This window comes from Hylobates moloch, unplaced genomic scaffold (genome assembly GCF_009828535.3).
Source record: "Hylobates moloch isolate HMO894 unplaced genomic scaffold, HMol_V3 SCAFFOLD_20, whole genome shotgun sequence".
In the NCBI taxonomy this organism is placed as follows: Eukaryota; Metazoa; Chordata; class Mammalia; order Primates; family Hylobatidae; genus Hylobates; species Hylobates moloch.
The window spans coordinates 26,886,232-27,018,230 of record NW_026652295.1 but is presented as its reverse complement, the minus strand read 5'-3'; the positions used below and the strand labels follow the sequence as shown (position 1 = coordinate 27,018,230).

Genomic DNA, 131,999 nt, shown 5'->3' with positions numbered 1-131,999 from the left:
ATCTTTTTCCCGAGGCTGTATTTGACCTCGTAAGCCCTCACCAATATCCTCTCTCTTTGACCTCACATTGCAGCTATGATTCGAATCTTTCATTACATAGTAATTTTATTCTACCGTGTTTTTTATGCACAACAACATGGCTACGTACTCAAGTCCACTCTGGGAGGAGAGCAGTTCTGGGAAAATGCTCCATTTTGTGCTCCCTGTGGTATATTCACATATTTATCTGAGCTGTATGTGATGTCTTAGTGATACATTCAAATGTTTATTTTATATTTTTATTGTGATTTTTAGGGACTTTATATATAAATAGTTGCCCATATCAATAATATCCTAGGGTGCTCAAATTAATAATAAGATTATGTTACTCCTAGAGTTTGTAGTAAACTTAGGTTAGTAATAAGTCTAATTAGATATTTAATAACAGCTTTGCAATTATGAGAATGAAAGTGATATTAAAATATGACTCCTGTTGAACTCCTTTCAGCCTGTATAAATCATTGGGAGAAGATTTTTCTTTGGCTTAGGGTCTTTTTTAAAGTCCCCTTCAGTTCATTGTTTCTTAAACTGTAAGTGAATGGATTCAACACAGGCACTACAACCATAAAAATGACTGATGCGGCTGAGTCTTTTTCAGTAGAGTGATTAGATAAGGGGCTCATATAGACCCCTGTGATTGCTCCACAGAAAAGAATGACCAACGCAAGGTGAGATCCACAGGTAGAGAAAGCCTTGAGTTTTCCTTGGGCAGAAGGGACTTTCATCACAATGAGGATATAGGATACCAGGATACACACTGAAAGTACCACAAAGATCAGCCCCACCATAGCCAGAACACTCAACTGATTAAGACTGATGTCAGAACAGGACAGAGGCAGGAGAGAGTTGATATCACAGAAGAAATGGTGGATAACATTATCAGAGCAGAAGTGCAGATGGACCATCATAAGAGTGTGCAAGAGAGGGTTCAAAATGGCAACGACCCAAGGTACAGCTACCAGAGAGGCACAGAGGCGTGGGGCCATAATGGTGGAGTAATGTAAAGGGTGACAGATGGCCACATAACGGTCATATGCCATCACTGTGAGAAGAAAATTGTCCATATTGGCAAACATCATACGGAAATACATCTGAGCCAGGCAGCCAGGATAGGAGATGGTTTGGGTTTGGGTTTGGATGTTCAGTAGCATCTTGGGGACTGTGGCTGAGGGAAGGCAGAGGTCTACCAAGGACAGATTGGCAAGGAAGAAATACATGGGTGTGTGGAAGCAATGATCTGAGCCAATGGCCAGCAAGATGAGTAAGTTTCCAAACAGCCCTGTTAAATAGAGCACAGGAAAAGTGCAAAGAGTAGAACCTGCTGTTGTTGCCAACTTGAGAAGCCCAGGAGGAGAAATTCAGAGATATTGGTTTGATTTTTCTTTTCCATTGCTTGAATATATCTGCATGAAGACCCAGAAGATGAAATATTTTTGCCAGTAAAAAAAAAAGTTCCTTGTTATTTTTTATATATTCACCTAGTCTAGTACCACTTACTAAATGTTCTTTCTTTATGCCATCCTACCTTCTCTCTGATGCTCTCTCTCAAACCTCACTGAACCTTAGGTATGTCCTACCTCATCAGTTGTCTTTACATCTATCCTCTCTTACTGGAACCTCGCCTTATCCAAGATGTCCATGCAATCTGTATATATCTCCCCTCGGTAAGCAGAGATTCTTTTCCTACTTGTGATGTTGTTACCAACTCTTGCATGTTCTGCTTTGTATATGACTGTCTGACTGCTGTGTGTTGAAATGCATCAATGAGTCTGACATACTAAATGACTTTATGTCATAAAATGAGATTTAAATGAAGAATTTTTCCAAATATTTTTCCAATACTATATGAACCCCACCTGCTTGAAAACCAGTTAGACACCTACCATTTAGGATTAATAAAATGAAAATAAATGATATTATTTATTCAAGATTCAAAAGAAAAATGTTAATTTGCTTGACAAGTATAAAAAGTTAAGCCTCCAAAAGTAGTTTACATTAACTGTGAGCAACATAGGAAAATATTTATAAATAAGTTAACAAGCTATGTAACACCCTAAGTTACATAATACATGTAGATAAAACTAAAGAAGAACACAGAGAAAAAGTATGTCAAACAGGGAGGCAGATTTAAAAGATTCTCTTTGGCGGATCACGAGGTCAGGAGATCGAGACCATCCTGGCTAACACGGTGAAACCCCGTCTGTACTAAAAATACAAAAAATTAGCTGGGCGAGGTGGCGGGCGCCTGTAGTCCCAGCTACGCGGGAGGCTGAGGCAAGAGAATGGCGTGAACCCCGGGGGTCGGAGCCTGCAGTGAGCCGAGATTGCGCCACTGCACTCCAGCATGGGTGAAAGAGCGAGACTCCGCCTCAAAAAAAAAAAAAAAATTCTCTTTTAATATTTTCGTAATATTTTAACTATAACTACAAAGAAGGGGTTCATGTATATAAAGTATTATTACTTTGAGTCTTGCATTTCTGGGAGTTGCAGAAAACACAAAGTAATAGAATACAGAGTTCTTGACCTGAGAATCTTGGAATCAGGTTGTAGAGGAAAAATATTGTCACGGAAAATAATTAAGAAGACATTCGTGTACACAAAGGGGATAGTTTCAGAAGAACGGAGGACTCTGTAAAAGGGAGAAAAGATGCCGGAGAATGTTAGAAAAGATGCTGGAGAATGTGAACTCTGAAGTTAGCCTACATTGAAACCAGACCTCATCACTTGTGGGCTGAGTGATCAAGTTAGACTCTGACCACCATCTCTTACCTAGATACTTGCAATGAATTTCTTTCTTTTTTTCTTTTTCTTTTTTTGAGACAGAGTCTTGTTCTGTCACCCAAGCTGGAGTGCAGTGGTGCAATCTCTGCTTACTGCAACCTTGGCCTCCTGGGTTCAAGCGATTCTCCTGCCTCAGCCTCCCAAGTAGATGGGATTACAGGCATGTGCTACCACGCCCAGCTAATTTTTGTATTTTTAGCAGAGATGGGGTTTTGCCACGTTGGCCAGGCTGGTCTGGAACTCCTGGCCTCATGTGTTTCTCCTGCCTCAGCCTCCCTAAGTGGTGGGATTACAGGCATGAGCCACCTGCCCCACAGATTGCAGTGAATTTCTAATTGGTTTTCCTTCCCACAGATTTTTCCCTTACAATCCAGAATTATCTTTCTACAACAAAAATTTCTCCACTTTATTTCTTAAAACATTCTAATAGTTTTTAATTGCCTTCCAACCAAATTCCAAATCCCTTATCATGGCATACAAGGTTTTTCATGATTCCCCCTGCTACAGGCGCATGCCACCATGCCCAGCTAATTTTTGTATTTTTAATAGAGACACGATTTCTCCATATTGGCCAGACTGGTCTCGAACTCCTGACCTCAGGTGATCCACCTGCCTTGGCCTCCCAAAGTGTTGGAATTACAGGCGTGAACCACCATGCTTGGCCCCAAGATCTCTTTCTTACCTCTCTAGTCATCTCTTGCTATGATTAATTTGTAACCCTTAGAATTTTCTGACACACTGAAATTTTGTGTCTACATGTTTTTTCTCATTTTGGAATTCTCTGACCACCCTATCTAAAGCTTCCTTCAAGACATTCTTTATAACATTGCTCCGTTTTTGTCTTCATATCACTAATCCTTATCTGAAATTTTCTTGTCCTCCCCCACAAATATATTTTTTAAGTTTTAATTTGTAATCAGTAAAATGTAAAGTTCATAAGAACAGAAAATTTGTCTTTTAAAAAAATTACTGCATGTGTAGAATAATGTCTGGCATACAGTGGGTACTCGGTATGTATTTGTGGAATAAATGAATGAATGAATGAATATACTTATTAAAGACTCAGAAAATGTCTTCTGAAATATGTACTCTCAATGTACATTTTATAATAATTTTTATCCTAGGCCATATAGTATATAGTTGTTTTGGCTTTTTTTCATGATTCTTTCTTTCTTGTAGTGTTTTGGAAAGCACATGTATTGAATCTTATTCATAGTTATGTAGGAAAACCCAGTTTTATGAACAATGATGTATAGTTGCCTATGAAGTCCGACTGATTTTTTGGATAGAATGAGCTGCATGCCAAAGGATGCAAGACAACACCACATACAATTCTATGACTGTTTCTCTATCCAGCCCCACTGTTATGTGTCTAAGCCAAAGGGTTGGAGAGTCTGGTGGTGAGAACTCTAGGACTCCATTGGATGACTTTTCCATTGAATAATAAAGCGTGAAAATAAAAGAATGAAAGAGAGGCATTCTATACACTTCTAAGCAAAATGGAGGAAGGCTTTGGCATTTTAGACTCTGGTGAATATGGAGCTCATGTGGGAATTTCCTGGGAACTCCCAGAAATAATTAAAGCAGTTTTTCATAGGCTGCAGTACGTATCATGGTAGATAAAATAACAGCCTCCTGTTTATACCTGGTCTTCAGGCTGACTAGTTTCAGGAAACATGAGTTATAGTTGTGTCATACCACTTGGCACAACTCCAGCCACATAGTATTAGTTTAATCAATGTTCTTTAACAACTATGGAGATGGCAGGAGACAGGATTTTCACTATGGAATATCAAGGGGACATAGACGAAGAGGAGGACAAACTATGAGTTTTGCAGGAAGCAAAGGATTAAAATATTGAAAGTTATTTCTGGAAGGTTTTTTTTCTCACTGTGTCCTCCTTTACCTTTATATCTCATGTGGGGTACCACAGAAATCTCTGCTTTTATTATTTTCCATAATTTCTATTTAGAGTCCCCAGAAAGTTTTCAAATGAACTTTCTGCCCTCTCCCTGGTGAACGGAGATTTTCTGATCTAGACTACTCATTACTACTGCTCTGCCAGTGCCTATTTTAATGAAAGAGATGCTAAGGTCAGGGCATTGATCCTGTCAGAGCTGCTTTTGACAGTCAGCCCTTTGTTCTCTGGAGCCCAAAGTGCCAATACCTTTTTCCATTTTGCATATAGGTTGTGGAATTCCTCTCTACCTTGACAGTAACCACTTTTAGTGTGCGGATCCCTCACTTCTGCTTAAAAGACAGATTTCCAACAGAAAACAGCTCCTGTAGTCTTCTCCCTACTTTCATAAAAGTCTCTGCCCTTTCACTCAGGGGACTTTGAGGGAGATGGGGAATAGCCAAGTAAAATGGGGTTATCTCTTGAACAGTGGAGGCATGAAATTTAAAGATTTGAGCTGTGGTCGCTTTATGCTCTGTAGACTGAATAATAGAGGAAACCTGCCTGCAGGGAGGGAAGAATAAGTAGATTTTTAGAAAAAGGGAAAAGAGTCACAGAATGCTTCTTCAACTATGACTCCTTGCTTAATATCTTTGACCATCTAAAGAGATTTTCACTTATTTATTTTTCCTCCCACCTTTGCACCTTTGACTTTCTTCTCTACCAAATTGGATTCTTTCTAATCTCAGTTCTGAAGACACAAGTACCTTCCTTTTTGTTCATAACCTTGGGCCAAGTTCATACTCATTGGCATTTCAGGCTTCATTTACTCAGCTTTTTCAACTACAGGTTTTTTTTTTCCTCACCCATGCCTATTATCATCTCTTATCCTAACTCTTTGTATGATTAGTTGCAGAACTTATCAAATATTGAGAATGTATAAAGGGCTACTCTGGAAAACAAATATCCTGGAAGAATTAAAAAGCTTTTCAGTAATTTATAGGGCACATTAAAAAGGAGTATAGACACGTATATAGAAATACTTTTGGTGCAGAATCATGAATATTTATTGATCTCATTAGTGCAGGAAGGTAGTGGCAGTAGTGATGAGAATAAAGACATTACCCCTCTTTCTCAGTTTTCCATAAAGCAATATTTTCCCTGTTGGAAACATGATACAACAATTTAAAGTACATGAAATTAGCTGAATAAATTCTATGACTGTATATTTTTTACAAAGATATAAAAAATGTAAAGACAAGAGTTAGCACTATCAAGTACTCTATGCCACACTAAATAAATATTTTCAGTTTGTTAATCCTCACAACTCTAATATATATATATCACATACCTTCATTAGTTTGCTGAAACAGAGATTTAGCAAAGCCAGAATCTGAATTAAGCCTTCTTGATTTGAAATCTAGCCCACTCTTCACTAAGCTACCACAGCATCTAGGATTTCACACCTTCACAGAGTTGGCTGCTATTAATCAGTTCATTCATTCATCCCATGAGTAGTTATTAGGTACCTACTATATTTAAGGCAATGCCTATTGACCTTGAGTGAAGCCTAAACTTGTTTCAGACATGCTTTCTCTTTGTTTCTCCAAGCCTGCTCACTTCCCATTATACTTACCAGATGCTCATATCAGGGCTTTCAGGCAGGGATGTTAGTTTCCAAGTCTCACTCAGAGGGAATGGAAAATACAAAAAGGGGAGAATGTTGCCCTTCCCCCTGGGATGCACAAGGGTGAGGGATGGAATGATTCTTGGGCAGGGTATATCTAGTGCAGTGAGAGCTAGAGTGATCAAAGGACTCCCTCACATTAAAATTTATAGCTTCTTTGCAGCTCCTGGGAACTCAATCTTGATAAGCTCCCTCAACTCCTGTAAAAATTACTTCATTCCCTTGTGGTTTCCCCAGTTGTGACTGTAAGGATAACGTATCTGGCAAACAATTCCTCGGGGAGATTCAAGGAATTAAATGGTCTGAAGGTTCTACAAAGGATTATCTAAAAGTTGACTGTTTTTCTAGGCTACTCCTTTCCTGGTCCTTTGGCTAGAGAAAGTCTTTCTTGGTCAAGGGAATCCTTGGTGCTTTCTTTCTTGGTGCTTTGTTTGGTCTGTAGCCATTGACATTTCCTGGATCCTGGCTTCTTCAGCACTCAGTCCAGTCATGTAAAAGACAAAAAGAAAAGGAAATCACCACAGTGTTGTTCCTTGAGTCCTGATATCTCTAGCCAGTCTGCCTTCTTCTCTCCATCTTTTAGAGTATTCTTATGTTTGTTTTATATACAGTTTCCTAGATTTTTAGCTGTACTTTTTCAAAGCACATATTTTACGCTTTTGGAGATGATCCCTAACAGGAATTAAAAGGCTCTCCTATTGAATAATCTAATATTTGCATCCAAGTGTTAGCAAGGCCGTCTCCCACCAGGTCCCTCCCTCATGGGAATTACAATTCAAGATGAGGGTTGGGTGGGGACACAGAGCCAAACCATATCATATACAAACATTTATTTTGTCCCTGATGAAAACCTCCATTTCTTCAATAGTATTCAAATTACCTTTCTTCTTTAGCTGTGACAGCCAGCTATCAATTTTTCATATTTTATTGTGTAATAAATTAACTACTTAAAGAAATATGTATCGAATACCTGTTTGTATTGAAATACATATGATATGCCAGGCACTGTAGTAAGCTATGGAAAGATAAAGGCAAAGATGTCTTACCTCTCTTTCCTTCTCCCAGTAAAATCCAGAGCTTCCTGAGTTTAATCTGTTGCCATTAATTATTCAGGTTTTATTGGGGGGGTAGAGAAACCTGGCACCACAAATACTAGATAAATTAGTATCTTCCCCAAAGACCTTCATTCACTATTATCAAAATGCTTTCAATTAAAACAACTTCCTTCCATCTCCTTCCACTTGCTTAACGCAGGTATTCCCTGAGTCTGGCACTGCTCTGTCATTTTTTTAATGGTCTTGGTTTATCAAGTCAACAAGGTTCTGGAGTCAGGTCTAGTTAATACGTCACATTCTTTCTCTGTACATTTGTACTCTGGTAAGGCTGTGTTGTGCTTGCTGTTTATTAGAAACTACCACTTCTTGCCAGAATATTGTTTTGACCCTCTTAGATTCTCATTTAATTATCAAATATTAGGCTGGGTGCAGTAGCTCACACCTGTAATCCCAGCACTTTGGGAGGCCAAGGCGGGCAGATTGCCTGAGCTCAGGAGTTCAAGACCAGCCTGGGCAACATGGTGAAACCCCCGTCTCTACTAAAAATACAAAAAGTTAGCCTGGCGTGGTGGTGCATGGCCGTGTCCCAGCTACTCAGGAGGCTGAGGCAAGATAATCACTTGAACCCAGGAGATGGAGGTTGAAGTGAACCGACATCGTGCCACTTCACTCCAGCCTAGGTGACAGAGTGGGACTCTGTCTCAAAAAAAAAATTATCAAATATTAACTATGTACTTTTTTCCCTTGTTATTCTTTGAAACCCTTGCTGGGCTTATGTCTGTTCAGGACTCCAGTTCATTTTGTTAGTCTGTGTTTTTTACTTTTTTGACAGTTGGATAACTAGAGTCATTTTTTAAAAATTGTAGTTGGATAACAAGTGCTCTTTTTTGAGGAAAGAGTTGATTGTTTTTTTCCCTAACTTCATTTTCCCTGTCAATCTCACCTCTCCTTTGTTTTTTATAGCCACATTTCATTTACAGTAAATTACCTTAATTTTATTTTAAATTCAGTAGGAATTTTTGTGATTTTTCAATATTAACAATGATATTTCTTGCCTTAGGAATGTCCCTCAACAACAGTGCATGAAGGAATATCGCAGAAATCTAGATTCCATATTCCAGGAGCCATTTTATAAATGGCATTAGAATCAACGAGCACAGCAATGCTGGATTCCACTTTTCTTCCAAATAAGAGAGACTTCCAATAGTAAAGATAAAGGAAGAGAACACCTGGGAATATTAATATAATTTGAAGTGGAGCTTTTCTGGGAAAGATATCTTGTGCTGGTGCTTTAGGCAATTTGATGAGTCCTCTTCTAGGGTCTTTGGAAGGTTTCCTGTAGGTGGCCATGGTCTGATATGCACACCAGGAGCAGAGCTTGGAGCTTCTGATGTTGGAGCAATTGCTAACCATCCTGATGAGGGAACTGCAGAGCTGGTTTTGAGAACTACTTCCAGAAAACAGGGAGAAGGTGGTTGGTCCATTGGTAGAATGAGAGAGAATTTGATGAGCTGAGACAGCAGAAGGGAAGGGAGAGCTTGGAATTGTGGAGGGGTCAGAGATTTGAGTTTTTAGGATCCATGAGCACAATAATGCAAGAGGAGATGTTTAATTTAAATCTACAGGAGATTGTAAGCTGGTATTATATTGTTGGAGGTGAAGAATGTCAGATGACAAGGGTTTCCTTTTTGTGTAGAATGAACTGATAGAAAATTGAGAATAAAGATAGCTTCTAATTTTATATCCAGTTATACCTGTTAAAAGAGACTGCTAGACCACATCGTATTAAATAAATACTTTTAAGAACCTGTATCTGCTAAATGCTACAGGAAATATAAATAAATCACTATATGCCTTACCCTAACAAGATTTACAATGTAATTGGCAACTAAAAACAAAAAGCAAATAAGTTAAATAAGTTGTAAATGAGAATACAAGAAACTAAAAAATATGATGCATGATGATTAATTGCCAAATTAATGCAGTAGGCCATCATGTTTGAGCTCAAAGAAACATGAGAACAAATTGATTGGTTTGGTAAGCTTCCAAATAATAGAACTTGAGCTGAGCATTGCAGGATGTGAATCTTTACCTAGATGGAGAAGAGTAGGGAGACATTTTCAAGCAAAAGAAAAAGTCTAAGCACAGAGTATGCTTTACTGGAGGAGAAGGATTCATGTAGGGTGGTTGCTTAAGAGCTATATTGGGAAAGATCAAAGAAGTTATAGCCCAACTTTTTTTTTTTTTTTTTGAGACAGGATCTCACTCTGTCACCTAGGCTGGAGTGCAGTGGCATAATCTCAGCTCACTGCAGCCTCAACCTCCTGGGCTCAAGGGATCCTCCCACCTCAGCCTCCCAAGTAGCTGGGACTACAGGCACGCACCACCATGCCTGGCAGATTTTTGTATTTTTAGTAGAGATGGGTTTTCACCGTAATGCCCAGGCTGGTCTTTAACTGCTGAGCTCAAGCCATCTGCCCACCTTGGCTTCCCAAAGTGCTGGGATTATAGTCATAACCCACTGCACCGGCCAGCCCAACTTTTTATAAACGATCAGACAAGAAAACAGAGACAGACACAGATACACAGGGAGCGCACTATATGACAAGAGAGGCGGAGATTAGAATTATGCATCTACAAGCCAAGGAATACTAAAGATTTCTGGCAGCACCAAAAGCTAAAAGAAAGGTGTAGAACAGATACTCCCCTAGAGCCTTCAGAAAGCATAGCCCTGCTGACACCTTGAAGGAGGGAGTGGCTGATAGCATGCCATGACTGACGGTGATCTAGGAAAATGAAGAAAAGGTGTGACTTTAGCCAGACATGCTCATAGTTCTTTGCATTTACATAATGCTTTACAATTTATAGTGCATTTCCACATTCTTTATCTTACTTACCACAACACTGAAGGACAATATTATTCTTATTTTACAATTGTGCATACTCTGAAATAGGGAGGTTAAATTATTGATTGCAGTGGCATAGCTTCTAAACAGTGGGGCCAAGATATGAACCTAGATATGCAGACTCCAGTGTTAAGCTCTTTCCTTAGAACTATGGCATATCTTTTACAATTCCTTTGAATAAGCCCCCACTCTCGCTTACTAGAGACTCATGATCAGCAAAATGTGGCAATCAACTTTTCTTTATGTTTTAGTCAGCTTGCTGTCCATTTAAAGAGTTTCTCATTGTGGTTGTCAGTTTCATGTTTACAATTTTTAATTTTAGATGTGATTAATTTTCATAATTATATAAGAATTATAGCATTGGTCTCAAAATGACCAACATTAAAAATTTTAATATGTTAAAATAGAAATTAGCTAACTGAGCTGGGTGTGGTGGCTCATGCCTGTAATCCCAGCCCTTTGGGAGGCTGAGGCAGATGGATTACCTGAGGTCAGGAGTTTGAGACCAGCCTGGCCAACATGGTGAAGCCCCGTCTCTACAAAAAGACAAAAATTAGCCATGTGTGGTGGCATTCACCTGTAATCCCAGCTACTCAGGAGGCTGAGGAGGGAGAATTGCTTGAGCCTGGGAGGTGGCTGTTGCAGTGAGCTGAGATAGCACCACTGCCATTCCAGCCTGGGTGACAGAGTGAGACTCTGTCTCAAAAAAAAAAAAAAATAATTAACTGTTTTAAGGTTTCTTGCAACCTAAACACAGCCATTCATTGGTCAAATAACATATAGTAAACCAAATTTTGGGAGCTTTTTTTTGTTTGTTTGTTTGAGACGTTTCTCTGTCGCCCAGTCTGGAGTGCAGTGGCGTGGTCTCGGCTCACTGCAAGCTCCACCTGCCAGGTTCACGCCATTCTCCTGACTCAGCCTCCCGAGTAGCTGGGACTACAGGCGCTCACCCCCACGCCTGGCTAATTTTTTTTGTATTTTTAGTAGAGACGGGGTTTCACCTGTGTTAGCCAGGATGGTCTTGATCTCCTGACCTCGTGATCCGCCCGCCTCGGCCTCCCAAAGTGTAGGGATTACAGGCGTGAGTCACCGCGCCTGGCCCGGGGGGCTTTCTTACGTACTTGTTTTGTGCATATGGGTATTTGAACCTGTGTGTTAGGTGGGGATGATAGAAATGTAGCATGTGGTCTATGGGATCTTTCCACATGTTTTAGGCTTTTAGAGTTCACAGTCATTACTCCATGAGACTATATGTAATCATTTTTAGGTTTCAGCAAATTTCCAGAGACAAAATAGTTTTGGAAAGAGTTTTCAAGACCCTCACAAGGGCAAGGAGTGTCCAGCTCCAGTCTGTGAAAACTCTGCTTCCTTCCTTCTCCCCTCCCCTTCGGTCCCCTCCCCTCCCCTCCCCTCCCCTTCCTTCTTTCTTTTTGACAAAGTTTGACTCAATCCCCAGGCTGGAGCGCAATGGTGTGAACTCGGGCTCACTGCAACCTTCACCTTCCAGGCTCAAGTGATCCTCCCACCTCAGCCTCCTGTGCAGCTGGGACTATAGGTATGTACCACCAGGCTCAGATAATTTTTGTATTTTTTGTAGAGACAGGGTTTTGCCATGTTGCCCAGGCTGGTCTAGAGCTCTTGAGCTGAAGTGATCTGCCCACTTCTGCCTCTCAAAGTGTTGGGATTACAGGTGTGAGCCTGGCCCTTCTTTTTGCTTTTGAATATAATTTTTTCACCCATGTTTGCATTTATTAAAACATTGTTTTACCGATTTTTGAACTTATATCAAGAGACTTGCGCCTTTTGCTGAGCATTTTTGTGTGAAGAACATCTGTTTCAATTTGTGTAGCTAGTTTACTAATACTGTTGTATAGTACTCTGTTGCATGAATATGCCACAATTTACCCATTTTACTATTGATGGGCATTTGGATTGCTTCCAGTTTTTCACTAATACAAACAATGCTGCTATGAGCATTCTTGTACATGTCTCCTGGGGCATATGACCAAGTATCACTTTAGGGAATATTTAACTTTGGAATGTAATTGCTGGTCAGCATTACTAGATAATGCCAAACTGTTATCCAGTATGATTGTGCCAATAAATACTTCCAGCAGCAAGGGTGAATTGTGAAGGAAAGAGTTAACAGCAGGTCCAATCCCCTCCCTCCTCTGGACACCCTAAGCAGTACTGGCCTTTACAAGACCTTCTTCTAAATATTATGATGGGATTTAATTAGTAGGGAGATAACTGAGAAAGTTCTAATCTAAGACTATTTTTAGCAGGAGATAATTTATCTCTCTAGGCTATTATAAAGAAACCTGGAATTTATGAATATCTGGAAAGCAGCTAGCTGTGGAATGAAAGTTAATCACAGAAGCTCTCTATGCTTGTACAACTAATAAAAACTAAGATGCTTCGAACCGAAGTGTCTTTCTTCGAGCTAGCTTATGTTGCTAGTTAGTAATCATCTATTGCTCTAAACAAAATGTGTTTCAGTCTGGAAAAAGGGAGTTTTTAAATTGAAGTTGCATTTGACATTTAAGGCCAAACCTTTCCAAAGTCAGACATTGATATTTATGTCTGCCTTTTGCCTGTTTAGTGGAACAAAGATAAATTGTTTTGAAAATAGATTGGCCGGGCGTGGTGGCTCACGCCTGTAATCCCAGCACTTTGGGAGGCCAAGGCGGGTGGATCACGAGGTCAGGAGCTCAAGACCAGCCTGGACAACATGGTGAAACCCTGTCTCTACTAAAAATACAAAAAAAAAAAAAAAAAAAAAAAGCCGGGCATGGTGATGGGCGTCTGTAATCCCAGCTACTCGGGAGGCTGAGGCAGAGGATTGCTTGAACCCGGGAAGCAGAGGTTGCAGTGAGCCAAGATCATGCCACTGCTCTCCAGCCTGCCTGGGCGGCAGAGTGAGACTCCGTCTCAAAAAAAAAAAAAAAAAAGATTAATAGATCCTCAAACTTGACTTCAACAGACAAAATACCCATCAACCTCATTCTACTTTTTCTTTAAGAATTATTCAAAGTTTGAGTACAAGATAAGTGATTAAAGCTTGGAAAATTTTTCTATCATTTTCTTGCCACTAAATTAAATAGTATGGCAATGTGTGCATGTAGGATTTGAAGTATGGTCTATAATTATCTACCCTTATCAATTCAGATTCATACAGTTACTAGAGCTGTAGGATCATTTTTCGGTTTAAGAAGGAAAAACCAGCAGTCCATGGATCATTCTCTCACCCTCCCAACCCCTCTGCTGCTGGGGAAAAGGGTCTGTCTGGAACCATAAACTACGGCAATATATATATGCCATACTTCTGAAGATATTTAATGTGGTTTTGGGAGAAGATAAAACAGAATTATTTAGTCAAAAAAGGAGAACTATCAAGAACCTGACAATCAAGAACACAATGAACTGTGATGAAGGTAACCCAGGGGAGGCAACAAAGGTACTGGTGCTATGCTATCTTCAGTAAGAAAGGTATTTCTGCAGTCGTCACAATGACTAATTGAGGGAACTGAGTAGCAGGGAATCTTATTAAGACTCCAGAAACCAGGAGGTAACCAAATGGTCATGTCATATTTGTGTTATTTGCTTGAAGATGTCACCCAGGACCCAAATTCCTGGAAATCACCTCCCTGAGTCAAACAAACAAGTGCCTCTGGCCCCAAGGCTCATCTCCAGTGGTGCTGCATGTAGAGTGGATTATTAGTGGCATCACCTTTAGTGTTGGTTACTCTATTCTCTGTTGAACCTGAGGGAAAATTAAGGCAGGGCTTATTGTGTCTCTCTCACAGGACTTATAGATCTGCTCTTTCCATCCCTCTCAAAGAGCTGATAACATACTAATAAAATAGGCCGGGCGCGGTGGCTCACGCTTGTAATCCCAGCACTTTGGGAGGCCGAGGCGGGCGGATCACGAGGTCAGGAGATAGAGACCACGGTGAAACCCCGTCTCTACTAAAAATACAAAAAATTAGCCGGGCGTGGTGGCGGGCACCTGTAGTCCCAGCTACTCGGAGAGGCTGAGGCAGGAGAATGGCGTGAACCCGGGAGGCGGAGCTTGCAGTGAGCCGAGATTGCGCCACTGCACTCCAGCCTGGGCGACAGAGCGAGACTCCGTCTCAAAAAAAAAAAAAAAAAAAAAATGGTATATGCAACTCTGCACCAGAGACAAAAGTAAGCCCATTTAAAGCATTTTTTCCACCTGCTCATTGCAGTACCTTCATTAAAAGTAATTTCTATTTTCAGTGTAAAATTTGGTATTATGTAAATACAATCACTCCCACGGGCCTTCATAACTTTCCAGCACATCTATGAATTGCAAACATACATTTTCCCACTTATATTTACAGAAGCTTTTTTAAAAAATATTTTTGCTGGTTTTAATGTTTAACAATGGGAAATGTGTAACAAATAGGGAATAATGAACTTGAGACTATAAAGAAATTGCATGAGAGAAAACCATTTTAATGAGGGGAGAAATATCCTTCTTATGCCAATCCAAAGAGGATTGGATGCACTGTTGTCACATGCATGTAAACGCTGCACTGTTGTTGTAGACACAGCTGGGGGTGCATAATGACCACATAGCACAAAGGTCTGCAGACTGCAGCATAGCGGGGATTTTAGCAGTAATTTTGTATCTATATGACAGCCAATTCACCTTTCTTCTGGAACAGAATGCTGCACTGTTGTTGTCATCCAGCCTCCTCTAGACTGTGGCAGAATTCATCATAATTTCTCTTGAGTTTATAATGCATATTTTTTAAGAAAAGATTTTTATTACAAAAATATGGGGATGACTTTTGATACCCATGGTAAGAAATTCCTTAATGACTATTTTTTTCTCTTATTATAGAGTTTACATTGAATTAAGAAAGAAAAGTATAAAACTTTTGACAATAGCTTTAAACTGAGACATTATATTGTTATAGATTTATTTGTAATTTTGAAGAACAGAGACAGAAATAGATAGTGGCATCAATTAAAAAAGAGGACATGATTTATGGAAAAAATAATTAATCAGTTAAAATTAATAATCACCCCAAGCTACTATTGATTACTTACTATCTACAAGGCACTTTAATATCAACTTAATACCTGGAATGATGCTAAGAGAGATTAAGAGAATAAATAGCCCTACCATCAAGGAACTTACAATCTAGCAGGAGACATGAGAAATACATAAGTATAATATGGAGTAGAAAACCCGTCATTTCAGTGTATAAAAATGCCATATGTTAAAAGGAGTGCTAGAACATTTTTAAATCAAAGATTCTCAGACAATTTTATAAGTATGTTGCATTGAGCCAACCACCATAACATGGAAAAGATTTGGATGGGGAGTTTGCATGGGGCAATGTGGAAACGGCTGATATTAATAAGTGGTGAGAATTCTCTCAGAGAGTCTATTAGGATATCCCTCATGCTTGAAGGATTGTACAAACTGAGGAAACAAACAGCCTGGGGCTGATTATTGAGTGATCTATGCACCAACACACTATAACAAAGACAATATTATTCAGTGGTTAACAGCAAAGGTTCAGGCATCATATACACCATTTTCAAATCCCACTTATTCTCTGTGTGACCCAGGTTAATTAAGAGGCCTGCGACTATATACTTAGTGTTGTAACATGAATAAGATACAGGATTTAACTTATAGGGAAAAATTTATGCTTCAATGAAAAATTATGCATTGTCCAGATTCTAGAGGACATCCCTTTGAACAATCTGATTCTGATTCTGTGGCAGATATTTTATAATTTTGTAAATTATTAACTGATAGCAATGTAAAATAATTCTTGTCTATGACATACAAATTCAGTTCTGTTGGGTAGAGATTGAATTGACTTCCCTCTCCCACAGTGGAAGAAGCAAGTTTAGCCTCTATTTGCACATGCATTTCCACATTGATTTACTCCTTATAAATTTGTGCTTCTTTGACTTTTTTTTGAACCAGTTATTACATCTGTGTGGGTCCCTCATTGATTGAGTTGAATAAAAATCTTTAATACATTTATTTTATATCTATATGAGAGTCATTTCACCTTTCTTCTGGGACTTAATTCTTTTTACTAAATATTATTAGGCTAAGACTTATTCATATCAAGTGTAGCTATGGTTGATTCATATTGATTTTGGATATACTTCAGTGTATTTATTCATATTTTAAAAATCCAAGAATGTTTGACACATTGGCTAGATATCTTATAAGCACAAAATAAATGTATTTGGAAAAGATATTTTGCCTAAGACTTCACAACTTATCATACTTCTCTGGTTCATTATTGCCTCCCTAAAACCTTCTTCAGTGCTCCTTTCACCTCCTTATTCCTTAAAGTATAGATGAGCAGATTCAACATAGGAGTCACCAGGTTGTAGAAGAGAGTGAGAAACTTGCCTTGGTCTTGGGAAGAGCTGTTTCCTGGCTGCATATACATATAGATGATGCTTCCATAAAACAGGGAGACCATTGTGAGGTGAGAGCTACAGGTATTGAAGGCCTTCCATTGCCTGGCAGCTGACTTGATGCTTAGCACAACGGCAGCAATGTAGCTGTAGGAGACAAGAATAAGAGTGAGGGGCAGTAGGACAATGAGAATGGCAAAAGCAAAAGCCAGCATTTCCACTGCACAAACATCCAAACAAGGCACCTTGATCAGTGCTGGCATTTCACAGAGGAAATGGTTAACTCAGCGGCGGCCACATCTGGAGAGGATCATTGTTAGTGGTGACATGACAATGGCATTGACCAGTCCACTCCCCCAGGCTGCAGCCACCAGTCCTAGACACAGCTGGAGGTGCATAATGACCAGATAGTGCAACGGTTTGCGGACTGCAGCATAGCTGTCATAGGCCATGACAGCCAGAAGGATGCACTTAATTCCCCTAACAGAAAGGGAAGAGGTCTAACATGTAAGTCTTTAATCCATCTTGAATTAATTTTTGTATAAGGTGTAAGGAAGGGATCCAGTTTCAGCTTTCTACATATGGCTAGCCACTTTTCCCAGCACCATTTATTAAATAGGGAATCCTTTCCCTATTGCTTGTTTTTGTCAGGTTTGTCAAAGATCAGATAGTTGTAGATATGCGGCATTATTTCTGAGGGCTCTGTTCTGTTCCATTGATCTATATCTCTGTTTTGGTACCACTACCATGCTGTTTTGGTTACTGTAGCCTTGTAGTATAGTTTGAAGTTAGGCAGTGTGATGCCTCCGGCTTTGTTCTTTTGGCTTAGGATTGACTTGGCGATGCGGGCTCTTTTTTGGTTCCATATGAACTTTAAAGTAGTTTTTTCTAATTCTGTGAAGAAAGTCATTGGTAGCTTGATGAGGATGGCATTGAATCTATAAATTACCTTGGGCAGTATGGCCATTTTCATGATATTGATTCTTCCAACTCATGAGCATGGAATGTTCTTCCATTTGTTTGCATCCTCTTTTATTTCATTGAGCAGTGGTTTGTAGTTCTCCTTGAAGAGGTCCTTCACATCCCTTGTAAGTTGGATTCCTAGGTATTTTATTCTCTTTGAAGCACTTGTGAATGGGAGTTCACTCATGATTTGGCTCTCTGTTTGTCTGTTATTGGTGTATAAGAATGCTTGTGATTTTTGTACATTGATTTTGTATCCTGAGACTTTGCTGAAGTTGCTTATCAGCTTAAGGAGATTTTGGGCTGAGACGATGGGGTTTTCTAGATATACAATCATGTCATCTGCAAACAGGGACAATTTGACTTCCTCTTTTCCTAATTGAATACCCTTTATTTCCTTCTCCTGCCTGATTGCCCTGGCCAGAACTTCCAACACTATGTTGAATAGGAGTGGTGAATGTTAGACCTAAAACCATAAAAACCCTAGAAGAAAACCTAGGCAACACCATTCAGGATACACGCATGGGCAAGGACTTCATGTCTAAAACACCAAAAGCAATGGCAACAAAAGCCAAAATTGACCAATGGGATCTAATTAAACTAAAGAGCTTCTGCACAGCAAAAGAAACTACCATCAGAGTGAACAGGCAACCTACAGAATGGGAGAAAATTTTTGCAACCTACTCATCTGACAAAGGGCTAATATCCAGAATCTACAATGAACTCAAACAAATTTACAAGAAAAAAATAAACAACCTCATCAAAAAGTGGGCAAAGGACATGAACAGACATTTCTCAAAAGAAGACATTTATGCAGCCAAAAAACACATGAAAAAATGGTCATCATCACTGGCCATCAGAGAAATGCAAATCAAAACCACAATGAGATACCATCTCACACCAGTTAGAATGGCCATCATTAAAAGTCAGGAAACAACAGGTGCTGGAGAGGATGTGGAGAAATAGGAACACTTTTACACTGTTGGTGGGACTCTAAACTAGTTCAACCATTGTGGAAATCAGTGTGGCGATTCCTCAGGGATCTAGAACCAGAAATACCATTTGACCCAGCTATCCCATTACCGGGTATATACCCAACAGACTATAAATCATGCTGCTATAAAGACACATGCACACATATGTTTATTGCGGCACTATTCACAATAGCAAAGACTTGGAACCAACCCAAATGTCCAACAAGGATAGACTGGATTAAGAAAATGTGGCACATATACACCATGGAATACTATGCAGCCATAAGAAATGATGAGTTCATGTCCTTTGTATGGACATGGATGAAACTGGAAGTCATCATTCTCAGCAAACTATTGCAAGGACAAAAAATCAAACACCACATGTTCTCACTCATAGGTGGGAATTGAACAACGAGAACACATGGACACGGGAGGGGGAACATCACACTCTGGGGACTGTTGTGGGGTGGGGAAAGTGGGGAGGGACAGCATGAGGAGATACACCTAATGCTAAATGACAAGTTAATGGGTGCAGTACACCAACATGGCACATGTATACATATGTAACAAACCTGCACATTGTGCACATGTACTCTAAAACTTAAAGTATAATAATAATAAAATAAAATAAAAAAAAAAGAAAGGAAAGAGAAAAGCTGGACAACACAGCCAGCACAGCTGAGTTTTGTCAGGGCCCCAGAGGTTTACCAGCATTTGTGGGATGCAACTAGTACTGAAGCAGAGATCTAGAAAGGAAAGATTTGCCAGAAAGAAGTACATTGGGGTATGAAGTTGAGAGTAATATACACACAAGGATTATGGTTGAATTTCCCAGCACAGCCACTGAATACAGAATGAAATTTACTATAAAGAGCACCATCTCCAGCTTGGGACGATCAGAGAAACCCACCAAGATAAAACCATACGCTGAGCTGTCACTGGATTTTTCCATTGCCTTCCTTTCACATCATCTGTATAGCTAGTAGGGACAAAATGAAGAATATTTAATCTGCAATATCTGAATACCATTGAATGTCAGGATTTGGGGGGGACATATAACTATCAAGCCTAACAACTCACTCAATAATTGTAGCATATCTTCTGCCCAGCTAGCTATATAAGCTGTTTATCATTTGTTCAAACACATAAGGCAAAGTGTTTCATTGTTGGGAAATTCTTATTTATAATCCTCTTTTTATTAAGAAGACATTTTCTCCCTGTGATGCATGAGACAAACTATTTTAACTTTACTGAATACACATCAATTTAATACCTCTTCATATTACATCATTAACTGTTTTTTTGTTTGTTTGTTTTTGAGACAGGGTCTTGCTCTGTAGCCCAGGCTGGTGTGCAATGATACAACCTCAGCTCACTGCAGCCTCTGCCTCTCAGGCCCAAACAATCCTCCCACCTCAGCCTCCTGAGTAGCTGGGACTACAGGCACACACCACCATGCCTGGCTAATTTTGTTCATGTTTTTGTAGAGATAAGCCCTCACTATCTTGCCCAGGCTGGTATCAAACTCCTGGCCTCAAGCGATCCTCTTGCCTTGGCCTCCCAAAGTGCTGAACTGAATGGATGTCGGCCAGGCTTGAGCCACTGCACCCGGCCAATATCCATTAACATATTATAGGCATTTACTACATCTTGGCTAAATTTTCTGCAGTCTAAGACATTCACTTTCCTTCAACTCTTCTTATAAACAAGGTTATCAGGTGTATTATCACCCTAATAGCTGTCTTCTACATGCCCTCAATGTTGACAATGACCTGAAAATGTGACACCATGGCTGAGCTCACTACTTGCATTTTTGAAAAACACAAGACACAGGGAAATTACTGCCCACCATGAGCTGGACTGTTATAATCTAATTACTGTGGCATAAGTATGCATCTACTTTACAGTGTTAATGTTATCTTTTCACTTAGGTTATAACTGTATCTACTAAATATCACAGTTCTTTATTCCCATGAAATACTTACTGTCAACTTGGATCTCTATAATTCATGTCTTTGTAAGCAACAGAATTTTGCAACCAAGATTGCCAAAGTCAGGGAGCATATTCTGTCCATTAATAAAATGGCAATTTTGAATATATTTTATCTTCAGTTAGCCTTTTGCAAATGTTAAAAAACAATATGATTAGCTTACAGAGGAGAGGTGCACGGCAATAGGGATGAGTAGAGACAAAGGGAAGGAGAATGTGGTAAATAAAAAGGAATTTAAAAAGCATCATTTAAAAACATAAATTTAAAAAATGAACCTAACGTGGCTAAGAAGAATAAAGTCAGATCGATTCATAAAGACACACACTCATAACGGGATTAAAGGACACTAGGATAAAAGTGAAATAACAGAGAAAAGGAGAAGTGTGAAAATAGCAGAACAGCAGGTACAATATGGGTGTGAAATATACCTCACACTACAATGCAATCTACAGAATTAAGGGCTGCTTCTAATTAGTATATTCAATTAGGAAATGAGAAAAAATAAATACAGAGTAGGACTTAAATTTTTATCACAGATATTTTGATTTTCAAATGAAAAACTTGTCTTTGGTGAAAACATCTTGACATTGACGTTCTTATAGTAAATTTATTTTCCATAGTCAAATACAGTATACCAAAGTAAAAGAAAAATTTCCCTATTTTCTCTGGTCATTTAGGCTTACCTGGTTTCAACTTTCCCAAAGTATACAGGAAGAAGAAATGTTCATGTTATTTCCTCTGGCTTGGATTGTTATCTAGGATTTTGTGGAAGATTATGAGGTTAATAGAAATAGAAAGTAACAGTATGATTATGACACGAATGCGCCAGAAATCATATAGAAGCGATTACAATGATCTCAACTTTTCAAGAAACAAGATGACAAGCCCCAGACTCTCTTCTCTGCATTAGATTCTAGTTTTTTTCTGAAGATAAAAGAGGAACAAAGCCACGTGATTCCTTTTCTTACAATTTGATGTAAGTGGTAGAGTAATGATGTTGCACTACTTCAGAAAAAGGTAAAATGGAGTAATTGCAATGGGGTAATTAAATTATAGAGAAAAGAGGCGATTGTAATAGAAAATAGTGTTCACAGTCTTCCTCTGTCTACCTGCCATTTGGGACAAATACCTGTTGTTCAGCAGGCTTTCTGGAGTTGTCAACCAAAGCTCCAAGACAAGGATGTCCTGCTGACTCCAGAAAATAACCAAGGCAGATTTGAAAGGTCTTATAGACCCAGATGGGGAAAAAAATGGAGGGCTAATTTCTTAGGACAAAGTGGTATCTGAAAGTTGGCATAACGTATTTTCTTGCAAAGATCATGGAGGTTGCATGCTCCTTTGGGTAATTAACTAGTGCTGCAGAAGGAAATAGAAGAGTAAATTCTTATGGGAAATCATGGAGTCATCAGGGAAATCATCAGATGATTGGGAATCAAAATTCTTAGGTCCATTTTTAGGTTTTAGTCTGGGCCATAGCTGTTCATATCCTTAAAATTTGACTTTTTATTTCTATGGTCAAATATTTTTGGTGTTTGGTGGGGCAAAAAAGTAAAGTTGGCAACATAGCACAAATATGAACAGTATTTGAACACTTCTTTGTCCAAAATTGAGATTTTGTCAGTTTTCTTAGGAAAGAATATTAAAGTGTAATTTATTTATATTTGAATATAATTTTCAATTGAAAATTATATTAAATCCAAAGAGTATCTTTTTTTTTGCCATTGTCACTTCATTTGTAACTTTTATATACAGGTTCGATTGGTAAAGTTACTGGAATGTATGACATACAAAATAAACACATGAAATTTGGTTGGCTGATGCTCATTAAATTGTATTCAAACAAAAAACTGAAGTCACACTGATTACCTTTTGGAGAAGGTAAAATTGGCCCCCAAGAACCTCCAAAATGATAATATTGTCTCTAAGAGAAGTTAAGGATTAGAGAGATTTCTTTAGGAAGGCGCATAGCTTAAGAAGAAACATTGAGCACATTCATTGCTGTGAGAGATGAAAGCTTGCGTTTTCATCAAATTGATGTTATTTGAAACTCATGACTGACCCTAAAAAAATTATTTCGGGCCGGGCGTGGTGGCTCACGCCTGTAATCCCAGCACTTTGGGAGGCCAAGGCGGGTGGATCATGAGGTCAGGAGATTGAGACCATCCTGGCTAACACGGTGAAACCCCGTCTCTACTAAAAATACAAAAATTCGCCAGGCGTGGTGGCGGGTGCCTGTAGTCCCAGCTACTCAGCAGGCTGAGGCAGGAGAATTGCTTGAACCCAGGAGGTGGAGGTTACAGTGAGCCAAGATCATGTCATTGCATTCCAGCCTGGGTGACAGAGCGATACTCTGTCTCAAAAAAAAAAAAAAAATTATTTCAGAAGCAGAACATATGTATGTTATCTGGGTTTAAAATTGTATCATTTCATAATTGTTATCAAAATAGAGTGAAGTAAAAAGGAATGTAAGAATCAGGTATTATGGCCAGTGAACAAATCACGATGGCTCAATACATTTCCAGATAAATCCTGCTCTGTTTTTGAAAACAGAGAAAAATATTTACAACACATTTGTGGAACAGACAGCAAATATTTTTAGTGATCAAAGAGCTTTTTCCAATTTGTAAGCTTTTTCAAATCAAAAGGATTATGCTTACCTGGACAAGGCAAATGGGTAAAGGATAGTGAGATACAATTTACTGAAATTGTAATGCATATGGTCCTAAAACATGTAATATTTTTTCAACCTAATGCATAATTAAATAAGCACAAATTAACAATCAGTAATTATTTTTCTTGTGTCATATTGCACATAGTTTTCAGTTGGGTCATATTCAGTCTATGATAATAGAAAATGGCACTCTCATAAACTGTGTGTGAGAATGTAAATCAGTTTTAAATTTTTGGAGGATAGTTTTGCCAGATTTTTGGAAATTTGGTAAATGCATAAGTCTTTAACCCATTAATTCCACTTTCAGGAATTTATTGTTAGAAATACTTACATAAGTGCAAAAAGATATATACATAGCACAGTTATACTGTGGATAAAAAAAAGAGAACAGACTAAATGTTCATTGACTGAAAAATGGTTAAGTAAATGTACATTCATAAACAAAAAGTACAAAGTCACGGAAAAATGTAGTCTGTGTGTGTGTTTTGTGTGCATGTGTGTGTGTGTGTGTGTGTGTTGATACGGAAGCTAAACAAAAATATTTTAAACATATTTTGAGCCGGGCGCGGTGGCTCACGCTTGTAATCCCAGCACTTTGGGAGGCCGAGGCGGGCGGATCACGAGGTCAGGAGATCGAGACCACGGTGAAACCCCGTCTCTACTAAAAAATACAAAAAATTAGCCGGGCGCGGTGGCGGGCGCCTGTAGTCCCAGCTATTCGGAGGCTGAGGCAGGAGAATGGCGTGAACCCGGGAGGCGGAGCTTGCAGTGAGCCGAGATTGCGCCACTGCTCTCCAGCCTGGGCGACAGAGCGAGACTCTGTCTCAAAAACAAACAAACAAACAAAAAAACATATTTTGAGTGTATTACATAGTAAATATTTCAAATATATTTTTAAACATATTAAAATGTATTAAATAGAGAGTAAGTAGAAATTGTTAAATACTATATTAAAATTGAAATTATTAAAATATAGTTATATATTAAATAAAATACATTAACTTTTGAAAAATTGTGTTTCAAAATTTCAGCTGTAATGCATCCCCATTTCTAAAATATTATAATTTACATGAATATGCCAAGATAACTGGAGTTTGAAGGAAGTGGATTTTCAATTTATGCTTTTTATTCTTTCAAAAATTTTTTATGTTAATATTTTTAAAATTGATGCATAATAATTGTACATATTTATGGTGTATAGTGTCATATTTTGCAATGTATGCATTATATAATGATCAAATCAGGGCATTTAGGCCGGGAATGGTGGCTCACGCCCGTAATCCCAGCACTTTGGGAGGCTGAGGTGTGGATCACGAAGTCAGAAGTTCAAGACCAGCCTGTCCAATATGGTGAAACCCCATCTCTACTAAAAAAATACAAAAATTAGCCAGGCATGGTGGCACACGCCTGTAGTACCAGCTACTCAGGAGGCTGAGGCAGGAGAATCGCTTGAACCCAGGAGGTGGAGGTTGCAGTGAGCTGAGATTGCACCAATGCACTCTAGCCTGGGCGACAGAGTGAGACTCGTCTCAGAAAAAAAAAAAAATCAGGGTATTTAGCATGCCATCACCTTATACATTTATCATTTCTTTGTGGTAAGAACATTCAAAATTCTCTCTTCTAGATGTAGAAAAATATACATATTTTAATACACAATATAGAGTAATGTTTTAGCATATAATATAAAGTAATATTTAATATAGAATATTTTGAAATATACAATACGATCTTATTAACTATAAGTCACCCTACTGTGCAAAAGAACATTAGAATTTACTACTCTATCTTATTGTAACTTTGTATCAGTTGACTGAATTCTCCTCATACTCCCCTCTCCTGGTAACTACTGGTTTCCAGGAGTTTCTGGTAACTAATATTCTACTCTTTATTCCTATGAGATAGACTTCTTTAGATTCCACATATGAGTGAAATGTGGTATTTGTCTATCTGTGCCTGTTTATTTCACTTAATGCATGTCCTCCAAGACCAACAAATGCATGTCATTTGTTGCCACAAATGACAGGATTTCATTTTTTATGACTGAATAGTATTCCATTGTGTATATATGCACATTCCTTTATCCATTCATCCATTGATGGATACTTAGGTTGATTAGATATCTTGGCTATTGTGAATAGTGCTGCAATAAACATGGGAGTGAAGATATCTCTTAGACATACTGATTTTAATTTCTTTGGATACATATGCAATAGTGGGATTGCTGGATCACAATTTAATCTAATTTAATTTGATTTAATTAATTTTAATCTATTTTCATTTTTTTGAGGAAGTTTCATACTGTTTTCAGTAATTGCTGTACTAATTATATTCTCACTAACAGTGTATAAGAGTTCCCCTTTCTCCACATCCATGCTAGCATTTGTTATTTGTTATTTTTTACATAGTAGCCATTCTAATTGGGGTGGGGGGATAGCTCCTTGTGGCTTCAATTTGTATTTCCACGATGATTAGTGATGTTGAGCATTTTTTCATTAAATCAGATAATTAATAATAATTAATTATTATTATTACTACTATGGAGTGGTTTGAGTTCCTTATACATTCTGGATATTAACCCCTTATCAGATGAATAGTTTGCAAATATTTTCTCCCATTCTATGGGTTGTCTCTTTACTCTTTTGATGGTTTCCTTTGCTGTGCAGAGGCTCTTTCGTTTGATGTAATCTCATTTGTCTGTTTTGGTATTCTGTGCTTTTGAGGTCTTATCCAAAGATCCTTGCCTACACCAATGTTATAAAGCATTTCCTCTATGCTTTCTTCTAGTAGTTTTGTCATCTTGGGTCTTACATTTAAATCTTGAATCCATTCTGAGTTGATTTTTGTATATGGTGAAAAGATAGGGTCTATCCAGCTTCATTTTTCTGCATGTGGATATCCAGTTTTCCCAGCACCATTTATTAAAGAGACTGGCCTTTCCCCAGTGTGTGTTTTTGGCACATTTGTAGAAAACCAATTGGCTGTAATTGTGTAGATTTATTTCTGGGTTCTCTATTTTGTTCCATTGGTCTATATGAATTTTTAAGCCAGTACCATGCGGTTTTGGTTACTATAGCTTTGTAGTATATTTTTAAGTCAGGTAGTGTGGTGCCACCAGGTTTATTCTTTTTTCTTTTATTCTTCTTGTTCAAAGACCAGAAAAGCACACTTCAAAATGGCTTTAGCTATTTGGGGTTTTTTTTGTGTGTGTGTGGTTTCACATGAATTTAGGAATTATTTTTTCTATGTGAAGTATATCATTGGTATTTTGATTGCATTGAATCTATAGATTGCTTTGGATATCATAGACTTTTAAACAGTGTTAATTCTTTCAATTCACGAACATGGATATCTTTCCATTTATTTGTGTACTTTTAAATATATTTCAATGATGTTTTATAGTTTTTATTGTAGTGATCTTTCACCTCCTTGGTTAAATTTATTCCTAGGTATCTTTTTTTGTAGTGATTATAAATGGGATTGCTTTGATTTTTTTCAGATAGTTTGCTATTGGCATATAGATATACTACTGATTTTTGGATGCTGATTTTGTATATTGCAACTTTACTGAATTAGTTTATTGGTTCTGACAGTTTTTTTGGTGGTGTCTTTAGGGTTTTCTTTTTTTTTTTTTTTTTTGAGTCGGAGTCTGGCTCTGTCGCCCAGGTGCAATCTCGGCTCACTGCAAGCTCCGCCTCCTGGGTTCACGCCGTTCTCCTGCCTCAGCCTCTCCAAGTAGCTGGGACTACAGGCGCCCGCCACTGCGCCCGGCTAATTTTTTTGTATTTTTAGTAGAGACCGGGTTTTACCGTGGTCTCGATCTCCTGACCTCGTGATCCACCTGCCTGGGCCTCCCAAAGTGCTGGGATTACAAGCATGAGCCACCGCGCCCGGCCAGGGTTTTCTATATATAAGATCATGTCATCTGTGAACAGGGACAATGTGGCTTTCTCCTTTCCAATTTGTATGTCTTCTATTTCTTTGTCTCGCCTACTTGCTCTGATTAGCTCTTCACTACTATGTTGAATAAATGTGCTAAAAATGGGCATTCTTATATTTTTCCAAATCTTAGAGATGAAGCTTTCAACTTTTCCCTATTCAGTATGATGTTAGCTGTCAGCTTGTCATATATGGACTTTATTGTTTTGAGGTATGTTCCTTGTACACCTGGTTCAAGAGTTTTTATCATAAACCCTGTTGAATTTTATCAAATGCCTTTTGTTTGTCATGTAGTTTTTGTCCTTGATTCTGCTAACATGATATGTCATGTTTATTGATTTGTGTATGTTGAACCATCCTTGCAAACCTAGGACAAATTTCACTTGATCATAGTGAATGATCTTTTTAATGTGCTATTGAATTTGGTTTGCTATATTTTTAAGAGTTTTTGTATCTATGTTCATTAGGGATATCGGCCTGGAGTTTTCTGGTTTTGTTGCATTTTGTCTGATTTTTGGTATAAGAGTAACAATGGCCTTGTAGAATGAGTTTGGAAGAATTTCTTCCTCTTCAATTTCTAAAATACTATGATTTACATAAATATGCAAAGATAATGGGAGTTTCAAAGCAGTGAATTTTTAATTTTCCCTGTTTAGTCTTGTAAAAATAAAAAAGTTAACATATAACCATATGAAAATGTAATTTATAATTATGACTATATGTTACTTTAACATTTAAAAGGGTTAAATAAATTTTGGAAGTAAATTTTAAAAATTAAGCTTCAGTTTAATGTCATTTGTTTTTTCATGTTTTCTCTGTCTTCTAAGTAAAAAGATACTCAACCCACTAACTCATTTAACAATTGACTTACTGTCCCTGATAGTTAAGGAGTTGAGAAAAGAAAGATGGAATTATAGATTGGAGAGACTAAAGAATGAGAAATGTTTGGATTTATTGATAAAATAAGTTTTTCTTAGGCCATTTTTTCCTGGTAAAATTGAAAGATGGCTACATTTACTTATGTGATTCTCTCTGCATAACAGAAAAATCTTAAGGGATTCTGAGTGATGACATCAATGGGTAATATTTAAAACTAGAGCAAGTGGGAAATTGATTTTCAACTTCTGCAGTTCTTTATAAAAGTTGGAAGGAAGAACGAGACCCTAGAGATCTCATTATAATAACTATTAGAATTAAGCTACCAACAGCAATGATCTTGTTTTCTCCATGTCCACAGGGATCCAGCTCTTGGGAGAGTAGAACTGATTAACATGTTCTTCCTATGCTGCATGCAACTATTAAAAAGTTTCAAATGAGTTTTGTTATAATTCGTAAAATAGAACACTCTCTGGGATTATCTGCCTTAGAAGAGAAACAGTCAATTAAGGACTGATTACAGTGGAGAGCTAAAGTGAGTCAGCTGCTGTCACTGTTGTCCTCCCTTTGCTTTACAGTTGCATCTTAGAGCTATTCAGCAGCCCTGGGGATTTACCCAATATTATTATTCACACCATCAAATCTGAAATTTTCCCAGTATAACTCAAATAATCATCCCCTCACTTCTGGATGGCATTTTGATGACTAGAGATTTAGTGAGAGTATCTAGGAGAGCTATTCTCTATCACTGACATTTTTGTTCTATGCTTATCCTTCAGGAATAATTCCCATAAAATCTTATAATGCAGAATGACTCTGGGATATGCAATATATTTCTATTCATTAAACATTTTCAGGCACTGTGAAAGACACTTGGAATGTAAATAAATGTTACATATGTGCCCTCAAGGATCTCACAATCCAGAGAAAGGTAAGCATGAGGAAGTTACAATATTGTGTCACGATTACTATCTTATCCAAGACAGTGAAAAAGATAAACATTGGATTATTTATTCTATTATGTTTGTTAACTGCTTATTATTTTTCCATTCTTTGATATTTTCATTTCCATTAAGTATTGTGTTTACTGCTATATTCCCCTATGTGTAATCCCTTCTATTAAGTATGAGTTAGTCTTATTGATGATGGCAGGAGGCAGATAGGTTCCTAGGTGGGAAGGGGCAGGTCTGCAGTGAGGCCTGACCTTCAAGCCAAGGATGGCCTGAAGCCTGGGGGTTGGGCTGCCAGTTCCAGACGGAGTCCAAGATATAGAGTAAGAACTTCCTTGATGCCTTTTGGCCAATCAGGTGATGCATTTTCCGGGCCCACCCATTGACCAATCAATGTGCACTTTCTCCATGGACCAATTCTCCTGCCCATGGACCAATCAGCATGTACTTCTCCTTTTCAAGGATGGGTTCATAATAACCTTCATGGGGTTATTCTGAGCCCATAAAAACCCCAGATTCAGTCCAACCCTGCCTGCGAATAGGAGCTACCTACTTCAGGTCTCCTCTCTGCTGAGAACTGTTCTGTTGCTTAATAAATCTCTTCTTCACCTTGCACACCCTCCAGTTGTCCACGTAACCTCATTCTTCCTGGACACAGGTCAAGAACTCGAGACCCATGGAATGGCAGGCGTGAAAAGGGCTGTAACACTTTCCTGGCTGGCTCGCTGAGCTATGGGCAGTGACACACTCCTGTTTGTCAAACTGTGGGAGTGAAGCCTGGTGACTGGTGACTCTTCTGAGGGCCCAGACCTCGGGATTTCCCCTGCCAGAGTTGTAACACTATAGCCCTACCCACCTTCACTGGTGTGGGGTGGCTGCCCCATGCAATGGGAAGCAGCGGTGTGGCTGGGCCAGACTGAGAACTGTGGGCTGGAGTGGGGTGGTGGGACTGAACGAGCTATAACACAAACGGGCTGAAACCCACCCTGCATCCGTTCACCAAGCTGCAGGTGGCGGGAATGAGAGAGATGTAGCACGTGACCTGCCCAACGCCCCTTGGGGCTCTGACGTTGTGGCATCGTCAAATTTTCAGGCGCCACCGCATTCCCCTCGTCCAGGCGCCAGTGCCTGCAGGGGAAGCTGCTTGCCGTATACCTGGTCCAGCCACAGCCTTGCATGGAGCCGGCACCAGGAGCTGCCTACTCCGCCACAGCAGACGGTGCACCTGGCTGTGTACAGTGGCCAGACCCCACGCTCACTCACACACCCCTCACTGCTCCGTGCCTGGCTCACCCTCGGTGGGCATGGGATCTGGGCCAGTAGTGCAAACATAGTGCAGCCTGCTGAGCCAAGTGGGCAAAATGAGCCAAGTGGGCAAAATGAGCCCGGTGGGCATGAGCTAAACTCAAGCAGAGGCGCCAACGGCCACAGAGGTTTCTGGCTGGCGAAGTGACACCTGAAGGATCCTGTGACATTATTGACTGACTTCTAACAATTAGAACAAAGCAGAAGTGATGTGATGTCACTTCCAAGATGTTAGGTTCTAAAACGACTGGCTTTCATGTTAGGTGCACTCTCTCTCACTCTTTCTGGTGGATTACTCATGGTAGAGAAAGATAGCTTCCATGTCATGGAGCAGCCGTATGAATAGGCCTAAATGAGTAACCCTGCAAGTAGGTCTTCTGAGACCAGCCAACTGGCAGTGGGTGAGATTGGAAGCCCCATTAAGACCTGAGATGCCTGTAGCTCCAGCCAACACTTTGTATCCTTGTGTGAGACCAACCCTGAGCCAGAGGACCCCACTAAGCTGTGCCTTGATTCCTAACCTAAAAGAAATGGTGAAGTAATAAATGTTTATTGTTTTAAGCTGGTAAGTTTCGGGGTGATTTGTTATGCAGCAATAGATAACTACCATACCATACTGTCAGGGGAAATTGACTCTGATCAGCAGGAGGAAGCAGGGCTGGTTTTAGACAATGGGGCCACAGAATAATTCATGTGGAGCACAGGAGATCTACTTGGCTACCTCCTGTGTTCCATCATAACTATGAATAGTGCAGCAACTTCAGACTGAAGAGGTCATGATTACCAAGGGTTCAGACCTTTAGAAATGAAGGTTTGGGTCACAATCCCAGGTCAGCAACCAAGACCCTTCAAGATGCTACATGAGGGTGGGGGAGATTGGAATAGATAACTAGAAGATACCCTTGTGAATTTCCACTCAGAAAGAGAAGTCCGTGAAGACCATGGGAGATCTGCTTCCCTAACATATGAGGAGAAAATTATCTATGTAGGTCATGGAATGAATTGCAGTGATCAGGAAATTGATGTACTATTCTGCATTTCACAAGAAATAAATGAGACTTTCTGCCACTCTGCATCCTTGCTAGCAATTGGTATTGTCGATTTTTTAGATTTTAGTCCATTCTAATAAGAATGTAGTGGTATCTCCCTGTTTTTTGATTTGCAATTTCATAATGCAAAATGACATTGACTATCTTTTTACATGCTTATTTGCCATTTGCATGTCTTCTTTGTTAAGGTGTCTGTTCAGATATTTTGCCCATTTTTAATTGGTTTACATGTTTTCTTATTGTTGAACTTTGGGAGTTCTTTGTATATTTTGAATACAAAGCCTCTATTACACACACACACACACACACACACACAGAGTGGTTTTTTTTTTTTTTAATGTGAAAAGGCTTTGTTTGTAGGACAGCAGGAATTTAATTGAACAGGCCAACTCTTCAGATGACTCCTCCTTCTTCTCATCTTTCTTCTGCAGCAAGGGTAGAACCAGCAGCAGGAGCTGCAGAGCCCAGAGAAGCAGAGATGGCCACAGCCCCACCAGCAGGCACACTGGCAAGCTCACCAATACCTTGGGCAATGATATCTTCAATATTTTTTCCATTGAGCTCACTGATAACCTTGTTTAGCCAGTCATCAGTTGCCTCCATGCCTACTCTGTCCAGGATCTTCTTGATGTCCTTGGCACTAAGGGAGGTGTTGCTCATGAGGGAAGGTAATAGGTAGGAAGTGAGATAGAGCATCTCAGTGGCAGTGGCAGTGGCAGAGGAGGGGCCTCATGGGTCATGGCATATATGTTTTGCAAATATTTTCTCCCGATCTGTGACTTGTCTTTTCTGCAACTTTGGAAATAAAGCTAAGGCACAGAACAAACAAACTTAAATGGTCTATCCAAGAGAAACTGCTGAATCTTAGTAAGCTAGTTGGGGGTCTGTGATATTTTAACTTGGGGATCCCAAGCTCAGTGGCATCGTACTCAAACTCTGGCAGCCTTGCCGTCAATAGAGAGGTTTGACCTCTTTTGGAGTTCTGTTAAAAGAAGTAAAAGTCATGTTCACTGAAAACTATAAAACATTGTAGAAAGAAATGAAAGATTTAAATAAATGGAAAGTCATCCCATGTTCATGGGTTGGAAAACAATATTATTAAGATGGCAAAACTCCCCAAATTGATCTATAGATCCAAAGCAATCTCTAACAAAATCACAGCGGGCTTTCTTGTTTGTTTTGTTTTGTTTTTTTTGCAGAAGTTAACAAGCTGATCTTAAAACTAATACAGAAATGCAAGAGACACAAAATAGTCAAAGCAATGTTAATAATGAAGAACAAAGTTGAAGGACTCACGCTTCCTAATTTCCAAACTTACTACAAAACAACAGTTATAAAGAAAGAATGATACAGGCATAAAGGTAAACATATGGATCAATGGAATAAATTGAGAGTCCAGAAATAAACTTTCAGATTTACAGTCAATGGATTTTTGACAAGGGTGCCAAGAAAATTTATTGAGGAAAGAATAGTCTGTTCAACAAATGATGCTGGAACAAGCATCAAATAGATATGCACATCTAAAAAGATGATGTTGGACTCCTTCCTCACACCATACATAAAAATTAACTCAAAATGGATCATAGACCTAAATGTATGTAGAGGCTGAACTATAAGACCCTAGAAGAAAACCCAGGTAAAAATTTTTATGGACTTCATTTACACAGTGGTTTCTTAATACTTAAATTGGGCTTCATCAAAATTTTAAAACTTTGTGCTTCAAGGAACACCATTAAGAAATTGAAAATACAGAATAGGAGAATATCTTTGCAAATTATATCTCCAACAAAGTGCTTGTACCCAGAATATGTAAAGAACTTCTATATCTCAATAATGAAAAGACAAATAACTCAACTTAAAAAGTGGGCAAATGATTTGACTACACATTTCTCCAAAGAAGATATACAAATGGCCAATAAACACATGAAAAGATGTTCAATATCACTAGTCATTAGGGAAATAAAAACAAAACCACAAGATACTGCTTTGCAACCAACAGGCTGTCTATAATAAAGAAGAATGGCAATACCAAAGTGTTTTCAATAAAGTGGAAACTTAGTATCCTCTTATGTTGTTGGTGGGAATTAAAATAGAGTAGCTATAGTGGCTGGGTGCAGTGGCTCACGTCTGTAATCCCAGCACTTTAGGAAGCCGAGGCAGGCAGATCACTTGAGGTGAGGAGTTTGAGACCAGCCTGGCCAACATGGCAAAACCCTGTCTCTACTAAAAATACAAAAATTATCCAGGCGTGGTGGTGGCGGGTGCCTGTAATTCCAGCTACTCAGGAGGCTGATGCAGGAGAATCGCTTGAACCCAGGAGGCAGAGGTTGCAGTGAGCTGAGATTGCACCACTGTACTCCAGCCTGGGCAAGAGTGAGACTCTGTCTAAAACAAACAAACAAACAAAAAAGTTAAACATAGTGTTACTATACGGCCCAGCAATTTCACTCCTATGTAGAATATATACCCAACAGAAATGAAAACATATGTCTACACAAACTTATACTTAAATGTTCATAGTGACATTATTCATAAAGACCAAAAAGTGGAAACAACTGAAATTTTCATCAACTGATGAATGGATAAATGAAATTAAGTATATCCATGCAATGGAATATTATTTGGCAATAAAAAAGAAGGAAGTACTGAAACATGTTACAACATGAATGGGCCTTGAAAACATTATGTTAAGTGAAAGGAGCCAGTCACAAAAGACTGTGTATTATGACTCCATGTATATGAAATGTCTAGAATAGGCTAATGTATACATATGAAAAGTAGATTAATGGTTGCCAATGGCTTGGGTTGGAAGTGAAGAGCAGGTGAAATGGAAAGTGACTGCGAAGGTACACAAGGTTTCTTTGGGGGATAATTATAATTTCTAAAATTTGACTGTGATGATCATTACAGAATTCTGTGAATGTACTTGAAAACCACTGAACTGTACTTCTTATTTATTTTATTTTGAGAGAGGGTCTTGCTCTGTCACCCAGGTTGGAGTCCAGTGGCGCAATCAGGGCTCACTGCAGCTTCCACCTTCCTGGACTCAAGTGATCCTCCCACCTCGGCCTCTCAAAGTGCTGGGATTACGGGCATGAGCCACCCCACCTGGCCTGAACTGTACTTTTGAATAAGTTTTATGGTATGTAAATTATATCTCAATAAACATGTTAAAAATGAAACAAGCTTGAACCTGGCAGGGCCTGAACAGTACTTCTAAATTAGAAAGTTTTATGGTATGCAAATTATATCACAATGAAGTTGTTAAAAATGAAACAAGCTTGAACTCAGCCGCCAGAGGTTGCAGTGAGCCCAGATTGCGCCACTGCATTCCAGCCTGGGCAACAGAGTGAGACTCTGTCAAAAATAAAAAAGAAACAAAAAAGCTACAGATTAGGAGAAAATAATTGCTAAACATGTATCTGATAAAAGACTGTGTCTATCTACAATATATAGAAAACTCTTGATAATAATGACAATTCATTTGATAAATGGGCAAAATATTTTAATGTATATTTTATAAAAGGAGCTATATAAATGGATAATAAGTGCATGAAAATATGCTTAACATCATTAATCACTTAGAAAATGCTAACTAAATACACAATGAGATATTGCTACACATACTCTAGAATGGCTATAATCCAAAAGGCTGAAAACATGTGTCAGTTAGGATGGGGAGAAATTAAAACCCTCATGTCTTGCTGGAGAAAATATAAAATGGTATAATCACTTTAGAAAACAGCTTAGCAGTTTGTTAAAAATGTATACATGGATTTTCCATACAACCTAGCATTTCTACTCCTAGATGTTTGCTCATGAAAAATGAAAATATATCTATATAAAAAATTGTCTATGCATTTTCACATAAAAATTACTCAAAATAACCTGAACTGGAAACAATCATAAAGTACAGCTGGTGAACAACTGTATAAATTTACTAAAAGTCATAAAACAATAAAAAGCAAGTTAATGTTATGCTGCTTAATCAGAGGATAATAGGCTACATGGCTTCAGCCTATGAATGTCTACAGATAGCTAGCTATTCATCCTAATCTTTCATTAAATATTCCAAAACATCAGAACTTTTGGCTCTAGACAGTTATTTTGTTCCTAAGTTAAATTCCTTCTTTATTTATACTCACAGACTCACAGAATCTCTGGGTTAGAAATCATAAGTCATGTAATCCAACCATCCTTCCAGTATTTGAATACCATATGAAATATTTCCACAAAGTGATATACTTGAATAACTGTTGCTAAGGAAATTTTATTTTATTTTTTAAATTTTTATTTATTTATTGTTTTGAGATGGAGTCTCGCTCTTGTTGCCTAGGCTGGAGTGCAATGGCGTGATCTTGGCTCACTGCAACCTCTGCCTCCTGGGTTTAAGTGATTCTCCTGCCACAGCCTCCCAAGTAGCTGGGACTACAGGTGTGCGCCACCATGCTCGGCTAATTTTTGTATTTTTAGTAGAGATAGGATTTCACCATGTTGTCTAGACTGGTCTCAAACTCCTGACCTCAAGTAATCTGCCTGCCTTGGCCTCCCAAAGTGCTGGGATAACAGGCGTGAGCCACTGTGCCTGGCCAGGAAATTTTATTATTCATGAAATCAAATCATTCAATTTCTGTCTTTTACTGACTGTGAGCAAGTCCGTCCATACAACCAATATTGTCTCCACATACTTCTTACAAGTTCTTTCTATTTTAGAAACCAACAAATAAAGTCTAACTCCTTTTCTATATGACATTTTCCCAAATTTTTCAATGTATCTGTCATTTCTTTTTCACATTTTGTTTCCCTGGACCTCAGTGGAAATGGTTATCGTGGATGCAATTTATTATAAAAACTCCCTATTAGGATAGGTATATCTGTTATAAGGATTATTATGAGTTGAACTGAATTCAAATATCTACATGTGGTACCATGAATATATGTCCTTATTTCTATCTTTATGAGAGTCACTGCCAATCTTATTTCTACTATTACATAGAATATAACATGTAGTAAAAGCTTTTGCATTGATGTTCAATTTTATTTTTTATTTTTTTAGAGATGGGTCTTGCTATATTGCCCAGGCTGGCCTTGACTCTTGGGCTCCAGCGATTCTCCTGCCTCAGTCTCTAAAATATGATGTTCAGTTTTATTCCCTGGATTTAGTTTACCATTCCTGGTTGGACCTGATTGCTCTTATATTTGAATATTTATGTCCTATTACAATAAAAACTCTCTTCTTGAGTAATTTCCATTAATCAACTTTTGAGTGAGAATATAGAAATAGATATGAACAAATAGAATTCTACTATTTTCTGGTTATTCTCTATGTCATAAAATAGATATCACAAAACACTTTATAAAAATTAACTTTATTAAAATGAGCTATGTGGAGAAATCATAGCCCTTGTGGACAGTTGGTGAGAAAGAAAAATGGTGCCACCATTACAGAAAACAGTATAACAGTTTGTCAAAAAATTAAAAGTAGAATTACCGTATGATCTAGCAATTCCACTTCTGGGTATATACCCTAAAGAACTGAAAGCAGGAACTCAGACAGATATTTATACACCCACATTCATGGCAGCATTATTCAACATAGCCAAAAGGTGAAAGCAACTCAAGTACCTATCAACTGATGAATAGATAAACCAAATGTGGTATATACATACAACAGAATATTATTCAGTCTTAAAAAGGGAAGAAATTCTGACACATGCTACAACATGGATGAACCTTAAAGACATTATGCTAAGTGAAGTAAGTTAGCCACAAAGCAAAAACACTCTATGATTTCATTCATATGAGGTATCTAGAGTATTCAAAATCATAGATGGAAAATAGAATAGTGGTTACCAGGGGCTGGTAGGGACAGAATATGGAATATGGGTAGTTATTGTTTAATGGGTACCGAGTTTTGGTTTCAGGAGATGAAAAAATTCTGGAGATTGACGCTCAAAGTGAATGCACTTAATGCCACTGGCTGTACACTTAAAAATGGTTAAACTAGCAAATTTTATGTATATTTTACTACAAGTTTAAAAAAAATCCAAAATACATTCTCCTTAAAAGTGGTTTGTATTAGAAAAATAAATTTCTCAGAATTGCAAAAAAGGAGAGATACAGTTAGTTTAATATGTCTTGTTCTACACGAATCATTAATATATTTTTGATATTCTCAAGGTAACTGATAATAGCTTAGTTACAGAAGTTACCAGTATAAAATTATACACCAGCATACCAGTATAAATACTAGTTAAAAACCAAATCTACAATTATAAAATTAATTAAATCAATTAACCTCTCATTTAAAAAATTAACTATTTCAATTTCTGGAATACTGTTTTCTCTTCTATGTCCTCATAATTCACCAAACTACACTGACATTGGCTTTGAGATACACATTTGTCTCCAGTAACCTGGTCTGTCATTTATTTGGACCTTTAGCAATGAATTAATTTTCAGTGAGACAATTATTGTCTTAAGCTTTAAATATGCTTTATCAGTATTTTGCTTCCATTTAAGCTTTTTATGATAATTATCCTCATTAGGAGAGAAAACTGAAGTCAGAACTTGGCAAACCAGATTTATTTCTCTGTTAACATTTTATTATGGCAAAAGTACATGGAGTTACTGTAGGTTTTAATAAGAAACATGATAAATACATTTTAAGCTATTATATTTTCTACATGTATAATGCATTAGTAGAAGAAAACAATGGATATAGAAGGGTAGCAAGGTTGTTAAATTATTATCATGTAAATGAATCACTCAACAACCAAAAGAATCAACTAATAATGTAAATGCATGCTACTTCTTCAGCACTACGATGACTTCCAAAGGTGATGTGGTAAAATGTATGGTATAGTTTTTGTACCCTCAAGAATAAAATATAATTAGACAATTATTACGCAAGACAAAAGTACTAAACAAGAAATCTTTGGAAATCATTACATAATGTGCTATTTTGGAATCTAAACTGTAAGTGCTTTAGGGTTTAAGAGAACGGTAGATAATATTGATAGTTGGGAGAATTATGAAGAAAAATTCATGTAAAAGAAAATTAGCTGGACCTGATAAATATCTAGGGTTTGATTTGCAAAGGGAGTAAAAAGAATGCTTTCATTTAGTAGGAAAAACATGAGTACAGAAATATGGTAAGAAAATGGAAAATCTGGTTATAATTTTAGAATAAAAATTATTATAGATTTCCTTATTATGCTGATGTGGGAGTGGAAAATTTAAAATTAGAATTGTTAACTTCAGTTCCAAATTTGAAGTGGTGGGGTTTGAGAGTTTCAGTGAGCCTCCTTTAACTAGTGTGTGTGTGTGTGTGTGTGTGTGTGTGTGTGTGTGTGATACTGGAGAAAGAATTTCTGGCTTTTCTAAGGATCTAAGTTACATTGAATTGTACAAGCATTGATGGGATGTTTGACAAACCTTGAAGATGTTGTGATTACAATTTTTGGTAAATTGGAAGGTCAATTCTGGGGGCTTGTTCAATGAAAACGTTTAGGCAACAGAAGTAAATATAGTTCTTCATCAAGGACATTTTATTTGAGGGAGATTACAATTGTTCTTTACAGTAACAAGAAAAATAGGGCAACTTGCAGAGAAGTTAGTAAGCTAAGTAAACATTTTGTCTTTAGCAAAGCTTATCATTTGCATATTTCTTATTTCTTGATTAAGAAGACTCTTGCAACCAACCTTTTAAAGGCTTCCTTTACCTCTTTGTTCCTAAGTGTATATATAAGGGGATTCAGCACGGGTGCAATGATTCCATAGAAGAGAGAAACCATCTTTCCTCGGTCCTTGGAGCTAGGCGAAGGTGGTTGCAGGTACACGGAGATAGCTGTACCATAAAAAAGTGACACCACAATTAGATGGGAACCACATGTCCCAAATGCTTTTTGTTGACCTTCACCAGACTGTATCCTCAACACTGCTCGGACAATGAAAGCATATGATATAAGGATGAGTGTCAGGGGTATTAGATGGAAGAGCACACTGACAAGGAATAGTTCAGCCTCATTTGCTGTTGTCTCAACACAGGATAACTTGAGCAGTGCAGGGACTTCACAGAGAAAGTGATCTATCATATAGGGGTCACAGAGTGGCAGCTGGAGAGTCAGGGTGGACAACCACGCTGAGTTACCAAAACCAGTAATCCAGGATGCAGCTGCCAACTGGAGGCAGAGTCTCTGGTGCATGATAACTGAGTAATGGAGAGGCCGACAAATAGCTACAAACCTATCAAAGGACATGATGGCCAGGAGAAGACATTCAGTAGCCCCCAAGGCCAGAAATATGAAAAGCTGGGCTACACAGCCACCATAACTGATAACTTTCCTGATGCTGCATAAATTTACTAGCATTTGTGGGACTGTACATGTGGTGTAACAAAGATCCAGGAGTGATAGATTGGTAAGAAAAAAATACATGGGGGTATGGAGTTTGGAGTCCAGGTGTGACACTAGAATAATGGTCAGATTGCCGAAGATGGTCACGATGTAAGAAATCAAGAAGACCACAAAGAGTGGAAACTCCAGCCAAGGTCGATCTGAGAAACCCAGCAGAATAAACTCCTGTATGATGCTCTCATTTACCCAATTCATGATTAATGTTTCAACTCTTGGTTTCCTGAAACAGAAAAATTCAGTAAGTCAATTAACACATATTTGTTAACTATTTCAGTTACTTATATGCATTTTACTACCTGTTTGAAGATATTTACAGAATTGATATTGCTTGTTTTATTACACGAAAAATATACAGTTGAAAATGCTCATAATTACCAAAGTATTTCTAAAATTTAATCTTTCTATATCTGTATCATCACTGCAAAAGTGAAAGCTAAAATGTAAAAAGTAGATTCCCGATTTAAACAACTTTCACAAAATTTCTTCTTTGATTTTTTGTCGTTTGGTTAATCTTTGTAATACTGTCCACAGATAGCTATTATTAGATTCAGTCATAATCCCTAATACATTAATTTTTTCACTCTAATTTCTCAATGTTAAGGAAACTGCCTTGTCATCTGAAACAAACAATTTGTTAGTTTCTTAATTTTTTTTTATTTCAATAGGTTTTTAGGGAACAGGAGGTGTTTGGTTACATGAATAAGTTCTCTAGTGGTGATTTCTGAGATTTTGATGCACCCACCACCTGAGCAGTGTACACTGTACCCAATGTGTAGTCTTTTATACTTCAGCTCCCTCCAGCCCTTTCCCCCCAGTCCCCAAAGTCCACTGTGTCATTCCTCATAGTTTAGTTCCCACTTATGAATGGGAACATACGATGTGAAACAATTAAAATTACTTAGACCACCTCAAAAACTATGCATATAGGCTCTAGCAAGCTATTAGACACATCTCAAGGAAACATCTTTTGCCTTCTAAGACCTTATCAAATCAGAATAAAAAGATATTAGTAGCATGGAATTTGGAGGCAGACAAGTCTGGGTCCATGTCCCTACTACATAAGTCATTAGTTACATCCTCCTGGGAATATTTCTTACTCTTTGTGAGCTTCAAGCTCCTCATCTGTAAAATGAGTATAATAATGCCTTCCTGGGATAGTGGTACAAAGTGTAGACAAAAGGAACTGTAGTCACCTTCTGATGCTCAGAGAAAAATTATGTATGATTTTCAGAACCTTAAATGTCCTAGGGTTGCCAATAAAAAATGACTCTGTGAGTTAAAATTTATCTTATTCTCTCCACAACTCCAATACCATCAACTTTAACAACAGAGATAATAATAACTATCTGATGTGAAGTATAAATGTGATCTTTAACGTAAATTACCTGGCATAACGGCACACAGCAATGTGAATGAAAGTATCATATGATAAAGGAACTCTGAGACATTCGGGGCAGAGGCTGTTCAGAGCCCTAAATTTGCTAAGTACTAACGTAAGTCAAAGCTGCCAGTTAAAAATTTCCAAATCATCTATCTTGCTAACGCCACCCTCTATTGTTTTATTATAATTTTGTTAGTGTAAAAATGTCAATTTAAGGATAGGATCGTAAATTTTAAATTATTATTCAATATGTATTTCAATTTTGCTCACTTATTCTACAGTTCTCAGTATAAAACGGCAGGGAAAGCTTTTATAGCCTCTCAAATGAGTCCCAATGCTATGCAGCTGTCAATAAAATTAGGAATGTGGTATAGATATAAATTCAGATATAGATAGACATGTACAAAAATACTCAAATCCCTAAGAAAAAAACAAGTTTCTGAACATGTATTTAGCATGCTTCTATGTGTTTACATAAGGGAATATAATCATATTGGTCAGTATTCATATATTTATAAAATTATCTGGAAGTATACAGAAGTGTTAAAAGTTGTTACTTCTGGGGAATGGAAATGGAAAGAGGGAGAAAAATCAGATTTTGATATTTAACTTTATCCTTGCTCTTTCTAGTTTTTAATAAATATTATAATGCTTTTTATTATTAATAAAAGTTATGTATTATATAATAACTGTAAGTGAGGACACATTCGTACTATACGTTTTACTATAAAGACAAGCATTGCTTTAGACTTTATAACTGAAACAATCTTATATGAATTTAGACTTTTGTCTCTTAACAGATTTTTAAAACAGGATCTACATTAATCTACAAGGACATTTTCTAAAGACTGGAATGCAGGGGTATTGGGCATTCGGCATCTTATTGACAAAAAAAACCAAAAAGAGTTGCCACTCATTATAGAAATTCTGAAAAGCAGAACAAATGGAATTCATAAAAAGATTTCACAAGTTCACAATTTCCTTGAATTAACAAGTGTTGGAAAATACCCTCAGTCTATATAATTAGGGTGACTGCATATCTCAGTTTGCCCAGGAGTGCAAGTTTACTCCTGCTGTTCTGACACAATTACTAATAGAACCCCTCAATCTTCAAAAGGGTTCGTGTTTGGGTGATAAGTTATAAGGTCTCTCTAGCTGTAATATTGGAGACTAAAATAATTTTCAAATTATTGTTCAAGAGATACCTCATCACTGAGGACACTGCATATGCTTTCTCCTTACTTGGGCCAGTGGCTTTCCCTGACCAGCCCTGTATCTGGCATTTCTCTGCTAGAATTCAGCCAAAAACAAACTCTCCAAGAATCCCTGACTAATGAAAATTCTAGAAGGGAGGAATTCAATTAACTTCTCACTCTTTCTCACTGATGTTCAGCAATTACAAAAGTATTAAATGCACTTCTGTTATTGGTAATGTCCATGATCCACAGCAGTGAGGGAAATTTTGCCCCAAATTTCTCCTGCACGAGAACAAAAGTACTGGGGAGACTGTAGTACAATTCATTCTTATATTCTGCTTTGCTAACTTTTGGGGCAAAATTTCCCCATCTTTCAAATATCCAGTAATCTCAATACATATCCATTCTAAAAGAGAGAACTTTTGTTAAAAAGTTGAAAAATTGGCTCTCTGTTTGTCTGTGATTGGTGTACAAGAATGCTTGTGATTTTTGTACATTGATTTTGTATCCTGAGACTTTGCTGAAGTTGCTAATCAGCTTAAGGAGATTTTGGGCTGAGACGATGGGGTTTTCTAGATATACAATCATGTCATCTGCAAACAGGGACAATTTGACTTCCTCTTTTCCTAATTGAATACCCTTTATTTCCTTCTCCTGCCTGATTGCTGTGGCCAGAACTTCCAGCACTATGTTGAATAGGAGTGGTGAGAGAGGGCATCCCTGTCTTGTGCCAGTTTTCAAAGGGAATGCTTCCAGCTTTTGCCCATTCAGTATGATATTGGCTGTGGGTTTGTCATAGATAGCTCTTATTATTTTGAGATACGTCCCATCAATACCTAATTTATTGAGAGTTTTTAGCTTGAAGGGTTGTTGAATTTTGTCAAAGGCCTTATTCTGCATCTATTGAGATAATCATGTGATGTTTGTCTTTGGTTCTGTTTATATGCTGGATTACATTTATTGATTTGCGTATGTTGAAGCAGCCTTGCATCCCAGGGATGAAGCCCACTTGATCATGGTGTATAAGCTTTTTGATGTGCTGCTGGATTCGGTTTGCCAGTATTTTATTGAGGATTTTTGCATCAATGTTCATCAAGGATATTGGTCTGAAATTCTCTTTTTTGGTTATGTCTCTGCCAGGCTTTGGTATCAGGACAGAGAGCCAAATCATGAGTGGACTCCCATTCACAATTGCTTCAAAGAGAATAAAATACCTAGGAATCCAACTTACAAGGGATGTGAAGGACCTCTTCAAGGAGAACTAGAAACCACTGCTCAATGAAATAAAAGAGGATACAACAAATGGAAGAACATTCCATGCTCATGGGTTGGAAGAATCAATATCGTGAAAATGGCCATACTGCCCAAGGTAATTTATAGATTCAATGCCATCCTCATCAAGCTACCAATGACTTCCTTCACAGAATTGGAAAAAACTACTTTAAAGTTCATATGGAACCAAAAAAGTGCCCGCATCGCCAAGTCAATCCTAAGCCAAAAGAACAAAGCTGGAGGCATCATGCTACCTTACTTCAAACTATACTACAAGGCTACAGTAACCAAAACAGCATGGTACTGGTACCAAAACAGAGACATAGATCAATGGAACAGAACATAGTCCTCAGAAATGATGCTGCATATCTACAACTATCTGATCTTTGACAAACCTGACAAAAACAAGAAGTGGGGAAAGGATTCCCTATTTAATAAATGGTGCTGGGAAAACTGGCTAGCCATATGTAGAAAGCTGAAACTGGATCCCTTCCTTACACCTTATACAAAAATTAATTCAAGATGGATTAAAGACTTAAATGTTAGACCTAAAACCATTAAAATCCTACAAGAAAACCTAGGCAATACCATTCAGGACATAGGTGTGGGCAAGGACTTCATGTCTAAAACACCAAAAGCAATGGCAACAAAAGCCAAAATTGACAAATGGGATCTAATTAAACTAAAGAGCTTCTGCACAGCAAAAGAAACTACCATCAGAGTGAACAGGCAACCTACAGAATGGGAGAAAATTTTTGCAACCTACTCATCTGACAAAGGGCTAATATCCAGAATCTACAATGAACTCAAACATATTTACAAGAAAAAAACAAACAACCCCATCAAAAAGTGGGCAAAGGACATGAACAGACACTTCTCAAAAGAAGACATTTATGCAGCCAAAAAACACATGAAAAAATGCTCATCATCACTGGCCATCAGAGAAATGCAAATCAAAACCACAATGAGATACCATCTCACACCAGTTAGAATGGCCATCATTAAAAAGTCAGGAAACAACAGGTTCTGGAGAGGATGTGGAGAAATAGGAACACTTTCACACTGTTGGTGGGACTCTAAACTAGTTCAACCATTGTGGAAGTCAGTGTGGCGATTCCTCAGGGATCTAGAACTAGAAATACCATTTGACCCAGCCATCCCATTACTGGGTATATACCCAAAGGACTATAAATCATGCTGCTATAAAGACACATGCACACGTATGTTTATTGCGGCACTATTCACAATAGCAAAGAGTTGGAACCAACCCAAATGTCCAGCAACGATAGACTGGATTAAGAAAATGTGGCACATATACACCATGGAATACTATGCAGCCATAAAAAATGATGAGTTCGTGTCCTTTGTAGGGACATGGATGAAACTGGAAAACATCATTCTCAGTAAACTATCGCAAGGACAAAAAACCAAACACCGCATGTTCTCACTCATAGGTGGGAATTGAACAATGAGAACTCATGGACACAGGAAGGGGAACATCAAACTCCGGGGACTGTTGTGGGGTGGGGGGAGGGGGGAGGGACAGCATTAGGAGATATACCTAATGCTAAATGACGAGTTAATGGGTGCAGCAAAACAACATGGCACATGGATACATATGTAACAAACCTGCACATTGTGCACATGTACCCTAAAACCTAAAGTATAATAATAAAAAAAAAAAGAAAGAAAAATTGGCTGGGCGTGGTGGCTCATGCCTGTAATCCCAGCATTTTGGAAGGCTGAAGTGGGTGGATCACCTGAGGTCGGGAGTTCAAGACCAGCCTGGCCAACATGGTGAAACCCTGTCACTACTAAAAATACAAAAATTAGCTGGGCATGGTGGCACACACCTATAATCCCAGCTACTCAGGAGGCTGAGGCATGAGAATCACTTGAACCTGGGAGATGGAGGTTGCAGTGAGCTGAGATCGTGCCACTGCACTCCAGCCTGGGCAACAGAGACTCCATCTCAAAAAAAAAAAAAAAGGTTGAAATATTATCTTGCACACAGAAGTTTCAAGTAATTTGAATTGTTATTCTTATCACTATCATTGGATTGGAAGGACTTGTTAACAATGGAAACAAGTAGGAAACTTGTATCTCTGAAATCCTCGCAGACAGCATAACCAATTATTTACCTGATTACACCTGTGCTGATGGTGGTGCCCAGTCATGGCTGAGATTGCAAAAGGCTACACAATCTAGTTCTCTGGTCCTGAACAGAATTCTGTTTACAGCATCTTCAGAGGATATCATTCTCATTTTGAGTTAACAAGCTTTCCTTTGGTCAACACAGGAACATATTTTCATAATGTGAGACAAAAGGGATCAGACAGCATAGCAACTATCTTATAACTGCAGGTAAGAAAAAGTGAGTATTGGGCCAGGCACAGTGGAGGCACAGTGGCTCCTGCCTGTAATACTAGCGGGAAGCTGGGGCTGATTGCTTGAGTCCGGGAATTCCCAGCATTTTTGGGAAGCTGAGGCAGATCGCTTGAGTCTGGTTCAGCCTGGGCAACATGGCAAAACTCTGTTTCTACCAAAAATACAAAATTAGCTGAGTGTGGTGGCGTGCGCCTGTAGTTTCAGCTACTCAGGAGGCTGATGTGGGAGGATTGTTTGAGCCCAGGAGGTTGAGGCTTCAGTGAGACATGATCGCACCACTGCACTCCAGCCTGGGCAACAGAGACCCTGTCTCAAAACAAAACAAAACAAAACAAAAACAAACAAAGCAAAAACAAAAGTGATTATTGTAAAAAGCAAGAGTTGAAAAGGGTTATTTGGACCTTTAGAACTTTTATCTATACATAACTCAGGATATTTCAATTTTATTGTCCGAATAAATACAATCACCACCCGTTTGCTTGTATATTAGTTGGGATTGCATCCATCAGCTACATACTGAAGTTTTTCAGTACATGGCTGACAGAGGATTCTGAATGATGAGGTTCAACAAAGTCCTGAAAACTTTATTTTAAGCTGTTTACTATGGAATGAGCATTGAGATAAGAAATATGACAACAGCTGTAGTTTAGATGCTGCTACTAAGTTACTTCACAACTGGGCAAGTTACTCAATGGCTTTGGGAAGCAGTTTAATCTATGGTAACACCAGAGTTTTCTGTTTTCCATTTGACATAAAAATCTTTTGCTTCTAAGTTTTCTATAATTATCATACCTCTGAGAATGTATAAAAAGCTTTAAAAATACTACAGTGAGCCCCCATGTTCCTGCTGGAGTATAAGGATAAATACTAGGAGTAATTTTTCACACAACAGTGCAATTTGGCTTAGAATAGATGAAAAGTTTGCCAATATTTTTTGTCTGTTTCACAAAAGGTTAATTATTCAGGTAGAAGTCTGAATTTAGAGGTTCAGAGAGATTATTTTCACAGGCTAGTACATAGCAGACAGAAACTTCAAATCTAAGACTGCTCTGCTCTCAAGTTTTAATTTCCAGTAGAGATAACAAAACATTGCAAATAGCAGTATAAAACAAATAAATGGAATTAAGAAACTGGAGCCTTAGTCAAATTTTTCTAAGTGAGATAATCATAAACGTCCATAAGTGCTCAAAACACCCAAATTTTAGCAGGTTTTATATAATAAATGTCTTAAATGTGTTCTACCTACCTCTATTTTAAGTGTTAGTGATAGGATGATTTGTGTGTCCAAGAAGCTTTAAATTCAAATAGGATGAACTGGAAGCATGTGGATTCGATAACCTCTTCGTAAGCTATTAATTGTAAAACTGATATGGTGAAGTTTGTTCATTTTTCCCTTGTTTCACTCTGTAAGTGGCAAATTATGAGATCTCCGTTCAGGATTAATTTAGAAAATATGAGAATAGGTACAAAGCATTACAGATGATCAGACATGTTTTTCTGATATTATATTACCAAGTATGAAGGTGTTTATTGGTCTTTCCAGAATTCTCCTCACCAGGTTTACAAAATAAATGAGAGGGATAGGAAACTATTTTTGAATGTTGGATGTTCTCTGGCTTACAGGGGAAGATAACAATCCTCCTGTGGTTTATGGTAATTGACCATAATATCTGATGGGAAGAGAGAAGGAGGAGATCTCTGTGATGTGATACTTCATTTTAGTTTAGATTTGCTCCCTAATACCCTTTCTCTGGGGATTGTCTCCTCAATTGTTTCTGAGACAAAAGGGAATGACAGCAGGGACTAAAATCCTTTATCAAATAAAGTCTGGATTTTGTGCCATTAAACTGAGTGTTCTTTTCCTTTTTACTAAGCAAGTTCTGTCAAGCCACAGAAAACTGTTCATTTACTCTGAAATCCTGAGGTCAATATCTATGCAATAAAATAGGCTTCCAGTTAATTTGATGTAGAAATATTTTTACCTTGATTTACATAAAGTAGTTTTCTTCATTATATATCCAAATAGGTTTAATATCTTTCATAGATTTTGAATTTCTAGCCTTAGTTAAAAAGCTCTTCTTCAGTTCAATGTAATTTCCTAGATTTTTTTACAAGATTAAAAAAAGATATATTTTTCTATAGTTTTTCTATACAGGATTTGTTTTTATACATTATAATATGTAGTTTCATCAGCTTTCAAGGATGAGTAGATATGAGAAAATATATTTGTGGTTATGAAAAATGTTGGTATCTATAATATAAAAGAGTTTTTCTAAAGCCCAAGAAAAACACAAATAACACAATTGAAAAAATGCTAAATAATATGACCATATACATACTGTGAACTCAGAATAGCAAATCCATATAAGATTTTAAATTACCAAATATTCAGACAAATATATTAAAGTAGTAATGACGAGTCACTTATCAGATTGAAAAAACAATGTAACTAGCAGTAACTCCTAAATGTTGCTGAAGGGAAAAGGCTCTCATAAATTATGGTTAGAAATTCAAAGTGTCACTGACATTTTAGAAATAAATAGGGCAGTTAATCTTGAAAAAAATACTCTACTCATCAATATAGCAATGCCATTCATGGAAATCTATCCTATGGAATAAAATTTACCGGTACACAAATCATAGAAACAATAATTTTTATTGTAGCAATGTTTGTGGTGGCCAAAGCAGAGAAAAAAATAGTTTCTCAATAGGAAATTGACTAGTAATTAACCTAATTCAGAAGTATTTGCCTGTGATGTTGCTGAGTGAGAAAATGAAGATGTAAAAAAGAATAACTAACATGATCTTAATTATATAAACAATGACTAAAACGCTCTCAATATAACTGTATGTATTGTGCGCCTGCACGGAATTACACGAGAGTGAAGAAGAATAAAGAACACTTGTTATCTCCTTCATGTGGGCAATCTGGAGGGCAGAGGCTGACAGCCGTGAAGGGAGAAGGAAGGGGCATCAAGTAAACCAGGGAAAAAGACTAATATGTAATCCGCAAAAAATAATGTATACCATTTAAAACGTTCCCAAACTAATAACAGTGCTTATCTCTGAAAGTAAGGGTGAGCATGAGGGCGGGATTAGTCAGGGAAAATGTTTATAATGTTGGATTTTCTTTTTTCTCATAAATGCTTACAATAGATAATTTAAATAAAGGCAATAGTATTTAAAGAAAAAAAAACAGAGGGCTAAACAAATAAGAAAATAAAGACAAATCTTTAGTTTGCAGAATGAACCAAGGTAAATAAACTAAAAAATTTCAGTAGTCCTTAAAGTGAAAAATTAAGAAATAATGCTCAGTTATCAACAGACTGGAAACAGGGAAGAATCTGCAGTTTAATAATAATAATATCAATGTTTACTATGCTTACAATGTCCTATAAAATTGCTACACTTTATTTTCTTAATGTGGAAATGGAGGCTTAGAGAGGTTAAACAAACTTTCCAAAATTAACATAATTTGTTAGAAAACCTAGATATACTATGAATCTACATTTTGGTTTAAGTTTAATTTCTCCTCTTTGACTAATGCTTAAGGGTGATTCTTGCCAAACTCAACACTCCCCGCTTACTCTAATTTCCCAGAGGACCACTTACTTGATTAGTAGTGAAAGATCTCTTGAAACAATATAATTATAATTTTGTGTATTAATTTCTGACCATCTAATCAATTACCTCACCTTATAGCAGATGAAATAGGCTTGGCTAAAGTAATATTTTAGTGACTAGCCTTGGGGGTTGGGTCACTCAGGCTTAGCTCTCAGGAAGAACTTTGTATACAAGAGGGAACTGAGCATTGAGAAAGACAAACTTTTAATAGTACTTTAGGAAACACCAAGTATTAAATATCTGAGAGACTAAGTAAAAATTTAACATTTTTAAAATTTAATTAGAATTTAACATTTAAATTTAAATTTAATTTAATTAAAATTTAACATTTTTTAATTTAATTAATTTATACTGCAAATCAGGCAAGGCTGATTTGCAGTATAAATTAAAGTAGGATACCTAAACCTCATTCTTAGTTTACATTTTCTCTTTTATGATGGGAAGTTCAGCAACATCATTATGTTTAGTATGTAGAAGCTCAGATAAAACTTGGAGCATTCTTGGATTAGATGGGTTTCCATGAACTGATATTATGACTCAACCAATTTTAATTACTGCCCCCAAAATTAGAGTGGGCATGATTCTGGAAGAATTTAGGCCTTTTCATAAATGTAATCTTGGTATCTTATACCTGTATATTGGGTATATGTAGGGTTCAGGGCAGGGTCTATCTAGGCCCCCAAAAAGCAAGGATGCAAGAATGGAAGCTAGACACAAATGCATAGGAAAATTTGGAAAGGTGTGAGATTGAGAACTTCACAGATCTTAGTGGCCTTAGAAATAGTATTCTAGTTTGTGAAAGCATAGGAATGTGTGAATGTTTTAGTGGGAGAGCTGAATAAATCCTTAGCAATATTTATCTCATTCTGATGCCTGTATTTGGTTGAAATATACTTTATATTATTCTTTGCATTGAATGTTTTGCAAAAATTATTGAGTGGAAATAAGTTCTTTCATGTATATATATGATGAATGCACTGTGAAAAGGAAAAGTAATGAGGGAGAACATCATGTTTTATATAAAATGCTCTGTCTCGCAAATTTGCTGAAAATTAGAATCAAATTCTGTATCAATAAGGCAGGTGAGCCAGTTGTATTTTCTGTAAAAGAAATTCTATAACAGCAGAAAAGGCTGAAGATGTTGGCTCATATTAAGAGGAAATGAGGGTGGTGTGGGGAGATGCTGAAATTCTACTACAATTATAAAAACCTTCCATACTGAAATTCATAAGAATAATGATTTTAAAGCAGTGAATAGTAAGATCATGTGATAAGAGAAATGTCTGGAGTAACTGAAGACAACAATAAGGTTTCCTTCAAAAAAGGACAGTAAAAAGAGTGATTCACTCTTTTGATGCCGCAATTATCAAAAACAAGTTATTTGAGTACAAAGATAAAAAGTGTTCTTTTGAGGCTTCCTTTTAAAAATACCTCCAGTAGTAAAATCTGTCATTTTTATTGTCACAAAATCTTGATCAAATTGTCTCCCCATTTCATTTTACTATTTGTCTGTTGCTGATACGTATAGATACAATTGATTTTTGTGCATTAATCTGTTTTCCAGTGACTTTCATAAACGCATTTAATTAGTCTAATAGTTTCTATGTAGACTCTTTTGCATTTGAACACATACAATCATGTCATTGGGAAAAAAATGATAATTATACTTCTTTCCATTTCTAGTGTATTTTATTTATTTTTCTTGTCTTATTACACAAGGTAGGACCATCAGTATAATGCCAAAAAGAAGTGATGATAGTGGGCCTCTGTGTCTCATTCAATACTTTATAATTGTGTATGATGTCTGCTGCAGGTTTGTTGTAAGTATTCTTCATCAGCTTAAGGGAGTTTTCACTGTATTCCTAGTTTGCTAAGATTTAAGTAGGGGTTTGATTTTATCAAATGCTTTGTCCAAATCTGTAGAGATTTGCCAAATGTTTTTAAAAAATTGATAAATAGTACGAAATGATTTTCAGATGTTACACCACTCTATCCTGCGATAAACAACATGAGTGCAATATGTTATACTTCTTGTATAACACTAGATAAAATTGGTTAACAAAATTGTTTAGGATTTTTATATCTAGGCTCACAGGAGATTGGTCCCTAGTTTTCCTTTCCTGCAATGTCCTTATCAGATTTGGTATTTAAATTATGGTGGCCCTACAAAAGGAGTCATAAATTGTATCTGCTATCTATTTTCAATATAATACTATGGAAGAAATAACCACGAAATCCCTGGGACATCCAAAAATACTTATTTTTGCTTAGAAGTCCCTGGTTTAGACAAGTGGTTCAGCTCCTCAAGTCTCATTCATGTGTCTGTGGACAATACAGTTTGACACAATAATTTTACTAGCCTTGGCTGAAGCATCAGTTGAGAAAGAAAACTGGGCTAAAATAGCTCTACTCAGTGTATGTCATTTTTCACTTTGCTATCCTGAGCATGTTCTCAAGATAAAATTGGAGAAGCATGAAAGAGAGTTGGAAGCATGCAAAGCCTCTGGCATATTCTGTGGACCAAAGAAGTCACAAAACAACTCAGATTCAAGGGCTCAGGGAATAGACTTTACTTCTTGACGGGAGATGCTACAAAGTTACATTGTAAGTGGCATAAACACAGAGAGGGCTATAGAATTAGAAATATTTTTATAATCAATCTATCATAGTTAACAATCTTTTCATATAAGAAATATGCTTACTTCTTTCCAAGATCTCCAAAAGTCTGTCCAATCATGTCATCATGCTCAAAGTCCAGGATCCTATGACCAGCATTGCATTTGGATGCAGCTCCTCTTATCCACAGACCTACTCTAATAGATACCATGGTGCTCCACTCAGATAACATCTTCAGGGCCAAGGCACTCATCCCCAAGGTCCTAAGATACTGATGACTGATGAATCATCCCTAGAAATTTCTTTGGCCACAGGGAAATGCCTTGGCCAAGGTTTTACCTCCTCCACAGTTTACAAAGACTCATCTTCTTTGCTTCTATTGGGAAAACTCTGAAAGGCCAGCCTAGCTCCTAAGCTCCCCATAAGATTTTCTGAGTTGCAGCCTCAGCTGTAAATGCATTTTGGATACTCCTCCAACCTATTTACCAATAGGGAAGGTCTCCATCTCTGAGTGGGCCCCAGAACAGGAAAAGGCTCTTTAGAAATTCCAGACTGCAACATAATTATGATATTCCACAACTCTAGGCATCATGTGAAGCCACAGGTTAAACTCCAATAGTAGAATTGCAGTGCAGACCCCTAGGGTTCTTAAAGTTATCTGAAATAGAGAACTATAAATGTTTGTAAAACCAGTTTGTGGCATGCTATTAGGCACTTGTAGAGTTACAGAATCTGACCACATGATGTCAAGTAACTATGAGGCAAGAACTGCCCATCATGAGCTGGGTTGTGTCCAGTTTCATCAAATCATAAGGTTGGGTGGGCCGTTGGCAATGCAATATTAGATGGAAATGGTATATCTTGGACAGGGCACAAGCAAGGCTGGCAGTCTGAGTAAGCTTCACGAGCAGGTAGCCTGGTCTTATATGTCATCTTTTTTGCATCGGGACTTCTCCTTCAGTTTATTTCTATGTCTGTCTGTGGCAGAGATTGGGGGTGGCCAATAACTAGTCTGCAGTAGAGAAGAAAGCTCATACATAGCTTGTAGATGAGTCAGCCAGCCCAATGTGTTAACAGGAGCTGAAAATGGATTGCTGTTACGCTACAACACCACTCATGAGTGGTCCTAAAGACACTGGTGAGAAATCTTCCCAATGGGCAGAACTCTGGGAAGTGAACTTGGCCATCTATTTTTGTGTGTGAAAAAAGAAGTGACCCAATAAAGAATATAAGGGGAGGTACAAAATGGGCTGGCTGATTAATTAAGGAGCAAGAATGGAAGATCTGAGACCAATTTGTCTGAAACAGAGATATGTAGATGGTTACATGGAAGTTAGTATAAGTGCGAAGAACTTTGCATTACACCTTAATGTCTGCCAGGGAATATTCATTATGGAAGATGGACTCAACATCTGGGTAGTTGCCTAAGCTAGCTGGCATCAGCCAGCCTCTATCATTAACCATCCCAGTCCTGGCACAACAGAGTTGTAAATGCAGTAGTTCTGATAAAAGAGATGGAGGCAATGTGTGGACCCAACATCATTGGCTCCCTCTTATTACAACTGATCTAGCAAGTTGGTGACCAAATTGGAGACAAGTTTACCACCTTAGACCCTTTCCAAATCAGAAGAGGCAGCAATTTATTTTGAAAAGTATAGAGAAGAATATGCTGGGTATGAGCCTATCTTTCTTGCCTATAAGGCTTCAACCTTCTTTACTATCTGGTGGTTTATATTAGAGTGGCATGAGATTTCATGTAACATTTTGTAAAGAATAATGCAGTGAAGAACTTTTCAGTGAAGAAAGTATGGCAGTGGGTAAATGATTATGACTGCATTGGTTGTGTCATATATTACACCACACAGAAGCTGCTATCCTGAAAAAACAACAAAATGTCTTTTTAATGGTAAGGCTAAAGTATCACTGTGGAGGCAGAACTTTACTAGACTAGGAGGTGTGCTCCAGGATTCAGTGTACATTCTAAATCAAACACCTTTACATGGTACTTTGTGTCTAGTATAGGGAATACATGGGTCTGGGAACCAAGGAGTAGAAGCAGGAATGGCTGTACTTTTCATCACTGTCAGTGATCCACTTGAGGAATTTGTGCAGCCCATCCCCACAGTTTTGGGGTTTGTGGGTTCAGAGGTCCTGGTTCCCAAAGGGAGAAAACTTCCACCAAAGACCAAAGAAAGAATCTAACTTATCAGGCTTCTCAGGCTAAGGGACCAGCAGGTAAGAAGTGGAGTCATCACCTTAAGCAGGGACAATTTACCCTGATCATCAGGGGAAGCTTGAGCTACTGTTACATGGGGAGACAGGAAGTAATATCTTTGTCAACTCTAGGCAAATCCTTGTCCAATTTTCAGAGCAAACATACAAGTGAAGCAAGCCCAATTTTAAAGGGACATAGTGACTAGAGTCAGGAATCAACAGTCAGGAATCAAGATTTGAGTCACTTCACCAGTTTAAGTCACCAGGATCTGCTGAAGATGAGGAAAGTCTGGAATAGATAACAGAGAAAGGCTATGATAAACATCAGCTGTGGCCTCTAAGCCAGCTGGAGTGATGGAAGCTGTAGATCATCTCGCTAACCTTCACTAGTTTTCCTTAGAAAGAGAAGCTCCATGGAATTTTAAAAGAGAATACATATCTAAGAATACATACAAGGAAATGTATCAAAACACAAAGAGTGGACTATGGTAGACACTGCAACATGCTAGCCAGTCCTTATTCAGAAATAAAAGACATATTTCCCAGCTGTCAACTTTCTTTAGAGATTGCCTTAGCTAAAGAAAACTGACCTGCCAGAGGTCATTCCTTCTTCCAGAAGCAGCCCACATACAATGACCGATCAAAATGGTGGCATAAAAGCCACTCTTGCCTCAGATAGGGACAATTTTTAAGAGCCAACCTAGTTTCAGAGTTTCCTATGGGATCTGCTGAGGTCTTCTTTGTGAATGCATTAAAGCTCAACTTTTCCCTCTGCCAAGCTTGTTTCTCTTTTCCAAGTGTTTTACAGAGTATCTCCTAATAAATTCCTGCACACCAATCTCCATCTCAGAGTCTTCTTGCCAGGAACCTAACCTGCACCAGTACAATTCAAGATAAAAGCATATTTAGAAAAAAACCCAAAACCAAGAGAATTCATTGCCAGTCGACAGAAATGACAATAAATACTAAAATAAGTTTTTGAAAAAGAAGTAAAATTAACCCAAGTGAAAATGCTAAAAATACAAGAAGATACCGAGCAACAGGAAAAGTAAACATATGAGTAACTATAAATGAATGTTGATTGTGCAAAACATTAATAGTAATATCTTACAGGATTAAAAGTATACATAGACTAAAAAAGCATAAAGAGAATAACACAGAAGGCAGGATGAGGCAAATGGTACTAAAGTTGTCTAAGATTTTAAAAAATAATAAATGTCATAAGCTGTGTTAATCTATAATTGGTCCCAAATATGCACATACAAGATCCACGGCAACCACTGAAAGAATGTTAAAGAATGTAAAACTAATTAGCTAATATAGGGTAAAATGAAATTTAAAAATTGATAAATCCAAGAGAAAGACAGAAAAAAGAGAGAATGTAAAACACGTGAATCAAATAGAAATAGTAACATAATAGCTATAAATCCAAATATATCAATGATTATATTGAATACAAATACATTAAACTAAAAGTCTAAAATTATGGGACTGGAGGAAAAAAATCCAACCATAAGCTGCTTACAAAATAAGACTTAAATATAAGGATGCAATAATTGAATGTAAAAGGATAGTAAAAAACATGTAAATGTGAATGAAAACAAAGCTTATGTTGCTCTATTATTATTTTTAAAAAGTACATGCTAAGGCAAGACACAATATTTTGGAATGGAAGAAGATTCAATTCACCAGGAAGAAATAATTTTAATTTTTGTATGTATCCAATAACAATTATTCAAAATATGTACAAGATAAATATACAGTTAAAAAGAGATAGAAACAATTCCACAATCATAGTGGGATACTTCAACATACCTTTCTAAATAGTACATAGGAAGAGGTGACCAAATTTCAATATGGGTATAAAACATTGTAGGGGAGGCAAAACTCTCAGGCTCTCTGGCTAAGTCTGAGAATTAAATTTATACAAGACAGATTAACAGTAGAAAAGCACACAGATTTTTTACATACACATGGGAGGCCTCATAGGAAAATGAAGACCCAAAGAAGTGGCACAACCCAAGTGCTTCTACACTAGGCCGAAGAAAGAGAGACAATTTGTAGAAAAGTAAATAAAATGAATGGGGGAGAGCAAAGGAAGATATGAGTTACTTTAACAAGGCCTGTTTGTACAGAATTCTTTTGTACTCAACTTCCCATCTATGGTGATAAGAACATTTCTTTCCCATGGAAATTTTATCTACTGATTTTAGGAAGAAAAAGAAAGGTCAGAGTGCCTTTCTTGTATCTGTGTTTCTCATGTGCCTTTAGCTCAAAAAAATCCTTATGCCAAAGTGGCATATTTTGGCATCTCATAGAATATTCTGCTACTCATCAAGATAGAAAATATAAAAGAAAAGCCATATGGCCATCTTAGTAGATGAGGGAAGAGTGTCAGACAAAATGCAACATCCATTTTGATAGTAGTCTAATAGAAGAGAACTTCCTCAAATTACTAAAGAGCATCTATGAAAAATGTATAACTAACAGCGTACTTAATGAAGAAAAACTGAATGCTTTTCTCCTAAGATAAGAAGCATGGCAGGGATGTCCACTCTTATCTCTTCTATTGAACACTGTTCTGGAAGTTATAGCCAATGCATTAAGGCAAAGCAAAGCAAAGGCATCTAGAACGGTAAAGAAGATGTAAAGTAGTTTTACTCACAGATGACATGATTGCCTATGTAAAAAACCTGAGTATACAGTAAAGCTTCTGGAACTAAGTGAATTCAGCAAGTTTGCAATATACAAGATAAATACTCAAACATTCAATTGCATTTCTATCTAGTAGCAACAGACAAATAGAAATTAAAACTAAAAATACTTTTTATGCTAGCATCAAAAATATGAAATTTTTAAGAATAAATCTGATGCTCCATCATCATTCTCACTGAACCATTTTTTTCTGTACCCTCTTTCTACTTCTCTCTTTTCAGAAGTAAATTTCTTCACTTTTTCGCTTATCTTTTTATTTTTTCTTATGAGCATACATCCATGTATTTTTTTATGTCCTCTACTTTCTTTCATCAAAAGTCACATGCTATAGATACTTTTTTGTGCTTTGCTTTTTACACCTAACAGTATGTCCTGGAAATTACTGCATATTGGTTCCTAAAGATCTTCCTTGTTCCATAATAGTCTATTGTGTAACAATATCATAGTTTATATGATCACTCCTATATATAGGCATTTATGTTGTTTTCAATATTCTTAAATTATAAGAAGTGCTGCACATAAAACTTTGTACATATGTGTTGTTGTATTGAAGGCGATGTATCTTCAGGGTAAGTTCTTAGACATAGGATTGTTGGGTAGAAAGATAAGAGCATATGTGATTTTGTTAGATATTCCCAAATTTTCTTCCAGAAGGGTTGAACTCATTTGCATTCCCAACAGCAATGTACACTAGGAGAATTCTGATCCTGTCTAGAAATCTATGTGTGATGTTTCAAATCTGGTCACAGGCAATTACAAAGATTTTACCTGGCAGAACCCAAGGGGAAAACTGCCTCCTCACACCAGACTGGATGTACAGCCAATGTATTGCAATCCTAGGAGAGCTGCGGCCAAGAACTCAGGCCCCCCACTGGCCTGCTATGTTCTTTGGTGTCTCGGCACTCCTGGCCCAGGCATCTCCTTTTAGAGGCCTCTTTATCTGGGGCCTTTTGCCAACATCTTCCTCAGGTGCCTCTGCCAATACCTCTATACCGGAAGAAGGGGATGGTAAACTTAAAGGCACTTTTATTCACTTTTACTCAATATTAAGTACTTTTCTACTTGCAGCCTTTCTTCCTCTCCCTCCCTTCAACCACTGGGTCCATAAAACTGTCACTGAAAAAGGGGTCTTGTCCCAGACTCCAAGAGCAGGTTCTTGGATCTTGCATGGGACAGAATTCAGGGCAAGTCGCAGAGTATAGTGAAGTTAAGATGGCTTATTAGAGACTTCAATTACAAAGTAGAGCATCCTCTGAAAGCGAGAGGAGGAACACACCACCTTAAACATAGTGCTTGCTTATATAGGGTATTGAGAATAGTGTACTTTATTGAAAGGCTATGATCAGCTTCTGACAGGCTACTAGTATTGTTACTTTCCTATGTTACTACTGATTTCAGTAAGAATTTATGAATGTTCTTTTAAAGCAAAATCTATCCTTAAGAATGCTTTTCATTCTTAAAGTATTGGGACATTTCAATAAGTTCTGGGTCTTTAGTTAGTTAACATCATTAACTCAGTCCCTCAATCATAAACATCTTGTAACCAAGAGGGTCCAACTCCCTGGGAAGGTAACCCAGCAGGTTTGGCTTTATCCAGCCTTTATTCAAGATGGAGTCACTCTGGTTAGGAAGCCTCTGACAGAACTGCAGGAGCCTTTTGTTTGGGGCTTTCAGCATTTGAAAAGATTCCCCAGATTTGTGCTAGTTCACAGGGTGTAATGGAAGTGTGGGGAGCACTTACTCCAGTTTAGCTGCTTTACAATATTATCAGGATAAGTGATTAAAGGCGTGATTGCTTCTTTTGTTTTGGCTGTTAATTGACTTCTCCCACAACTGGCAGCTCAGTTCAGCTCTTGCTGGCCATGAGAACTCCTGTTTCCACAGAGCTTCACTAAAAGAACATGCCAGTATTTTTAATGCCAGTCTAATAAGTGAGAAATAGTATCTCAATATTGTTTTAATTTGTGCCTGTCTAATTATACGTGCATTTAAATTTTTTCATATGCTGAGAATAATTTTTTGTCCGGTTTGTTGATTGCTTCATTTTTCCATTTTTCTATCTGATATTTGGCTCTTCTTCCTTCAGTGGTTCTTTACATATTAGAGATATTAGCCCTTTGTGCTATACATTGTGAATATTTTCTCCTATTTTTGTCAGTTGCATTTTGACTTTGTTTACAATATTTTTGCCATTTTTTTAATGTGTAGACAAATTAGCCAATCATCAGGAGGAATTCATCCATTTCCTTTTGATACTTTCATGTTTTCGATTTTATCTAGATCCCCAATTCATTTGGAGTTTATTCTTGTATGGGGTGTAAGGAAAGGATCTTATATTTTTTAATGATCATCTAGATGATCCTGCACCAATAAAAATAATTCTATTTTTACCTAGTCATTTCAGATGCCATCTTTGTCATATACTGAATTGCCATATATATTTGGGTCTAATTCTGGACTTTTTATTCTATTCTACTGGTGTAGTCATACACTAGCACCACGTTATTTTAACTATAGAGCTTAATGATAATGTTTGGAAGGGCCAGTGCTCCTTCATGGTTTTTACTTTTCAGTGTCTTCTTAGCTATTCTTTCATTTTTTGTTTTTCCATCTGAGCTTACTATCAACTTGTTTCAGGCTAATACTGTTCTAACGGTCTTTATCTCTACCATGTTTTATCTATTGTGACAACACTACAAACATGTACATTGTGCTTAAAACATGCCAGGAACCATTCTAAATGCTTTCATAAATTAACTCATTTAAACATCAAAATAGCCCTTGGAGAATGGCAATATTATTATTCACATTTTTAAATGAAGAAACTGAAGTATGGAGAAGTTAAATCTAAAATAGAGATGGAATTCCAATTATGCAAGGAAGCCCATGTTCTTAAACACTTGGCCCTTCTCTCTGCGGACCTATATAACCTCAAAGCTAACTTTATCTTTGACATATATGTATCAGATTTGGGGGAAGGCAGAGTGGCTTGGAGCAGCATGATTTTCCTTAGACTCTTTATGTCTGGCTCCAGGTGAGAACTCTCTGAGTGTTGATAGGCTGGAGCTGTATGCAATAACCACACCAAAGGGTCAGGTGGAGACCATAAGGTAACTAGTGAAAAACCCTGAGGACAAACTTGAGATATTGACTTCCGATACCAGGCCTGACTGCTTATTATTGGATGGGGTGTATTATGATGATAGGAGTGGAATTAACTAGGAGGAGCTTATGAAATCACACATCATGTGAAGGGGGCTTTACAAATCTTTCTCCTAGGAATTGCATATACATGATTCCCATTTACAGCATGAAACTTCTAATCTCAATTGACCTACTAGTCACATATTAGACAGTTGATCACTCCTTCCTTCTGGAAACACTTTCTGCTCTTTCAGGATACACGTGGTCTTGATCTTCCTCCTGCTCACTCAACCCCTTTCTCTGGTTCTTCTTCATTTTACTGAGATAAAAAATACTGTGCTTGCTACTTCCTCTGCTGGGATCACTCTCCCACAGATGTGCTTTCTTTGCTTTCTTATCTCCATCAGGTCTTTGCTTGAACATACTTTCTAAGATCTTCCCTGACTTTCTCCATTTGAAATTGCAGCCCTTCTGTAATTCCTTCCACCCTTCCCTGTTATACTTATCATCATAACACTTACAAAGATATTACTATCATGTTTCTTTTATTTGTCAGTTTTCTTTCTTCTCCACTAGAATGCAAGCTCGATGCTATGATGATTTTGTGGGTGTATATTTTTGTGTATTTTGTTCCAGCACCTAGAGCAATGCCTGGGGGCATAGTGGGTGCTTAGTATATATTTACTGAATGGATAAATTAGGAAGAAAACCTTGAAAATAGATAAAATATGAAATAGGTGAAAGTTGTCTTCATGGCTGTTGTACTACCCATCAAGACAACAAGATGGAAAGTGATGTGCTAATCTGATTAATAGGCACTTATTGAGCTGTCCTCTTATAGATCATAATTTAAAATCACAGTGAGTAGAAAAACACGCACAGAGGCATATATGTAATATTTATTTCTCCTGGAGTTAGTTTCAGCACCATGGCTAAGAGATGCAATTGTGCACAGTGAGTAGGATCCTGATGCTCTTCTATCTAAACCTCCATCTGCTCTGTCTCTGTAAAAGACCAGACTGTAAGAATGAGTCATAGATTAGCAAAAGGAAGAATCTGTAGAGGATAAAAATGAAATGTTTCTGATACTTTTTTAAGTTATGGGCAGTATGATGTGATTCCCATGAGAAGGCAGAACTATTAGAATATATTTGATTCATCCCACTTTATGCCTAAGTAAACTATATCAACTTTATAAACCATCCTACAAATTAAGTAAAAGGTGATGCTGGGCCATGAGGATGTTATTAAGGACATAGTGACATCTTCCCCTGAGATCTGACACTCATTATTCCCTAAAACCTATAATAATGGTTCTAAGTTTTTTAGAGGAGAGTGTAATTAACATAAAGCTTGTGGAGAAAAAATAAAGTTTTGAAGAAAATGAGTCAGAAATTCCACAGGGTGCTTCCAAAATCAATGTATCTATAGCGATTTATACTCTGTTTTTTTAATCTTCTGTCCTACCTATTAATTCTAAAGTAATGCATGTCTAAACAGTATGGAGATTATAAAAAGTTAATGTAATCATTGTTTTTAGAGAATGATTCTAAGAGGATTTTTATTTATTTAGAAATGTAGAGTATACACATGCTAGTAAGACACATATCATAAGTTGTTTTCTAGTAGAAGAGATGGAAAATGCTAAGCTGTGGGTCTCCAAATTCTATTGGCTGAATTGATCCCTTTAATAAACACCATCATGGACAAATATCATATTTCACTCAGTGTAATAAAGTAGGAAAAATCAAATATATTCTAATTTTTCTGCCTTCTTATGGAAATAACAGAATATCTTCCACAATCAAAACCAAACCAAAACCCCATTCTCATAAACCCTAACTAATCTAAATAAAATATAATATAATCCACAGGATAAAATATGAGTTAGGGCTCAAAAAGTGGTAAATATGCACATTATATCTGACAGTTATATATTTTGAGGAAAATACATTAGCTATGTGGTATATTTTCTAAGGCTTCTAGATTAACCTGACCTTAAAATTTTTGAGGGAGCTTAAATGAGAAATTGCTAAACCCAATTTTGTATCCAGTTCCTAATGATGCTGCTGGCAATACTCCCAAATTTTGGAATCCCTTATTCATTTGCAGAAATTTTAACATAATAGATGTTTTCCCAAGTTTTGAGATAAGATTAATTCAAATGATATGTCAGATCTGAAGAAACATACTTACCTTTAAGGTGGACATCCATTCATTTGACACAAACCATTCAAATCAATTTCTCTGATGACTATTGAGGTACTGCTACCATTAATGTAAATGTGGAGAAATCAACACTTGGGGAATACCCAATCATAAAGATTCTAACAGTCCCCCAGAATTAATCTCATTTCTCTCTGCCTCTATTCAAGTTTATCCTGATAACATATGGGAAAAGTGGAGACTGAATAATCTTCAAACATTTTAATCAAAAAGACTCCTTAGCTTTCTTTTGCCATTAACAAGTAATAACAAGGATCAAGTAGTAACAAGAAATTCTTCCTTCCATATAAAGCAAACACCTCATGGTCTTGCTTTATCTCCTTTCTTCTTGATTTTCTATCATCTCAGAAAATCAAACATGAATGCCATTAAGCTCAATTATATAAATGATTCAAAATGTGCAGAATCCACGGTTGATTATGGTGTTGGATATACTAGAGCTGGATAATTAAATAATTTATTTTGGCTCTCATTCAAGCATTTGGCACTATAAAAGCATTTTTGAACTTTCTAGAAAGAAATAAGTGCTTCTTCAGCATAACTTCGAAGATCTTTCTTTTCATATATTGCTGAGGACCTACTAAGTCCTTCTAAGATCTTTCTTTTCATATATCGTCGAGGACCTATGAAATAATTGTGATAGAAACTGGTATGAGAACAAAAATGCCTAGTGTCTACATTCACGGCCAATATTTTGGAGGCTTCTGGTGATGAATGCTTGATTTAGAAGGACTTGAAAGGAATACAAGTGATTGTCAACTCAGGAGGAATATTACGTTTCTTTCTTTCTTTCTTTCTTTCTTTCTTTCTTTCTTTCTTTCTTTCTTTCTTTTTTTTCTTTTATTTTCTTTCTTTCCTCTTTCTTCTCTCTCTCTCTCTCTCTGACAGGGTCTTGCTCTGTCACCCAGACTGAGTGCAGTGGCACAAACGTGGCTCACTGTAGCCTCAAATTCCCAGGCTCAAGCAATCCTCCCACCTCAGCCTCCTGAGTAGCTGGGACTGTAGGCGTGCACCACCATGCCCGGCTAACTTTTTAAATTTTTTGTAGCGATGGGGGTCTCACTATGTTGCTCAGGCTAGTCTCAAACTCTTGGACTCAAGCAATACTCCCACCTCCCAAAGCGCTGGGATTACAGGCGTGAGCCACTGCTCCCAGCCCCTATTTTCTTGACCTAGGTAAACCATTGAATTCCCCCATCTCATTAAATGCCTCTTCAGTCTGCAATGCCAAAACATTCCTATATTTGCTAGGTCTAACAACGTATATAGAAGATGGGTCAAAAGACAATCCCAAAATTTAATCACCCCTTACTATATTTCTGCACTCCCCTTCCCTAGCACCTTCTTCACGGCCTCTTTAACGTCTTTGTTTCTTAGTGTATAGATCAGGGGGTTAACACTGGGAGTGACGATTGTGTAGAAAAGGGTAGGAAACTTGCCCTGGTCCTGGGAATAAGTATTTGCTGGCTGGAGGTACATGTATATGATTGTACCATAGAAGAGAGAGACAACAATTAGATGGGAGCTGCAAGTGTTGAAGGCTTTCTTTCGCCCAGCAGCTGACTTGATCCTAAGCACTGTTCCTGCAATGTAACCATAAGAAATGAGAATGAGGATGAATGGTGCCAGGATGATAAAGATTGCCAGGGCAAAAGCCAGTGCCTCAAGCATCATGGTGTCTACACAGGCCATACCAATTAGTGCTGGCATCTCACAGAGAAAGTGGTCAACCCGTCTGTGCCCACAGCGGGGTAGCAACAATGTCTGGGGTGCCATTATGAGAGAATTGCCAAAGCCACTCAGCCATGCCACTGAAGCCAGCTGTCCACAGAGACGGGGGTGCATGATGACGGTGTAGTGCAGGGGTTTGCAGACTGCAGCATAGCGGTCATATGCCATGACAGCCAGGAGGACACACTCCACCCCTCCCAGGGCCAGGACAAAGTACAGCTGGATGGCACAACCCACATAGCTGATGGTCTTATCTAGACCCCAAAGGTTGTAGAGCATCTGAGGGATGGAACCTGTGGTGAAATACACGTCCAGGAATGAGAGGTTTGCCAAAAAGAAATACATTGGTGTGTGCAGCTGGGAATCCAGAGCTGAAAGCAAGACAATGGTCATGTTGCCAAGAAGAGTCAGCAGATAAAAGATGAGGACAACCACAAAGAGGATCAACTCTAGGTGGGGACGATCAGAGAAGCCCACCAGGATGAAGCCTTCGAAAGAACTTGTATTATCCTTTTCCATCACCTGTGGCTACATATCACCTGTTGAGAGAAAGGTGAGTGCCTGTGAATAGCAGAGATATAGTCCTTCAAAGTTGCATGATTGGTAAAATAGTGGAATGGAAACTTCCTTGGATATGTGGGATGCTTGACCCAAAATTTTAATAGGTATGGATTAAATCATTATTTGGTCTGAGGAGCACACAGTATTTGGGAGAGTTCCTTTTTTTTTTTGGCTCCAAGCTGTGATGATTTACTAACATTTTGCATCACTTTTTTTCAATTGGGCAGGATGTAAAAAATTACTTTCAAAAGCTGAGGGAATTAACACTCAAAATTTTCCAACTGTTTTAAAAATGGAGAAGTAGCAAATTTTTCTAGCCATACATGACCCTTGGATAGACAAAGTGGATTGGGCCAGGCATGGTGGCAGTTTACGCCTGTAATCCTAGCACTTTGGGAGGGCAAGGCAGGTGGATTACTTGAGGTCAGGAGTTCAAAAGCAGCCTGGCCAACATGGTAAAACCCCATCTGTACTAAAAATACAAAAAAAAAAAATTAGCCAGGTGTGGTGGCAGGAGCTTGTAATCCCAGCTACTTGGGAGGCTGAGGCAGGAGAATTGCTTGAACCCGGGAGGTGGACGTTGCAGGGAGCTGAGATCGCACCACTGCACTCCAGCCTGAGTGACAGAGCCAGACATTGTCTCAAAAAAAGAAAGAAAGAAATAGTGGTTTGTATCTCTGGATCAGAGAACCGGACTTGCTATTAGGTGAAATCTCATTCTAAATACTGTCTCATAAATACGGGAAAACCTAGAGTCATATCTAAATTCAACAAGGTGCAAGTGATCAAGCAAAATTTTAGGAAGAAGATTACTTCATTATTACTTATATCTACATCTCTGATCCTATTCATTTTATTTACTGGGCATGACTCCGACATAGATGTGTCAGACAAGACAGCGATGAAAAGCTTACATCATCGCCTCAATATTCTCAGCCTATTCAAAGCCTCTGTGACCAATTATGTTTTATACCACTGAGGTGTATTTAAACCCTGGGATTGGGTGACTTTTCTGATATTGGGAATGCTTTTCCATGCAGATAGAAAGACAGAAATAAGGCAATTCCCCAAACTCAATTCCAGTGGAACTAATATTCCGCATTTTATTCTCACAAAGAATCCACTTCTGAGAAGCCTAATTGAATATTGTATTTAGCTGATTCTTATGATCTCATAGATCAAAAAGATTTCATTCTTTACATTTTTAATTATTTGGTGGTGATTTTACTTCTTAAGGTGAATGTACTATATAATGTTAATTAACTAAAGGCAGAGTCCCACTTATTAATATTTTTGAATATTTTTCTAACTAAGCAGTTAGTAAAAAGTAATAGCATTGTGACTCTTAAAAGGGAATCTTTTATATCTCTCAGGTACATACAGGCACAAAATAGGGTTCAAATCCACTGTTATAAGAATGCTTTGCTATAATTAAATCACATTGTGACATGTGTTCCCAGCAACAGCTTTAGGATTTTATACATTAAAACTTTGACACCTAATTTAAGTCACCATAATCTTTGCAGCAACACACACTCACACACAAATGTTGACATTGGAAATTAAAGGATTGTCAAAATCATCACTCCAGAGGCTGCAACAAGTTTCTACAGTAGTGAAGGATGGATGTGATAATATCTACCTGGATAAACAAATCTTTGATTTGATAACTAAGAAATAATACTTATAATTGAGCCAGCATTGTTAGTAAGGGCGTTCCCTCCACCTCTCATAAAATGGGAATTTTAAAAGATGATGTTATATAATGGTTAAAGAAGAACATATAGGTACCTATAAATGAACTGGAAAGGTATATACCAAATTGATGATAGTGGACACCTCTGGAGAGAAAATTGGATTAAGGACTGGGGCTTTCTCTTTATCTAAAATGTTTTATTTCTTTAAAAATTTCTGGAAGAAAATATGACCATAAAGGAATAGCTATTAATTCTGAATGTCAGAATATACATATTTTTTCTATTAGTCTTTGTAAATTTCTATGTTTTAAATATCTCAAAATGTTTTAAAAATATAAATTACAAGTTATTTAAATATTAATGTAACTGATATGTACCTCTTATGAGCTAAGGCACCAGTGTTAACTATGTGATAGAGTTTACCTCATTCTCAGAGAAGTCCCAGGAGGTCAGCAGTTTTGTTTGTCAACATTAAGCTATTGAGAGTGATGAAATAACTTGCCCGAGATCACAGGGCTGGGTCATGGAGCCAACTAGATCCCCTGTGATTTCATTCCAAAGATCACTTCATCAATCACAATTCTCACTGCAGAGTTGAGCAGCGCAGTAATTATACTAAATCTGCATATAAAGAGACTAAATAAGTTGTAAAATTGGACTAAAATTCATGTCCTTTGACTTGTTGCACAAAGTTCAATATAAAAAGACTTATTGGTTGTAAATTGAATAAGGTAGGTAGGTAGCTGTCTTGGTATTACCGGCAAAGATGTAGAGAAACAAATCACATTTTTATTCAGGAAATGAGAAATACAGTCAAAATTTGCCTGCTAGGATGGGTTAACACTAAGTCACTGGGCACAGAAACTCTTGCCAAAATAAGCCTAGGCCTGGCATCATCTGTACCTACTGGAAGAAAGTGCAAGGCGACTGTGATTGGCAGTGACTGTCTCATTCCATAGTTATCATAATCATCATTTTCCCTATGACTTGTATGTATGTGTATGAATGTTTATCGACCATAAAGTGGAATATAATAAACCCAAGTTGTTTTTTTTTTTTCTTCTTTCTCAAATCAACCAGGGATTACTCAACTAGGATTATCCTCATCAATTTTTCATTCCCATTCAAAGTGGTTAAGCCATCTGTTCACTGCCTTTCTCCTTATATGGTCATATCAATTCAGTTATTACTCTTCCTTATTGAGCCTTCCCTTTGTGAGGATTGCATTCCTGTGTTTATGGACTTTAAATAACTAATGTATAATTTCTTTGTGTGCCAAGAATATTATTTTAAATGATATGTGTATGTCTATCCTTATTTGAATTCAATAGAATGGCTTCTAAACACAGTGGCATGACAGTTTTCTCACAAGAGCCATACACATTAACTATTTAATTATAGTGAAGCAGCTGATCGATTCTGGCATTTAAACGTGTTACTATTGTTTTGGAAAACAAGACAAACTTGTTTTCTTGAGTGACTTCTGTAACCATGACCAGGTAATTTAAATGTCACAATATTTTTTAAAAACTGAACCAAATAATACTCCAACACCACCTATTAGCTAATAAGCTTATAAAGAACCAGAATGGGGATTTACTGCTTAGTTTGGAGGAATGGATTATCAAGTCCCAGGGTTAAGAAACATGTGGGCACACTTCATAGCTAGATAGGCTGCTCATTCTGTGCCAAATGGAAAATGAGATAAATTCAAAGTCATAAGAAACCTAGAAGAACATTTTATGTTTCTTTCATTGACTCTCCATGTTCAAAGTCCCAGTATCAATACTTACCCCTCACAGTTTCTGAGAGCTCATTATTCAACATACTCTCATGCAATGCAGAACTACAGTTCATAATTTTATTCTTAAGGTTTTCCAGTTTTCTACTTTCTAAGTTAAGTTTTTGGTAAGAACTCCACTAATAAGCTCAAAGATCTCGCTCTAGCCTCCTCCCAACATTAATGATATTACACCACAATCTTTAAAATTTGACCAAATCTGTGTAAATAAGTGCATACACAGTCAGACTGTGAGATATTGGCATAATACATTTAATTGTCTGTGATTTTGGCCACAGCCTAAGGTTCTAGGGAAACCAGATCCTCGGGTAGTTTAGAGGCCTAGGTCACATTTCTTGCTATACCATTAACTTACCAAATTTGACTGCAACCTCAGAAACGCCATGTCCATGTTGCTTCTCTTTTTGGGATTTCACTTGGAAGTCCAAATGGGATGACCAGAGTGCAGACAAGGAGAGGAGAAAGATGACATTTAGGAAATCCAAAAGAATGGGAAAAAGACAAAGGGGCAACAGTACCTAGCAGAGCTAAATCTGAGTGGATGAAGACAGAACGTTGATGAGCACACAATAGTTACACCACTTGAGATACAGCTATGAGGTACAGCCACATACTCCACCTCCCAGCACCAGATAAGGAGCCAGATAAGGAGCAGCATGAGGGAAGTTGGGGGGGTCTCCAATGTACACTCAGCACAGGAAACACTTATTAAAGATTCAAGTCTGAGAAGGAAGCTCTCCTTATAGGGTTCAGAGTTGATATGGGATTGGATACTTCCTTTTCTGATCACTCTATGGAGTAAAACTTCCTTTTCAAAAACTCCCATCCCTAATTATCCCTAACAAGGTTTGGGGGATTGTATGGCCTCAGAGGAAATATCACTCTTCCCAGCACACACATAGACGTGCATACACGCACTGCAGATTCACCCGAGAGAGACAAGGGACAGCACCAAATCTTCAAGAGTCTATTTTCATCATCAAGACCAGTACATAGTAATAAGCATTAAGGTACCAAAAGTGGCCACCTTATACTTAGTTCAGAGCAGAACCTACAGTTATGGAAAAGATGTACCAGGATATATGTGTGCTTTGGTTTCTTTTTGTGTTACATATCCTCTACCACTTGCTTAGTGCATGCAGTGCAAAGAAGTGCTATTATTAAAGTGCTTTTACCATTTTGTTTACTTAAGATGAATTTTCTATGCAATTTTGAGATCCTTAACCATAAAGTTTAACTTGAATGTTTTCTATTTAAAACAAATAAGAGGTATATCAAGAGGAGGGTGAATTAAAAAAAGAAAAAGACTGACTTTTTGACATTTAAAATTAATATTAAAAATAGGCCAAAAATATTAAAACAATTTTATTTCAAAATTGCCAAATTCAGTATAAAATTATTTCAAGAGAGTTACTATCAATCTGACTGACAAATGACATCAGCTAAGTCAATAAATTAACAAGTTTTGGTTTTTTAAAAAGGCAGTAAATAACAGTATGCAATTGTTTCAGATCACTTGATTATCTGTTATAGTCATAAGGTAAACAATATAGAAACAGCTGCATCTCGAAAGCATATGTTCTATATTTACCTATCAAAGACTTCTAAGAGAGATAAATTTTACATTTTACCTCTGCAGCCAAAGGTTTTAATTGATGATACACATGAGATACAACATATAAATGCACTTTGTACATTTAAAATATTATTTAAATTTTAATAATATGCTATGGTCTACTAACTTCAGTGACTATTTCCAGGTACTTTTGTCAATAGAACAGAAAATATCTGGTCATTACTATGTCAAATACTGTTTTCAATATAAACATGATTAAAGTCATGTAATCTTAATACCACTAACTATACAAGTGGGGATACAATATATTAGCTAGAAACAATGATAATATAATAATCTCCATTAACTTACAAACAAATGACATACAACTTTTTTTCTTTAAACAGAAATACTGAAACACATAGATGTGCAGTCAAAATTAATCAATATTAATTCTGTATGCCAACAAACTTCTTGGCATGGTCAGATGACTATTCCTCCTGATAATTACTTTCTATGCTTAGATTCAGTTATTAGCTCGTATTACTATCTGTTAGCTAATATTTTCTCTTGGAAACTAGGGGAAAATACCTAGAGAATCTGATGCTGTCAAGAATTTCCTATCTGAGATAATGAGTGCCTCTGAGAAGTGAAGGAGATGAGGTCCTTATGGGGCAGTTAACTCAAGAAGGGATATTAAGTTATTAAACAAAGAAGAAAATTTAGAAGCAATATTTAAATTTATTTTTTGCCATCTCACTTCTACCGCTTTTATTCACTCTTGGCCCACCACCATTCCTAACTCATTACAAGTACATTTAAACTTGTAACTGAAGGAACTATTATAGTCATGGAAAGCTACTTTTTGTGAAATAAAATAATGCAATCAAAGGGTTATATGTGATGCAAGAAGTGCTTCCCGACGTGTTACCATATGACTTAACATTCTGTAATATGACATCATAGAATGTCTTCAGGAAAAGAAATGAAAGCTACATTAGTCATCTTTTCCATCAGATGCAATTACATTTAATTCAATCTTTTTTATTGCAATTTAATTGTTATCATCGTAGATTTTGTGGAAGTGAAGAACAGATTACTTATAATAGTTATATCACAAGTATTTATAAAATTTGATATCAACTGTCCATTATTTCTTCAAACTTTATTTTTCAAACCTGCTGTTTTTGATTTTCATCCCTTTGTGATTTGTCCAGTCAACAAGTCTTGAAACACCACCATTTTCTTAAGTCATCTCTTTCCCTGAATGGTCATATTCAATAAGTTTCTAGGTTTACCTATAACATCTGTCTTTCATACCTCCAACTAACTTTTTTGTTTTTACTTCTCTTGCCCTAGCTTAGTAGCTCATTAACTCTTGCACGATTTGTTACACTAGCCTGTTCCTTTGTTAATCTCTAGTATCTTGCTACCTCAAACCATCTTTCGCTTTGCTACAAAAGGAGGCTTCCTAAAATATAGGCTTTGTTATGCCCATACTTAAAGTCCTGAAGTGACTCTGTCTAGAGAAATACATATATATTCTTTAATATTGATGTGGTTCTGTACCAACTTCACATTTCCACTCTATCTAAAGAGTGCCTGTTTGTTTTATGCTCCAAATGCATTAAACTACTGATCATTTTTCATAAAGAATAAGAATTTAAATCATCTCTGAAATAAAGAGAAAGAAGAATAGCCTTTGGAGAATGGCTCAAACTCCAGCTCAGAAACAATTACTGCAGGCTTGAAAATTAGGAAGGCTCATTTACTATCATTAGAGAGAAAAATTGCTTTGAAGAGTTGTTGTGAAAGTTAAATAAGGTAAGAAATACTAAATATTTAGCATTGTCCCTGATGTACAGTAGCTCTTTGATAATTGTAATTACTCCTTTAACTATGTCTCCTTCCTTATGATGTTCTTTCAGATGCGGATATTCATCTTATAAAAATAATACTGAAAGAATCAAGGCCCAGGTGAAAAATTCTTCCTGTTGCACTTGGCTATTGATATGGTTTGGCTTGTCTCCACCCAAATCTCATCTTGAATTCCCATGTGTTGTGGGAGGCACCCAGTAAGAGGTAACTGAATCATGGAGGCAGGTCTTTCCTGTGGTGTTCTTGTGATAGTGAATAAGTCTCACGGGATCTGATGGTTTTAAAAACGGGAGTTTTTCTCCACAAGCTCTCTTTTTGCCTGCCACCATCCATGTAAGACATGACTTCCTCCTCCTTGCTTTCCACCATGATTGTAAAGCCTCCTCAGCCATGTGGAACTATAAGTCCATTAAACCTCTTTTTCTTCCCAGTCTCAGGTATGTCTGTATCAGCAGCATGAAAATAGACTAATACAGTAAATTGGTATCAAGAGAGTGGGATGCTGCTGAAAAGATACCTGAAAATGCGGAAGCAACTTTGGAACTGGGTAACAGGCAGAGGCTGGAACAGTTTGGAGTGCTCAGAAGAAGACAAGAAAATGTGGGAAAGTTTGTAGCTCCCTACAGACTTGTTGAATAGCTTTGACCAAAATGCTGATAATTATATGGACAATGAAATCCAGGTGTGGTGGTCTCAGATGGAGATGAGGAACTTGCTGGGAACTGGAGCAAAGGTGATTCTTGTTATGTTTTAGCAGAGACTGGAATCATTTTGCCCGGGCCCTAGAAATTTGTGGAACTTTGAACTTGAGAGAGATGATTTAGGGTATCTAGTGGAAGAAATTTCTAAGCAGCAAAACATTGAAGAGGTGACTTGGGTGCTGTTAAAGGCATTCAGTTTCGAAAGGGAAACAGAGCATAAAAATTTGGAAAATTTACAGCCTGACAATGCAATAGAAAAGAAGATCCCATTTTCTGAGGAAAAATTCAAGCTGGCTGCAGAAATTTGCATAAGTAACAAGAAGCCACATGTTAATCACCAAGACAATGGGGAAAAGGTCCGTAGGGCATGTTAGAGAACTTTGCAGTAGCCCCTCCCATCACAGGCCTGGAGACCTAGGGGGAAAAAATAGTTTCATGGGCCAGGCCCAGGATCCCCATGCTGTGTGCAGTCTAGGGACTTGGTGCCCTGTATGCCAGCCACTCCAGCTGTGACTAAAAGGGGCCAATGTACAGCTTGGGCCATGGCTTCAGAGGGTGCAAGCCCCAATCCTTGACGGCTTCCTTGTGGTGTTGAGCCTGCGGGTGGACAGAAGTCAAGAATTGAGGTTTGTGAACCTCCGCCTAGATTTCAGAGGATATATGGAAATGCCTGGCTATCAAGGCAGAAGTTTGCTGCAGGGGAAAGGCTCTCATGGAGAACCTCTGCTAGGACAGTGTGGAAAGGAAATGTGGAGTTGGAGCCCCCACACAGAGTCCCTACTGGGGTACTGCCTAGCAGAGCTATGAGAAGAGAGTCACTGTCCTCCAGGCCCCAGAATGGTAGATCCACCAACAGCTTGCACTGTGTGACTGGAAACGCCACAGACACTCAACACCAGCCCATGAAAGCAGCTAGGAGGGAGGCTGTACCCTGCAGAGCTACAAGGGTGGAGCTGCCCAAGACCAAGGGAACTGACCTCTTACATCAGCATGACCTGGATGAGAGACATGAATCAAAGGAGATCATTTTGGAGCTTTAAGATTTGACTGTCCCACTAAATTTTGGACTTGCCTGGGGCCTACAGCCCCTTTGTTTTGGCCAATTTCTCCCATTTGGAACAGCTGTATTTATCCAATGCCTGTACCCACATAGTATCTAGGAAGTAACTAACTTGCTTTTAATTTTACAGGCTCACAGGTAGAAGGGACTTTCCTTATCTCAGATGAGACTTTGGACTGTGGACTTTTGAGTTAATGCTGAAATGAGTTAAGACTTTGGGGGACTGTTGGGAAGGCATGATTGATTTTGAAATGTGAGGACATGAGATTTGGTAGGGGCCAGGGGCAGAATGATATAGTTTGACTATGTTTCTACCAAAATCTCATCTTGAATTGTTGTGGGAGGGACCCGGTGGGAGGTAATTGAATCATGGGGGCAGGTCTTTCCTATGCTGTTCTCATGATAGTGAGTAAGTCTCCTGAGATGGGATGGTTTTAAAAATGGGAGTTTTCCTGCATAAGCTCTCTTTTTGCCTGCTGCCATCCATGTAAAATGTGACTTGCTCCTCCTTGCCTTCTACCATAATTGTGAGGCTTCCTCAGCCATATGGAACTGTAAGTCCATTTTCTTCTTTTCCGTTTTTTTTTTTTTTTTGGCAGGGGTGGGACAGAGTCTCACACTGTCACCTGGGCTGGAGTGCAGTGGTGCAATCTTGGCTCACTGCAACCTCTGCCTCCCAGGTTCAAGTGATTCTCCTGGCTCAGCCTCCTAAGCTGGAATTACAGGCACCTGCCACCATGCCCAGCTAATTTTTTGTATTTTTAGTAGAGATGGGGTTTTACCGTGTTAGCCAGGATGGTCTCAAACTCCTGACCTCGTGATCTGCCCGCCTTGGCCTCCCAAAGTGCTGGGATTACAGGCGTGAGCCACTGCACCTGACCTAAACCTTTTTTTTTTTCTTTCCCACTCTTGGGTATGTCTTTATCAGCAGCATGAAAATGGACTAATACAGCTATTCCTCCCTGTTGCATTTGGTAGGATTCCAGAAGCTCTTTATTTGCAGTTTGACTTTAGCACTTATTTTACTCTACATTGATTTTAGTTTATTTTGAAGAAAATTTAGAGAGATGGATGATTAAGGGGTGAATTCTTGATAAAAAGAACAAAATGTACATGGAGAGAGAGGAAAAGGGAAATTTTAGAAGAATTTACCAAAATGAAAGAATCAAAATGCTTACTGTGGTTAGTATGTGAAGAGATATGAAAGTAGGGGTGAAAGACAGTGAAGTGGAAGAAAATCTGCTTACTTGATCTACCTAAAGGAGGAACCCCTTTGGTGGAAAATAACATCATCTAGTGCTCCTATTGTCCACTTACACAATGTCTAGTATATAATAAAAAGTTACTAGACATGAGAAGAGCAAGAAGACCATATAATCAATAATCAAAAAATTTTAAAGAGGCCTTAGAAAGAGATCCCTAGGCCAGGCGCGATGGCTCACACCTGTAATCCCAGCACTTTGGGAGGCCGAGGAGGGTGGATCATGAGGTCAGGAGTTTGAGACCATCCTGGCTAGCACGGTGAAACCCCATCTCTATTAAAAATACAAAAAATTAGCTGGGCATGGTGGCAGGTGCCTGTAGTCCCAGCTACTTGGGAGGCTGAGGCAGGACAATGGCATGAACCCTTGCAGAGGCGGAGGAGGAGGCGGAGCTTGCAGTGAGCTGAGATCCCGCCACTGCACTCCAGCCTGGGGGACAGAGTGAGACTCTGTCTCAAAAAAAAAAAAAAAAAAAAAAAGAAAGGGATCTCTAGATGAACCAGATCTTAAGGTGAGCAAACAAATATTTGATCATAACTATGATTATTTTGTTAGAGAAAAATATAGATAAGATACATAAACTTATAGAATTTTCACCAGAGAATTGAAATACACAAACCAGAATAACATATGCATTCTAGAAATAAAAAGTAAAGTAATAACAAATTACAATTTTAGTCTGGCTTATACACTATTGTTGGGAATGTAAATTAGTTCAGCCATTGTGGAAAGCAGTTTGGAGATTTCTCAAAGAACTTAAAACAGAACTAACATTAAACCCAGCAATCCCATTACTGGATATATATCCAAAGGAAAATCATTCTACCAAAAAGACACTTGCACTCATAAGTTCTTTGCAGCACTATTCACAATAGCAGAGACATGGACTCAACCTAGGTGCCAATCAAGAGTAGATTGGATAAAGAAAGTGTAATACATACACACCGTGGAATTCTATGCAGCCATTAAAAAAATCAAAATCATGTCCTTTGCAGCAACACGGATGCAGCTGGATGGCATTATCCTAAGCACATTAATGCAGGAACAGAAAATCAAATACAGCATGTTCGTTGGGTATACACAGATATAAAGATAGACACTGGGGATTATAAGGGAGGAGGGATGAAGGCAAGGTTAAAAAACTAAATATTGGATACTATACTCAATACTTGGATGATGAGATCAATCAGACCCCAAACCTCAGCATTACAAAATATGCCCATGTAACAAACCTACACATGTATCCCCTGAATCTAAGATAAAAGTTGAAATTGTTTTTAAAAACATATAAATGTAATTCATTTTTCAAGGCAAGCCCCCCCCGCCGAAACAAAACAAAAGAAAACAAAAAACCACCAAACCCTGTAGTCTTAGTTTAACCTTATAATACACAAATTGTGACTGGAAGACAAATAAGTGGAAGAAATCCCAAACTGACAACAAGAAAGAAAAAAGAATAGAAACAAATTATGAACATAATTATTTGTATAGATGTACACAAATAATTTAAGATACAAATAATTAGAGTACCAGAAAGAGAAGTGAGAAAATGTAAGGCAGAAACAAAATTTGAAGAGATAATGGCTAAGAATTTTTCAAAACCAGTGAAAAACGTCAGCCAACATATTCAAGAATCTCAGTAAATGCTAACACATGACAGCAAAAGCGTGATCCATAAAAGGAAAACAAATAAGTTGACTTCACCAAAATTGAAAATGTTTTTTCTGCGAAAGGTCCTGTTAAGAGCATTAAAAAAACAGCTATAGACAGGGAGAAAGTATTTGCAAACCATATATCTGACAAAAGACTCCTAACTAGAATATATTTTTAAAAACTGTCAAAACTCCACAGTGAAAACACAAACAATCCAACTAGAAAATGGACAAAAGACAGGAGCTGATGTTTACCACAGAGCTGATGTTTACCACTGACAGCAATAAACACATGAAAATATGTTCAACATCGTTACCTATTAGGGAAACACAAATTAAAATCACAAAGAGATATCGTTACATACTTAATAGAAGAATTTTTAAAAATACTGATAACACCAAAGCTGACAAGAATGCAGAGAAATGAGCTGTAATACATTGCTGATAGAAATGTAAATAGTACAACCACTCTAGAAAATAACTGCTTAAAAAAATTAAACATACACTTACCATATAACCCAGCAATCACATTTCTTGACAGTTATCCCAGAAAAATGAAAACTTATGCTCACAGAAAATTCTAGACATTGCTGTTTATAGTAGTTTTACTGGTAATACCAAAACACAGACACAACCTAAATGTCCTTTGAGTGAATGGTTAAACAAACTATGGTACATTCATGTCATGAAATATTACTCAACAATAAAAGGAACAAACTATTAATACACGCAACAGCTTGAATGAATGTCAAAGGAATTAAGCTGAGTGAAAGAACTTCATCTTAAAAGGTTACATGCTATATGATTTCATTTATGAATAAACATTCTCAAAAATGACAAAGTAATGGAGACAGTGAACAAATTAGTGGTTGCCAAGAGTTAGGGATGGGGCATCGAGAACAGAAAGAGACAGGTGTAATTAGAAAGGAGTAACACAAGAGATACTTGTAGAAATGGAACAATGGTGTATCTTGATTGTGGCAATAGTTACACAAATCTACATGTGACAAGTTACATAGAACTATACATACACACGCTTGTAAAACTAGTTAAATGAGTAAAACCTACAGATTGTACAAAAGCCAATTTCCTGGTTATTTTACTATTATTATGTAAGATGTTCCACCTCTGCCTCCCAGGTTCAAGCGATTCTCCCGCCTCAGTCTCCAAAGCAGCTGGGATTATAGGTGCACGCCACCACGCCCAGCTAATTTTTATATTTTTAATATAATAATATTAGACAGGGTTTTGCCATGTTGGCCAGGCTATTCTCAAACTCCTGACCTCAAGTGATCCACCTGCCTGGGCCTCCCAAAGTGCTGGGATTACAGGCATGAGCCACTATACCCAGTCTATACTACCTTTCATATAATGTACCATCTTACAGTTCTTTCATATAAGAAAGAAGGACATGTAATGAACTATACACATATCTGCCCCTTTATACAAAAAGAAATACAGGAATGGTAAACCAGAAACTAATGAGATTAGTTACCCACAGGGTTGGAGGAGGTAGTGATTTGGAATAGAGTATAAAAAATGGGAGAATTAGTGGAATGGAAAGGCTGAGGGGGAGTGACACTTTTCTAAGTACATACAACATTTTGTGTGTTCTAACTTTTATAGCCATAGTAATGCTTCATATATTCAAATTTAAATAAATAATTAAAGTCAACCGGAATGGGAGGTACCCAAAAGAAATACAGAGAACAATAAATTAACCCACCTGCATTACAAATGAGCAACAAAACCAAGTTAAAGAGGGTAAGGAAGGAAAAAAAAACTAACCTAATTAACTTTGGGAAAAAAGAGTATCTTGACTATTTTGCTGAGGATAGACTCATCTAAGGATAAAAGTAAAAAGAACTGTACACAAATATTGTACTCTAGTTAGTAAAATTGTTATTCCCAAGAGTGTGGATTAGCAATTCTAAAGCTATTTGTGTATTAGAATTGAGCAAATAAGTAAATATATTATGGATAATGAGAGCCAAATTTCCCCCTGTTCAACAAAGAAGGTACAAATAAGGAATGGAGGGAGTTTATGCAAATAAACTCTGTGGTATTTGGATTGGAATCAGAGGCATTAGTATGAACTGTGGTGACACACACACACATAGCTAGGTATAGAAATAAAAATGTATGTGTTATGTATATGTCAGCACATATATATTTACATATATATTATATATATATATATTATACATATATACACACACACATACACTATTTCTAAGCTCTGTTCACTGACAGAGTCTGGAAGCAATAATGAATCAGTAGCAATGAGCACACCTAGTGCCTAGATTTTGATTTCTAAATATATTTTCCACTAAAAGGAACCAAGGATCCTTAGAAAAATTATCGATTCCAGGGTTGGGGAAGTAAAAGTCCAAGATGACCCTAGAACAGCTGGTGGTGACACAGAGTATAGAAGTTCTCAAATAGTGATGGGGCATGTTAAAAAGATACGAGTCAACTTGAAGGAGTTCCCAAAGGCCAAATCTAGGACAATTTTAGCAGTAAATTAAATAATGATAGTATTGGGACTACAGACAATAGAATAAAACAAATACCTTTAAGTCTATATGAGTTTAAATAAATGACTGAACAAATAACAAATGGGGGAAAAATAACAGCTCTTCTTTACAGTAGAATTCCAATTAATAAATGTGGAATTAGCAATAGAAATAGAAAATAGATGCTATGGAAATAGTTGTTGCAGGCAACAATCGCTGATGAACATCAACGTAAGTAGCAAAAATATGATGAGAAACAGAATATTTGCATAATCTCAAAATATTCCCTCTCAAGATAATTATTAATGTAAAAAGGAAAAATGGTAACTTTACAGTGGAGAAACCTGGAAGAAATTATCTTAACCAAGTGTTCAAAGTTATCGTCATAGTAATACAATAAAACATCGTGAACATCTTGATATGATGTACTAAAAGGGGCACCTCAACATTCCTGTGATATTCTTGCCAAACATGTATAATCTTGATATACACCATAAGAAAACATCAGACAAACTCAAACTGAAGGTACTTCTATAAAATAATTGGCTAATAATCTTCAAAAGTGTCAAGGTCATGAAAGACAGACAGAGGAACTGTCCCAGGTTGGAGCAGGAGACTAAGGAGATACAGCAACTAAATGCAATGTGGGGTCCTGGATGAGATCCTGGAATAGTAAAAGGACATTTGTGAAACAGTTTGCTTTTTGTTTTCTTTTTTTGAGACGGAGTCTTGCTCTGTCACCCAGGCTGGAGTGCAATGGCTTGATCTTGGCTCCCTGAAACCTCCACCTCCTGGGTTCAAGTGATTCTCCTGCCTCAGCCTCCTGAGTAGCTAGGATTATAGGAGTGCACCGCTGCAACTGGCTAATTTTTGTGTTTTTGGTAGAGAACAGGGTTTCACCATGTTGGCCAGGCTGGTCTCGAACTCCTGATCTTGGGTGATCCTCCCGCCTTGGCCTTCCAAAGTGCTGGGATTACAGGTGTTAGCCTCTGCGGCTGGTCCAGTTTGCAAAATTTTAACAGTATTTTATCAATGGTAATTTCCTGTACTTTGAGAATTATGCTATGATTATGTAAGATGTCTAGTTGCAGGGTATACATGAGTTCTCTAAACTATTTTTGTAACTTTATTGTAAGTCTAAAATTATTTCAAAATAAAAAGCTAACAGAATCAATAAAATACACTCAGAGCAATTCATTTAAAGAGCTTTGCATTTAAATATGCAAAGATATATGTGTATATATCCATATACATATATCTATAATCTCTATTTCTTAAGACAATTAAGAATGTGAGGTGCCATTTTATTTTATTTTTTTCAGCCGTGAGCCTGAAGATCTGAATGTCTTGTTTTTAAAGCAGTAATTTAGGATTCTCTACCTTTCTATTTCCCTCAGTTGATCATTTTTTGCTAAAGGCTTGGCTTTGCTGCAGAAATCTGGTAGCCTCTGCTAAGATACTTCTGTCAAGGCATGTATGGCCTCCATATAGCATTCAAATCTGCTTCAGACAGATCAAGCACTTTTGGATTTTCTTGGGTATGACAGCTAACAGCCACAATTGCTCACCTATAGATGGACAGGTTCAAGATCTTTCTCTTGCTTTCAGCCACACACAAAGCTAACAGTCTCATGAGTTGATTCAGAAATAGATAGAAGCAGAACATTCAAATACAGTTAATTTCTTCTCTAAAGTTGAAATTTAGCTCACTTAGTTTATTATATCCCTATGGCAGCTTTTACAAATTGCCACATACTTGGTGACTTAAAACAACATAAATGTACTAGCCTGCAGTTTTGGAGATCAAAAGATAAAAATCTATTTCAGTGGGCTAAAATCAAGGTGTCAGTGAGAGGCTGCCAGGTGTCAAGGTGGTCAAATAGGACAGCAAGCCAAACTGAAAGTGACAATCAATTAAAATTGCCACCTTATGAAGCTTATAATAATCCATTTCATTCACCAGTCTCATTTTGTTTTATGCACAGGCTAAAGAGATAATAAAACTGGAGTTCAATACATCTTTCAAGTCTTTAACAGAAATATTATTCTCTGAAATCTCTCCAGAAGGGAGATTCTACTTGGTCAACTATTGAGTGTGGAGATTCATGGCGGTCAAATGATAAATACTGTTTTCACCTAAATTCATTTCATGTGGGCCCTGGGAGTCCAAAAATCCAGTCTGTGGTCATTTCCTCTGATTCAGGGTGTTCACCTTTTCCTTTGCTAGGCAGAGAGGAATTTACACAGGCAACGCCAGAGGTGAGGCAGTACTCGGTTGCTATATTGGAAAGGCGTGGCAGATCTCTTTTTAGTCCTCTAGGGCTTTCGACTGAGAGACTAGTATATTTGCCAGGGTTCATTCTCTGGGTTAGTCATAAATTCTAAACTTTAATTCCTCAGTACCTTAAGACAGTTGAAAATTCAGCTGTGTTTTTCAGAGGTTTTTGACATAGCTTGTTAAATGTTCTTTCTTACACAAAAATGTTTCAAATGCCTGAGGGAAAACTGCCTTGTATCAGGCTCTCAATTGATGCTGTGTGACTTTAGCTTTGCAAAAATAACACATTTCTGGGCTTCTCCCGTTTATTCCATATTAGTGGTCCTTTTACCAGCTTCATGCTTGCATCCAGAATCAGCAAATTCCACAGGGTATGGTGGCTCATGCCTGTAATCCCAGCTCTCAGGGAGGCAGAGGTGAGAGGATAGCTTGAGCCCAGGAGTTCGAGACTACCTGTGCAATATAGTGAGACGCCGTTCTCCATAAAAAGTGTATATTGGCGGAAAAAACAAAAAACAAGTGTAACTCCCCTCAGAATCAGCAAATTTCCCCAGAGAAAAAGCAACTTCAGCTCAACTTCATAGTTCTTCACTGCATAGAATATGAACTTTTTTGGTTTTTTGCTTCAATGGTTCTGTGATCTGTTATGCAAATTATTTTTATATTTATTTTCACTTTTCTAGCTCTTGAAGGATGATTAGGCTTCCAAAAACTATTCTTTTTTGCCTAAGAGAGGAATTCATAATCTGGGTTTAAGCTAAATTTGTAATAAACACTGCAGATTTTGCTGGTGTGGGTGGCTTCATAGGCAATGTCACAGATAGATTTACCATGAAATCAATGTAGCGTAATTTCATAGCGTATCACACGCATAGGCCCCTTCCAAGACCCTGGGAGAGATCCTAGCAATGTGTTCATATAAACATATGTTTATGTAAAATTTGGAAAAATACATTTTATCCTTAATTCATTAGGGGCACTCACTTTTCCATTCCAACTTCTCTCTATCGTAGTTCTCATGTCAATTGACAATGAAATGGCCATGAGAATTTTCATCATCTGGCTAGGAGAAAGTGTATTAGAGATATAATTACGGGGTTAAAGTCATGTATACAGATAGGTAAGTTGTTTTTAGCCCTCCTGGTGTAGGAATGGTTTCTAGGAATGCTCAGACTTTTGGCACTGCCTACTGACATTGCCAACTCAGCAGGATCATGATGTAAGGCACAGAGCCAGAATATGAAGAGGCCTGATGATGTCAGTTGCCATGCTTCTGCACTGTGAAGGCAGTGGACAGCCATAACAAATCTCATAAACATTAAACTTTTTTGCTCATCAAAAGATACTATTAGTAAAATAAGTAGGCAAGCCACAGACTGGGAGAAAATAACTTGCACATCTGACAAAGGACTTGTAACTAGATTATATATATAAAATTACTCTTACAAATAAATGATCAAAAGACAAACAATCCTATTTTTTAAATGAGCAAAAGGCTTAAATTGACACAAGAGAAGTTATATGGTCAATAAGCACATAAAATAGGGCTCACCATTATTAGCCAATAGTGGAATGCATGTTAAACCATAATGAGAAATATCTATGCACCCACTAGATTGGATAAAATTAAAAAGACTGACAACATCAAATGTTGGCAAAGATATGAAGCAACCAGAACTCTCGAACCACAGTTGGTGTAAGTGTAAAATGGTATCTCTAGTTGGGAAATTACTTGGAAGATTCTAATATAGCAATTATACACCATGATATCTACCCAAGAAGAAGGAAAACACATGTCCACAATAGATATTACACAGGAATGTTCACACTAGCCCCATTAATAATAACCCCAAACAGGAAAAAATAAAAATATCGATCAGCAAAAGAATTGATAAACAAATTATGATGTATTAATACAATGTAATTATTCTTGGCAATAAAAAGAAAAAACTACTGATAGATGCAATAATGTGGATGAATTTCAGAAACATTATACTCAGTTGAAGAATCCAGAGAAAAAAGTTTACATAGTATGCGACTTCATTCATAAGAAGTTCCAGTGTAGGGGAAGACTGTGGTGCTCATATTGAGTACCCAACATGTGTGAAGATATCAGGACTCAAATGAGATGGCCTGCACACAGGACTGAGAAAATAAGCAAATATATTGAGAAGCTAGGTTTCTTCTAGAGAAAGAAGGTGTAAGTAGGGAAAGTAAGAATTGCATAAGCCTAGTGAATTAAATTGAAATTGAAAGTATCACTGTGGACCCATGATATTTAACATATGTAGATGAGTGTGCATAAAAAGAGATACAGTGTGTCTGTGAGTATGTGTGGGTATAAAATAGTAATGAGCCCACCATGTTCCTAGATCGGGTTTCTAATTATCCTTCTCCACTGAAAGAAATTAGGGCTCTTTGGATAAACAGCTGATTTCAGGCACCTCTTGTGCTTAAAGTAAGAAAGTGCCTATAGAAACAAGGGAAAATGACAAAATGATATAGGAGCCGGCTTGCAGAGGTTCCCACTAGCCTAACTTGGGAAAACTTGAGCATAAAAATAAAGATAGCAATAGATTACAACCAACTGAATTTAATTGAAATCCATTAGTCCATACTGCTTTAAAGTTGTGAGTAAGTAAGTCAGCATTTGGTAGAATATAAACTAATAAATACAGAGGAATGGTGGGATTAGAAAATCATCATCATTTCATAATCATAATAATTGATTCAGATAAGAATCAATGAAATGCTAAATCTGGGGGTAAAATTTCAATAACAAGTGTGATGTCTATATAGTTTCAAAGTAACTCTCTACAAGATACATCTCAGTTAATAAATGCAAAATACTTATTAATTTTATAGCAGACAAACTTAGCAGACACTCCATAAACCAGGTAATAAAAGTAAAAAAATCTCAAATAATGAGACACATGGACATCAGATGCCTCTTAATATGAAGAATGAGAAGATAACAGTATTTCTCTCGTATTCCTGCCAAAAATAAATAATGAAGAAAAGTCAAATGCCCCAAATTGAGAGACAACTAAGTGACAGGCCAACATTCTTGAAAAATATCATGTCGTGAAAGATGAGGAAAAGCTGAAGAACTGCTCCTGATATAGGGAAACTACAGAGACATCACAAGTAAATACATAACTCTGAGTTAGATCCTGGACCAAAAGGAAAAGATTGATTATGAAGGACACAGCTAAGGCAACTGACAAAATTTAAATGTGGTGTGTAGATTGGATGGCTGTATTGCAATACTGTGAATTTCCTAATTGTGATGGTTATGCTGGAAATGGACAATATTCTTGTTTGGAGGATATACACTCTGAAAACTTCAGGGGCCATGGGCATCAGGTCCAAAACACACACAAATGCTTCGAAAAATTTACACATGTATACACACATATACATATACATGTATATATGTATATGTGTGTGTGTGTATATATATATATAGAGAGAGAGAGAGAGAACTATCAAACAGGACTTGATTCTTTGTATTGAAGGCTTTGCTTTTTTGGATTTCTTATGGCAACATGGAATTAGTTGAGGAAATTATTGTTGGACTACCCACGTTTGGAGAAAGCTTCAGCATTCCCTTTGATTTCTTAGAATACTACCCACTCTCTTTGGACTCCAGTACTAAGGGTTCATTTTATTTATTTATTTATTTTTTTGAGACGGAGTCTCGCTCTGTCGCCCAGGCTGGAGTGCAGTGGCGCGATCTCGGCTCACTGCAAGCTCCGCCTCCCGGGTTCACGCCATTCTCCTGCCTCAGCCTCTTCGAGTAGCTGGGACTACAGGCGCCCGCCACCACGCCCGGCTAATTTTTTTTTTTTTTTTGTATTTTTAGTAGAGACGGGGTTTCACCGTGGTCTCGATCTCCTGACCTCGTGATCCGCCTGCCTCGGCCTCCCAAAGTGCTGGGATTACAAGCGTGAGCCACCGCGCCCGGCCTAAAGTGTTCATTTTAAACGTTAGTAAAATTTGGTCCTTATCCCATCTCCATTTCTCCCGGGAAAGTTATTATATCCAGTCTTTCATGCTTCTATAATATTTATCTGACAGAAAACACTTTGTCCACCTTGCTACTTACAGAATTTTGATCTAATATTCGATATATTTTCTATTTTAAAATGCTAATAAGTAAATTTCTGAAAAATAAGTCCTAGTGGTAAGAAGGAAGGCATGAAAAAAAAAATAAAAATACAAAATACAAAAAAAATGAATAAAAGTAGAACAGCCAGATTATGTCACCAGTTTCCTGACACATTCTCTTTTAATCACCCTAAGCCTCAGTTTCCACATCTATAGCATGGAAATCGTGAATTGCTTTCTCATAGGGAATTTATGAGGACTGAGTGAGATAATCCTTTGAAAGGATGGCACGTGTCTGGCTAATAATAATAAATTCAGCAGATCCTTTTCCCTACTTCCAGAACTTGCATAAGTGGGCAGCACTTGATAATTTCTAAGTTTAAGAACTTTTGAAATAATCACCATTTATACATAATTGGTTCATTCTACAGAATATTTATATTTATTCATATTTTCTTGCTTAGTTCTTTGTTTACTTTCTTTTCAAACTATACTTTTGTTTATTTAAATTACAACCTCTTGGCCAGGCCCGGTGGCTCACACCAGTAACCCCAGCACTTTGAGAGGCCAAGGCAGGTGGATCACTTGAGGTCAGAAGTTCGAGACCAACCTGGCCAACATGGTGAAACCCCATCTCTACTAAAAACACAAAAAAATTAGTTGGGCATGGTGTTGCATGCCTGTAGTCCCAGCTATTTGGGAGGTTGAGGCAGGAGAATTGCATGAACTCAGGAGGTGGAGATTGCAGTAAGCCAAGATCGCGCCACTGCACTCCAGCCTGGGCAACAAAGCAAGACAACAAAGCTAGTCTCAATAAATAAATAAATAAATAAAACCTTTTTTGAAAATATTGTAAAAAAACAAAATTCACACACCAGTACAATTTTCCCCCTCACCATCCTCACCCTTATTCCTGGTCTTCTATTCAGGGGTAACCATTGCAGTTACATTTTTAAAAAATCAAATGTATGTGAAATCTTAATTTCTTTCTCTTTCCGGTTTTACTTCATATTCCATCTACCTCTTTCTCCTCCTCACCCTCCTTCTCCTCCTGATACTGCTGTCTGCCTCTCTCCAAGTTTCCTCTTGTTAATTATCTAAGAAGTAGCCTTTCTTATTATTCTGGAAAAAAAAAAAAAACAAAGGTATTTTGTTATGTAATCTCACAGAGACACACAATACAGAAAATCATATTTAGGGTGCCTTAAATAATTATTTTATAAAACTGGGACCGTGTTTTGTACCTTTTTTGCTTCTTTATTTGCTCACCCAGCGATACCCCAGGAAAATATCTCCAAGCCACCTGTTAGACCCATAGTTCCTTATTTTAGATGGATGCATATTATTCTGTTCAGTGAATGTATTAATTATTTAGAAAGTTATCTACCAAAAAACCACATTTTTCTCTATCTTTGGTCATTAAAATAACTCTACAATAAACGTCATTGTCCATATGTCCTTACATACTGTTAGTTTCCTTTCCCTGGGAAAGATTCCCAGTAGTAACAGTGCTAGATTGACAATATATATAGTTTTTAAGCAACTATTGCCATATTTCTCACCAGAAAGCCCATAACACTTTAAATATCCACCAGTGATCTGTGAGTAACTGTCTTCCTTCATCCACTTCAGCAATAAAATTCATTTATCCTTTTGTTTCTGATCTGGTGAAAATGGGGAACTTTATCATCATTAATATATCCTCTCAGAAGGAGATGTTGAACTAAAAATATATATCTTTCTATATTTGATAACTTGATCACATTTCCTTATATCTATTGATCATTTCAATTTGCTGTTCTCTAAACTGCCTATGTAATTTATTTTCCTGTTGAGCTATTTGTAGTATTTTTTCAAAATTGTTAAAAGTTTTTTTCTATTTAATAGATACCAAATATTTTTTCTAGAATTATAAATACATGTCTTCTAATTTTATTAATCTAGAAAAGAAATTTAAATGAATCTGCACATTACAGCATATAAAAAATAAAAGTATTATATTTGGATTAAATACTCTACTATAAATAAACTTTAAACCAGGCAATTTAAGGGGCCTGATACAATTCTGAACCGTAGAAGACCTTAGAAACTGAGACTGAAAACTCAAAATCCATGAAAGAAAATATATACTAGATATATTGCTGTACATTACGTTTTTTAAAAGCCATTTTATATAAAATATAACAAATTAATACAATATTTTCTTGAGATAAATGGTAACTTATTTTCTGAAATAGAAATCAAAGGTTTGGGAACATGACCTCGGATCGCATCTTAGAGATTTTACACATGAAATAAAAAATTTCTTCTTTGGGCTGGGCGCGGTGGCTCACGCCTGTAATCCCAGCACTTTGGGAAGCCAAGGTGGGTGGATCATGAGGTCAGGAGATCGAGACCAGCCTGGCCAACATAGTGAAACCCCGTCTCTACTAAAAATACAAAAAATCAGCCAGGCATGGTGGCACGCACCTGTAGTCCCAGCTACTTGGAAGGCTGAGGCAGGAGAATTGCTTGAACCCGGGAGGCAGAGGTTGCAGTGAGCTGAGATCGTGCCACTGCACTCCAGCCTGGGTGACAGAGCGAGACTCTGTCTCAAAAAAAAAAAAAAAAAACAAAGAAAAAAATTATTCCCTTGGCATGTGCAGCTGTGATTTTAAAAAATAATAATAATAAAAATAAAGACTTCTTTCCTGATAGAAGTAATTAATTGGCTTTAAAGAACTCATGAAATAGTTTACAGAAGAAAACTAACTCCAATTCAATAGCATAAAATTCCAGTTTTCTTTGATAAAGTATTTTAGTCCCCATTGTCATTCCTTTTGCATTAGAAAAAGTTGAGGATTCAGTCCCTAGAGAAAGGACTTTGCTTAGCAAATCAGTTTTGAAATAGGAACATCACTTCATAGAGATCTCCTCCCTCTCTCTTCCCACTGGGTATGCTGTTAACTACTATAAACTGGGCGGGGAAGAGTTTTGCAATTCAGTGATTGAGATTTCTGCCAGAGACCAAAACAAACACTAAAATCAATAGAGAAAATTCTTTTATCCATTTTGCAAAACTGACTCTAAAGAGTCTCCCAAAATAGCAGTTGACACCCTAAATTCCAAGTGATGTGATGGTGCACACCACATTCTGGTCGTCTGCAATATTTCATCCTTATTCTCAAGTTAACTCTGAGTAGAGACTTCATGACTTGATGCATATGGAGTGGAATTAAAATAAGTCAAAAAACTTCATGAAATCAATTATACAATTAAGTGTATGAAGATGTTGTATCTGTGCACTTTAAATTAGTCCTATTTGAACTCAAGGCTTCTTAGACAAAAAAAAAAAAAAATTGATCTACTTCTAATGCTTAAAATGGAGGTAAGTAGAATACATTTCTAAAAATTATGAAATAAAATTACATTAAAATTTGAGTGTTCTAAGTAAGCACTCATGTGATAGTCTGTAATTCAAATCTCAGCAAAGACCAAATTATCTGCTGGAAAAATCTGACTTAGCTTCATCTTTTATGTGCTTTATTGTTATACATAATGTTATTTTGAGCATATTTTTAATCTCTATGGGAAATAAGAACTTTAGAGAAAGTCAGTCTTTGGTTCTAATTTTCAGTTCGCTGCTTACAAGACCTAGGACTTTGGGAAAGTAATTTCTTTGAGTATATAAATTCAGGTTTCTACCTACAAAATTAATCTTTTATAAGCAGGAATTTTTTTCTTTTACAAACTTCCTTGTGCAATGTATCCACTGTGTGGAAAAAATGGTCCTATGATTCATCTTCATACTCCAGCAAAAAGACAGTATCTGGAAATCTATCTCACAGGGATATGAGAAACTTTAAGAAAACATAGAAGTGAACAGTTTTTATGCTGTAAGGAAAATAGCACCCTATAATGTTACAGAAAATAAAACTGACGGCCAAAGCTATTAACTAACTCGCCCAATTATACAGAGACTTCAGATGGCAGATTGGGACTAAAACTCTTGTTGCCTCTCTTGTCTCGATTTTTTTTCCACAGTGCAATTTAAAAAGATGCTTCTAAGACTCTGTTGAACCTCACCTTTTTTAATATTAAAAAATATATAATGAGAAAATTCAAGAGGGAGATGACAAACATAAGGTCAACAAATACACAGGTAAGAAAGGAGGTAAGGATGGGTATTCATTTAGGTAAGTATTCTAAGCTAGATGTTAAAACATTCTAAAGTGATCACAGATAAAAACTATAAAGATCCTCTCCACAGCTTTCTAAAATTCTCTTCCATTAACTTCTGTTTTAATCCAATTGCTGTGTTCTCTTTCTGATCTGCTAGATATCTCACATGATTCAAATGTTTTATTTTGCTAATCAATGGAATGTTTGCTATTCAAAATGAGAATAATTGTATCTGGAGATGCTGGCAATGTGATTTTACTGGAAAGCAGAGAAATCTACCACCTTTAAGACATTAGCCACAATTGCAAGCAATTGGAGCAGACGTTAACAGGTAAGCACTCAGTAGCCTATTTGATATAATCTTAAAGATGCAGATAAGGACTTCCTAGTTTTGTTTTGTTTTGGTTTTAGTTGTTAACAAACACTTTAATCCTAAAATTAGGGATATGAATCAGAATTTAAATTACATAAAATATCTGAAATACAAAAGGATACCACAGCTATTTAAAGATATCCTTTTAAGAGTGGATAAATATTTGAGGTAACTGTGTGTTTAGAAGATGAGAAAGTATGCAAAGATGAGTAAGACAGAATATTAGAATTCAGTGCTCTGAAATCTCCAGCTTCCTCCCCTCACTGCTTTCTGGCTGCATCATTGTTATTCAGCTCCAGGGCTTCCTACTAGAGTGATAAATATTTCCCCCCTCCTTGTGCCCTTACTACAGAATGTGAGGGGATATTACATAACAGGATACACTAATATATTATATTGATGAGAAAGCAGTTTATTTATTTTGTAAGGACTGAATCTCAGAGTGAGGCAGTCAATTAATTCAAAAAGAGTTAACGGATTCTCTCCTTCCTCTATAATCCTCAGTGAGAGGGCTTTTTGGTGAGGCAGTCTCTTAGCTGAGTTCTAAAGAGAAAAGTCAGACAGAGGGCCTGGTCAGGAAGGAAGGGCCATTGACCCATGTTAAAGGAGAAAGCACATGCAGTGTCCTTCATAGTGAGATATCTCCCGAGCAATAAATGAAGGGAGACGTTATAATTTATCCAAACAGGAACGCGTCTGAGAATAGGAGTGACTCTGTTAGTGACTATGTCAGGATAGCAGGAGTACATTCAGCAGTCCTGAATAAACTGGGGCATTTCAGCCATCCCAACATTATGGGTTTGAGGGGATCTCTTCAACACTTGTGCAACTCAAAGAAATTGTGAAGTGTATGAAATCTCTCTTTACTGATGCCATTTGCCTTGTTTTATCTGATTCCTGCATTCCTTGGTTTTATATATATATATATGTATATATATATGTGTGTGTATATATATATATATATATAATTACTAGTAAGATACAAAATGCTCCTACAATCCATCCTTTAAAAAACTCTTTGTACATTCAGACTAAATTTTAAGGAATTATCAAGAGCTAAAAAAATTACATATCTTATAATATTTTCACCCTCATGGAGATCAAAGTCTTAACTAAAGCAATGCTTGTCTGAAAGTAGAATACAGAGAATAAATTGGTCAGCAGGGTCATTTGAAAAAAATATATTACAAAAGTAATGCCTGCTTATTAAAAACTTGAACAAACAATAGGTAAATTTATAAGTAAAGTCTGCTTTGCTCACCCCCATTTTGATTTCCTAGGAGTAATACTTTCTTCTATATTATTCAAGGTAGCTTTTAATTTATATATTAGTATATATATTATACTAATATTATAGTCTTTGTATAAACTGATGGAATCATGCTATACAAATTTGTGTTCAGTAACTTCCTTTTTTCACTTAAAAATACCTTTGAATATCATTTCATATCCACATCTGTGACTACAAATCTCAAATTTCTTTTCAGGTGAGAGTCAAGGAGACATTTTTTAGGGAACTAATGGTTCTAAAATAAGTAGAAAAATTAAAATTCACATTGCTAACATTTTGCTGAACATGAATGAAATTGAAAAACAAATATTCTGATATTGATAATGTAATAAAATAATTAAGTGTCCCATTAAGCTTTTGCGGGGGATGAATACATGTTTAGCTGGTAGAGTTGGCATTTTAGTCCCTCCAGGAAATTTATGGGACTGAATAGCTTCTACTCAAAGCATCTCAGAGTTCCTGCAGAACTGTTGTACTTTCTGTGACACAGCTGTGCATCTATGTGCCAGGCACTCTGATAGGCAATTTACACTAAAGATCACATTTACACTCACATTATATGCTTACTATGACCCCTTCTTGTTGGAGTTGATGGTTTGTGGGTTAAGAAGGAAATCAGATGTTGAGTTTTAACAGGCATAGTCATTTCCATTGGTAACCCTAGGAAATTTAAAGTTCTAAAAATCTTAAGTAATTCCTTTCTGAGCACCTCAGACCTTGGATCACTATAGTTCCTTTCATCCACTCTTCTCCATTTCTAAAGGCGTGAGTCTAGGGTAGGTGTGTGCATTAATATCTCACATCATTTATACTTCACATCAAGACAACTTAGAAAAACATTACAGTAGTCCTTCCTTATCTGCGGTTTTGCTTTGCACAATTTCAGTTACCCACAGTCAACCGTGGTCTGCAAATATTAAAAGGAAAATTACAGAAGTCAACAATTGATAAGTTTTAAATACACGCCATTCTGAATAGCCTGATGAAGTCTTGTGTTGTCCCGCCCAGTCACGGGAATCATCCCTCTGTTTAGAGCAGGGGTGTCCAATCTTTTGGCTTCCCTGGGCCACCTTGGAAGAAGAATTGTCTTGGGTCTCACATAAAATACAGCAACACTAACAATAGCTGATGAGTTTTTTTTTTAATCATCAGTGAATGTCATGATGTTTTAAGAAAGTTTACAAATTTGTGTTAGGCCACGTTCAAAGCCATCCTGGGCTGCGTTCAAAGCCATCCTGGGCTGCATGCAGCCCGTGGGCCTCAGGTTGGACAAGCTTGATTTAGAGCATCCACCTGCCTGTTAGTCACTGAGGAACCATTTCGGTTATCAGATCGTCAGAACACAGAGGGGTGAGTACACTAGAATAAGGTGTTTTGAAGAGAAAAAAAGAAAGGGACACCACATTCACATAACATTTATTACAATAAATGGGGGTGTGGAGCTGTTATACTTGCTCCATTTTATTAATTATTGTTCTTAATCTCTTACTGTGCCTAATTTATAAATTAAACCTTATTATAGTTGTGTATGTATTAAAAAAAATAGTATATATAGGGTTTGGTACCACCCACAGTTTCAAGTTTCTATCCACCGGTGGTCTTGGAATGTATCCCGCATGGATAAAGGGGGACCACTGTATCATCTTCATTTTACAAATGAGAAGTGTGGAGATCAAAGGGTTACAAGCATTCCAATATAATGAATGTAACCAATTAGAGAGGGTAGGGATATGAGACCAGCCCGTCACCTTCAAATATCATATTATTAAGGAATGTATACAAATTCTATGAGCTTCTAAAACGAAAAGGATATGTCTCCTTAAATTGTGTCTGATAACTTACTAGATACTGTCTACATGGCTTTTTTGAGGGAAAGGGAATAATGGGAGGTGGCTTTAACTAATTTTAACTGATTTCTACAATCAGGGAATCTCGCTGGCCTTGAAGAGAAATTAGAATGAGTTCAAATGACAGAAACTGTATCTATATCTACCTCACAGTAGATATCTAGGTAGGAAGAATGTGAAAAATACATTTACAAACAGTAAAATATCAAAGGATACATTATGTGAATTTGGAAACTGAAAATACGGCTTAAGATTTTTGAAATTAGGCCGGGCACAGTGGCTCACACCTGCAATCCCAGCACTTTGGGAGGCTGAGGCAGGCAGATCACCTGAGGTAGGGGTTTGAGACCAGCCTGACCAACATGGAGAAACCCCATCACTACTAAAAATACAAAATTAGTCGGGGTGGTGGTGCATGCCTGTCATCCCACCTACTGGGGAGGCTGAGGCAGGAGAATCGCTTGAACCTGGGAGGCAGAGGTTGTGGTGAGCCGAGATGGCGCCATTGCACTCCAGCCTGGGCAAAAGAGCAAAACTCCATCTCAAAAAAAAAAAGATTCTTGAAATGCAATTTGCTAATATGCTGTTACAAATATATAAACACTTTTTAAATACTTGGATGGATATTTATATTTTTATTAATACATTTTTCACATTATTAATCGGATCAGTCTGTAATTTTATGTAAATTGCTAGCAAAATGATTGTAGCTGACAAAATCAGTAAGTGTGTTGTTAACATCCTGACTTCTTATATTTCAGAGTGAAGAGTTGAACCACTTAACATGAATTGGGTAAATAAGAGTGTCCCACAGGAGTTCATTCTGTTAGGTTTCTCAGATCAACCATGGCTAGAGATTCCACTCTTTGTGATATTTCTGTTTTCCTATATCTTGACAATCTTTGGCAATCTGACAATAATTCTTGTGTCACATTTGGATTTCAAACTCCACACCCCTATGTACTTTTTTCTTAGCAATCTCTCACTCCTGGACCTTTGCTATACCACAAGTACAGTTCCACAAATGCTGGTAAACATATGCAACACCAGGAAGGTAATCAGTTATGGTGGCTGTGTGGCCCAGCTTTTCATTTTCCTGGCCTTGGGTTCCACGGAATGTCTTCTCCTGGCCGTCATGTCCTTTGATAGGTTTGTAGCTATTTGTCGGCCTCTCCATTACTCAATTATCATGCACCAGAGGCTCTGCTTCCAGTTGGCAGCTGCATCCTGGATTAGTGGCTTTAGCAATTCAGTATTACAGTCCACCTGGACACTTGAGATGCCACTGTGTGGTCACGAAGAAGTGGATCACTTCTTCTGTGAAGTCCCTGCTCTGCTCAAGTTGTCCTGTGTTGACACAACAGCAAATGAGGCTGAACTATTCTTCATCAGTGTGCTATTCCTTCTAATACCCGTGACACTCGTCCTTATATAGTATGCTTTTATTGTCCAAGCAGTGTTGAGAATCCAGTCTGCTGAAGGTCGACAAAAGGCATTTGGGACATGTGGCTCCCATCTAATTGTGGTGTCACTTTTTTATGGTACAGCTATCTCTATGTACCTGCAACCACCTTCACCCAGCTCCAAAGACCGGGGAAAGATGGTTTCTCTCTTCTATGGAATCATTGCACCCATGCTGAATCCCCTTATATATACACTTAGGAACAAAGAAGTAAAGGAAGCCTTTAAAAGGTTGGTTGCAAGAGTCTTCTTAATCAAGAAATAAGAAATATGCAAATGATAAGCTTTGCTAAAGACACAATGCTTACTTAGCTTACTAACTTCTCTGCAAGTTGTCCTATTTTTGTCATTACTATAGAGAACTATTGTAATCTCCCTCAAAGAAAATTTCCACCGTGGCTCACGCCTGTAATCCCAGCACTTTGGGAGGCCAAGGCGGGCAGATCACGAGGTCAGGAGATCGAGACCATCCTGGCTAACACAGTGAAACCCCGTCTCTACTAAAAAAATACAAAAAATTAGCCAGGTGCGGTGGCGGGCACCTGTAGTCCCAGCTACTCGGGAGGCTGAGGCAGGAGAATGGCGTGAACCCAGGAGGCGGAGCTTGTAGTGAGCCGAGATAGCGCCACTGCACTCCGGCCTGGGCGAAAGAGCAAGACTCCCTCTCAAAAAAAAAAAAAAAAAAAAAAAAGAAAAGAAAATTTCCTTGACAAAAAGCTATATTTGTTTCTGTTGCCTAAACATTTTCATTGAACAAGCCCCCAGAATTGGCCTTCCAATGAACCAAAAACTGTAATCACAACATTTTCAAGGTTTGTCAAACTTTACATCAATGTTTGTATAATTCAGTGTAAACTAGACCTTTCTGATCCAGAAATCATTTCTTCAATAATACACACACACACACACACACACACACACACACACTTAGAAACAAAGATGTAAAGGGAGCTTTTGAGAGGTTGCTTGCAAGGGTGTTAATAAAAAAAATAAGGAATTTCCAAATTATAGGCCTTTTAAAGACTTCAATTTTACATGGCTTATAATTTAATTCTCTCCAAATTGCTTTATTATTACTAGTCTTAGAAAAACTATTATAGTGATCTTCAAATAAAATGTCGACAGAGAACTATATCTGTTTTCTACTGCCTAAATATATTCATTGCACAAGTCTTGAGAACTGATCTTTTATGAACTCTCAAAATAGCATAGCCTTGAAATCTTTAAGGTCTCAAACATCTTAGCACTAGTCTGTATACATCGGGAAGAGTCTTAGACTTCTCTGAAACCAGAATAAAAGCTAGAAATTCTTTCCCCAGAAACAAAACATTTTGATATATATACAGATGCCCTTATCCTTACACACACACACACACAAGCTCCATGGCACAAATTATTTTTCAGACAATTGTAGATCTAACAGAAGTATCCAAAACCTTGTCTTAATTATCGCTATAAGGTTGACAGCCCTAGCTTAAATTTTAACACTATTTAATACTAAAATCCACAACGATTCTCCACTCCCCAGTTTTACTTCAATCTTCTGTTGTTTCTGTACTTCCCACTTCTCCTAAGTTGAAGTGTCCTATTCCATCTACCAAATAAAGTTGTAGCTACATTTTAGACTGAAATCAAATGCCTGCTTTTGACCTTTTAAAATGATTCGTCTACTGTATATATTATCTATCTCCTTTTAACCTCGAAAGCACTTATAGGGGCTGGGCACGGTGGCTCATGCCTGTAATCCTAGCACTTTGGGAGGCTGAGGCGGGCAGATTGCCTGAGGTTAGGAGTTCAAGACCAGCCTGGGCAACAATGGTGAAACCCCGTCTCTACTAAAATACAAAAATTAGCCAGGTATGGTGGCATGCGCCTGTAGTCCTAGCTACTCGGGAGACTGAGGCAGGAGAATCGCTTGAACCTAGGAGGCGGAGGTTGCAGTGAGCCGAGATCACGCCACTGCACTCCAGCCTGGGCAACAGAGCGAGACTCCCTCTCAGAAAAAAAAAAAAAGAAAGCACTTATAGGTTAAGTCATAAAAAAGCACATTATATAATGATGTCCACAGCTTGTTTAATGCACATTTCTTGTACAAAAAGAAATGCTGATTAATTTCATGTTAGTTCCCTTGAGGTAGCATAGATTGTAATTTCAACTTCTTCCATATGGCCTTCAGAGCCCATAAAAGTGCTAAAGAAAATAAACACTATAAGTTTGTTATTTGGTTGATTTTGTGAGTTACAGTATAATTATATTAACTGCTTCTTCATTATTATTCTTTTTCCAATTTTTTCTTGTCATAAAAGTATAAAATGCAATAACTAAGAAATACAATTAGAATGTTTTACTTGAAAACTTTATAGTAACAACATAAATTTCAGCATAATTCTAACCCAACATGGTGGATCTTAAAACTTTAACTTGCATCAGAATCATCTGTAGAGATTTTAAAATTCAGATTGGTGGGGGTCACCTACCCCCAGACCTTCTAATGCAGTAAGTCTGGGGTGGGGCCTGATAATTTGCATTTCTACAAATTTCCAGGTAATACTTATGTTGCCTGTCAGGAGACCACGCTTTAGCAACAGCTGTGCTAACAGTTAAAATAAATAAAGGTATGTTGCTTGTTGAGTTTCTATCCTTTATTTTTAGAAATGAGTTATAACTTAAAGGAAAATAGGAGCAAAATAGTAACAGAGTATATTGAAATATGAGGGGACATTCCTTAATAAAAATGCATTCATATCTTAAAGTCCAACTAAATGATATACCAGATTTCCAGAGACAAATTTTGATGTCAGCTTAAAGGCAATGTCAGGGTCATTTAAAGAATTATGAGAAAATAGTAGAGAAACCAGAGTGATGGAGATTGAAGTATTTTACATTTTTTAAAATGAGCCATCAGTTGAGCTAATAAATTGCATATTGGTAAGTTCTAAAGCCATATGACAAAATTTTATATATATTTTGCCATCAGTTACTTGTGACTATATACACATATATTCTGACTTCATTTAGAACAACAATTACTAAACTATTTTATAGAGGTATGTATAATAATTTTTTTTTTTTTTGATGGAGTCTCACTCTGTCACCCAGGCTGGAGTACTGGAGTATGGTGGCCCAGGCTGGAGTATGGTGGCGTGATTTTGGTTCACTGCAACCTCCGCCTCCTGGGTTCAAGCCATTCTCCTGCCTCAGCCTATGGAGAGTAGCTGGGATTACAGGCAAGCGCCACCACACCTGGCTAATTTTTGTGTTTTTGGTAGAGACAGGGTTTCATCATGTTGGCCAGGCTGGTCTTGAACTCCTGACCTCAGGTGATCCACTTGCCTTGGCCTCCCAAAGTGCTGGGATTACAGGTGTGAGCCACTGCATCCAGCCTACAATTCTTGATTTCTTTTTTTTTTAATTCAACTTTTATTTTAGATTCAGGGGGTACATTTGCAGGTTTGTTACCTGGGTATATTTTGTGATACTGAGGTTTTGGGTATGATTGATCTTGTCACCCAGGTACTCAGCACAGTACCAATAGTTAGATTTTCAACTCTTGTCCCCCACCCCGCCTACCTGCTCTAGTAGTCCCTAGTGTCTACTGTTGCCATCTTGATGTCCATGAGTACCTAATGGTTAGCTCCTACTTATAAGTGAGAACATATGGTATTTGGTTTTCTATTCCTGTGTTAATTCACTTTGGTTAATGGCCTGTAGCTGCATGTTGCTGCAATTGACATGATTTTTTCTTTTTTATGACTCATAGTATTCTGTGGTATATATGCATACCACGTATACCTTTATCTAATTCACTGTTGGTGGGCACCTAGGTTCATTCCATGTCTCTGCTACTGTGAATAGTGCTGTGATAAACACACGAGTTCATGTGCTTTTTTGGTAGGATTTGTTTTCCTTTGGATATATACCCAGTAATGGAATTGCTGAGTGGAATAGTTTTAAGTTGTTTGAGAAATCCCCAAACTGCTTTCCACAATGGCTGAACTAATTTACTTTCCCACCAACAGTGTATAAGTATTCGCTTTTCTCCACAGCCTTGCCAGCATCTGTTGTTTCTTGACTTTTTAATAATAGCCATTCCAACTGGTGTGAGATAATATCTCACTGTGGTTTTGATTTGCATTTCTCTGGTGATTAGTGATGATTAACATTTTTTCATATGTTTGTTGGCTGCTTGTATGTCTTCTTTCAAGAAGAGTCTGTTCATTTCTTTTGCCCATTTTTAATGGGTGTTATTTGCTTTTTGCTTGTTTAATTGTTTAAGTTCCTTAGAGATTCTGGACATTATGCCTTTGTTGGATGCATAGTTTGCAAATATTTTCTCCAATTCTGTAGGTTGTCTGTTTACTCTGTTGACAGTTTCTTTTGCTATGCAGAAGCTCTTGAGTTTAATTAGGTCCCAGTTGTCAATTTTTGTATTTGTTGCAATTGCTTTTGAGGACTTAGTCATAAATTATTTCCCAAGGCCCATGTTCAGAATGGTGTTTCCAAGGTTTTCTTCTTCGATTCTTGTAGTTTGAGGTCTTACATTTAAAACTTGAATCCATCTTTAGTTAATCTTTGTGTATGGTGACAGATAAGGGTCCAGATTCATCAGTTTCATTCTTCTGCATATGGCTAGCCAGCTATTCCAGCACGATTTATTAAATAGGAAGTCCTTTCTCCAATGCTTATTTTTGTCAACGATCAGATGGCTATATGTTTGTGACCTTATTTCTGAGTTCTCTATTCTGTTCCATTGGTCTATGTGTCTCTTTTTATACCAGTACCATGTTGTTTTGGTTACTGTAGCCTTACAGGATAGTTTGAAGTCGGGTAATGTGATGACTCTGGCTTTGTTCTTTTTTCTTAGGATTGCTTTGGGCAGTGGGGCTCTTTTTTGGTTCCATATGCATTTTAGAATAGTTTTTCTACTTCTGTGAAAAATGATGTTTGTAGTTTGATAGGAATAGCCCTGAATCTGTAGATTGCTTTGGGTGATATGGCCGTTTTCACAACATTGATTCTTCCAATCCATGAGCATGGAATGTTTTTCCATTTGTTTGTGTCATCTATTATTTCTTCAGCAGTGTTTTATAGTTCTCCTAATAGAGTTGTTTTTTTTTTTTTTTTTTGAAACAGAGTCTCCCTCTGTCTCCCAGGCTGGAGTGCAGTAGTGCGATCCCGGCTCACTGCAAGCTCCGCCTCCCGGGTTCACGTCATTCTCCTGCCTCAGCCTCCCGAGTAACTGGGACTACAGGCACCTGCCACCACGCCCGGCTAATTTTTTGTACTTTTAGTAGAGGCAGGGTTTCACCGTGTTAGCCAGCATGGTCTCAATCTCCTAACCTCGTGATCCGCTCACCTCGGCCTCCCAAAGTGCTGGGATTACAGGCATGAGCCACTGTGATTGGCCTAATAGAGGTCTTTCACCTCCTTCATTAGATGTCTTCCTAGGTAATTTTGTGTGTGTGTGCCTATTGTACATGAGATTGCCTTCTTGATTTGGCTTCAGATTGAACATTATTTGTGTATAGAAATGCTACTAATTTTTGTATGTAAATTTGGATCCTGAAACTTTACTGAAGTAGTTTATCAGTTCCAGGAGCCTTTTGGCAAAGTCTTCAGGGTTTCTAGGGATAGAATTCTATCCTCAGTGAACAGAGATAGTTGCACTTCTTTTTCTATTTGGATGTGTTTTACTTCTTTCTCTCGCCTGATTGCTCTGGCTAGGACTTCCATAAATCTTGATTTCTGAATAGAATTTGCAAACAATTCTTATTCTACTTCTGTACAATATGGAGCAATAATGACCAAAATGTTAAAGAAGTTCCATTTGTCCCTATCTTTTTGTAAAACCTCATTCAGAAGGTGATTAATAAAACACTATCACCATGAAAATATTATTATTATAAGACTTAAGTGTTTTATCCTACTGGAATAGGCACTTATAAATAACTTGCATGAATTTAAAGAGAATAGACTTCATAAGTTAAAAATGACACTAAACTTTGGGAAATTAATAATTCTAAAGAAGTCAGAAATAAAATTTAAAAATAAAAGCAATAAATAAAAGGATGAAATTTAACATAAATCAAGACAAACACATTTACTTCAATTATATACTACACAATAGTATTAATAGAAATATGATTGGCAGTGAATCCCATAGAAGCCAAGCTAAGACATATGGATAATAAAACAGGTAGATTATTGGCTTTAGTTTGAGGATTTATATCTTAAGAGATACATTATAAAACTAAAACGCCTACACAAAATAATGACTAGAGAATTGAAAAATCAGAACATGATGCTGCTTGAATTATTGAAGGCATTGATTTTTTCAATGCTGGGTAGAAAATGCTTTGTCAAATCACGAAGCAGTAGCTTTCTTCAGGTATTTAAAGGGAAATCGTGCATAGCTTAGTTTGTTTCATAAAGGTTAGAAATTCTACTAATGCATAAAAATTAAAAAGTAGATCTGAGCATGATATAAGGACACACACACACACACACAAATTGATGTTATACCATGATAAAATAGCTGACCATTTCTGGCAATGAGGGAAAATAGAATTCTATATAAAATAGAGATTGAATTAAACAATCTACCTAATGCCTTTCCTCTTTAAATTCTGTTTTAGGAATTTCCTTTTGTGAAATAACATTTGTGATAACAATTTCTGTTAATGACCAAAGAAACAAAAGCAGCAGAGAAAGTGATAGATATAACTAAACCTTTGGAATAATGTCATGTAAAAGAAATTGAGTTGATTCCGAGGAAAGAACTGGATGGAAGCTATTCTGATTTAGCATACAGAAGTCAACGCTAGAAAACATGAAATGGCTTGAATGGGTAAATATCTGTGGAGATAATTTTCAAATATGAGAAGTAGTCCAAGAGAAGTTGGACTACGTGACTTATAAGATCCCTTTCAAGATCCCTTTCCATCCAAAAAGTGTATGGCTCTGTCAATTACAATATAGGAGAAATTTGGTTAGATTTTAAAAAAACTTCCTGAAGATAAAAGATGGGTTATAATGGAATATTTAAATAAAGGATACAATGAAGTAATCAACTGTATCAGTTTCCTAGGGCTATCATAACCAACTGCCATGTGCTTGACGGCTTAAAACAATAGAAAGTTATTATCTCACAGTTCTGGAAGCCAGAAGTCTGAAATCAAGGTACTAGCAAGGCCATGTTCTCTCTGGAGGGTGGTGGGCGGGTGGGCAGAGGAGGTGTGGTGGTGGTGATGAACTTGTTTCTGCTTTTTTTGGTTTCTAGTGACTATTGGCATACCCTGCTCGTCCTTGTCTTGTGGCCACATCACTCTCAGCTCTGGCTTCATTTTCATCTCTTTCTTTTCTGTGTGAGCCTCAGTCGAATCCCTCTTTACCTGTCTCTTACAGGGATTCATGATGGCATTTAGAATTCACTCAGATAAGCTAGAATAAATGCCTCCTCCCAAGATTCTTAATCATATCTTTCTCCATATAAGGTAACATTTGCAGATTCCAGTGATTATCACGTAGACATATCTTTTGGGAAGGGCCATCATTCATGGTACTGCACCATCTGTATCATTCAGGGCTATGTAGTCCATCATCTTCCAAAGAAAGGAGCATAAAATTTACTTTTGAAGGATCAAATTTTTTAAATTTTAGATTCTGAAGGAAATTAGCAAGAATCCAACTTTATTCCTACTTGTAGTATAATTACTATCTTAATATCATGAGAATTTGTAAACTGTATACATTTTCCTTTTTAAAACAACAAACACATAGATTATATCATTTTTAAGTACATACACTGAATTGACCACAGGGCAAAAATTGGTGAAAAAATAAAATCTTTTCTGCAGATATAAGAAATCGATATAGTTTTTAAAAGGTGCATGAGTATTAGCACCATATGGATAGTGGAATTATTAGGAAGATAATACCATCTGTCTCTCTGTGTATAATTTAAATATAGACACAAAATACACCGTCATATTTATCATTTTTACTTTTCTAAATTATTTACATTAAGAGTAACAATCATATTCCCATAAATATGTCACAGGTTTTTTTTTAAACATCATTTCCAGTACCAAAATGTGTCCCACATTATGCTCCAATAAAAAGACACAGATCATCAGACTGATAAAAAAGCAAGGCCCACTATATGCTGTCTATAAGAAAGGTGCTTTAAATATAAGGACACTATACTAGATATATTGCTGTACATTACGTTTTTTAAAAGCCATTTTATATAAAATATAACATAAATTAATACAATATTTTCTTGAGATAAATGGTAGCTTATTTTCTGAAATAGAAATCAAAGGTTTGGGAACATGATCTCGGATCGCATCTTAGAGATTTTACACATGAAATAAAAAATTTCTTCCTTTGGGCTGGGTGCGGTGGCTCACGCCTGTAATCCCAGCACTTTGGGAGGCTGAGGTGAGTGGATCACTTGAGGTCAGGAGTTTGAGACCAGCCTGGCTAACATGGGGAAACTCCATCTCTACTAAAAATATGAAAATTAGCAGGACACAGTAGCAGCACACCTGTATTCCCAGCTACTTGGGAGGCTGAGGCACTAGAATTGCTTGAACCTGGGAGGTGGAGGTTGCAGTGAGCCATGAAATGTGACACTGCACTCCAGCCTGGGCGACAGAGGGAGACTCTGTTTCAAAAAATATATAAAATAAAATAAAATAAAAAAATATATATGTGTGTGTGTGTATGTGTATATATAAGTATATATAATGACACACACGAGTAAATAGTAAAAGGTTGGAAAAGATAGCCACAATAACATTAATCAAAAGAATTAGCTATATTATTATAAGAAAAAGTAGATTTCAGAGTAAAAAATATTACCAAGAATATAATCATTTAATAATAATAAACCAATCCATCAAAAGGACATGTGAATTTTAAACATTTATACATATGATAACTAAACTTCAAAATACATACAGAGAAATCTGGTAGAGATGAAAGAGGTAGGCATGCCATGATTATAGGTGATTTCAGCACCCCTTCTTCAATAATAGATAGAACAAATGGACAGAAAATCAGTAGGCATATAGAAGACTTGAACATTATCAACCTAAGTGATCTATTTGACATTTATAGAAGGCTCTACATAGCATCAGCAGAATATGCATTCTTCTCAAGTGCACACAGAACATTTCCCATGTTCTAGAGTATAAAACATCTATCAATATAGTTAAAAGGATTCAAATCATAGCAACATATGTTCCCTGACAACAGGTTTTGTTGCAAGCCTGAGAGAATTTTAGTTCAGTTATAGATGTTTGCTTCTATGCCCCACAGTTTATATTCCAAATTTCATAAATTCTAAGATGTATATTTTTTCACATTTAACTTCTCTTAAAAATTGCTGTTCATCTGTAATCTATGACTTTTACAATCATGTTGGCCAGGTGACAGTCACAACATAGTTGCTATTTCAATTATGAATTGCAGTGTGTGAAGTTCATTGTTACTCCTGATAGCCTAGCTGGCTAACTGGAATCCTCCATGTTTCAGTCAACAAATGATTTTAGGACCATTTATGAAAGGACTATGAGTCTGGGTTGTATCATGAAAACTTTGTTGATTCTGTGAAAGAAAAATCAAAATTACTAAACTAAAGGGAAAAGTCAAGCTGGGAACTGCTCAGGGCAAACTTCCCCCCCCCCCATTTTATTTAAAGTCATCCCTCTACTCGCTGAGATAGATGCATATTCTGATTGCCTCCTTTGGCAAGGCTTATCAGAAACTCAAAAGAATGCAACAACTTATCTCTCACCTACCTGTGACCTGGAAGCCCCTCCCTGCTTTGAGTTGTCCCCGCCTATCTGGACGGAACCAGTGTTCTTCTTACATATATTGATTGATGTCTCATGTCTCCCTAAAATGTATAAAACAAAGTTGTGCCCCAACCACCTTTAGCACGTGTCGTCAGGACTTCCTGAGGCTGTGTCATGGGTGTGTGTCCTCAACCTTGGCAAAATAAACTTTCTAAATTAACTGAGACCTGTCTCAAAGTTGGGGGGTTCACAATACTTTCTGGTAAGCTCAAGAATGCAACAGCGTTTGTATTTGCAGAACAGGTATAGTAACTATTACTGGATTACAGGGAATATTGTAAGGTTTCAGAAATTTAATGGTTCAGCACAATTTTTGGAACATAGTTCTCACTGAGTATCTGCTATAATAATGTTTCAAATATTATTGTCCCTCAGTAGCAGGTAAAAACTGAGGCTCACATCGACACATACTTTGGAACAGGGAGTTCCAAAATTTGAATTCTGGCCAGTACCTCCAAATTCCAGTTGTTTGTCACTAAATCACTCTTTTCATATGTGTTAAAAGTGTAATTGAATTACATCTTCTATTTAAGAAACAACTTATTCTTTTCAAAGAAATCACATTTCTTATCTCTTTGAACAGATGTTCTTATTTCCATTGTACACCGGCAGAAATTGAAACATGACGATTATCTAGTCAAGGTTTTCCAGCCAATCGAACAGAGAAATGTCCTTTTCACTAGAGAAACACTATAGGTTAACTTGGTTTTTCACAGGAACACTTGAGCAAAAAAATAAAAATATCAGGATTGTTAAGCATGACGAAAATTCTAAAAACAAGAAACAAAAGTTGATAAAAATGAGAGTCGCTCATGCCTGTAATCCCAGCACTTTTGGAGGGCAAGGAGGGCAGGTCACAAGGTCAGGAGTTTGAGACCAGCCTGGCCAGTATGGTGAAACCCCGTCTCTCCTAAAAATTCAAAAATTAGCTGGGCATGGTGGCACGTGCCTGTAGTCCCAGCTACTTGGGAGGCTGAGGCAGAAGAATCGCTTGAATCAGGGAGGTGGAGGTTGCAGTGAGTCAAGATCGTGCCACTGCACTCCAGCCTGGGTGACAAGGGCGAAACTCCATCTCAAAAAAAAAAAAAAAAAAAAGAAGAAGAAGAAGAAGAAAGCCTCAAGTAAGCATGTGTACAACTTCAGTAAACACATTGTGCATGCAGCCCCTCCAAGAGCTGGCAAGGCCACTGTGCATGAGGACAGCCCACCCCAAGGGAAGAATCAGGGAAAAGGAATGCAACTCCCCGAAAGCATGTCAACATATAAAACTGGAAGTCAAACATCAAACAGTGCACTTGAATCTCTCGAGTCACCCACTTGGCCCTTTTCCAAGTGTACTTTACTTCCATTAATTCCTCTCTAAAACGTTTTAATAAACGTTCTCTCCCAGGGCGCAATGGCTCATGCCTGTAATCCAAGCACTTTGGGAGGCCAGGGCAGGTGGACCACCTGAGGTCAGGAGTTCGAGACCAGCATAACCAATATGGTGAAACCCCATCTCTACTAAAAATACAAAAATCAGCTGGGCTTGGTGGTATGTGCCTGTAGTCCAGCTACTTGGGAGGCTGAGGCAGGAGAATTGCTTGAACCCAGGAGGCAGAGATTGCAGTGAGCCAAGATCGTGCCCACTGCACTCCAGCCTGGGCGACAGGTGAGACTCCATTTCAAAATAATAATAACAATAATAATAATAAAACTTTCACTCCTGCTCGAAACCTTGCCTCTATCTCTCCCTCTGCCTTATGACTCTCAGTCTAATTCTTTCTTCTGAGGAGGCAGGAGTTGAGATTGCTATAGACCTGTACTGATTTGACACTGCTAGTACCACAGCCAGCAAGGCATGGCAATGCCTTGATGGCATCACCTGAGAACTTGTTACAAATGCAAATTCTTGCATTCTATCCTGACATACTGCATTAGAAACCCTAGAGTTTGTGGCCCAAGTATCTGTGTGTAATAAGCCCTCCAGTTGATTCTGATGCACGCCAAAGTTTGAGTACCATTGGTTTAAACTACTTGAAAATTGAGCTGTTGTCAAATTGAACGCTGAGGAACCAACCAACGCTGTGTCCTTCAAGTGTCTACCAGGTGAACAACACCATGCTAAGGGTTACAAATTTATTCATTCATTTGATGGGATTCAGGACATGCCACCCCAAAATATGGCACCTTGGCATTTGAGAACACATCAGAAGCAGGAAGGTCACTCTTTAACCTTCCTTTAAAGTAGGTCATAAAGTGAATTAATGAAGCATTAACTCTCACTTTCATTCCAGAGGTACTCTCCGTAAACCTGGAGGAAAGAAATGTCCTTATCTTGGCCAGGCCTGGTGGCTCACGCCTGTAATCCCAGCACTTTGGGAGGCCAAGGTGGGCAGATCACGAGGTCTGGAGATTGAGACCATCCTGGCTAACATGGTGAAACCCCGTCTCTACTAAAAATACAAAAAATTAGCCGGGCGTTGTGGCGGGTGCCTGCAGTCCCAGCTACTCGGGAGGCTGAGGCAGGAGAATGACATGAATCCAGGAGGTGGAGCTTGCAGTGAGCCGAGATGGTGCAACTGCACTCCAGCCTGGGCAACAAAGAGAGACTCCGCCTAAAAAAAAAAAAAGAAATGTCCTTATCTCTGAAGACATAGGAATACAGAAGAATCTAAACAGGTCTGCTGCTAAGATTCCCCCAGTTTATTACCATTAGATCATACCCCTTCTGTCCTACAATGGTATTTCTCCCCAGCTATCCACTTCTTCATCAAACTTAGCATAGAAATACAGAGGTATCTTTGAAATTTGTTTCTGAAGGCTTCTGTGTCACATAAACCTAGAATAAATAAGTTTCTGTTGTTAATCTGTCTTTTGTTACAGGGGCCTCAGCCATGAACCTTGAGATGGGTGAGGAAAAGATATTACTTTACTGATAAGTACTTACTGAGCATCTACTAGGTGCCTGCATATTTTCAGAAATGGAAGGTACAGCAGCAGTAAATGAAACTGACAAAAATCCATTTCTTTTGGGGACACTTAATCTGGTGGACAGGAAATGAAGTGAAATTTATGGTATGTCAGAAGGAACTAACTGCTAGGAAGAAAAATGCAAAGTAAGAAAGATGGGTAGGGTGTGTACATCTCTGTTTGAAGGCAGATGTTGTTGTGTCAGATAGTGATCAGGCAAGCCCTCAGTGATGACACATGATTCACAGAAGGACACTTAAAGGAGTAAAATTGACGAAGGTGAAAGACCTGCAGGAATTTCTTGGGGAAGAGGTTTATGGGCATAGGGAAAAGAAACTGCAAAGCTTGTATTGAGCCTGTGTGATATGGTTTGGCTGTGTCCCCACCCAGATCTCAACTTAAATTGTAGCTCCCATAATCCCCATGTGTCATGGGAGGGACCCAGTGGGAGGTAATTGAATCATGGGGGCAGTTTCCCCCATGCTATTTCTGTGATAGTAAGTTCTCATGAGATCTGATGGTTTTTATAAGGGGCTTCCCTCTTCGCTGGGCTCTCGTTTCTCTCTCCTGTCAGCATGTGAACAGAGACGTGTTTGCTTCCCTTTCCGCCATGATTGAGAGTTTCCTGAGGCCTCTCCATTCCTCAATTAACCCTCTTTCCTTTATAAAGTACCCAGCCTTGGGCAGTTCTTTATAGCAGCATGAGAATAGGCTAATACACTGTGGTTGGAAGGCTCTAAAGAATTACCTGGCTCTTCATTGGTTGAGGCACAATGAACAAGGCCTGGCGTGGGAGGAGACGAGGTATGTGTGGGAGGAGGCAGGCAAGTAGGGCCTCGTGGGTGATTTTCAGGAATATAGCTTGGTCTGTACCTACTTACACATTGTCTGATTCCCATCCCCCTCCCATCTAAGCTGTTTCCCCAAGGGGGGCCTTCACAAAGGAGAGGCTGCTGTCCCTGAAGAGTAGGGGTGAGAATGAATGAATGAGCAGCATCAGAGAGACGGTACTGATGAAAACTACCTTTTTTTTTTTTTTTTTTTTTGAGACGGAGTTTTGCTCTTGCTGCCCAGGCTGGAGTGCAATGGTGTGATCTTGGCTCACTGCAATCTCCACCTCCCGGGTTCCAGCAATTCTCCTGCCTCAGCTTCCCGAGCAGCTGGGATTACAGGCATGCACCACTGCGCTCGGCTAACTTTGTATTTTTAGTAGAGACGGGGTTTCTCCATGTTGGTCAGACTGGTTTCGAACTCCCGACCTCAGGTGATCCGCCCGCCTTGGCCTCCCAAAGTGCTGGGATTACAGGCGTGAGCCACCGCGCCCGGCCGAAAACCACCTTTCAGGTTAAAGGAGCGAGAGCAGAGGACCTAGAACTACTAGAGTACAGTTTCTAATGTTGCTGGTGGGCCAGTTCAGGTTCTTGACTTCACTGCACAAAATAATTTGAAAGTGAGTCCTAAGTAAAAGTAAGCAAGTTTATTGCAAAGCGAAAGTACACTCTGATAGCTGATCAGAGAGTGCTGCTCAAAAGTGAGACAGTACTGGCTGACACTGGGCAAACTCGCCTCATGGGAGTCTTACATGATTATTCATGAAGGGGTAGGAGGACATTGCTATCAAACATGTTCTGGGTGGTCTCTTGGGCATGCCTGCACTGTGGTTGTACATGCTAGCACATACATCGCATGTCTCATTAGTATGTTAAATCTCCCCCTGGGGTGTATTTTTTACTAGTATAATCAGCATAGGTCAACTTAAGGACACACACCATGGGTTTCTGTGCTTGAGCATATTGGAGGATTTCTTTTTCCCCCTTTTGCTCTTCTACTTCTTTGCTGCAGAATGTTCCAACCCTAAGTCCAGGATGCGGCTGGTTTGTGCACTGTCAGGCAATTTGTCCTCTCCATTTATTTAGCAAGTTTGTTCTCCTTCAAGGGAAGCTATGACCACCATATCTAACCTACCTCATTTAAACTAGGCTCCATATCTGAAATTGAATGCAGATATATGTGTACATGCACAGGCTTCTAGGGAGCGAGTCCAGATCTTTCATTACTGTCTTAATCAGCTTGGGCTGCCATAAAAAACATAGGCCAGGCGCAGTGGCTCACGCTTGTAATCCCAGCACTTTGGGAGGCCAAGGTGGGTGGATCACGAGGTCAGGAGTCCGAGACCAGCCTGACCAACATGGTGAAACCCTGTCTCTACCAAATATACAAAAATTAGCCCGACTTGGTGGCACGCACCTGTAATCCCAGCTACTCAGGAGGCTGAGGCAGGAGAATTGCTTGAACCCAGGAGGCAGAGGTTGCAGTGGGCCGAGATCACCCCACTGCATTCCAGCCTGGGTGACAGAGCGAGACTCCATCTCAAAAAAAAAAAAACAACAAACAACAAAAAAACCACCACCATAGACTGGGTAGCTTAAACACACATTTATTTCTCACAGTTCTAAGGCTGGAAAGATCAAGGTGCCAGCATAGCCTGGTTCTGAAGGGGGTATTTTTCATGGTTTGCAGACAGTTACCGCCATGATGTGTCCTCACGTGGCAGAAAGAGGTAACGTCTTTCCTGTATCTTCTTATAAGGGCACTAATTCCATTCATGAGGACTCAACCCTCATGACCGAATTACCTCCTAATTACCTCCAAATATGTCACATGGGGAACTGGGGCTTCAACATATGAATTTTGGAGAGACACAAACATTCACATTCTGTGAACCGAGGTCTTAAGAATCCCCACCCCTGCATTGCAGCCTAGGCGACAGAAAGATACCAAAACAAACGAAAGAAAGAAAGAAGGAAGAAAGGAAAGGAAAGGAAAGGAAAGGAAAGGAAAGGAAAGGAAAGGAAAGGAAAGGAAAGGGAAGGGAAGGGGACAAGACAGGACAGGAATCCTCACCCAAGAGTTTCCCCAGAATATAGTCAGGAATATTAGACCAGTGCTTTCGGCATTGAGTAATGATGAGTTTTCAAAAGCAATTTTAACTTCTGAGTTTGGCCCTTACATTTGTACTCAGGTAAGGTTGAGCAGCAATCTGCCTTAAAAAGGAAAAGATTACTGGAAAAATTTGTGCTTCAAAGGAAAACTATAGCACATCTTTGTGTCATCTGATTCCGATTGTATGGGAGTTATTTTACAACTCTGCAAATTGTAGATAATGATGGCAATACAAAATTCTTCATATCTATGGACATGCAAATTAATTCTGTACCGCGGTAGGGACAAAATGGATGGACATCTTCTTTAAACACGTTTGGGGAACATCTCATCAAAACAGTTTTGGCCTCATTTACACACCTATTTCAATATTCTTGATCTATAAATAGCGTCGGTTCTTTGGATTCTCCTTTGTGTATATGTGCTGCCGAAGAGAGCACTCTTTGGATTCTCCTTTGAACAGGTATCAACACCTCACCAATTATCTCATTAATGAGTTACATAAATTTTTTTACCCGGGCTCATTTTTATATTTGTATTAGAGTCATCATTGCGCCCGTTGTGGAAATTATTCTTCAATGAGACCTTTGCGCTCAGTTTGCCAGGAAGAAGTTTCCAGTGCCACCCCCATAACCATGACAACTGAAGCATAAGGTAAACCCATACAATTCTTAAATCCCCCACTGCCTCCCTTTTCTTTGGGGAGACCAGTGGAGAGCAACACTAGGTTCCTGTTTGCCTCCTCTTCCCTCTGGCTCCTCCCCTCCTCCCTCCTGTTTTGGCTCCCCTGCCTCCTTTATCCTTTGCTCGGGTTCTCTTCCTCCTTGGTCCTCCACTTCATTTTCTTTATTCTTCGTGCTCATGTACCCCTTTTCTACCTCTCCCGTTCCCTCCAGAACCCACCTGGACTTTGAGCCTCCCCATGGTCATAAAATGTCTTCTGTCTCCCAAGCAAACTAAGGAATTTGGCATCTTCCATAGCACTTCCGGAAACTTAAGAGTCAGGAGCTTGGGAGCACTCCGCAGGCGGATACCCAGGGCCACGCAGCGGCGGACAGAGTCAGCGCAGGCGCCCCCGACCCGCGGGGCGGAGGTGCTGGCCCAGCCAGAGCAGTCCAACCTCGCCGGGGAGACCGTGCGGGAGCCGGGCCGCCCACACATGGGCCAGCCTCCAGTATTGCAGGAGACGCTTTGAAGTTACAGTGAAAGGGATTTTTTTCTTCCTGAAAAGAAGGGAAGAAGGCTCTATTAAGAGGCTCTATTCAATAAGAACGGAAAGCTGCCTAAGTATCTTTTTGAAAACATAGCCTATGGTATTAGTTGGATTCCTGAAAGACGGCAAAGCATTCCTAAGGACGACAAGGCTTTCTTGTACGTGAGGCATTGGTGGTTCAGTGGTAGAATTCTCGCCTGCCACGCGGGAGGCCCGGGTTCGATTCCCGGCCAATGCAGCGCTGACGTTTTACTCTTTTTGACAACTACGTATTCTATTTCAGGAGTTGGACATTTTCCCTATACGTTTTTTTTGCCTTACTCTTACATCCTGACTACATGATAAAGCAGGCAGGCCAGCGACAGGCTGTTTTCTTACAGAAACATCGAGGTTTTTTTTTCTGCTTTCAGAATGTTTGATACCAATACACGCTGAACTCATCCTCATGTTTGCAGCATAAATAGAACTAGTGGCCCTTGGTGGGGTGTGGAAATCAGATTTAACCGTACCAAAAAACTAAAATCCCCACCAACCTTTGAGGAAAACATCAAAAAGAATTCACTGCAAAGCCCTGGTGTCCCACAGAGCAGAGTGGCGCAGCGAAAGTGTGCTGGGCCCAGAAGTCGACGGATCGAAACCATCCTCTGCTATTTACTCGTTTTCTTTTTCTAAAAAGGTACTTAGGACGTACTCTCACCAACCTTCCTTTCCTTGCTAGCTCAATCAAAGGAAAAGTGACAGCAAATGGAAGTATTGACATTCCTTCGAGGAGAAAATCAGGAAGCAGCTTTCAGTTAAGAAATCAGAGGTACCCCATCTTACAGAGCGGGAATTGATACTAAGTCCATCAGCTGAAATATCTCCACCTCAGCATACTACCATTTTGTAAACTATAATTTAAGTTTGGAGTTCCAAGTTTATACATAGTTAATTTTTAGAGATTCAGTTAAAGAGGATTGGAAGTATTTATTTTATTTTTATTATTTTATATTATATTTTATTTTATATTTTATTTGAGACAGGGCCTCATTCTGTCACTCAGGCTAGAGTGCAAGTGGTGCGATCATAGCTCACTGCAACTTCGAACTCATGGGCTTAAGCAGCCTTCTGAGTAGCTGGAACTACAGGTGCTCCCCACCTAGCCCAGCTGAATTTTTTTTTTTTGGAGAGATGGGGGGTGGGAGGAAGGTGTCTCACTTTTTTTGCCCAGTCTAGTCTCGAACTCCTGCGCTCAGATGATTATCCTGCCTCGGCTTCCCGAAGTATTGGGATTACAGGCGTGAACCCTCTCGCCAGACCATGAAGTTATTTTGAATAACAACTCTTCCAAAAAATGTCTTGCTCTTAGTCTGTTTTCTTCCTTAGCACTTATTACTATGCAGCATATTGTGTCTTTATTCATTTAGTATTTTCTGTCTCATGGGAAGTAAATTTACAAGGACAGATTTTTGTGTTTTGGCATTGTGGTTGCCATCATACCTAGAACAAGGCCTGGTACATCTTAGATACTGGTGAGTTGGTAAATATTAGTTAATAGCCACAATTTCCAATTCACCAAACCGAAACATCAGTATTCCTCATTACTCATCATCTTATTTTACCTTTTAAAAAAGTAAAGAAGAGTTCAAAAGTGACCACACGGATTTGATCTATTACTTAACATCATGACATATAAACTACAAGTCTCTTTTATATTTAGAGAAAAGAGGAAAACACTCATGAAATTTAAGTATCTTCAACTCCATCCCCAGACCTGTTACCGACTTTCTCAGGGCAAGTCTATTATGACTTTGATGTTCATCTGTCCCGTTTCATTTTCACTCTTGCTTCTATATAGGCCCATGGCAATACAATTTTTTTTCTGAGACGGTCTTGCTCTGTTGCCCAGGCTGGAGTGCCATGGCACCATCTCAGCTCACTGCAACCTCCACTTCCCGGGTTCAAGCAATTCTCCTGCCTCAGCCTCCTAAGTAGATGGGATTACAGGTGCGCACCACCACTCCCAGCTAATTTTTTTTATTTTTAGTAAAGACGGGGTTTCACCATGTTGGCCAGGGTGGTCTCAAACTCCAACACTGTTCTCGATAAGAAACTTTCTAATTGCACAGATAATCAGAGGCATATGTGATATATCTAAAAGAAAAAAAAAGCCAAGAAAAATGGAACTTTACTTTCTATTTTCTCCTGGATCCTATTTAAGAAATGAATTTTCAGTTTGTTCTTGGATATTGTGACTGTAGACAGAGCCTCCTTGCAAAGTAGTGAATTCAATTTACCTCTTAATCTTGTACAAGGCTGCCATTCTTCTTTCTGTATATAGTTTCCTATTAGCAAGCATGAAACTGAAAAGAGAGCAGCTATATAAAGATAGTCATTTTGTAAAGACAGACACTTTGGGGCCTCAGAGCACTAATGTTACAAAAACTCTGACAAGTAGAGCCCAGGAAGGCCATGAGGAGTGGGTTTTTATATTTGTATGTCTGATCATAAAAACTATTACAAAACATTGTAAAAACCATAACCTTGTATAAAGGCCCTTGCAAATTTACACAAAAATATTTTTATAAGGACATCCCTCCAGTAACTCTCTGTCTAACCTTGAACTGGTGTTACCTTTGTTATTGATCTTGTCGATGAAAAGAGTCAAACCTTGTAAAATATTTGAGCAGATTTATTCTGAGCCAAATATGACCGTGATCTGTGACACACCCCTCATGAGGTCCTAAGAACATGTGCCCAAGGTGGTCAGGGCGCAGCTTGATTTTATACATTTTAGGGAGGCAGGAGACATCAATCAAATACATTTAAGAAATACATTGGTTTGGTCCAGAAAGGCAGGACGCCCAGGCGGTGCAGGAGTGTTGGGGTGGGGGGTCGGGGTGGGGTGCTTCCACGCTACAGGTGAATTTAAACATTTTCTGGTTGACAATTGGTTGAATTTGTCTAAAGACCTGGGATTGATAGAAAGGGAGTGTTCAGGTTAAGAAAAAGATTGTGGAGACCAAGTTCTTTTGAAGTCTTACAGTGGCTACCCTTAGAGACAATAGATGACAACAAATGTTTCCTATTCAGATCTTAGTTAATCTCTTTAGGATTGGGAGGTCTGGAAGAAACAGATCTAGCTATGTTAATAGAGATTCTTTACAGACACAAATTTTCCCGCACACAAAAAAACAACTTTGCAGGGCCATTTCAAAATATGGCAAAGAAACATGTTTTTTGGTGTAAAATATTTTGATTTTCTTGCTTGTCTCATAACGTTTTATGCCAGAGTCAGGTTGGGAAGTAAGTCATGATATATAGGGTTAAATAAAACCCATCTGATGAGAATTTATGATTGGTAGGGCATGACTCCCCAGACCCCTTAGATGGGAATTTGGGCAAGATAAAAATCAGAGTTTAGTCCTCAATTTTTATAGTTAAGGATAATTCTTTCTAAACAATTATGTAAATAGTTGATTTTTTAACCTTGTCTTTTTTTACCTTCCTATATACTCACCTTGTTTCCTCTGGCATACATATTCCCATTACAATGCTCTATTCCCCCAAAATATATTTTCTTTTCGAGAGCCTCCCTCTGTTATTTAGGTTGGCAGTGTAGAACTACTTTTTCCATGATTGAAACAAATCTTATCATATGTCACATTTGTTAGTGACAGCTGCATGTGATCCACATGGAGGAGATCTATTTTCAGAAGCCAACTATTTCTTCCGGAAGAGACTTTGGAAATCACTTTTAGTTGAGGAAAAAGAGACCAGGAAGAACAGACAATCCAGTAAATTACATAAAATGAGGTGATGGCAGCCAGGGTGAGTAGTGGATAGAACTTAAACTTTCTAATTCCTCAAATTGTTAGTCCTCGGTTGCCCATTTTATTCTTTTGGATGCCAACTACAGAGATTTTCAAACCTCAGAATTTCTTAGAGACGCCTGGAAACTCCTTGTGTGGGAGACTATTTCTCTGGCCAAGAACTGGTCAGGTTTGGAGGAAAAGGGTACTGAGACTAGCTTTCCTCTCTTCCCACTTCCTTTCCACATTCATCACTCGGAATCATTCAGCCTTTTTATCAACTCTCTACAACTTAAATTCTTTCTCTATTTAAATAGAGGAGTAAGGAGAAAGGGGAGTTGGAGCGACCTAGGAAGAGTACGATAATGAAAACAGGAATGGACTTTCAGAATAGATAGTGGCCTATCTGGAGGAGGAGCCAATTTCTAGTCTCTTCTCAGTTCCCATTCTGTTGCTGTTAATCTTCCCAAGATAGATAAAAATTCCTAGGAAGGATTTTCATGATTAATTGACTTCCTTCTCCTGGAGAATTTGCATTTAGTTAAATAAAGGAGATTCAGAAAAAGCCCCTCTCTGTGCATTTGCTATTTCCCAAATAACTTTAGTGTGAAGTAATCAGCATAACAATGCGGCATACTTTGGGATATTTCCTGGACTCCTTCAGTATGCATTATAGAGGCAAGGGGCCAGGCACGGTGGCTCACACACGAAAATCCCAGCTTTCAGAGGCCAAAGTGGGCGGATCACTCGAGTCCAGGAGTTCCAGACCAGCCTGGCCAACATAGTGAAACCCCTTCTACGAAAAGTACAAAAATTATCTGGGCATGGTGGTGCATAACTGTGGTCCCAGCTACTTGGGAGGCTGAGACATGAGGCTTAAGCTTGGGAGGTGGAGATTGCAGTGAGCCGGGATTATGCCACTGCATTCCAGCCTCAGCAACAGAGTGAAGGCAAAAAAAGAAAAAGAAAAACTCCTTGAATTACATTAGAGTAAAGGAAAGCTTTCCCTTCACCCTCTGAAGGTTTGCTGAAAATCACTGACTGAAGGCAGATTAAGAGGAGAAAAAAAAATTATTTGATCATAGTTGTATGTGACATGGGAGCCCTTCAAAATGAAGGCCTAAAGATACAGGGGAAATTGTCCATTGTTTCTAAGGTTCCATAAGTATGGACAGCCTTGTAGAAATGATTGGACATGAAGGGTAGGATCTAATGATAGTAAACAGAGTAGGGAAATCCAGCAAGGCCTGTCTGTCCAGATTCTTCTTGGCTTCTCTGAGCAGCATTCTTTCCTTCTGGGTATAGGGCAGGTCCCTCTCTGGAATAGGGGTCTTATGACCTACAGTCAAACGAGGTAGGGCAGATAATTTCTGACCATAAATGGCCAGTTTTCATACAAAAAGCCTTGGGGAATGGGGTGAGTGAGGGGAGCTAGAGTAATATTTGTAGGTTTTACGGCTGGCTTTGGGGAAAAAGGATTCTGGTTTTTATGACCTGCCTTGGGGAAGAGAGATTCTAGTTTCTGTGGCTAACCTTGAGGGAGAATGATAGATCAGAGACAGAAGGGCAGGAGGTCAGGGAATAGCTTCTGCTTCTGAGGCTGCTGCTGAGGCCTTCATTTTGAGTTATAGTTTTCTGAGCCCCAACAGTATATCAAAACATCACACTCTCTGTCAAAAATGTATACAATTATGATTTGTCAATTATGAATAATATTAATAATAAAAAATAGTGTTACAGCTCTTTCAGAATTTGTCTAGCAGGCCTTCTGGTTTTCGCTGGGAAGTCCCCACCCCCACAAAGAATAACATTAATAAGAAAATAAGACAAATGTAACATAAATAGAAAAGAACAGGTTTATTTACCCAGGTAACTACTCAATCCGCAATGAACAACTCTGAACATCCTTCACCACTTTTACCTCATAGCTGTGAGAACTGAATTTTTTGTTTTGTCTTTATTTCACTTTATCTGTTTACTTAACTGGCAGAAAATAACTCTTGAATGCCTGATGTATGTGAGGCCTGGTGCTTTATCCAGAGGGGCCAAGTGAGGAATGAATTATTTTCAGCTGAGGATTTAGAAAGTTGGGAAGGCTGGGGCATTTGATCTGGGCCCTCATGGCAGAAAGAGCAGCTTGGTGAAAAGCTTGTCATGGATACAGGAATCTTTGTTAATGTCCAGAGATCTCAACTTCAAGGATGAAGGGCTTCATGAGAGCTCTACTTTAGAGGTGAAGGACTTGATGAAGTCAACAAACTTTTTTTTTTAATAGTCTGTACTGTGATATAAATTTTTTGTTAGCTGTCAGTATTGAAAATTTATAATATTTCATATTAAGCTGCATATACTCTTGAAAAATTGGAAGTTACACTGTCCTTGCGCTTGCATTGCTAGAAGGGAGAAATCAGTGAAACCAAATTGCATAGGTTTTGTCTTCAGTTCTCAAGTTCCCACTGGTCCTGTTAGTTTCCATATTACTTGGCATTTATCAATATGCTTGTGCTATGGTTGTTCTTACAGCAGAATTAAGAAAACAGTGAAATAGATCTTGGTCAATTATCTCTATCAAAACTGGAAAAATGAAATATGATGTCAGAAGTCTGTGTGCTTCAAGAAAAATGGCAAATAGCACCTCTCTTTATAGAGATAAGGCATGATTTTTAATATCCAGCTGTTTTTGCTGTAATGTGCTGGGTCTTTGTGAGCAACTGACTTTTAACTTCTGGTTTAAGGAATATCATAACTGTCAACTTATCTGCAAATTAAACTAAATGTAGATATTTTATAAAGGAGAACTTGGAATAGAAAGTTGGGATGAAAGCATGGAAAATGGTCTTAAGTGCTGTTATGGACTTCATTGTGTTCCCCCAAAACTTAGACCAGGTGCAGTGACTCGCGCCTGTAATCCCAGCACTTTGGGAGTCCACGACCAGCCTGGACAACATGGTGAAACCCTGTCTGTACTAAAAACACACAAAAAAATTAGCTGGGCGCGGTGGCAGGTGCCTGTCTGTAGTTCAGCTACTCGGGAGGTTGAGGCAAAAGAATCGCTTGAACCCAGGAGGTGGAAGTTGAAGTGAGCCGAGATTGTGCCACTGCACTCCAGCCTGGGCGACAGAGTGAGACTCTGTCTCAAAAAAACAAAACAAAACAACTTCATGTTGAAGTTCCAACTCTCAGTGTGGTTGGTATTTGAAGACAGGGCCTTTAAACAGATAATTAAGGTTAAATTGAGTTGTAAGCGTGGGGACTTAATCTAATAGAACTAGAAAGCATGATCCTATTATTATTTATTTTAGGGTATAAAGCATTTTGGCTTTTGACTTTTTTTATTTGTTTATTTCTTTTGGACAGCTCTAACGAGATCACAAAACTCAAAAGGACTTTCTCCCTTACCCACTCCTCGTTCTTCCTATTTACCTCCCCCGCCCCCCTCCCGCTCCCTTTTAACCTCCGCACTAACGACTCTTGAAGAAGCTTGAATCCTGCAATTAAAAGGAGTGAAAAATGGAAACCCTACCCTAGCCTACTGACGCAGTAGAAAATTAAGAAGAATGCATTTTAACTGGGGCTGGAAAACACAACGCCTTGAACTTGTACTTTTGCTTTTTTGCCACAAGATGGCAGGAGAAGTCCACACGTACTCTCTCACCCACTCGGAGGCTAATCATCCCTCAGATGTTCTCTCAAGGACGCGGGATGGGCAGGGAGAAACCAATCTCGAAAAAGAGAGCGAAGAGGAATGAAAGGAGGGGACAAATGTGATGCCAAGTTAAAGAACATAATGAAATCAGGGGACTGCTCTCCAAGTAGCTTAGCTTGCCGATAAGCTCTGTCGCCAAGCCCGAGGCGCCAAACGTTAATGACAAGGTACAGGAACTGGGGAAGAGAACATTTTAGGGAAGTGAATGGCAAATCCTACAATGTAGTTTGCACGACCCGCTAACCAATTGGCATAATTCGGGGCTGTTTGTCACTTGTGACAGAGACGAGACTATTCGTCCGAGATAACCTTCCACCCACAGCTTCAAAGGAAGTGACGTCAGGAAAATAAAGGAAAAGTTAAGGGGTGATTTTAAAGCCTGGAGTGGAATTGTGGAAGGGCTTGCTATTTTGCTGCTAAAGGAAAGATTTACAATAGAAATAATTTATTGAAGGGGGGATAACGCAGTGGCAGAGGATGCAATGCTATGAGAATTCAGGCACCGTTGAGAAGAGGGGATCATGCCTTGAAAAGTCTCCACTCCCTTGTACTCGCACGCTCTTGGTTTACCTCCTATTTCTGTGATCTCTTCTGGGGTCCGCTTCTCTTTAAACGCGGGGTTCTCCAACTTCTGTCTCAGGATTCCTGACCATGAACTTTAAAATCCCAGCCTGAAAGCTGCCCCCGCCCCAGCTAATCCTGGCATACCTCCCTCCCCAAGGCCAACTGATTAACATTGCAAAAAAAGCGGTTTTCCCAAGTTGCCGGGTTCTTTGTTCAACATTTTATGCTAAAGGAGCTTCGTTAGTCTTTAATGTTTCCCGTTCCGCTTTGACACCAGTAATTTCAACCCACCTTAACATATCTGCGGCGATGGCAGACGTGATGCTACAATGCCTATTCTCTAGAGTGTATGGAAAATGGACACCGGTAAGCCAATGTCACCCATTATCCGTACAACTGCAGAAAGTGGGACGGTTAATTCACAGCTTCCGGCTCTAGGCGCCAGAGTCCGATGCACTCCTGCAGATAACGGAAAATTCATTTCCATTCCGGGAGAACCTCTTCGAAAAACACAACCCGGATGAGACTATCTGGCAAATTGCAGCCCTTGGCGGGCTTTTCAAATAGAGCGTTGACCAATCAAAGAAGGGGGACGTTACAGGCACTGAAAGAATAACCGGGCCGGGCGCGATGGCTCACGCCTGTTATCCCAACATTTTGGGAGGCCGAGATGGGTGGATCACGAGGTCAGGAGTTCGAAACTAGCCTGGCCAAGACGGTAAAACTCTGTCTCTACTAAAAATGCAATAATTAGTCCGGCACGGTGGCGGGCGCCTGTAATCCCAGCTACTTAGGAGGCCGAGGCAGGAGAATTGGTTGAACCCGGGAGGCGGAGCTTGCAGTGATCCGAGATCGCGCCACTGCACTCTATCCTGGGCGACAGAGCAAGACTCCATCTCAAAAAAAAGGAAAGAGTGTAGGGGAAAAAAAAGAGAGATCAGACTGTTACTGTGTCTATGTAGAAAGGAAAGACATAAGAGACTCCATTTTGAAAAAGACTGGTAGTTTAAACAATTGCTTCGCTGAGATGTTAATTTGTAGCTTTGCCCCAGCCACTTTGACCCAACCTGGAGCTCACAAAAACATGTGTTGTATGAAATCAAGGTTTAAGGGATCTAGGGCTGTGCAGGACGTGCCTTGTTAACAAAATGTTTACAAGCAGTATACTTGGTAAAAGTCATCACCATTCTCTAGTCTCAATAAACCAGGGGCACAATGCACTGCAGAAAGCCGCAGGGACCTCTGCCCTTGAAAGCGGGGTGTTGTCCAAGGTTTCTCCCCATGTGATAGTCTGAAATATGACCTCGTGGGATGAGAAAGACCTGACTGTCCCCCAGCCTGACACCCGTTAAGGGTCTGTGCTGAGGTGGATTAGTAAAAGAGGAAAGCCTCTTGCAGTTGAGATAGAGGAAGGCCACTGTCTCCTGCCTGCCCCTGGGAACTGAATGTCTCGGTATAAAACCCGATTGTACATTTGTTCAATTCTGAGATAGGAGAAAAACTGCCCTATGGTGGGAGGTGAGACATGTTTGCAGTAATGCTGCTTTGTTATTCTTTACTTCACTGAGATGCTGGGTGGAGAGAAACATAAATCTGGCTTACGTGCACATCCAGGCATAGTATCTTCCCTTAAACTTAACTATGACATAGATTCTTTTGCTCACATGTTTTTTGCTGACCTCCTTATCATCACCCTGCTCTCCTGCTACATTCCTTTTTGCTGAAATAATGAAAATAATCAATAAAAACTGAGGGAACTCAGGGGCCGGTGCCGGTGCAGGTCCTCGCTGTGCTGAGTACCGGTCGCCTGGACCCACTGTTGTTTCTCTATATTTTGTCTCTGTGTCTTACTTCTTTTCTCAGTCTCTCGTCCCACCCGACTAGAAATACCCACAGGTGTGGAAGGGCAGGCCACCCCTTCAAAAGAGTAACCGAAAACCGGAAGCAAACTTGTAATTGTAGCTTAAAGCACAACTGCAAGCATTTTTCCCCAAGGGTATCTAAGAACCCAAGCTAAATTTGTCTGATGGAGCGTCTATACTCACACGCAAAAAGCCTAGGGAGCTTAGCTTACCTTTTCCCGCCATCTTCGTTCCTAATGGAGGCCGGCCGGAGCCCACCCAAATGACTACAAGCAAAATGCACCGGCTCTTTCTCTGGAAGCGTGAGTGGCTCTGAAAAGAGCCTTTGGATTGTCGGCAGCTGCGAGAGCTCACTTGGAGCTGGTGTACTTGGTGACGGCCTTTGTGCCCTCGGACACGGCGTGCTTAGCCAGCTCCCCGGGCAGCAGCAGGCGCACGGCCGTCTGGATCTCCCTGGAGGTGATGGTCGAGCGCTTGTTATAATGCGCCAGGCGGGAAGCCTCGCCAGCGATTCGCTCAAAGATGTCATTGACGAAGGAGTTCATGATGCCCATAGCCTTCGATGAGATGCCGGTGTCGGGGTGGACCTGCTTCAGCACCTTGTACACGTAGATAGAGTAACTCTCTTTGCGGCTGCGCTTGCGCTTCTTGCCATCCTTTTTCTGGGCCTTGGTTACGGCTTTCTTGGAGCCCTTTTTGGGGGCTGGAGCGGATTTAGCCGGGTCGGGCATGGCGGAGGAGAGTGAAAGAGCACTCAAAAAATAAGAATGAGGACAAGCTGGATTATGCCCTATTTATTTACCAGTCTATATGCAGATGAGATTGAGAAACTCTTCTGTCTGATTGGAAGTTACTCAGATGACGTCAATATCAATATAGTCCAATCAAAACACGTATATTCAGAAACCTCATTTGCATTAAGAGGGAGCTGCAAGCTTAGCCAATGGCCCAGCTTCTTTTTCGCGCCCAGCAGCTGCTATAAAATGCGCGTCCCTGTAGTTTCCTTCCACTCACTTTCTGACTTAGGCCACAGGTCGTTTTACCATGTCTGGACGTGGCAAGCAGGGCGGCAAGGCTCGCGCCAAGGCCAAAACCCGCTCCTCTAGAGCCGGGCTTCAATTTCCCGTAGGGCGAGTGCACCGTCTGCTCCGCAAGGGCAACTATGCTGAGCGGGTCGGGGCCGGCGCGCCGGTGTACTTGGCGGCCGTGCTGGAGTACCTGACTGCCGAGATCCTGGAGCTGGCGGGCAACGCAGCCCGCGACAACAAAAAGACGCGCATCATCCCTCGCCACTTGCAGCTGGCCATCCGCAACGACGAGGAACTAAACAAGCTGCTTGGTAAAGTTACCATCGCTCAGGGCGGTGTTCTGCCTAATATCCAGGCCGTATTGCTCCCCAAGAAGACTGAGAGCCACCACAAAGCTAAGGGCAAGTAAGGGCTGAACTTTAAAAACGTAAACTTATAAAACAAAAGGCTCTTTTCAGAGCCACCCACCATTTCTACGGAAGAACTGAGCACTCTGTTCTCCAAACCTATCAGAAATTTGTGGCCAAGTTCAAGCACTGAGGTCATTAGTTTCCTACTGGGTAAAATACAGATATTGAATCAGGCCTAGTAAGTACTATCCAACTCCTACATTATAACATGAAAGCACCCTCCTTGATTGTCCCCTCCCCACAAACACTCCTGGGTCTTTAAAAAACTTGGGGACGGGCGCGGTCGTTTACACGTGCTCAGCGTTTTCGGAAACTGAGGCAGGCGGGTTGGGAGGGGAGAAATCTCTTGGGACCTGGATTTCGAGACCACCCTGATAACTAGACCCCTGCCTCTTAAAAAAAAAAAAGGGCTGTGCGCGGTGGCTCACACCTGTAATCCCAGCACTTTGGGAGGCCGAGGAAGGTGTATCACAAGGTCAAGAGATCGAGACCACCCTGGCCAACATGGTGAAACCCCGTCCCTACTAAAAACACAAAGATTAGCCGGGCGTGGTGGCGAGCGCTACTAGGGAGGCTGAGGCAGGAGAATCGCTTGAACCCAGGAGGCAGAGGTTGCAGTGAGCCGAGATCACGCCACTGCACTCAAGCCTGGGCGACAGAGCGAGACTCCATCTTAAAAAAAAAAAAATACCGGGCCCAGCGGCCCTCGCCTGTACTTGGCAGACTGACAGCAGAAGGAACACTTGAGTCCCAGGAGTTTGAGATTTCAGTGAGCCATGACCTCGCCACTGCACTCCAGCCTGGGCGACAGAGCGAGACCCCGTCTCAAAAAAAGAAAAACAAAACCCAAACAAAAGTATTTCTGGTGATCATTTGCTCCTGTGAATATAATAAATGTTAAACCAACCTTTTTGTTGTTTTTATGGGTCTTTATCAACACCAGAACCTGGTAGTCCTTTGATCAACTAAAATCTCCAACCTAATAAAATGCTGTTGTCAGAACTACCCAGATTCACTGGCAAAAATCTAATCACTGACCCAAACCTGTAATTCCGCGCATGCTAATGAAATTAAGCAATGATTTACATAATTAATCCAATCAGCCATTGGATTGCGTTAAACTCAGTTCATGAAGAGGTCAGATACCATTTATTGGTATCATTTAGTCAAGCACCTATCAAACTCCTTCCCCACACCACAGTGGACAAAACTAAAGTTTTGGTGTTTTAGGGGAGAATGTGCCAGCCTAAGTTTAAATTGTTTTTGTTCTGGGTCTTGGTACAGTCATTAAAAGATTTAATTAAGCTGTTACAAAACGGAACTACTTTTTGAAAATACTAGCAAATACGTTGTTCTACTGTATGTATTTTTACACGATCCGAAATAGGAAAAATGACCCATTGGAAATGAGTTTAAGACTACGACTGACCTACACAAATTCTAGCTCAGATTATCTTTTCATTGGGGGAATCTTAACATGGTTGGTTGAAAACAATAAATAAGATTGGCGCGGAGGACGGGCGCGGTGGCTCACGCCTGTAATCCAAGCACTTTGGGAGTCCGAGGCAGGCGGATAACTTGAGGTCAGGAGTTTGAGACCAGCCTGGCCAACATGGTGAAACCCCTTCTCTACTAAAAAAAATTAGCCGGGCGTCGTGGCGAGTGCCTGTAGTCCCAGCTACTCAGGAGGCTGAGGCAGAATCGCTTGAACCCGGGAGGCGGAGGTTGCAGTGAGCTGAGATCGCGCCACCGCACTCCAGCCTGGGCAACAGAAGGAGACTCCGTTTGGTTAAAAAAAAAAGGGGGGTGGGGTGGGGCAGGAACCAAATGAAGATAGCATTAAGAACCAATCAGGTTTTTCCTACAACAGTTCTGACCAATCAGGATCAGATCATCGTTATAAATTCTGGTAGAAACCACTGCTCATTCAGCTGCTTGCTTTCAGAGCATAGCTTTCTCAACTATGGCCCGGACGAAGCAGACAGCTCGCAAGTCTACCGGCGGCAAGGCACCGCGGAAGCAGCTGGCCACCAAGGCAGCGCGAAAAAGCGCTCCAGCCACTGGCGGTGTGAAGAAGCCCCATCGCTACCGGCCAGGCACCGTGGCTTTGCGCGAGATCCGCCGTTATCAGAAGTCAACTGAACTGCTCATCCGCAAACTGCCATTTCAGCGCCTGGTGCGAGAAATCGCGCAGGATTTCAAAACCGACCTACGTTTCCAGAGCTCGGCGGTGATGGCGCTGCAAGAGGCGTGCGAGGCCTATCTGGTAGGGCTCTTTGAGGACACTAACCTCTGTGCTATTCACGCCAAACGCGTCACTATTATGCCTAAGGACATCCAGCTTGCTCGTCGTATCCGTGGCGAGCGAGCATAATCCCCTGCTCTAGCTTCTGTTTCCTACCTGCTTCCAAGCTTCCAAAGGCTCTTTTCAGAGCCACTTACGTTCTCACTGAGGATAGCTGTCACACCATTGGTTGACCGTCTTAAATCAACTTTAAAGCAGGGGTAAACTGGGGGAAAGTCGTCAAGGCTTGTTCATTCTGATTCTTTCCTGTGTCCTTTGTCTTCTAAGATGGTCTTTTTCTCTGGTCCTCAGTGACCCATCTCACAAGGGTCTCACTTTCTCCGAGGAAAGTCGGCAAATCTGTATATCCAAGGTCAATCAGCTTCAAGGGGAAAGCCAAAGTCCTTCCTGCACATGCTGTCCTTTGGGGATAGCATCTCTTGAACCCCATAACTAACAGTTAGATTACAGGTTACATAAGACGCCATTTTTAACTGAAACGGGCACTGGCCTTGGGCCCCCGGAAGCTCCCTGAAAATCACTGACATGAGGCTGGTTGATTTAGCACATAGACACTGGAGACTTCAAAATGAAGACCCACCCACCAATGAGATATAGAAGTTTATATATCACCTTGAGGTTATAGAAAGTGCAAGCTTGGGTCCCGGCAAAACAGGGAGAAAAGAAGAGACTTGGCTAGCAAGGGGGGCGGGTCTTGTTATGTAGATGAAAACACACAGCTAGCAGTCCTCAGAAAAAATAGATGGTAAATGTCTCTTGTCAGGGTGGGCGTGGTGGCTCATGCCCTCCACTTTGGGAGGCAGTGGAAGGAGGATTCCTTGAGCCCAGGAGTTTGAGATCAGCCTGGGTAACATAGCAAAATCCTGTCTCTACAAAAAACAAATGAAAAGAAAGGTGGGTGTTGCAGTGCACACCTATAGTTCTAGCTGCTCAGAAGGCTGAGGCAGGAAGATTGCTTGAACCCGTGAGTTCAAGGATGCAGTGAACTATGATTGCACCATTGCACTCCAGCCTGGCTGACAGAGCAAGACAGTCTCTTTAAAAATAAAAATAAAAAAAGGATCAGACTCTCAGTTAATCTCTCCTAAATCCAGGAAAGGACAAGAAAGGGAAAGCCTGGCAACAAATGGAAATTTCCCCCACAAAAGACTGATCTGCAGGGCCTCATCGGTCTCCGGGCCCTGAGGCACCCATTTCAAAATAGGGCAAAGAAATATCTTTTGGGGTAAAATATTTTTATTTCCTTCACTTTACTTTCCCCAAGAGATTGCTTTAAAGGTTAAATGCAGTAATAAATTCTAGGGCCTAGGACAGTGCCCCAGAAAACACATTAGGTACACAAAAAATATTCATTGAACCTGATTTTATCTCTGAATCTTAGTTTGGAGTGGCTCTTGTGGGAGACTAAAATATGCCACCCCGAAATATACTTTGTCATATTTCAAGATGGCTATTCAGAGAAACTGCAGACATAGGAATAGCCCTGAAAAACTCTTTTGTAAAAGAAATGTATACCAATCAAGGAAATCTACATTAGTAAACAGTGGATGCAAGTACTGGCTTTCTCTGAGGCCCCCTTTCCTGCCTAAAGAGGAATCTAAGACTGACTCAAAGGAGAGAAAACTACTTTGTCACAGGCTGTCAGCTATTCTGCGATTACCTGAGAGACTTTATCTACATAACAAGAAAACCTTTGCCTTTCCTCCCCTAGTGCCTTTCCTCCCTCACCCTCCTACAACTTGTGTCACCACCTCCTCCAAACCCCCAGAAGTCTCAAGACCTTTTTTCTTTCTGTAGTCTTCAGAATGGTATAAAAATGTCAATTATTTGGCCCTTCTCAGAGAGAAATAATATAGAGTGGTCACAAGAGAATAGAAAATTCCAGGCAGTAGTTCACATGACTAGCAAAAAGGAAACTGTTGAAATAGCTGCACAAGCTAGGAGCCAAAAATACCCTGAAAACCGAAATGTTTGCCAAGTTGACTAAGTCCTACTTGACCCAACATGGCACTGGATTTGACCTAGCTTTCACCTGGGACCTTATTATACACTTATTAACATACAAATTAGATACCCACCAACACCATGACAGTTCCGAGAACACGCATATTTCATGGAAAAATGGATGGCACCACAGTTCTGAGAAATTATTACCCTTTTCCAGAAATCTTCATGAATATTCCACCCACTGGTTAAAGAAACCCATAAAGATAGAAGCCCCAATCACTCCTGGGCAAGACTGACTCTCTTGAGTAAGCCTGCACTTCCCTTCCTTGAGCATGTATTTTTCACTTTGCAATAAACCTCTGTACTTTCACTATTTTCTGACTTGTCCTTGGATTCTTTCTGACAGCAGTGGCAAGGGCCTGGACACTGGCTGAGATCAACATCCTAACTGCGTTTGGGTACCTCCCCTAGCCCACCGGTATCATTTCTTGGAGTATTATATTTTGTGAGGCTCCTGTGCATATGCAGGTAATAAATTTGTATGCCTTTTTTTTTCCTGTTTATCTTTCTACTGCTGGTTAATTCCAGAGACTCAAATTATTGAAACTTCAGAAATCAAAGCAGAAGTTTAAAACGACCTCCACCCTCAGAAATGGAGAAATACACCTAAATTCTCTGATAAGATTGGATTGAGAAGTCACTCTTGTCACTGGTCAAGATTTGGGAAATAATCCAGTTTGATCAGTAACACAGAAACAAATCACTTTAATGATGTCACTTCTGCTAATGGCCAGTCTTTTTTATTTTTTATTTTCTATTTATTTATTTTTATGATTTCTGTTAGCTTCTGCTTCACAAAGCAACATTTTCCAATCTTGTGTTGCAAAACAGGAAACATTTTTGTTTAGGAGGCAGAAAAGATGAGAACAAATGCTTCAGAACCACTCCCTCCTCCCCAGAAGTGTTGAAGCCCTGAAAGGGTATTAAACAAGAGAGCAAGCAAAGTCACCGAAAATATATTATAAATAAAGCTTCTGTAGATTTCCACTCAAATGGAATCTGCTACAAAAACTTTCCCAAAAATATGGTTCTCAATATGAAAGAGATTCTAGGCCTGACCCAGTGGCTCAGGCGTGTAATCCCAGCACTTTGGGAGGCCAAGATGAGTGGATCACCTGAGGTCAGAAGTTCAAGACCAGCCTAGCCAACATGACGATAAAACCCTGTCTCCATTAAAAATACAAAAATTAGCCGGATGGGGTGCGTACCTGTAATCCCAGCTACTCAGGAGGCTGAGGCGAGAGAATCGCGTGAACACACGAGGCAGTGGTTGCAGTGAGCCAAGATTGCACCACTGCACTCCAGCCTGGGCAGAGGTTGCAGGGAGCCAAGATTTTACCACTGCACTCCAGCCTGGGCAACAGAGAGAGACTCCGTTTCAAAAAAAAAAAGATTTCAAAATGTAAAAAACATGTTTTTCTATATATCTGCTGATAATAATGTTTCTTATCTGCACAAGATTAGAAATACTGAATTTTCTGAGACAGAAAGTAGTACAAGCCACATTAAATTTTTAATATACATAAGTAGTGTAGAGAACCAAGAGAAAAACTTCCCCTTTGCCCTCTGAAGTTTCACTGAAAAATCAACTCACAAAGTGCAGATTAATAAGAGAAATGGCAAACGAATTTATGATGTATACATGGGAGAGAATCACTGAGTGATCATCCAATATCCCAATAAGGCCCAAATACTTATATAGCCTTATTTCAGAAGGGAGAGGAAAGATGGGAAATATAGGTAATTTTGTTTACAGGCAATAAATAATAGGGAGAATAAATGGCTTGGGGAACAGAGATTAAATGTAAATAATTCTCGGGCCGGGCGCGGTGGCTCGCGCTTGTAATCCCAGCACTTTGGAAGGCCAAGGCGGGCGGATCACGAGGTCAGGAGATCGAGACCACGGTGAAACCCCATCTCTACTAAAAATACAAAAAAATTAGCCGGGCGTGGTGGCGGGCGCCTGTAGTCCCAGCTACTCGGAGAGGCTGAGGCAGGAGAATGGCGTGAACCCAGGAGGCTGAGCTTGCAGTGAGCCGAGATCGCGCCACTGCACTCCAGCCTGGGCGACACAGCGAGACTCCGTCTCAAAAAAAACAAAAAAATAAAAATAAAAAAAATAAATGTAAATAATTCTCTTGGGAAATTGACCTAATCGCCTCCCAAAGGCCGCATCTAATATCACCACATTGGAGACTAGGCTTCAACAGTGAATTTTGTGAGGACACAAACTTTCAGTTTATAGCACTGGGTATAACTTAGTGTTGGATGGGAGATGGAGAAACTCACACTCTCATGTGGTGGTTTACTGATGGTGGCTTTGCAAAAGACATTTTGGAGAACCATTCCTTCTGTGCCCAGGCCTGTGCTCCAAGAAAACTCTCCTATAGACCCATATGAGGACATATCAAGAATATTCATCAAAGTGATATCTGTAATAACATGAAAGTAGAGGCAATGTAAGTGAATGAATAAGTAAAATATAGTGGATGAACACTAGAAAATGCTCTCTTTTCTGAGCTCAAGATATAAGCAAATGTCAAAAACAAGAGCTGAACTCGAGACCCCATCAACCTTATTGCCACTCAATTCATACTGTAAAAGAAAAGGACTGGGTGCGGTGGCTCACGCTTGTGAGCCCAGCACTTTGGGAGGCAGAGGCGGGCAGATCACAAGGTCAAGAGATGGAGGCCACCCTGGCCAAGATGGTGAAACCCCGTCTCTACTAAAAATACAAAAAATTAGCTGCGCGTGGTGGCACATGCCTGTAGTCCCAGCTACTCGGCGGGCTAAAGCAGGAGAATCGCTTGAACCTGAGGGGCGGAGGTTGCAGTGAGCCGAGACCGCGCCATTGTACTCCAGCCTAGTGACAGCGAGACTCCATCTCAAAAATGAAAAATAAATAAATAAAATAAAATTTGAGGGACTTCTAAATTTATTATGCCAAAGGGGAACTTAAGCCCTGAAGACTGATTCATGTAGCATATTTTCAATTCTGCCTCTTATAGTTTAACTCTTTTCCTCATTGTTCTTGTTCTGTAAATGTCTAGCAGAGATCAGACCTCCCCCCTTCCAATCACTGATCTTAGTTATGCATTATCTGCCTCCTTCACTGTCCTTTACCTAACTCAGACCAGATGATGCTCAAGACCTCATGACAGTTACATCTTCTTGAGGCTCAGAAACTAATAACCAAAAATATGGTGGGTTGACATGCTGAGCTGAAGAAACTTCAAGTTCTCTCTGACCATGCCTTCCAAAATCTCTAAATCCTCTATCTCAAAGCACTGGATGAAGTTGTTCTCTGAAGTTCCTTTATCTGCCTAAAGTCTCAACCCACCAACGAGAACAATTGTTTTTTATTCTCTTCCCTGTAATCTCACTACCTATTATAGAAAAAAAAGATCAAGAATGTAACCACTGACCGGGTGCGGTGGCTCATGCCTGTAATCCCAGCACTTTGGGAGGCCGAGGTGGGCGGATCACCTGAGGTCAGGAGTTCGAGACAAGCCTGACCAACATGGAGAAACCCCTTCTCTACTAAAAATACAAAAAATTAGCTGGGCGTGGTGGCGCATGCCTGTAATCTCAGCTACTCAGGAGACTGAGGCAGGAAAATCGCTTGAACCCGGGAGGCAGAGGTTGTGGTGAGCCGAGATCATGCCATTGCACTCCAGCCTGGGTGACAAGAGTGAAACTCCGATTCAAAAAAAAAAAACAAACACGTAACCATACCTCAACAGACCCTTTCACAAGATAATGTTGTCTGCCAGGAGCATTCAAATTCCAAAGAGAACTATTTACAAGTTAATCTCTTTTCCCCAACCCACTCATTCTACCTAGTAATCATTTATTGCTCCTCAACAGAATCCCTTTTCTCACAACCCTCCGGTAACTTGTTTAGCTATGACCCAAGCCCTCATTCTTTCTGTAACCTTTTTCTAGCTTAAGAATGTTTGTAAACTTTTGTATACTGTTGGGAAGTGGGTAAACACTCTGTGGTTGTTTCCCATGTGCATGTTAACACATTTGTAAGGCTTTTCTCTTATAAATCTGCCTTTTGTGGTAAAATGTTGTAAATGACTACAGGACACCAGGGAAGACCCCTTACCTCTTCACTATTGATTCTTATTATAGATGAACTTCCCTCTTTTCTCTCTTACATGAAGACTTGGTCACTATCCTATTGTATAAGATGGAATTTTAAATATACTCTTTTAAATGCGAAAGAAAATAAAAACAAGCTGTAACTAATCAAATTGTAACTCGTAAGCCACCTTTGTACAGAAACTTAAAATTCTACTAAATGTCTTTGTTTTCTATCGATAGAAGCAAGATCTTCAGTTTTATCTTTGGAGCTCTGATTGATTCCATTGATCCTGGAGTCTGTTTTCCAAATGGCTATTCCCAGCTTTCGTTTGAATAAACTTAAAAAAAAAAAATTCTTCTTAATAGAGACAGGGGTCTTGCTATGTTGCCCAGGCTGGTAGGCTGGTCTGAACTCCTGGGCTCAAGCGATCCTCCTGTTTAAGAAAGGGTTCCCAATACAGACCCCAAGAGCGGATTCTTGGATCTCTTGCGAGAAAAAATTCAGGACAAGTCCGCAGTGCAAAATGAAAGCAAGTTTATTAAGAAAGTAAAGGAATAAAAGAATGGCTACTGCATAGAGCAGCCCTGAGGGCTGCTGGTTGCCCATTTTTATGGTTATTTCTTGATGATATGTT

General features: G+C 38.6%; 6 protein-coding genes, 2 non-coding genes and 1 pseudogene across 9 annotated transcripts; 5 read left to right on the top strand and 4 right to left on the bottom strand.

Moving 5' to 3' along the window:
* Positions 1-16,664: 16,664 nt before the first annotated feature.
* Positions 16,665-19,677, bottom strand: LOC116459765 (putative olfactory receptor 2W6; annotated as a pseudogene).
* An 18,563-nt stretch (positions 19,678-38,240) lies between these two features.
* Positions 38,241-111,389, bottom strand: LOC116460435 (olfactory receptor 2B6). The gene is made up of 3 exons (XM_032141581.2): positions 111,293-111,389; positions 104,438-104,535; positions 38,241-40,140 (listed from the first exon to the last, which is right to left on the bottom strand). Exon 3 carries the CDS (start codon positions 40,113-40,115, stop codon positions 39,174-39,176), a length of 942 nt encoding a protein of 313 aa, XP_031997472.1. The 5' UTR covers positions 40,116-40,140; positions 104,438-104,535; positions 111,293-111,389; the 3' UTR covers positions 38,241-39,173.
* Positions 64,008-65,455, bottom strand: LOC116460434 (putative olfactory receptor 2W6). 2 transcript variants are annotated; one of them, XM_032141580.1, is made up of 2 exons: positions 65,407-65,455; positions 64,008-64,915 (listed from the first exon to the last, which is right to left on the bottom strand). In XM_032141580.1, exons 1-2 carry the CDS (start codon positions 65,453-65,455, stop codon positions 64,008-64,010), a joined length of 957 nt encoding a protein of 318 aa, XP_031997471.1. The 2 variants fall into 2 exon arrangements, with proteins under 2 accessions (XP_031997471.1, XP_031997469.1); XM_032141578.1 differs by lacking the exon at positions 65,407-65,455 and having other exon boundaries at positions 64,008-64,961.
* LOC116460436 (olfactory receptor 2B2-like) lies at positions 93,955-94,896 on the top strand. The gene is given in 1 exon segment (XM_032141582.1): positions 93,955-94,896. A coding segment is annotated over 1 exon segment (942 nt).
* Positions 111,390-111,769: 380 nt separating the features above from the next.
* On the top strand, positions 111,770-111,840 carry TRNAG-GCC (transfer RNA glycine (anticodon GCC)). Its single transcript has one exon. It is a non-coding gene; the product is annotated as a tRNA-Gly (tRNA).
* Positions 111,841-117,122: 5,282 nt separating this feature from the next.
* Positions 117,123-117,185, top strand: LOC116460597 (U7 small nuclear RNA). The gene has a single exon (XR_004245881.1). It is a non-coding gene; the product is annotated as a U7 small nuclear RNA (small nuclear RNA).
* Positions 117,186-121,787: 4,602 nt separating this feature from the next.
* Positions 121,788-122,294, bottom strand: LOC116460229 (histone H2B type 1-O). Its single transcript, XM_032141182.2, has one exon. The coding sequence runs from the start codon at positions 122,254-122,256 to the stop codon at positions 121,876-121,878; it is 381 nt and encodes a 126-aa protein (XP_031997073.1). The 5' UTR covers positions 122,257-122,294; the 3' UTR covers positions 121,788-121,875.
* A 231-nt stretch (positions 122,295-122,525) lies between these two features.
* Positions 122,526-123,023, top strand: LOC116460006 (histone H2A type 1). Its single transcript, XM_032140831.2, has one exon. It carries the CDS (start codon positions 122,570-122,572, stop codon positions 122,960-122,962), a length of 393 nt encoding a protein of 130 aa, XP_031996722.1. The 5' UTR covers positions 122,526-122,569; the 3' UTR covers positions 122,963-123,023.
* A 1,869-nt stretch (positions 123,024-124,892) lies between these two features.
* On the top strand, positions 124,893-126,009 carry LOC131382134 (histone H3.1). Its single transcript, XM_058432433.1, has one exon. It carries the CDS (start codon positions 124,927-124,929, stop codon positions 125,335-125,337), a length of 411 nt encoding a protein of 136 aa, XP_058288416.1. The 5' UTR covers positions 124,893-124,926; the 3' UTR covers positions 125,338-126,009.
* The last annotated feature ends 5,990 nt before the right edge of the window (positions 126,010-131,999 follow it).

Excerpts from the sequence above, each read along its gene's own strand:
- LOC116460435 (XM_032141581.2), bottom strand. The coding sequence starts at position 40,115 with ATGAATTGGGTAAATGAGAGCATCATACAGGAGTTTATTCTGCTGGGT.
- LOC116460434 (XM_032141580.1), bottom strand. The coding sequence starts at position 65,455 with ATGGGGTTTTACCATGTTGGCCAGGCTGCTTTTGAACTCCTGACCTCA. Across the intron at positions 64,916-65,406 it reads TTTTGAACTCCTGACCTCAA|GCTTCATCCTGGTGGGCTTC; the intron begins GTAATCCACCTG and ends GTTCTTTCGAAG.
- LOC116460229 (XM_032141182.2), bottom strand. The coding sequence starts at position 122,256 with ATGCCCGACCCGGCTAAATCCGCTCCAGCCCCCAAAAAGGGCTCCAAG.
- LOC116460006 (XM_032140831.2), top strand. The coding sequence starts at position 122,570 with ATGTCTGGACGTGGCAAGCAGGGCGGCAAGGCTCGCGCCAAGGCCAAA.
- LOC131382134 (XM_058432433.1), top strand. The coding sequence starts at position 124,927 with ATGGCCCGGACGAAGCAGACAGCTCGCAAGTCTACCGGCGGCAAGGCA.